Source organism: Rhinolophus ferrumequinum, chromosome 19 (assembly GCF_004115265.2).
Source record: "Rhinolophus ferrumequinum isolate MPI-CBG mRhiFer1 chromosome 19, mRhiFer1_v1.p, whole genome shotgun sequence".
NCBI classification, from domain to species: Eukaryota; Metazoa; Chordata; class Mammalia; order Chiroptera; family Rhinolophidae; genus Rhinolophus; species Rhinolophus ferrumequinum.
The window spans coordinates 12,365,522-12,509,700 of record NC_046302.1 but is presented as its reverse complement, the minus strand read 5'-3'; the positions used below and the strand labels follow the sequence as shown (position 1 = coordinate 12,509,700).

The 144,179-nt window shown below is 38.2% G+C and overlaps 2 protein-coding genes across 3 annotated transcripts; one reads left to right on the top strand and one right to left on the bottom strand.

The window, feature by feature from the left end:
• Nucleotides 1–29,194: 29,194 nt before the first annotated feature.
• AKAIN1 (A-kinase anchor inhibitor 1) lies at nt 29,195–129,404 on the bottom strand. Of its 2 annotated transcripts, none has more exons than XM_033087669.1 (2): nt 129,253–129,404; nt 29,195–32,009 (listed from the first exon to the last, which is right to left on the bottom strand). In XM_033087669.1, exons 1-2 carry the CDS (start codon nt 129,368–129,370, stop codon nt 31,816–31,818), a joined length of 312 nt encoding a protein of 103 aa, XP_032943560.1. In that variant the 5' UTR covers nt 129,371–129,404; the 3' UTR covers nt 29,195–31,815. The 2 variants fall into 2 exon arrangements, with proteins under 2 accessions (XP_032943560.1, XP_032943562.1); XM_033087671.1 differs by lacking the exon at nt 129,253–129,404 and adding an exon at nt 88,858–88,987.
• Nucleotides 129,405–129,933: 529 nt separating this feature from the next.
• Nucleotides 129,934–131,361, top strand: LOC117011905 (protein LDOC1). The gene has a single exon (XM_033087668.1). It carries the CDS (start codon nt 130,042–130,044, stop codon nt 130,438–130,440), a length of 399 nt encoding a protein of 132 aa, XP_032943559.1. The 5' UTR covers nt 129,934–130,041; the 3' UTR covers nt 130,441–131,361.
• The last annotated feature ends 12,818 nt before the right edge of the window (nt 131,362–144,179 follow it).

The following is a 144,179-nucleotide window of genomic DNA, read 5'->3' as shown; positions in this document are numbered from 1 at the left end:
GTTAACTTTATTCCTAAGTTTTTTATAGTCTTTGAAGTAATTGTAAATGGGACTGTTCCCTTAATTTCTCCATCTGATAGTTTATTATTGGTATATACAAATGCAACTGATTTCTGAATATTAATTTTCTATACTGCTACTTTATTAGATTCATTTATCAGTTCTAATAGTTTTTTGGTGGAGTCTTTGGAGTTCTATATATATAGTATCATGTCTTCTGCATATAATGACAATTTGACTTCCTCCTTACCAATTTGGATGCCTTTTATTTCTTTTTCTTGTCTGATTGCGGTGGCTAGAACTTCCAGAACTATGTTGAATAGAAGTGGAGAAAGTGGGCAACTTTGCTTTGTTCCTAATCTTAAGGGGAATGGTTTTAGCTTTTCCCCATTGAGTATGATGTTAGCTGTGGGTTTATCATAAGGGCCTTTATTATGTTAAGATATGGTTCCTCTATTCCCACTTTGCAAAGAGTTTTTATCATAATTGGCTGCTGGATTTTCTCAAATGCTTTTTCTGCATCCATTGCTATGACCATGTGATTTTTACTTTTCGTTTTGTTAATGTGGTGTATCACATTAATTGATTTGCAGATATTGAACCAATCTTGCATACCAGGAGTGAATCCCACTTGATCATGGTGTATGATCTTTTTAATGTATTGCTGAATTCTGATTGATAATATTTTGCTGAAGATTTTTGCATCTATGTTCATTGGGGATATTGGCCTGTAGTTTTCTTTTTTTGTAATGTCTTTGTCTGATTTTGGCATCAGGGTGACAGTGGCCTCGTAAAAAGTGTTTGGAAGCCTTCCCTCCTTCTGGATTTTTTGGAATAGTTTGAGGAGAATAGGTGATAATTCTTTTTTGAATGTTTTGTAAAATTCACCTGTAAAGCCATCTGGTCCAGTGCTTTTGTTTGTTGGGAGATTCTTGATTACTGATTCAAATAGCCTGGTAGTAATCAGCCTATTCAGGTTTTCCATTTCTTCTTGACTTAGCCTTGGAAGGTTGTATGCTTCTAGAAAATTATACATTTCTTCCAGATTGTCTAATATGTTGGTGTACAGTTGTTCATAGTAATCTTGTAAAAATTTTTGTATTTCTGTGATGTCTGTTGTCACTTCTCCTCTTTCATTTCTGATTTTATTAATTTGGGTCCTCTCTCCTTTTTTTTTTTTTTTTAATGAGTCTGGCTAAAGTTTTGTCAATTTTGTTTATCTTCTCAAAAAAAAACCAGCTCTTAGTTTCATTGATCTTTTGTATTGTTTGTTTGGTCTCGATTTCATTTATTTCTGCTCTGATCTTTATTATCTCCTTTGTACTCCCTTTGGGCTTATTTTGCTGTTCTGTTTCCAGATCCCTTAGGTGTAAGGATAAACTATTGATTTGAGATTTTTCTTGTTTCTTTAGGTAGGCCTGCATTGCTATGAATTTCCCTCTTAGCACTGCTTTTGCTGCATCCCATAGATTTTGGGTCATTGTGTTTTCATTTTTGTTTGTCTCGAAACATATTTTGATTTCTTCCTTGATCTCATTATTGACCCATTCATTATTTAATAACATATTATTCAGCCTCCATGTATTTGTGTGTCTTCCAGTTCTTTCCTTGTAATTGATTTCTAATTTCATAGCACTATGGTCAGAGAAGACACTTGATATGATTTCAATTTTCTTAAATTTATTGAGACTTGTTTTGTGGCCTACATGTGATCTATCTTGGAAAATGTTCCATGTGCACTTGAGAAGAATGTGTATTCTGCAGCTTTGGGGTGAAATGCTTTAAAAATATCAATTAAATCCAACTGGTCCAATGTGTCATTTAAGGCTGCTGTTCCATATTAATTTTCCACTGGAGGACCTGTCCTTTATTGTCAGTGGTATGTTGAAGTCCCCTACTATGATAGTGTTACTGTTGATCTCTGTCTATATGTCAGTCAATATCTGTTTTATATATTTTGGTGCTCCTATGTTGAGTGCATGGATATTTACTAGGGTTCTGTCCTCTTGTTGGATCGATCCCTTTATTATTATGTAGTGCCCATCTTTGTCTTTTAATATATTCTTCAGTCTAAAGTCTATTTCGTCAGACATAAGTATTGCTACTCCAGAATTTTCCTCATTTCCATTTGCATGAAATATCTTACACCAAACCTTCACTTTCAGCCTGTGTGTGTCTTTTGATCTAAGGTGAGTCTCTTGTATACACCATATGCAAGGTCTTGTTTTCTTATCCACTCAGCCACCCTATGTCTTTTGATTGTAGCATTTAATCCATTTACATTTAAAGTGATTATTGATAGGTACATAGTTATTGCCATTTTGTTATTTGTATTGCTGGTCTTCATTAGTTAGATTGTTTTCATCTTTCTTCTCCTTACAGAAGCTCTTTTAACATTTCCTGCATTGCAGGCTTGGTGGTAATGAATTCCTTTAGCTTATTCTTTTCTGGGAAGCTCTTTATCCTTCCTTCAATTTTAAATAATAGCCTTGCTGGATAAAGCAATCTAGGTTGTAGGCCTTTGTTTTTCATCACTTTGATGAAAAAGGGAGGTCCTGCCACTCCCTCCTGGCCTGCAGTTTCTGTAGAAAAGTCATTCGATAGTATTATGGGAGTTCCCTTGGTTGGAACTCTCTGCACTTTCTGGGCTTGTATGTCGATTTCCTTCACCAGGTTAGGGAAGTTTTCAGTCATTATTATGCCAAATATGTTCTCGATCCCTTGCTCCCTCTCTTCACCTTCTGATATTCCTATGATGCTCATGTTGCTGCGCTTGATATTATCCCAAAGGTCTCTTAAACCATTTTCATTATTTTTTATTCTTTTTTCTTTTTGTTGTTCTGCTTGGGTGATCTCTGCTAACTTGTCTTCTAAATTGCTGATTCGATCCTCTGCCTCATCTAACTTGCTGGTAATTCCTTCAAGTGTGTTCTTTATTTCAGTTATTGTATTCTTTAGTTCTAACTGATTGTTCTTTATGATTTCTCTATCCTTCTTTATGTCGTGACTAAGCTCCTTAAACATTCTTATCATTAGTGTTCTAAATTCTGTCTCTGATAGGTTGGTTACTTGTATTCCATTTAGTTCCAATTCTGGAGGTTTCTTCTGTTCTTTTATTTGTGAGATGTTTCTTTGTTTCCCCATTCTGGCTGACTCTCTGTGTTTGCTTCGATGTATTAGGTAGATCCCCCTAGGGTTCTCAGTCTTTGCTGGCTGGTCTTGTGTAGTATGTGTCCTTTATATTTGAATTGCGTCACTTCCCTATTATCCTGCACATGTGCTCCAGAGGTGACCCTTGTGTTGTGTGTATTTTCCTATTAAAGTTGAGCTTTAATTGCTTTTGGCTTGTCAGTAGGTGGGATTGACTCTAAGGCTGATTCGTTGTGAGAATTGACTATATCCACAGTGGATGAGCTACTGTGTGAGGGTTGACCCCTCAGATGAGGCTTGGCCCATATGGGCTCTTGTGCCTGTAGAGAATTCCCTCTGGGTGTGTCACTTGTAGGTCAAACCCGGTAATACTCTGGTTTGGTCTAGGGTTGGCCTCTGGGTGTGTTGAATCTCATGCCTCTTGGGCTAGGCCCTGGTGTAGGGCAATTTGAGAACAAAACAAATCAACAAGCACAACAACAAAGAAAAAAAACCCAATACACTCCTGTGTAAAAATAACTGATAACCAACACTCAACACAGGCAAAAATGTCAAAAATACAAAAAAAAAAAAAAAAACTAAAGAAACAAAACAAAAAATAGCAACACCAAAAAAAAAGTCAATGCAGAAAAATGGAAAGAGGGAGGAAAAATAGAGCAAGCAAAAGAAGAGAGAGAGAAAAGGGAAAATATATCTATATATGCTAAAAATGATAATAATACTAAATTAAAAAAAAAAAAAAGCAGTGCCAGTCTTAGCTTAAGCCCACCAAGCTATCTCCAGATTGTCCTCTGTTGTACAAAGACTCCTCTGCATTTTGTGGAGGCAGAGCCAGCCACCTGGTGTCCAGAGTGACCCTAGCAGTGCAGTTCTAGATGAGTGGGGCTATGGGGTGTGGTTGGTAGTTTTTACAAAGTCAGTGCAGTTTCTATTCTCGCCTGCACAAACACAAGCTGAAAGTACCACAGCCAGCCACCAGGAAGTGGGCTTCTTCCACATGCACAGGTCTTCTGGGTCTTAGGACACTTCTTCCATCAGGAGGTGTGGAGGGCATGAGATTTCTGAGCTATGAAAGCCCAGAGCTGCCTCTGCCACCCCCTGCTAACCCCTGCGTGTGTCTCCTCAGCTGTAATTGCCCTGCCTCAAGCAGCCCAAAAAAGGTGGGGGCTGGGAAGGGAGGTGTCTTCTGTCTCCCTGCCTGGCTTCTTCCCTAGGTCACAGCCACAAAACAGTTTTTTCCAGATCCTGACCACTATAGATCCTCTGTAATCCGACACTACTTCTCAGTTCAGGGACCAGTTTAAGACTCTGGAAGGGTGGGAGTAGGATTGCAGTGGGAGAGTGGCGGGGAGGGGCCAGGTATGGAGTTTGCTTTTTGTCTGACCTAGGGCCTAGCTGGAGATCTCAGCTGAGGTTCCTGCCTCAAACTCTGGATACACTGACCTCTCAGCAGGAGAGATCAGCTGTGGGGCATAGGTAGGGAGCCCACACCTGGCTGCTGCAATCTCCAGTGTGCGTCCTTGCATCCCCATGTCTCCACACCGCTCCCTTCCCTCTTCCCCTGCTCGCCCAGTTTGCCCACCTTCAGGTAATCCTGGGGCAAGTCTCTTAGCTGTTCTGTATGATGAGCAGATAATCCTTTGATGGGTTATAGATGTTCAATTTGTGGTAAGTTCCAGAGGAGAAATCAAGAAGCCCACCTCACTGCCACCATTCCTATAACGTCACTCCCAGCATTTATTTTTTAACATATTATGGTACAAGAAATTTTATGTTAACAAATAATTACAAAACGCAAGAACAGATACAAGGTACAAGAAATTTTATGTACCAGTAACAAATTCTTCGTTGCTGCAAGTTCGTCTTAAGTGCAACAAAACTGATTATTGTATTCCAGGGTGTCATTTGCATATGGATATTGTTATTGATTTCTAGAGTTACACTTTTAACTTATAAGCATAAATAAAGAATTTAAAAGTTTATATAGATACAGAATTAGTACTACCCATGTATAATGCACATCCTTATTTTTCCCTACAAATTTGAGCAAAAAAGTGTGAATTATATACAACAAAATACAGTATTATGAATTACAAATTTTCTTGCATGCTAAATAACTAACCACCATTTCTTTTTTAAAAAATAAAGTTTCAAAAAGTAATCACAACCAGCCTTTAAAATCCCTTGGCAATGGGAATGTAATCATCTCTAAACTTCATTCTGTCCTTTATATATGTACCTCTCATGAAAATGGTACATTTTTAGCAATATATCCAAGTATTCTTTTTTTCCATGGACGACACAAGTTATCTGAAGGAAGTTGATGAAAATGTGTATTTCAGATTGTTAATTTCATGAGAGTCTGGGTATTGATTGACAGAATAATAAGGACAAAACCTGAACAAAGCAAATAAACATGTGCTTGAGAGGGTTGTCTGGTGGGCATCCTGCTTAGGAAAGGATATTAGACGTAGATTGTGATGGTTCAGTTTATGTGTCACCTAACTAGGCTCCAGTACTCAGCTGTTTGTTCAAACACCAGTCTAGATGCGTCTGTGAAGGTATTTTGTGGATGTGATCTACATGTACCATCAATTGACTTTACATATATTATCCTTAGTAATGTGGGTGGGCCTCATCCCATCAGCTGAACTCCTTAAGAGTAAAGCCTGAGGTTTCCCTGAGAAGGAATTCTACTATGAGACTGTAATATAAAAATTCTTCCCGAGCTTCCATCCTGCCAATCTGCCCTACATTTTCCAGACTTGCTGGTCCCCATAATTACATGAGCCAATTCCTTAAAAACAAATATCTCTCTCCCTCTCTTTCTTTCCACCCCCCTCCTTTCCCCTATTGGGTCTGGTACTCTAACAAGCCCTGACACAAGGGTTAATTTAATAAAAAAGAAAGTGACTAGAAAGAATTTAAAATCATATAATTTCATAAAACTAAAAGATTAAGGAAAAAAACCTTTCATAGAATTGACCTGAACAGTGAAGAATTAGAAACATCAATAGAGAGTTTTCTTTACAGAACATAAGAGAGCAGTTCATTCACTAGTCGGGCTCTAAAAATGAAGTTTTGGCATGAAACTGGGGGACCTGCCTGCGGCCCAAAATGATAGAAATGATAAAACACTAGGGTTTCAGCACTGGATAGCTCATTTAAAATCTGGTATCTACAAACACAGATCTTACATTTTTTAATCCTTGGCAACTTAGATTCAGGATTAAGTTGGATATACCACGGAAATACTGAAATAGATGGTAGCTGCAATGCCCAAGAGACACCATGATGCTTGGTGCCAACAGTGGGTCACCGGGGGTCCCCTTGTGGTAATGACATGTCCTGTGGGTGAGGACCTGGACACCATCTGGGGACTCTCAGAAATCCCTGAAGTGACTTTGTAGGAGGTGTGCAGTCCTGCATGAGCTTGCCTGTGGTGTGTGTTGCAAACCAAGAAAACACATTTTTCATACAGTTTTATTACTATGTAAACCAAAATCAATTGAAATAATTGGAGAGAAATAGCTGCTGTGGTAGATTATAAGCTTAAACACTGTGTTTTATACATTATATAATTCCCATGTGTTTACTCCCTATTCAAAACATAATATCCACAGTAGCTACACCTGAGCTAGTAGCCCACAGATCAGCCTATAATGAGATTTGCTGTCTTGCAAGGTATTAATATAGGAATACTCAAGTAAAAATTATCTTTTTTATTGCAACCAGAAATCCAACTCCTGAGAATTGGTTCCTGGCTTTAAAGCTTAAACAACTTCAAAATCTTCACAGGCTTAAACACAAAACACCATTCAGGGCTCAAAAAGAAGAGCCTTTTTTCTAAGTGATGACTCATTCTGTCTTCTGTGACTAATTGAGTACAAATTTCACAAACCAGAGCACACTTATGCTTTTAAGTCTGGGCAGGAAAATGACAATATTTTGCAAACCACTTTACTTATCAAAGCAATAAGAGCTTCAGTAAAGATTATATTTTGGAGTCGTTATTATTTTAAGTTTTCTCCCTCTCCCACCTAATGGGTCATTAAAATCCAGATACAAATTCTAGAAATTATTGAAAATATCAACCACATTGCTACTGATATATATATAAACTAATATGTACATCTATAATATACAAGATCCCTCTTTTTTCTTTCCTTCTCACCTCCCTTCCATCCTTCAATCTTTCCGTCACCTACCCATGTGCCCACTGCACACCTCTCTTACCTCAACCCTTAAACCCTCTCCGATCCATGAACACATCACCAAAATTGAAATCTGCATCAGCAGATGGTCCATTACTAAGTCCAGAGCAAAAATATCACCCAGATTATCTATCCACTAAAATAGGCGGAATTCCTATTGGTTGGGAGAGGGAATCAGGTGACATTCTGTTTCTGGAACATTGCTTCCCCTGGTGTTCTCCAAGTTGGAGTTATAGAGGAATGCCTGAGATTTTATGCAACAGGAAGTTGTGTCCTTGCTGAAAACAGCATGAACATCTGTGGGCCATAAATCTTTGAGGAACAGTTGACGGTTTGGATCCTCCTGTGGCAGGTATCAAGCAAGAATTCATCCAATTGTTTAAAGTACACCAATAACGTGCCAGTCATTCTGTCAAATACTGCATAAACACAACAACAAAAAAGATATATATGTCCCCATCCTGAAGAAACTCATGGCCTAATCATGGCAAAAAGTTTTAGACACATCTATGATGTGGATCAGAAAAAGGTAAATATTTTTCTTTATTTTCTCATGTCCTAGATGCCCATAAAATGATAAATGTAATATGTCAAAATGGGAGTGAAAGCTAAAGGGATCAGAGGCTTCCCGTTCTTTTTGTCTGGATTCAACTACATTATGTATTTTGAGACTTACAGTTCCTTCAACAATGCAGAACTTCTTTTTCTTCTTCCCTAAAATTAGATCCTTGGTCTTTCAGAGAAAAGATTTATGGTGGGGGAGCTGGAGACCAGGGCATGTTTACTAGTCACATCTTATCACTGTTTGCCTGTTTCCATGCCTGAGACCTGCAGTCAAAGACAACCTGCTCCCACAACTTCCCATTAACATTCCAGATGCTTCATGGGGAATAGTGTGTTCTTCTGTTGAGATGCCTAGCCCTCTTCAAGCTCCTTTCCTTACCACATATGGAAGTTGCCTGAAGAAACCAATATTCCTAGACTTCTTGTTTTCTCCTCATGGGTTTCAAAATTGTAGAATCTTATCAGGAAAGGTTTTTCAAAGCTGGCCTTGAACATGGAAAAAGCTATGGATCTACTAAAAGTCTCCCTGAGCTGCTAGACTAGTCATTTCCAAAAATTAGCTTTGGAGTTGATTTTCCTTAGGAAACAAGGGTAGCAGTTACTCAATATGACACCATCAAGGTGAGGAATGCTTGCACAATAGGATAGACTACGCTGTGATAAACACCACCCACAAAACCCAAAAAAATGTGCATTTCTCATACTTTTCAAGCTCTCATCTGTAAAAACTACACTACTTTTGTGATGTTTGTTCTCTTGATAGGACTTTTTTTCCCTACTCAGGAAGAAAGAGTAGAGGATTGTGCAGAGATTTATACTTTCGCAGTCCAGAAGTGATTCCCTACAACTTCCACCCATATTCCAATGACCAGAACATGTCACATGACTCCACCTAGCCACAGATTAGCCAGGAGATGCAATCTACCACATGTCAGGACTGAAAAAAACAGTATGAGTGAAGGGTCTATAAAATGGATAAGGGTGGAAAAGAATGGGTGAGTGGCTAGAACCTAAAGAATCATTTTCTCCCTTTTGCCCCCTTTGTGATATATGACCCAGACAGGTTCTCAGCCTTTAAAGTTGAAACATGCTCTGCCTTTGTAAAAATGTACCTTCTCATTGCAGTCCTCTGACCTCCTCCCACAAACTGGTCTTTGCTGGGATTGAAATTAGGATGAGGATGACCTATGTTACAAAAAGCTCTGCCTTGGCAGGAGGGGGGTAGATAAAGGCAGGGTTATGAGAATCAAAGAGAATTAAAAATGATGATGTAGCTATGTATTTATTAACATAGAAAGGTGTTTTCTACATATTTATAAATAAAGAAGTATGTATTGGTACATGTGGTATTCTTCTATATATGTACATATTCTTTATATGTATATATGTATTCAGATATAAATATAGATTATATAGCTATAGATTATATTGATAGATATAGATTATATTGATAGATATAAATATAGATTATATAGATATAGATTATATTGATAAATATATTTTCTGTGTACACAGGAAAAAGTCTGGAAGAGTATTCCATATGCAAACAACAATTATTTCTGGTGTTAGTATCATATGTGCTTTTTCTTTTACATTTTTCTTGTGTGAATTTTCTAATTACTATATCAAAAACATAAATTATGTGTACAAAAATTAATCGTGGGTAATATAGGAACTCCCTCCCTCAATGTGATCAGCATAGGGGAGGAACCCCACACTGCATAGGTAGGAGGGAGAAGAATTGAACAGGACCTTGGGAGAAATGATAGTCAAGATCAGTTGTTGTGGAGAGCTGTATTGGAGGCAAAATGACAAATCAGTAATACTGATCCTGCCTTTAAAATTTTATTTTGTTCATCATCGAGTTTCACATTAATTTTTATTTTGAAACTATTTTATTAAAACGTTATTTATTTTGATGACTGAGTTTGTTTGGTACCCCCCTAAATTTGGGGGCCAACACAAGTACCTCTCTATCCTCATCCTAGTCCTACCCTGTACCTCTTGTGGAACAGGGAAGGAAGTGGGACTGATCAAGAAACCAGAGAGACTCTGAGAAATGACCCTTTCAATAGCCACACAAGGCCAGTTGTAATGACGAGAATTTGATGCATAGAAAACAGGAGACAACATTGGAAAACTCCAACTTGGAATGTTTGTGACGTAGTTTTGAAGCCTAAAAGATACATGCTCATTGAATGTTAAACCATAGAGTAGGGATCTAACAACTTCTTCACTTAAAGATGTGGAAGAAGGGTAGAACAACGCTTGGATGAATTAGGTGGTGTTGAAAGCATTTGAATGTACAAGTAGGTGATACTGGTAAAGTTGGCAATAAGTTATTAATTAAAAAGAAGTCATAATGAAATGTCACATATAAGATAAGATAAGCTTAACTTTTTTTAAAGTGGAAGTATATACATAAAAATATGACTGGTGATTATCTCTAAATAGTGTCGTAAATTTTATTTTCTTCCGTACATAACTAAGTAGCTATTGTTCTCTCTACCCAGAATATATCCCTTTTCTACTCTTTTTTATAACACAATCACTCTATCGTATGGGTAACTCTTCTATGAGCTTTAGGTAGCGTGACCTTCTCATCACTGAGTGCAGAGGAAGGCATGTGACCCAGGTCCAGCCAGAAGATTCTGGTAAATCATTGGCCACAGTAGTTAGTTCAGGGATGTGCACAGGCTCTGACTTGGCCCATCAGCACCTTTCCTGGAGCTATCAGTAAAGATGCCCTCTCTTCTCCCTGGATCACTATCAGCTGGAAAAGCCACTGTTAACTAGAGCTGGCAGTGTGACCTTTACTTCTTGTTGCGGCTTTGCTACCTCATTAAGATAGCTTTCTGACATGTAGTCAAGGCATAGGAAAGCAGAAACAAAATAGGGAGAGAGAAAAAGAGAAAGAGAGAGACATTCTCTCAAGAAATATTCTTTCTAGAGAAAATATCATTAGATCCAGATTTTTCTAAAACTTCATCAACCTCTTGATTTTATATTTATACAAGCAATATATTTCTCCTTGTGTTCATATTAGTTTGGATGACTTCTGTCACCTGATAAAATACTTCTGACTAATGCATCTTTTTGTACGTCTTTCACTTACCAAATTTGTATTATGCATATATAATGTTTTTGTAAACAGATATTAATAACTTGTTTTTAAAGATAACTATATAGATAAGTCTAAAATTCTGGTTAGAGTTTACCAACTGTTAAAGTATTCTAACTAGTCTACTGCATCTTTTTCTTATTTCTAGTATATGGCATCCTCTTAGTATATCTTTTAAAATTGGCTCAAAGACATCAAAGGAATAAACCATATTTTCCCAATAAGACGGGACAGTCACATAACATTGACTACAAGTGAGAGAGTCCTGGTATATGATTCAGAGAGACTAAGGGACTGTCTGAGACATTCTACTCCCCCAGTTCTTTAAAGAGGTAAGATTTTTTTTCAGGTATCATAAACACCACCTCCAGAGTTTATCCAGGATTATCAGAAAGCCAAGAATAATGTCTGAGTCTCAACATCTATAAGTCAAATAAGGAAAGAAAACAGACTAAATTAATTCAAAGATTTGTCCTCTAGCTAATATTTCAAGTCTACTTTTGACTCATAGAAGACAAGACTGGAAAAAAACTTGCAAAAAAAATAAATAAATAAAGTCTACAAGAATGTTTGGAAAATGTGATATAACCATAATATCAGCAAGTTCATATGGCACAAATCCCAAGATCACAAGGGAACTAGCAAGCGGGTCTACCAAAGCCTTATAATATTTTGCAAACAATCACATTGAATATAATATGGTAAGTTTCAAAAAAAAGAGAGGTCTATTTTTCTCTGAAAATAAAAGAAAATCCCATAAATCTGCACTGAAAGAGAAAAACTTTTAAGCATTTCTAAAATGGTCGTGCCATGAGCAACAACCATGAACTACATGGTCGTGCCATGAACTACAACTAAATTAAGAAGCTATCATGGGAGAACAAATTTATGGTTCTACATTAAGAATCACTTGATCTGTTTCAAAATCAATTTGGTAATATATATTAAGATCTTTAAAAATGTGTGTATCTTTTGACCTGGTAATTCCACTCATAGGACTTTATCCTCAGGAAATAAATTAAATCAGAATAAACGAAAATAAAATTTTAAGCACAAAGACACTCATTTCCCTAAACAATTGGAATTAATCTAGTTGTTCCAACAAAAGAAGCAAGCAAGCTGGTTGGGGAACTGGTAGACCCATCAAGGCCAAACTTAACCTAACTAACATATAGGTCAACTCCTAATGATCTGCCCTTTTGTAAAGGAGACTCAACACCATCCTTCTAATCATCAGATAATCCAAGAAATTAACCACTTGTGGCAATCAAAAGGGATTTAATGTAGCATGTGCCTTCTTATTGTATCCCCAAAGGAAGCTTTCCTCTCCATATATACAAAGATACACCCCAGGAGGAAGTATAGTACTTGACAAGATAACAACAAAACAATTGAAGTGGATTCAACCCTGGGCCAGAAATTATCAACATGTGAATAATTGATAAGTATGGTTTATGTTCATTATTTAATAGAAAACTAAAAAAAATTATTTATTTATTTATTTAGGCTGGGTGTTACAACTGAATTGAGATTCCTCAAACTTAAAGATCCTATGACACTTTCAATGTTTTTTGGTTCCTTTGGTTGGTTTGGTTGGTTTTCATTTGTTTATTTGGGGGGTTTTGTTTTTGTTTTGTTCTGCTTTTCTTTGCTTTTTAGTTTGAACTAACAAGGTAAGAGGGAAAGTAAAACTAATATTTCAGAGGATTGTTTTGTGGTGTGTTTTTTTTAAGTAGGCAAAATAAGACAGAAAGCTACTTATCTGATTAAACCAGCCTAATGGTGCTGCTATAGGGTAGTTATAGCAGAGTAAACTCAAAAAAAAAAAAAGTAGAAAGAATGTTAAGTAATCATCACTGAAAAGATTAAGCAGAAATTAAGCCTGTCTATGCTGAAGAATTTCCCTTTCAAAAAATACTGCTTTTCAACAGCTAAAGTGACACCTAGTGTGGAGCAAGAGAAGTGAGCCAGTTTTCAAGTTTACGTAGAGTCACCTGAACGTTTGTTCACTTGTTTCACATCCTTCTGCCAAAGGTTAGTTAAAATGAACCCTCTTTGGCTCTTTTCATTCAGAAACATTAACAGGAGGTTGTAGGTAGAGCTGTTCAAGCCACCAGCACTGACAATGTTAAGAATCATGGAGAAACTTAACTCTCTTAATCTGACAATGCACACTGGATATTTACTTGCAAATGTAGGTTAATAGTAAATAAAGATCATTAATATAAAGGTCAAGAAATGTCCTTCAGTAGAAGATTGATTAAATTATGACATACCCTTTCAACAAAACTCACTGTAACTCAAACGTTAAAATGTTTAATGGTATGGGGAAACATTTATGATATTTGCAAAGTGGGGGAAAGTGAGTTACAAAATAGCATAGAGAATGTCCCAATTTTGTTAAAAAATTTAAAATCTGTATATATCTGTACATAAAACCCCAGAAGTTAACAGTAACAGTGTTTGCCCTTGGGCAGTAGAATTAAGGGCGATTCTATTCTTTTCTCTTGTTTGTAAATATGCATTGCTATTGCAATGAAAATACAATTTACATTTTTTTATCAAAGGCAAAAATCTAAATAAGAAGAAAACTGGGAGTGGCTAAATTGTCATAAATCAGATAAACAAAAGCATGATTGATTTTTGCTAAAATCGAGGGGAAATTATACATGAAATTGGGTAAGACTATTAATAAACATCAAATTTATAAAATACATCTATTTCCTACTCATATACTTGTCATCTCACTACAATGGGATCTATTCAAATGCTGCCTCTCCATTCCCCTGTGCAGTAAATTTTGGGGCCAAGTTGCCAACTCAAATGTCTTAGGGGTTGGAAGCATGTTGAAAATGGGTGAATCCTACCCCAGTGGGAAGTGATAAAGGCTTTGGGATCTGAGAAGTGCATGCCTCATCAGAAGGCATGCAAAATCCAATGCTTTAACACCCTTCCTCCTGCTGTCCAAATGCTCTGACGGTACGTGCTTCAGGCATTCATTAGACTGAGACCTCCCTAAAGAAAGTGTTAAGTTTAATTCTTTATAGTCCTGGTGCTTAGCACCATACCTTATAGTTTAGAACATAGTAGCTAATGAATGTATTGTCTAATGTCCCTACTACTGTACTCATTTTGTTCAGATATCCTGGGCAGTCAGGGTCAACTGCTTGCCTGGACACTTTTATCAGTTGACAGTATAGCCAGGACCTGGCCAAGAACTTGGACTCAAGAGGCAGCAGACCCAGCCCTAGATTCTCGCCCTGCCACTTTCTAGGATCTTCAACAAATTCCTTAACTTCCTTAAGCATTATCTTTCAAATCTGTACAATGATAATAATGATAATATTTAATTGGGTTGTGCTGAGGTTTAAACGAAATTACATTTTGAAAATACTTGCAAACGCAGAAGCTTGGGAAGTGTTGTTTACTATTATGTAGCCATGCCACCTGGAGTCCCTGCTGTGCCTTGTATCTTGCCTCGTACTAAGTCTCAAACAATTCCTGCTTGAAACACAGAACAGAACTTTCCATATCATCAAGCTCTTAACTTTTCTCAAAGAAAAGTTTTCTTGATGGTCGACCATCAGTTAGTAATTAGTATAGTAACAGTTTCACAGTCGGGGGAACATTCTGGACTTGTTATACATAGCGTACCTACTCAAATCTGACTTGAATGGTATTTCCCTCCAAGCTTCTCACTAATAAATGGCATGTAAGGCTGGCCTCTCCAAATTCTCTTATTATATATTGCCAGCCTGTGGACTCTCTCAGCGCTGGTGTGTCTTTCAGGAAGATTTGCCTTAAGAATTTCACAAGTACCCTAGGTATGATGAACCTATTACTATGTATATAAGGGATATTCTCTGTTTTTAACCCTGGTATATTCAGCATTATATTAATTTTCCTTTTTGTTGTGGAGTGAAAACACTAGCATATAAAATGAATCAGAAATTAATCCAAATGTATGAATTAATTTTTCCGGGTAAAATCTAGAAGTACTACAAGGTTAAATTCAACTTAAGGGCATATCATGAGCAAAATAGTTAAATACTTAATGTATTTATCTAAGGCTCCAAAAGCCAGTATATAAGTATTATATATTAGATTAAATTACACGCCATTAATATGGTTTTACAGAACTGGTCATAAACAGAAATAAAATTAGTATTTCATTTTTTTCCTTTAAGAAGGAGAAAAAATGAAAAGACAAGTATTAAAGGGGAAAAGAAACCAAGATCTATATAGTAATTGTATTAGAGTAACTTGTTGCTTCCAAGGATTTTAAATATCTAAAACAGAAGAATCATACCATGAGACTTGAATATGTGTTTACAAAACCATTAACAAACTTGAGGAAATCAAAATAAATGGAAAAAATACCAAGATTAAAACTGGAAGATGTTTCCAAAAGTAGTAATCGATGAACAGATTGATGAACTTGGTATCAATAACCAGCAATATATTAGAACAGTTTATTAAAGAGATGGTTTATGAACATGAAAAAAAAGCAATTACTAGATAGTAAACTTGTTTTCTAACAATAGACCATAACAACTACATTTTCTTTACTTTTTTGGTAAGGATATCAGGAGCTGTAATAGAATAGGAGTCAAAATCCTTGAATTTGTGTGGTTGTGGGCAAGTCACTTGATCTGGATTAAATATCCTAAAGTTATTTTCCCTATAAGTCACTAAGATCTATTTGACTAGAAAAGTTCCATGGTGAAATATACTGCAGAAGCAGTTGGTTCAACAAAATCACTAAGTTCTGTTATTGCAGAAATTCTCAGTCTTTAATAAATTCATGTGCATTGTCGGTTTCTGAGAGTGAGCTATGGTGTGCAGTGTTTCTCTACTTGATTGCACAGAGTGGTATGTTGTTCCAAAGCATCTTACAGACCAGGCTTCTGAAGAACTCTGAGAAATGCTATTCTGAAAATCCCCTTCAGTTCTAGTATTTTATGACTACATATGGTTAATTATAAACTATTAAAGTCAGTATAATCACTATTGCTACAATTAAACCCCATAGTTTAGAAATGCTGTGTCAAATTTTCACCAAATAACACAAAAACAATAAAACTAAAATACAGCGTAGTTTTGAACTCTGGAACTTAGACATTAAGTGATTCAATACCCAATTTCAAACTAAATTTTAAGGCAACTTGAGATTCAGCTAAGCTTATTTTCCTATTAGTTTTTGCTCCAGGAGCTATTAAAGTATATCTCCTGAAGGGCTATAATTCATTCCATTTAAATTGCAAGTTAATTCACTTATTTAAAAAAAGCAGGAGGATAAGGGGTTGGGGGTAGAGAGAGAGAGAGAGCGAGAAGCTCCTGTATAATTCAGTTAGGTTATCTTGCATCCTTAATTAAATCAGAAAAACCTTTAAACTTTATCCTATATTTGAAAGGAACCCTGAGATATGTTCCAGATACAGCACAAAACGAATAAGCTTTAGCAAACCTATCATTCTGTAACTAAAAACGTCCTCTAATCACATTTAAATTATTAATATGCATTTTAAGTCTCATTAACAAAATACTTTATAGTATTGATCAAAGACCTTCTAAGGCCAATTAACACTTATGGTCTATACATGTATGGTATATAGAGTCTGCAAACACCAATCTATTTTAAAAAACAAAAGGATTCCCCGTCTTCCTACATCCTACTCCCAGGGCCCTTGATTCTGATCAAGATTTCCAAGGAAATCTTCAGCTTCCAGAGCCCTCAGTTTCTTCAGTAAACTCTGCGAGAGGGAGTTCAACCTGCCCTAAACTCCCAACCTCTACATCTCTGTTTACCTAGCATTTCAAAAATATACTTCTATGCCAGACGTTTTATAACCACCTATGTCTAAATCTGACCCTCACAATAATCTGACAAAAAGACAGGAAAGAGGTTATTACCCTCCACATTTACATGTGAGGACACTCATCTGGGTAAGGTCAGATGCCCAATAGAAGGAAGAATTAGGACCTTGTTTTCTGGCTCCTCCCATGGTAGTTCCTACTCGCCACATAGCTCTACAATACGCTGTGGTCACAACTTGTAAATAGCAAGGTGATTTTCTTTAAATTCTGAACTCACCATTTATTAGAGAATGGCTTTGGGCAAATTACTTAAACTCTCTACATCTCAGTTTCCCAAACTGAAAAATGGGCATACCGTGATACACACTTTATAGAGAAATAGGATTAAATTGGTTAGGGCATGTAAGAAACAAACCATAAATTTTGTTACATAATAAATACTAGTGATTTACTAATTCATTAAAGGTTCTATTAATTACTTTATTTGTTTATTCATCCAAAAAACATATACTGAGCACCCACTCTGTGCCAGGCTAGGAGTCACAGTCACTTCCCTCATGTATTGTATAGCTATTTTATTATACTTATTATAAATTATTACATGAGCACTTAACAGATGAAGAGACCAGAAAGCTGAAGACTAAGGAATACAATAGAAGCAAGAGTAGTATCCCATGATAGGGAAGTGAAATATATCTAGGTAGGCCAAAGTATTTTAAAATAATAGTAATACATCAGAAAAATTAAGCTTATTTATACTTTTCTAATAGTACCAATACCTCTGTTTTCCAAAACTTCCATTCATCTCTTCAAACTCATTTCCTAGTAGCATAATTTCTATCATGTCACTCAGGTTTAAAGAATAACTTATTTACTTAAACCACTATCTTAAGTTCTTAATTAGAGAAAAAATAAATTCAAGGGACATCTAAAAGCTTGGGAAAATATCCTGTGGAAATCCTAAGTATTCTTTAGGTCTTGGATGTGCAGATATAGTTTTTCTGAAGGACAAACAAGCTCATTTTAGTTCAACCTTTATTTGGTTCCTATCTTGAGGGGTCTTACTATAAATCACAATTGAGACTCTCTCTCCTGAGCACGTTTCTCCTTTTGCTCAGCAGTGATATTCTTCTCTTTGTTTGCTAATGTTTTCAGTACACTTGAGGGGTGATTTTTAATGATAGCAGAAGAAATTGGGATAGATATGAGCAATACAGGGAGGGCTGACATTACTGGAGATGATACAAAGAAGTAGAGTCCTTGTAAGATCTGAGGATCTCTTTAAACCTCTCTATGTGGCCTTTGAATTAGAGTCAGAATACTCTCAACTGCAATAATACAAAAAAGTGTTTATTTTCTTTACATCATACATAAACATTGGCATTTTGCCTGAGAGTTCTCTGACTCACTGATTTGATGTATGGGCTGCTATTGAATACTTCTTTGACATAAGTAATTTCTGTCACAAGATAATGTAAATCTTAGTCCTCACACACCTCTTAGTAGCTGCCAAAGATCATAATAATTAGAGGTAATTATATTCCTTCACCCATTTCATCACATGTGCATCACATATAAATCCAAGAAGGATTTATAATCTCTCAGGGGAGATGAGCACTTCAGTATACAATTGCAAGAATATGTGGTAGACACTAAAGCAGCCTAAGAGCTTTGGGCATGTGGAAGGCCGTGTTTAGACTATTCTCATTGGTTGAATGAATGAAAGCGTAGAGGTGTGGAAAAAAGCTCTCAGGAAAGTAAGATGTTTGAGATGATTCTTAAAAGTAAACAAAAGATTCCAAGATAAAAAAGGTTGGGGAGAGTGTTCTAGGCAGAAGAGACTGCGTGATCACAGACATAAAAGAGTGAAATCAAAGAAAAACTGCAAGCATTTTAGAATGTATCCAGTACCTAGAGCATAAAGTGTTAGGTAGAAAGTGACAGGAGATGAAGCTAAACAGGTAGAGAAACGACACAATTTACAATGTATTTTTGATATGACAAATCAATTTTGAAATCTGAAAAAAATATAGTAATTTAGGAAACTTATTTAAAACAATGACTTTCTTTCTTTTTTTCCATATCTCTAGTTCATAAAAATTTCCACTGAAATATTCTTTCCTCTACGGAACCATTCCTGCTCTCCACTATTTTGTATCTATCTTAATAAACCTGTTAGCTTCTACATTATTTTTTTTTCATTATTGTTAAGCTTCAGCTTCAGGTATACAGTGCAGTGATCAGGCATCTACATCATCCCTGAGGTGGTCTCCCTAACGAGACAAGTGTCCATCGGATACCCTACAAAATCTTTACAATATTATTGATTACATTCCCCAAATTGACTTTCGTATCCCTGTGGCCATATTGTGGTTACTGATGGTGCTTTCTAACCCCCTCACCTTCCCTCTTATTCCCACCACCCCTCCCATCTAGCAACCCTCAGGTTTTCCTCTATGTCTCTGAGATTGTTTCTGATTAGTTCATTCATTTATTCTTTTCTTTAGATTCTACATATAAGTGAGATCATATAGTATTTGTCTTTGTCTGACTTATTTCACTTAACATAATGTTCTCTAGGTCCATCCATGTTGTTGCAAATGGTAAGATTTCATGCTTCTTTATGGCTGTGTAATACTCCATTGTATAAATGTACCACAGTTTCTTAATTCAGTCGCCTACCGATGGGCATTTTGGTTGTTTCCATGTCTTGGCTATTGTTCATAGTGCTGCAATAAACATAGGCTGCATAAATTTTTTTGAATTAGAGTTTTGGATTTCTCTGGATAAATACCTAGGAGTGGAATTGCTGGGTCAGAAGGTAGTTCCATTTTCAGTTTTTTGAGATACCTCCATATTGTTTTCCATAGTGGCTACACCAATCTGCAATCCCACCAACAGTGCACAAGGGTTACCTTTTCTGCACATCCACGCTAGCACTTGTTTGTTGATTTATTGATGATAGCCATTTTTCCTGGGGTGAGGTGGTATCTCATTGTGGTTTTTATTTGCATTTCTCTAATGATTAGTGAGGTTGAACATTTTTTCATACATCTGTTTGCCATCTGTATGTGCTTTTTAGAAAAATGTCTCGGGTTGTTTGTTTTTTGGAGTTGAATTGAGTGAGTTTTTTATAAATTTGGGATATTAACCCCTTATCAGATATATCATTGGCAAATATGTTCTCCCATTCAGTGGGATCCCTTTTTATTTTATTGATTGTTTCCTTTGCTGTGAAAAAAATTTTTAGTTTGATGTAATCCCACGGTTATTTTTTCTCTTACTTCCCTTGCCCTGGGGGATATATCAGTAAAAATCTTACTCCAGGTAATGTCTGTAAACTTTCTTCCTATATTTTCTTCTAGGAGTTTTATGGTTTCAGATCTTACATTTAAGTCTTTAATCCATTTTGAATTTATTCTTGTATATGGTGTAAGGAGGTGGTCCAGCTTCATTTTTTTGCATGTGTCTGTCCAGGTTTCCCAGCACCATTTATTGAATAGCTGCCTTTTCCCCACCATAAATTTTTGTTACTTCTACTTTACATATTACGCATTCACATAAATAATGTTTTACCTCCCTTCCCTTTCTAACACCTTAAAACTATCTTACAAACTAGGATTTTCACACAGTGCCTGGTATCATAGGTTCTTAACTGAATGAATTTGTGTGATACTTTGAACTTTTCTAACATTCACACATTTTCCTTAACTAATTATCTGAAGTAACGTTAATAGCACTCTTTTCCCTATAGAGACTTTAGCGCACTTTTCCCTATAGAGGGAGCGCAAGGGACTTCCTTTCACTTCACCTGTAGAGAATTCTTTAGAGAATTATTTTCTTGTGTGTCAAGGACAAAAGGAAATCCTCATAGAAACATAACCAGACTGTCGCGTCCAGCGCAACACAGGCAGTAAGCCAACGAGAAGGGGCAGCAAAGGGTTAAGAAAGAAACAGAAATCAAGAAAGTTATGAAACAGGGGGCGAAGGGTCTCACAGCCTCAAAGGACTGAGAGTCCCGAATCAGTCGCCTTGTGGCTTTTACTGATGCACACACAAGAAAGTAACATTGTTTTCTCCATAGTCTGTGAATTTCACACATTACACTAGGAAACTGAGTCGAATGAATTATCCTTGCCTGCAAGCAGTGGAACTGTCAGTTTCAGGATGTACCTCCCCAAGGGAAAAAACCTATATGCTGAAACTTACTGATATGATTAGATGGAGAACTGATGTTAACACATCATTGAGTCTCTTCCCAAGCAGGTTGTGGGAAGGAATGCAGCCACAAAGGCAGAATCTCTCCTTAACCAGGGCAAGGTGGGGGTCTATGCCCACCTCTATCAACCCTGTGGGTTCTCCTGTTGGTCCCCACCCATGCTGCTGTGCCTGGCTTGGGTTGTTCCCTCCATGGGGAATCTTACCTGTCATTGGCTGGCCAGCCATCCCCTGGGGCCAAACAGGGAGACATAAGGTGTAAGCACAAAGGTGAAGCAAAGTCCCCTGAAAGGATTACTCTCACAGACCCTCCTTTCTTTAGGGGTAGGTACAAGGGGACAGACGGGTAGGCTGCTGCGTGACAACACTAGACAATTAACCATGGGATATAGCTTCTAAGAGACTGGGCGTAGCTTTTACAGGTAGAATAAACAGCACTGGATTGAAGAAAAAAAATTATTTACTTGGAATTCTTTTCTGCTTGCACCAACCTTTTGATGCACATATGAAAGGAACTTGCCAAGGATTATCCCTATCCTTGGATGCCAAGAAAGTACAAAGGATGACTTAGGGGGGAAAAAAACACAAAAAACAGGTACACAGCAAGATAGGCATAATACTGGTCTAGGTAAAAAGTTGTATCCTGCCTGTGTGACCAGGTTAATAAACCACATAGCAGTTTTGGCACTGTTGTCCCACAAGTATTAGGGATAGATGAGCCTCAGGAACTTTCCATTCATTTAGTCCTTGTGATCCCCCAAGGGACTGAATTTAATGACACTGACATTCGGACACTGACCACATACCAACATGACTAATAATAAGTGGAACTGGTATAATGATTCTCTCTCTCAGAAATAATGAAAACAAGCACCAGCACCAGAAAGACAAACTCATTTGCTTAAGGTCACAAATCTAATTACTTTTGAACAAATATCAGCAGAAGAGTGATTTCTAATAGTTGAATAATTATATTATTTCAATATGAACTCTAATTTTCAATAAACTTTTAATTTAATAAAAATAAAAATAAGTTATTTGAGACAAGTTAGGATATTAAGCTACTCCAAAAGGAAAACTATTTTACAAAGATGATGAGTATTTTTGTTCTGTAGGGTTTTTGTTATGCTTTGTTTTGTTTTTCTAATTCAATTCAAATGAAAGACTTCTCTTTGGAAGTTAGGCTGGCAAGTTTTCAGGAAATCAGGAGGTCATATATCTTCGGATCACTTCTAAATGTCCTGATATCACAGAGTTCCAGTCTCTGAAAACAGTGAAAGTTTATGCACCTACTTCTTATGCAAATTATTTGTTTAATACTTATGTGAATTGTTGTAATAAAATAGGACTACTTTTGATTTAGAACCAAGACCAAAAAATTTTTCTTAATTTTATCCTAAAGATACATGTTTGGACTTATGACACAAATCCACCCTAATACACATAAGCATACACCTGCACACATTTATATACATGTGGACATGCATATTTCTACACTGAATATAAAGCTTACCCCTTTCCTGGTTCATTTTAGTCTTCTTTCTCTCTTTTACTCTCTCTCTCTCTCTCTCTCTCTCTCTCTCTCTCTCTCTCTCTCTCTCTCTCTTTCTCTCTCTCTCTCTCTCTCTCTCTCTCCTCTTCTCCTTTTATAGATTAAAAATAGTCAAGGGATGATGATGAAGCAGAAGCTTAGAGGAGATAGGGAAGATATTATTGTAGAGGGATGCAACAGGATTTACAGAATGTTGGACAAAAAAGACAAGAGATGAAAAGAGTTGTTATTTAATAGCACTGGATTCCTTTATTACCCACCTCAAGCAAAATCTTGAGTAACTATAATCCTATCAAAATTTCCTCACTGCAAAGCATTGCTTATCAGAAAATACATCAGCTAAGTAAGTAGTTAGTCAATGTCACTTCTAATGTTGTGATTCTAAAACACAATTAAAGTGAAAATTTGAAATGTAAATCAAATTTATATTTGATCCCAATATCATAAATGTGATCTGTAATACATATGATGTTACTGGTACAAACACGTTGGGATTAATAATTCATAGAATCAGGATTTCTGCTTCTGGGAAGGAAATAGCCCAATGCTCCCACTGCAGCAACTAGATACAACTCAACAGCAAAAAAAAAAAAAAAAAAAAAAAAAAAATCCAACTTACAAATGAGCAGAGGACCTGAACAGACATTTCTCAAAAGAGATGGCCAACAACTATTTGAAAAGATTCTCAACATCACTAATCATAAGGGAAATGCAAATCAAAATCACAATGAGATATCACCTCACACCTGTCAGAATGGCTATTATCAAAAAGTCAACAAATAACAAGTATTGGCAAGGCTGTGGAGAAAAGGGAACCCTTGTGCACCATTGGTGGGATTCTAAATTGGTGCAGCCACTATGGAAAAGAGTTTGGAGTTTCCTCAAAAAATTAAGAATAGAACTACCATAAGACCCATCAATTCCACTTCTGGATATTTATCCAAAGAAAACGTAAACACTCATTCGAAAAGATATATGCACCCCATGTTCGTGCAGCATTATTTACAACAGCCAAGATATGGAAGCAACCTAAATGTCCATCAATAAATAAATAAAGATGTATATATGTAATGGAATATTACTCGACCATAAAAAAGAATGAAATCTTGCCATTTGCAACAAATGGACCTAGAGGGTGTTATGCTCAGTGAAATAAGTCAGACAGGAAAAGATAAATGTCATTATCATTTCACTTATATATGAAATCTAAAACAAAACAAAACAAATGAACAAATAAAACAGAAACTGACTCATAGATACAGAGAACAAACTGACGATTGCCGGGGGAGAGAGGGTGAAAAAGGTAAAGGGGAATAAAAGATACAACCCTCCAGTTATTTTTAAAATACAAAGTAAGTCACAGGGATGTAATGTACAGCATAGAGAAAATAGTCAATCTTATCATAATAACTTTGTATGTTGACAAATTCTTAGTAAACTTATTGTGGTGATTACATCATAAGCAATATAAATGCCAAATAACCATGTTGTACACCTGAAACTAATATAATATTGTATGTCAACTATACTTTAATAAAAAATAAATTTTAAAAAATGAATAAATTATAAAAAAGCATATTTTAAATACAGCAGAGTGGCGAGGTTGCAATGGGAGTTGGAGGAACTGGAATTGCAGATTAAGGGAAGTCTTTCCAGGGTGAGAGGCCTATCACCAACTGTTTCCTTATGAGGGGGAGGGGAGTGGAGTCTAGTTGATTCTGTGTGAGGACTAGAGGGAAATGAAATCAGCAAGGATTTTAACAGTCAGATGGACTGGATAGAAACTTTAAGTACCCCAAATGAGGCCAGTTTTCCCACACCTGCCCCACCCCCCAAGGGCTCTTACTGAACTCTATCATTACAAGTAGGAATTTGGGGAACCAACAAATTTGAAAGACAGAGTAAAATTTCCCATACTGTCACGATGTTTAGCAAACAAAGTCCTTTTAGAAGGATGGGGTCTGCCTCAAATGTATGAAGTAATTAGAACTCTCATATATTACTGGGAGAAGGATAAATCAGCACTACCACATTGCAGTCTTCTTTAGCAGAATCTAGTAAGGTAAATATGTGTACATGGTGACCCAGCAATTCTACTCCTGGGTATTTATCCAAGGAAGATGGCATATACGTACTCAAAGATATGTACAAGAATATTTAGAGCAGCTTTGTTTGTAATAGCCAAAACTGAGGGGAAACCTTAGCAGAATTGAAAAGTAAGTAATGGTATATTTATACAATATAATACACAGCAAATAAAAGAACAAATTACTCCTATTTGCACCAACATGAGTAAATCTCACAGATAAAATGTTAACGAAAAAAGAGTATATACTGCATGATTACATTTATATGTAGATTAAAAATTGAGGAAAATGAACCTATGATTATGTAGGTCAGAATGGTAATTAACTTTGGGAAGGTATCAACTGTCAGGAGCATAAAGAAATGTGCTGGGGAGCTGGGAATGTTCTATTTCAATCTGATGGCACTCACTTGGCTATATACATATAGAAAAATTCATCAAGCGGTACGCTTATGTGAAACCTTAATAAAAATACAACAAAATAGAATCATTTCATTTTAGAACTAGAAAGTAGCTTAGTGTTCACTTCAGCCAACTTCTTGTATAGGTGAGAAAACCAAGGTTCAGAAAAATTAAGAAGCTTGTTAATGTCATGAGGGTAATTTATTGGTTCAACAAGTAATGACTGGGTCCTTGCTCTTTGCTGAGAACATATTACGATACAGATTAAACAAGACAGACACATTACCTGCTTTCAGAAACCTATGATTTAGCTGTAGAAATAGAACTTAAACAAATCACCTAATAATTAAATATACAATCGCATATTGTGATAAATGTTGTGAAGGACCGCGATGGGGTGTTTTTAGCGATTGCATCTGGAGCTGGAACTTAGCTCACCTAGCTGACAGGGTAGTACTCTCTTGACTCCAGAACACTGCCTTTTCCATAAACTTTGAACTTTTAAAAAACTAGGAGCAAATTATAACCCTACATGAATTTATTTCCCCAGTTTTCAAAAAGCAACCTTTAATTGTAAAGCATAAGCAAAACTATAAATAAATTTAAAATGATGACTCTCTCCCAAGACTTGCCCAAAAAGACTCAATTTCAGTAGGTCATTAACATTTTGTCATGTCACTGCTAAAATTATTGCACTTGATATTTGTCTCCTGTTTGTTAAATCTCCGTTCTTCAGATTCATGAGTTATATGGCCTGACAATAGGCTCTCAACCACTTCCAGTTAACAGAGCAGCCTCGGATGCCTGGTTATTTGATATTTATGAAGATCCCGTGGTTATAAATTAGCCAACTTAGAAAACAAAACTGAGAAAAATCAATCTCAAGACAACCAACATATCCATAATAAAATTAAAACACACAACACACCTGATTTCTTAACCAACTCACAGTCTATTACTTCAGGGATTTGTTTTGAAAAATGCCTGCTACTGCTCATTACCTGGCTGGGGCAAATTTCCTCTACAGAAAGGGCTGATCCAATTTTCTTGCGAAAAAACACAGTCATTAAGTAACCTCAGTTTTCTTTGATAAGAAACAACTTTAACACCACTGTCTTAAGTTTGGTTCCCTGAGAAGTAGACCCTGAGACAGGATTTGAGCGAAAGTAATTCATTTGGGAGCTCACCTTAGGAAGCACCAGTGGGAAGATGGTAAAGTGAGGAAGAGAAGGAAAGGGCTGGGCACACTCACCAGGCTGGTTACCATGAGGAGACTGTAGACTGTGCCTCAGAGACGGCCCACCTGACAACCGGGGAGGCGGGGCTACTTATGCACCGGCTCCCATCCATCATCATTAGCAGGCTGATCCTGGGGCCTCAGCACCCTGGTGCTTCCAGCCTGCCCTTTATGTGAGTTAAGCACACAGCTGTAGGTAGAAAAAGCCCACAGGCAAAAATGACAGCTATTTGCATTAAGAAGGCATCAGTGTATAGGGGAGTGGCAAATGCTGAAGGCACATAGACGGCCACCAACCATGGCTACGCATATAACTCATTAGTGCAAGGGCATGCAAGAGAGTCAATTCTTAGAAACCAGGGTCAAGCATGTGGGGACAGCATTGATTAATTAGTGAAGTAGAAATCAACTAGAAGAGGAGCTACTGAAGAGTAGTAACTAGCTTTAAAAATTGAAAAGCACTATAGCAATAAAGCTATTCTTTTCTTCACTTACTACTTGGACGATGGACCATTTGTGGCCCAAGTCTAATGATCAAAGGAATTCTTTTTCTCAATGGGAAGACCACCAGAGGTCTTCACATGCTGCAAGTCTTCCTGGCCAGCTTCAGCTGAAGAATAGGTGAATAGTGGTCATGTATGATATCAAGGTATTTTGTATATATTATCAATGTATAAACTGTATATTGGTAATATGTCACTTAATTTATTTTTAATTAAATGAAAGAAAAATACTCAATGGAAACTAAAGGAATTGCTAAACTTTAAATAAATATTTTTTATCATATTATTTTCTAAAATACTCCCCTAAGGATATAAAAAGGAATCATGAAATCGATTAAGAGATTAGTATCCTTGGGGTTTTTTAACTGGATCATTCATCTTAAGATCATACAATTTCTCTTTTCTCTAATAGATGAAGTCATTAACATTTTGTCATTTCCCTTGTTCCACCTCCTCATTTTTGTTAGTTATATTTTGGTAGTTATATTTTTATATTCTCAACATATAACAATTTACATTCTTTCCTTTAGCCTAATTTTCACAATTATGTGATATTCACTTTATATTTAAGTGAAGGCACTACTCCTCACCAGTCCTTTTGCTGCAGCTCCCGCATTTCTAGAGTCTTTATTTTGATTTATCTTTAAGTGTGCTGAAGTTCATGGTTAAGCAGTTTCTTTAAGAAGGATCCTTGAGTACTAGTAACCCTTAAGATATTTTTTTATGCTTGCCTTTATTCTTAGGTGACACCTTGACTGGGAATAATACCCTTACTTCACACTTTCGTTCCTTCAGAGCTACTTTATAATCTTTTCTTCCTTATGTTAGGGTATTGGAAGTTGCTATGAAATAATCTGATGCCAGCCTGAAGTTTTACCTTTGTAAATGAATTGCTCTCAGCCTAGAAGTTTCAAGAAATTTTCTTTCATTCTGGAAGTACTACTGTTGAGCATTTTGTATCTATTTTCCTAAAATACGATGAGGAGATTTTTTAATATGTGCTTGCTTTCCTTTCTCTCTCATTTCTTTCTTCATTTCTGTAAGATGAGGCTGTCACTTCTGTCTGAGAGAAATCCTTTTCCTCTTGCATCTATTTCTTCCCAATAGCCATTTCCATTATACTGTAGCCAGAAGACAAATGATAAAGTGACCCACTCATTCATCTCCACACCTGAGTCAAAATTCTATGGACTTCCCACAGTGGCTTCTGAATAGAGGAAAGAAAAGTTGAGCATGCAATGCTGTGTTGTGATCTTCCATTTTGTTCCCTCTGTAGTTTCCTGTTTCTTTCCTTAGCACCCACTTTGCGAAGGTAATGGATTGAGCTTTTTCTATTGATGATGATTACAGTGGTACCTCGGTTTTCCAACGTCTCCATTGACGAACATTTCGATTTACAAACGCCATAAATTTTATGGATCTATGGTATCATTAGATAGTAAAATTCATGTGAAATTTGCAGTTTTAGGGGTTGATTTTAAAGGTCTGGAACAGATTAATCCATTTTGCATTACTTTCTATGGGGAAACCATGCCTTGGTTTTCGCACGTTTGAGAACTCAAATGGTCTTCCGGAACGGATTATGTTAGAAAACCAAGGTACCACTGTATTTTTGTTGGCCCTTTACTATTTTTGTTAAATTTCTTACTCAAAAAGGTATTCTGTAAGGCAATTTTATTCTTCCATCTTAATATATTCCTAGAATTTATTTTCTTAAACTCCCTAGCTAATTTAAATGCTCACAAAGTTCAAGATCAGTGATTCATGGATTCTTGTGTCCAATAATACTGGCTTTTTACCATTTTGAATATACTTATCCACTCTGTCACTCAGTGTGACTTCATCTGCAAAGGAAAATAAGATCTTCCTGGCTACACCTTATTGTGAGGTAGTAGCAATGAGACGAATGAGGTCATGTGTAGTAATATATTTCAGAAAACTTTCTCAGCCTCGTGAGAGACAATATTATTATTGTAGTTTCTACTTTCTCCTTACATGAACTGAACCATTTGCTCAAATGTTTAGTCTTTACAACTATTTGGGTAGTAAAATGGCTAAACTAGTTACCAGATTTTTCAGTCTTTATTCTCCATTGTATTTTATTAGAATAGCTGTTACAGTGGATAAATTAAAAATTCCCTTTTTTTGTATTTTTTTCCCTTAAAATCTTGAAAATAACTCGAATGGCATAAATTCAATGTTTTAAAAATGATTGATTCATTTATTTGTAACCTGAAATCACACCACAAGGGAAGACTAAGCAGCTAAAAAAGAGAAAAAAGAAAAAAAAAAGGAATAAAGCTCAGGAAGCAGTAAGCTGTTTTGTGTGTATTTACAATACTGTTGACTCTGGATAGATGATTACAGAAAAGCAAATTAACATAAAAGGATATTTCTTTAGTTCTACCGCAGAGACAAGCAAAGCGAAAGATGGACAACTGAACACAGACATAGGAGGCCCATGGAGACTTTACCATGTCATAAATTAGGAAGATAAAGGACATTAAATAAGTTGTTCCCACTAATTCCTAAAACCAAAAGCTGTGTGCTGGTTTATGATAATAACCAGTGGAAGCCCTTGATCCTACGTCCAATAACTTTATACTGAGATGAAAGTAAAAGTTTAACAGATGCACTCATTTTTATGGCAGAGCTTTCTTAGGATTCTGCCAATGTGGCACCTACCTTGAGTGCAGGGGTTTCTTAATTTGCTTGTCTCCTTCCAAGAATTTATCCACACCTCTGTTTCTCACTGTAGACTTTCCATCTCAGAAAGACCATGAAAGATACTCAACTTTCCAGATCCATTTATCATTACTTCCTGAGATCAAAATGCCTTTCTTAGCACACATCCTTTTCTATTCAAGTCTCAGGAACTATCATGCCACAGCTTTCCTCAGACAGTTACAGTGAAGGCCCATTAACGAAGTACTTTCCTGGGTCATGATGTGTAGGGATTTGGAAAACAGCCTTAGGATGCCTTGTGTTGCCATATGAAAGTCAGGTCCACGTGTAAAATGAACTATAACAGTAGGATGTAGAAAACTTTGCTTAAAATGACAACATACTTCAAAGTTGGATATATTTTATTTACAAATAACATTTAGATACAGAGGTGAATCAGGTGTTCCCAAAGATCTCCAATGTATTAGCACAGACACACAAGAGAGGAAAGGTAGCATGGTAATGTGTTTCCGACTTATGACTTCAAGATCCAAGGTTGGTTATGTCCAGATATCTTAGTAGACATAGTGCCAGATTAAGTAATCTACAAACATTGAGTTCATATTTTTATATCTTATTTATATGATTTCTCTTAATACCTTCATTCGCACTATCTACACTGTGCAATTATATCACATCAACTATATGCCTTCAGGTCAACTTAAACTCATTCTTCAATTGTCACGAGTTCTGTTGAAAACATTTATAAATAAACCATATTTAAATTTTAAGCCTTCTGCTCCCTCCCACAGCCATTCTCCTTGTAAATTTATTCCATCTTTGCATTGCATGAGATTGTCTAGCAGAGTTGATAAGAGAACATTTTCATTCATCTACTATTATCAGTAGTATCCATTGTAACTATAGTAGCCAGTATAACATATTGGAATTTTCCAAGTATATCTTAATACCAGTCATACTTTATATGTAAATACTTGGCTTGTTAAAAAACTATCAAATGTAGACATTGACACTCTGAAGCCAAAAGGTTTTTAACAAAGGTGAATTCTTCCCCTGTTCCCAATAGCACCAACTCAATAACTTTTGTGAAGCCCAGGAAATGAAACTCAGAGGACTCCAGAGAGATGTGCATTATCCACATGGGAATGAAGCAGAAGTCATACTGTTGCAATAGAGATGGCTTTATTTATACAAACGCATGTATCTCTGTAACTACATTCACAACACTCACTTTTTTGTTCCCACTGTATTTTCATGCTTCAGAGGGATTTTAGAAAAATGTTTTTCTCATTTTAAGTATTATTCATTCCTGATATGTCTGATTTTCATAATCTCAAAAAATAATTCTTATTCATTGATGGGTAAAAGAGAAGTTCTTAGTAGCAAGGTACTAGTGCAAATAAATAGGCTGATGGCAACACAGCATTTATAAGGCCCCAGAGCTCCTTTCAAGGACACTGCACCCCAGAATCAGACCCTAGTGTATCTCCAGGAAGGAATCTACAATTTTAGTTGCTCTTCATGAGGCTGCCAAAGAACTGAGTCATTTCAACTCATGCATATAGATGTACTTGACTTATTTTAATTTTGAGATGAATAAAGAAATCCATAATATTTCTAAAGGATTTCTGCATAGAGAGTAAACACCAACTATCAAATAAATGAGACTAAAAGACTGAGTTCTTGAAATGCTAAACTCCTTTTTTTAAAGTAATATAAATATATGCGTTGATAAGATCCTGAGGGACTCAGTCTTAGAATTCTCCTTGGCTTAATTTGTTCTTGGACCTGAACTCACTTTAGAAGAGCCTTCAATTCCATATTTGAAGGTGACTGAAACATCATTCCTTCCCCTTTCCAGCAAGTCTTTGAAAAATACAATGAACACAGTGCTGCACTCAATATTTCAGCAAAAAGGACTGCTGGTTAAATTCACAGAAAGAATACGTAAAAGGCAGAACAAACAAGACAGAATTGTTTTTCTTAAAAAGAACTTTAAAAATAAATTGTGCTGCAAAACTACTTTTGCAATTATAGTGTCATATTTGGCCCCACTATGTTTCAGAGGCACTGCATTAATATAAACAGGATCATCTAACACACTTTTTTCAAAACAGTGCTTCTCAGCCAAGGGCTAGTGAGAATTCATTCTACTGCTAGGTGCTGATGACACTTTGGTTTGCTTTACTGGCAACATTTTGGCGACGCATCCTATACTAAGAAGAAGGCTGGAAGCCAAGCGTGTGACAAGAGCCAAATCCATGTGTTACTTCTTTTCATGCTTCTTGGTTAACTCCCCCACGCCTAGCTGGACGGTGCCCCGGTTGTCACTGGTGCTCTCCTCCCTCTGCCGACTCTCCTGAGAGACTTGACGCACAGCCTGCCGGATGGCATTCTGCACAATCTGTTTGCTGGCATTCTGCAGCTTCACCTCTTCAGGCTCATTCCCAGGTTTCTCACCTAGCCAAAAATATGCAAGGGAGGTGAAAAAGAACAAAATTAATTTCGGGAACTGTGACAGGAAGGGGCAGGTAGGAAAGGTGAAAGGGAAGGTGAAAGTGTAAGAACATGCTGGAGTGGCCCAGTAAGTTGTGATTAGCCCTCTGTAGCACGTACTTCTCCGTCTCCCCTTCTCCCTTTCCAATACAATATCTATTCAATTGCCCCAGTAATGCGCCCAATTTATATTCTTATCATTCCAGAATCCTCTGCTGCTGGCTGTGGTCATGAGACATAGTCTTGGCCAATGAGGGCCTCTGGGAAAATTTTTAGAAACAGACAGACTCATGCCCCCTTTGGCCTTTGGTACCTTTCCCTTCTTCCTACATGGGATGCAGACATAATGCTTTTAGGTGCTGCAGCCATCTGACAATAAACATGGAGATGAGAGCTATTCTGGGCATAGTGGAGAAGAAATAAAGAGTCCAGTTTTGAAGGCATCATTGAGCATCTGCACCAGCCCAGGACCATGTACTTCTGGATTTCCTTATATGTGAGATAAATAAACTCCTTTTTGTTTAATCAACCATTAGTCAGGTTTTATGTTGCTTGCAGCCAAATATATGCCTACTAGATATAAATTCACTGGGGCTGAAGAAGAATAGATTATTACTGAATCCATATTAAACTCAACCCTGCTCTTATAATAGTATACCAAAAAATGAAGCCATTCATTCATCAGAATCTGTCCTCCATAATCTAGAACAGGGGTTGGCGAATTTTTTCTACACAGGATCAGATAGGAAATATTTCAGGCTGTGGGCCATATCATCTCTATAACAACCACTCAAATCTGCTGTTATATCATGAAATCAGCTATAGATTTCATGTGAATGCATATGGCTTTATTCCAGCAACTCTTTACTTACCAAAAAAAAAAAAAAAAAATCAGGCTTCAGGCAAGATTTGGCCCATGAGCCATAGTTTGCCAACCCCTGATCTAGAGCAGTGGGAATTTTATAATTAGAAGGCAAGGCAACCTACCCTTCTTCCTTAGTTAAAAACAAGACAAAATGATTTTATTTGGTCAGCTATGCAACTACATATAGTTAAGTTCTGAGCAATGGGGTAGAAGTTTGTGTAGTCAAAATTCTGGGAAAGGTCTTTAAAAGGGACTAGGCAGATAAAGACCCGTGATTTTCTCCCCATCCGACTGCCTACATCTCTGACACAATGGTTGTCATTACAGGGGCTCCCACTCACCAGAAGGGAACCTTTAGAATGGAAACCATTTGAAAGAAAAAAGTTAGAAGGAGCCTGAGATCCCAATGACCAAGAAGCCACCATATCAGTCCTTGGCTGACCAACTCCACGTATCTTTCATGTTAGAAAAACATAACGTGCTTATTTAAGGCAGCGTTATTTTGAATTTTCTTTTACTAAGCAACAAGCTTATTACTCACTCATACACAGCAGAATGAACATGAATCTAACATTTGAATAAAGTGCAATCGTGAAAATTTTAAATTCCACCTGCTTATAGTTATAGTGACAAATAGCATGGGCATTATTCCTTGTTCAAAATAATCTTTTCAGATGTTTCCTCCATTTAAATATGCTGCTACCATAAAACTGTATTTTAAATCAAGGGAAGAGTGGTTTTCACCAGGATTGATTCATTAACAACAGAATTTATATACCCATGAGAACATTATCACCTAAAAGAATACTGAGTCATTCTGAAGACCAGACAGCTCTTATCCCTTTAGACATATAGTTGTCATTTATTCAACATTTGTGTCACTAATACCATCTCCTGAGGGATTTACAATCTAACAAACAAGCCAAGATGAATCTATTCAAGACTAAAGAACAATACTTGTCCCCCTTCCCAAAAAAAGCAGGATGAAATGAGAAATCTATACCACACCAAGCAGAGAAGGAGTCCAGAGCTAAAGTGTGCAACAGACTGAAACTTTAAGGTGGCAGAGAAGAATACTTCAAATATTATCTATATTAAATGAGTGCACAGTAATATTAAGAGATGCAAGGGCACAGCAATTAAGATTGTGCATTTTTAAAAACTTTAGAGTTGAGTTCAAGTCCTTTCTGCCACTTATAGCCATGTGATCTTGGGCAAGTCACCTTGCTTCTCTAAGCCTATTTACACATCTGTAAAATGGGCAAGTAGTACCTATTTTAGGATGGTTGCTAGAGAACTAAATGACATAACAACTATTCAGCAATTAGTGTATTTCCTGAGCACTTACGTCCACCATTGTGTGTTGGGCGGGGTATAGATTAGACTGTTATAACAGAGAAACTCAAACCTACAGCAGCTCACACAGGGGAGAGATATTTATTGCTGTCTCACATAACAGCTCAGAGGCACCCCGGTGTGTAGGTAACTGTGCGCCACCAGTGTTATCTAAGGACTCTTACTTCCTTTCATCTTATTGCTCAGCCATTTCCTACTATATAGCCTTCAACTGATTAGTCGACATACCATCTGGGGCTGGAAGGTAATCAAAGACAAAATGGAGCGCAAGCAATTTCCCTTTAAAGAATTGTCGTAGAAGTTGCAAACATCATTCTGCTCACACTCTACTGGGGGAAACTGAGTCACAGTCTGCACCTAACCACACAAGAGGCTAGGAAATATAGTTTCAAGTTGGGCAGCCATATGCCCTACTAGGGTGGTTTTAATGCCAAAAGGGAGTGATTAAGGATTTTTTAAAATTACTTCCACGCAAGGGCCAAGGCTCAATTGAAAAGGGAGAGTGTGTACTCGCAGCACATCAAACCTGATCCTCAAGGAGCTCTGTGTGCCATTGGACAACATAAGTGTGTGGACAGAAAAAGCACCCAAAACATCCATGGTTGCTCCTGGAAAGAGTATCTTAGCCAAGCCAGATATATGTTAACTACAAAATGTCCCTGTGGTGCAGTTATTTTTCTGTCTTGGGAAGGAGGAAGGAAGAATCTAGGGATAAGAGTGAGCTGATTTCTTAATAATAGAGATAGAGAGAAAAGAAAATCTATACTAAATTTAGCTGTGACCTAATATTTGAGGTAAATTGTCATGTCATTTTTCAACCATTATGAAGATAAATTGGTTAAAAAGTCAAAGACAGTCTGTGCCAAGCTGTTTCAGAAGGATCCCTTTGGTGACTTGCAAGGTTGATTTAACCCTCACTGTTCTCATTACCACTTTGCTCTGGGTTATGAATATCTATATGCAGTGGAAGGTGTGGGACAAAAAGAGTAGCAAGTGGCTGGAACAGAGAAAGGAAGAAGTGAAGATGGGGGTAAAAGCCACTCAGAGCATTTAAAAAATAAAAGCAAAACAAAAAGTTATACAGAGCCATAAAAGACCTCAACTAGCCAAAGCAATTTTGAGAAAAAAAGAATAAAGCAGGAGGCATCACACTTGCTGATTTCAAGCGACATTATAAAGCAACAGTAATCAAAACAATATGGTACTGTAAATAATGCTGCAATGAACATATGACTACACATGACCCTTTGAAGTAGTGTTTTGGGTTTCATCAGACAAATCCGCATAAGTGGGATAACTGGGTCCTTTTCTGTCTCTTGTTATAGCATTTGTTTTAAAGTCTGTTTTGTCTGGTATAAATATTGTTATCCCACCTTTTTTTCTTTTTTCATGTACATTTTCATGAAATATCTCTTTCCATCACTTTACTTTCAGTCTCTGTATGTCTTTCGATCTGAAGTGAGTCTCTTGTAGGCATCATATGTAAGGGTCTTGTGTTCTTATCCATTCAGCCACCCTATCTTTTGAATGGAGCACTTAATCCATTTATATTTAAAGTAATTGTTGATAGATATGTAATTATTACCATTTAATTATTCATATTTTTATCTGTTTTTCTCCTTCTTCTCCCTCTCCCTCTCCCTTTTTCTCTCCCTCTCTTTCTCCTTCTCCTTCTTCAACAAGTCCCTCTAACTTTTCTAGTAATACTGGTTTGATGTTGATGAACTCCTTTACAATGGCAAGACATGGAGGCAACTTATGGAGGAACGTATAGAGAAGAGGTGGTACATATGAGGTCAGACAATTAAGTTCGTGAAGTTGCTGCAACGATGTTGCTAACCTTTTTTTGATATCAGAGGGATTATTCATTATGAATTTGTACCAACTGGACAAATAGTTGATCAAGTTTACTATTTGGAAGTGCTGAAAAGGCTGCAAGAAAAAGTTAGACGACCTGAACTTTTTTCAACAATTCATGGCTATTGCATTATGACAATGCACCAGCTCACACGGCACTGTCTGTGAGGGAGTTTTAGCCAGTAAACAAATAACTGTATTGGAACACCCTCCCACTCATCTGATTTGGACCCCAGTGACTTCTTTCTTTACCAAAAGATAAAGGAAATATTGAAAGAAAGACATTTAGATGACATTCAGGACATCAAGGGTAATACGATGACAGCTCTGATGGCCATTTCAGAAAAACAGTTCCAAAATTGCTGTGAAGGGTGGACTAGGCACTGGCATTGGTGCATAGCTTCCCAAGGGGAGTATTTCAAAGGTGACTATAGTGATATTCAGCAATGAGGTATGTAGCACTTTTTCTACGATGAGTTCACGAACATAATTGTCTGACCTCATATGTAAAATGGAATATCACTCAGACATAAAAAAGAATGAAATCTTGCCATCTGCAATAACATGAATGTACCTAGAGGGTGTTATGCTAAGTGGAGTAAGTCAGACAGAGAAAGACAAATGCCAAATGATTTCACTTATATGTGTAATTTAAAGAACAAAACAAAACAAACTCATGGATAGAGAATATTTCAATGGTTGGCAGCTGAGAGAGGGTTGGAGGACGGTTGAAAATGGGGAAAGGGTTCAGAAGTACAAATTAGTTGTTACACAGTAGTCATGCAGATGTAGGATATACCATAAGGAATATAGTCAATAATATTATAGTAACTATGTATGGTATCAGATGGGTAATAATAGATTTATTGGAGTGATCATTTCTTAAGTTATATAAATGTCTAATCACTATATTGTACTCCTGAAACTAATATAATATTGCATGTCAACTGTAATTGAAAAATAAAACAATTTTTTTAATTGTATGGTACTAGCACAAACCAATGGAACAGAATTAAGAGCCCAGAAATAAACAAAGCATATACAATTAACTAATATTTGACAAGACAGCCAAGAATACTCAATAGAGAAAAGGCAGTCTCTTCAATAAACGATGCTGGGAAAATTGAATAATCACGTGTTAAAAAATGAAATGGAACTCATATCTTATACCACTCACAAAAATCAACTCAAAATGGTTTAAAAACTTAAATATTAAGACATGATACCATAAAACACCTAAAAGAAAAAGCTCCCTGACGTAGGTCTTGGCAACAGTTTTTTGAATATGACATGTAAAGCATAAGCAAGAAAATGAAAAATAAACAAGTGGGACTACATCAAACTAAAAAGCTTCTGTACATAATAAGGAATGATCAGCAAAATAAAAAGGAAACCTAAAGAAGGGTGAAATTATTTGTAAATCATATATCTGAAAATGTTTACTATCCAAAATATATGAAGAACTTATATAACTCAATAATAGAAAAACACATAATCCAATTGAAAAATTGGCAAAGGACCTGAATAGACATTTTTCCAAAGAAAACATATAAATGGCCAACAGGTACAGGAAAAGATGCTCAACATTATTGATTATTAGGGAAATGTAAATCAAAACCACAATGAGATATCACCTCATGCTTTTTAGAAGACAAGAGATAGGGCCAGCCTGATGGCTCAGGTGGTTGGAGCACTGTGCTCCTAATGCCTAGGTCACCTGTTCAATTCCCACATGGGCCTGTGAGCTGTGCCCTCTACAGCTAAGATTGTGAACAACGGCTCTCCCTGGAGCTAGGCTGCCATGAGCAACCAAAGATTGGTGTGGGCTGCTGACTGCTGCCGTGGGCTACTCTGTGCCGCCATCAGCGGCCGGTGGCCAGCGTGAGTGGCTGGCAGACAGTGTGAGCTGCTGTGAGCTGCTGTGGGCTGCTGTGTGCTGCCGTGAGTGGCCAGCAGACAGTGTGAGCTGCTGTGGGCTGCTGTGGGCTGCTGTGTGCTGCTGTGGGCTACCGCGGGCTTCCATGAGCGGCCAGCAGCCAGCATGAGTGGAGTGCAGGGCTCATAATACCAGCATGGGCCAGGGAGCTGTGTCCTATACAACTAGACTGAGAAACAACGGCTTGAACTGGAGTGGGGCGGGGGGGGGGGGCGGGGGGGCGGGGGGGCGGGGGGGCGGGGGGGCGGGGGGGGGGGGGCGGGGGGGGCGGAGGCGGAAGAAAGGGGGAGAAAAAAAAGACAAGAGATAAATGCCGGGGAAGATGTGAAGAAAAGGGAACCCTGGTGCAGTTGGTAGGATTATAAATTGATGCAGCCACTATGGAAAACAGTAGGGATGTTCCCTCCCAAAGTTAAAAATAGAACTACTATATGAACCAGCAATCCCATTCTGGGTGTATATCTGAAGGAAACAAAATAACTATCTTGAACAGATATCTACACCTCATGTTCATTGCAGTATTATTTACAATAGCCAAGACATGGAAACAACCTAAGTGACCATCAATAAGTCAATGGATAAAAAAAAAATGTGGTATAAAATGTACAATGGAATGCTATCCAGCCATAAAAAGAAGGAAATCCTGCCATTTGAGACAACATGGATGAACCTCAAGGACATTATGCTAAGTGAAGTAAGTAGGCAGAAAAAGACAAATACTGTATGATCTCACAAAATGTGAAATCTAAGCAAACAAAAACGTCAGATAAAAAGATAAAATTTGTGGTTACCAGAGGTGGGCGATTGGAAATAGGGGAATTGAATGAAGATGGTCAAAAGATACAAACTTCCAGTTGTAAGATAAGTACTGGGGATTTAATGTACAACATGATGACTATAGTGAGCATTGCCATGTAGCATACGTTTTTAAGAGAATAATTCACAAAAGTTCTCACTACAAGAAAAATATTTTTCTTTTTTTCTCTAGTATCTATATGAGATGATGGGTATTAACTAAGCTTACTGTGGTAATCACTTCACAATATATGTAAGCAAGTCACTAAGCTGTACACCTTAAACTTTTATAGTGATGTATGTCACTATATATGAGTATCTCAATAAGACTGAAAGAAAAAATATGTAAACCACAGATACTACTGTGTGTTAAGCTTTTTGGCATACAAGGAAAGATACTCCCTCAAGCTTTTTTTTGGGGGGGGTGCAGTTACTCTGAGGATACATCTGGCATAGCCAGACATCATGGAAATATTTGGCTGAGTCTCACATTACAATTCAGAAATTGAAATAATCTAATATAGCCCCAGTAACTAGATTATCTACATTATTCTCTACTATTAGAAAGTTCCAACTTTCCATAAGTGGCAACCGTCTAACAACTCTCCCCTTCTTCTGGGATCTCCCCAACTTCATGCATTTACTTACCCTTCTTTCTATTTATTCATGACATGTACTGCTTCATAATTTTACATTCTGCTTTCTCTCTGAGCATTTCAACTAAAGTTCAGTTTGCAACTTCCTGACTGTTGCCATATCTTCAGTTTAAATTCCTGAGAACCTGAAAGACTCAAGATACCACCATTAACCCTGAAAAACAGCATTTTTATGCCAAGTCATCTCTTAGGCCAGCCATAGATTGAATGCCCATGGCTCATTCTGGCCCAATTAGCTGTAGCCCAAGAGGTTGACTCAAGAGGTAAGAACACATCTACTCAGGAGGAAGAAACCACCAAGACCCTCTGCTTTGGCAAGCACTGTGGGCAGAGCAGGCATTCACAGGATTGGCTTCATCCACTATGACAAGCAACTGGTGCTCTTAATGGCATTCATTTGAAAGGAAAGGGTATTTGAGAACATCCTGGTGGATAACCTTAAAATAAGTACAGTGTGCAGAAGTGCATTACAGCCCAACAGAAGGCAGGCACATAAATCTTGAGTGTTGCCATACTACATTTATTTGAAATTAATAAATCACCTACATGTTGTAGGTGGCCAGTTGCTTAGTTTTAAATGATACAATTGTCCTCTAGCCTAATGAGCATTTATAAGATCATTTTGGTATTTCACAAAAGATGAATCAATTTAATTAGCTTTGAACTCTCAATGCCCAATGTAAATACATCAAAGTCGGGGATGTCCAGTCAAGATGGCAGAGAAGTTAAATGTTATACTTGCCTCCTCTCACACACAAATCAAAATTACAACTAAACTACAGAACAACCATCATTGAGAATTGCCTGAAGTCTAGCTAAACCAAAGCCCTACAGATAAGGACAAACAGAAGAAGCCACCTCAAAACTGATAAAAAGGGCAAATATGGAGAACAGGCTGGTCCCACACCTGCATGTGACCATTAAAATTTGGGAGGGTTATCTTGGCTGTGGAAGTTCCCCCGGGAGGAGTGAGGAGTCCTAGCTCCACACCAGGCTCCCCAGCCAAGGGTTACAGTTCTAGGGAGAGATGTCCCCATAATTTCTGGCTGTGAAAACCAGCAAAGATTGTTGCTGAGTGAGATGAAAGACAGCTGAAGTCACACGTATTCCTCTTAAAGGGCCTGTGCACGGACTTACTCACTGATGGTCTCACTTACTCTGAGCTTCAGTGCTGGAGCAGCGGCAGCTCAAAAAGCATCAGGGACATATGTGGAGGAACTGAGTTGTCTGGTGTGAGGGCAAGGGATAAAGGCGCAGCTTTCTACCAGACAGAAGTGCTGGCAGAATCCATTGTTTCTTTATTGAGCCCTCCCCACTTCTGGTGTACAGACAAAGGCGGCTGCTATATTTGAGTCTCCATCAACATAGCTAACACCATTCATCCACCCCACCCTGGTGATTCCCTGAGACCCTGACCCACCCAACTTTTGCATACACCAGAACTGCTTCAGTGGCTTTTCCACAAAAATAGCCTGTTTTGGTTCATGCTTTGATCTTTCCTAAAATCTCTCAGAGATTCACAAACCCAAACAAGCAACATCTGGCTTTGGCATGCCCCATACCTCTTGCTAAGCAGCCTTAAGCCTGGCACTAGGGGCAGCTGGCCCCAGTTTGTGGCTTGGCCTCTCAATGACCGACAAGCCCAGAGGGGATGGCTGCCATTTGTGCATTGCTCTGTGGCTCATGCCAGTGGCCCTGAGCACAGCACAGGCTGCAGCTGAACTTAACCTGTGGTGGGTGCCCTCCCAGGTGGCCTCAGAGCTGACACTCCTGGTGGTCATCTTTGGACTGAGCCAGAGCATCACCTGGCAGCCTCCAAGAATGACACACCCAAAAAAGCAGACTGGGGAAGCACCAGAGCCCTGCTAAAGCAAATCCTATTCTATAGGGTCAGCTCCTGTACCACAGCTCCTCCACCATATTCACGGCCAGTCCTCACAACAAATCAGGGTCAATTCCTTCCATTGACATACAAACAGTGAGCAAGGCTCAACTACAACAGGAAGGCATACACAACCCACACAAGGGATACACCTGGAGCACCTGGCACAAGTGACCAGAGAGACTTAGGCGCTGAACACCTACTATATAAGGTCAGTATACTAAGACAGGGAGACATAGCAGCCCTACTTGGTACATAGAAACAAACACAGGGAGGCAGACAAAATGAGGAGACAAAGAAATATGTCTCAAACAAAAGAACAGGACAAAGCTCCAGAAAAAGAACTAAATAAAATGGGGACAAGAAGTCTACCAGCCAGAGAATTAAAACACTGGTTATAAAGATGTTCAATGATCTCAGGGAGAACTTCAACAAAGAATAGGAAACCTTAAAAAGGAGACAGAAAACATAAAAAAAAAAAAAGTCAAAAATAATACCACCAGTCAGAATACAATAACCGCAATGCAGAATACATTAGAGGGAATCAACAGCAGATTAGATGAAGCAGAGGATCAAATCAGTGATTTAGAAGATAAGGTAGCAGAAAACACCCAATCAGAACAGCAAAAAGAAAAAAGCATCTAAAAAAATAAGGATAGTTTAGGGACCTCTGGGACATCAAGCATACCAACATTTGCATCAGTGGAGTACTAGAAAGAGAAGAGAGGACAGCAAGGATTTCAAAACCTATTTGAACAAATAATGACAGAAAACTTCCCTAACCTGGTGTAGGAAGTAGATATACAGGCCTAGGAAGTGCAGAGAGTCTCAAACAAGATGAACCCAAAGAGGCCCGCACCAAGACACATCATTAAAATGCCAAAGGTTAAAGACAAAGAATCTTAAAAGAAGCAAGGGAAAAGCTGTTAGTTACCTACAAGGGAACTCCCATAGGACTGTCAGGTGATTTCTCAACAGAAATTTTGCAGGCCAGAAGGGATTGTCATGAAATAGTCAAAGTGATGAAAAGCAAGGAACTACAACCAAGATTACTCTACCCAGGAAAGCTATCATTTAGAATCAAAGGACAAACAAAGAGCTTCCCAGACAAGAAAAAGCTAAAGGAGTTCATCACCACCAAACCGGTATTACAAGGAATACTAGAGGGACTTCTTTAAGAAGAAGAAGAAGAACAAAGAGGAAGAGGAGGAGGAGGAGGAGGAAGAGGAGGAGGAGGAAGAGGAGGAGGAGGATGAGGAAGAAGATGCAGAGAAGGAAAAGGAAAAGAAGAAGGAGAAGGAGAAGAAGGAGAAGAGGAGGAAGAAGAAGAAGAAGAGGAAGGAGAAGAAGAAGGAGAAAAATATGAATAATAAAATGGCAATAAGTACATATCTATCAACAATTACTTTAAATGTAAATGGATTAAATGCTCCAATCTAAACATAGGATGGCTGAATGGATAAGAACACAAGACCCTTACATATGCTGCCTACAAGAGACTCACTTCAGATCAAAAGACATACAGAGACTGAAAGTGATGGAAAAAGATATTTCATGAAGATGGACATCAAAAAAGAAAAAAAGGTGGCATAGTAATACTTACACCAGAAAAAATAGACTTTCAAACAAAGGTTATAACAAGAGACAAAGAAGGACAAAAATATTCATAGCAACATTATTTACAATAGCTAAGATATGGAGGCAACCTGGGTGTCCATCAATAGATGAATGGGTAAAGAGGTGGTACATCTATACAATGGTATATTACTCAGCCATAAAAAAGAATAATGTCTTGCCATCTGCAACAATATGGATGGGCCTATAGAGTATTGTGCTGAGTGGAGTAAATCAGAGAAAAACAAATACCATATGATTTCATTTATATGTGGAATCTAGGAAACAAAATAAACAAAACAGAAACCAATTCATTGATACAGAAAACATTTTGATGGCTGTCAGACGGGAGGGTGGTTGGGGGGATGGGTGGAAATGGGGAAGGGGTTAAGAAATACAAATAGGGTATAGCATAAGGAATATGGTCAATAACATTGTACTAATTATTTATGGTGTCAGATTCATGGTGTACTAGATTTATCTGGATGATAGCTGGGAGGGTGTTGGGGGGCAAGGTGAAAAATGTGAAGGGATTAAGAAGTACAAATTGGTAGTTACAAAACAGTCATGGGGATGTAAAGTAAAGCACAGGGAATATAGTCGATAATATGGTAATAACTGTATATCGTGCCAGGTGGGTACTAGTTAGGGGAATCACTTCTTAAGTTATATAAATATATAACGACTGTGCTTTACACCTGCAATTAACATAAAATAATACTATCAACTGTAATTGAAAAATTAAAAAGAGAGGGGAAGGTGAAAAGGCATAAGAGGCTTAATTTTCCAGGTATACAACAAATAAGTCACGGGGATGTAATATTCAGCATAGGGAATGTAGCCAATCATATTGCGATAGTGTGATATGGTGTCAGATAGTTATTGGACTTAATATGGTAATCACTTCATTAGGTAACTAAATGTTGAATAACTGGTGTACACCTGAAACTTCTATGACATTGTACATAAACTACATTTTAATTAAAATCTTTTTAAAAATACATTGAAGTCAAGAATGTGATGTAACTAACTTTGTGTTCAGTGTTTCGGTCTTCTCACCTCCAATCATTACCCACCTACTGCCCCCGATACACACACACACACACACTCACACATCCCTGGGATCATACCCCCCTGTGACATCAGTCCACCCCGTGGGGGCCAGCCTCCCACAGACTCCCTGAGCTCTGCACTCTCCTCCCTCCCCTCAGAGCTTTCAGTTCCACAGGTCACTCTCACTTGCACCAGTGGAAGGTGTTTGAGGAACTCAATTGCTATATAGTTGATAATTGGTCTTAATTTCTTATTTATATCCATTATAATTGTGCTTCTAACAATGAGAGGAAGATCCTCCTGGTCAAATTTTATTGTATTGTATTGTATTTTTTCTCCCTAAGAACTTACGGGCCATTTGCCTGTATTACATTAACCCTATTATAGTCTAGTAAGGTGGGATTTAGAAAAGGTCAGTATTCCCATTTTGAGGCAGAATCCAATTAGTGACTTTCCCTTGAAAGTCACACAGAGAGTGTGGCAGAAGTCGTGTCATAAGCAGTGTCTATGTCTTCATTCTCCCCACTGAGTCACTAAGTATGCAGATTACAGAAGTCCCTACCAGGGCAGGATAGGGCTCTGCAACCCCTGCCTGCTCATACCGTCCAATACACAGAGCTGCTGATGGTGACCATGGAACATATTTTTTGTCTTCCTCTCTGATTGCTTGGGACTATAAAGGTCGTATTATTATTCATCATGACTACAGAACACAGAGAACAAGAACTAATTCTGGTCCCTTTATTAATGGAATGAGTGTCTATTTTCCAGCTCTGTAACTACAGGAATTTTTCCTGAAGGACCAGATGTTAGATCTCACTCATCTACGCCAACTGCTAACGAAGCTGTCCTGGTTGCCCTGCTTTGACACCGAGCAAGCTAAAGATATGTGACTTCCTGACAGAGAGTCACAGCGTCTGAGTTTCCAGTCTGCTGCTAAAGCCACCAAGTCATGCTGCATCCTAGGTACGATAACCAAATCAGAAGCAGCATTTTAGAGTTTCCAAAAGGTGGATTTGAGACACCGAAGGCAAGACAGGTATTGGCAGGTATAGAATAGTTCTAAGTTATATGAGTGACACCCCACTATTTCTACCAGCCCTATCAAATCTGGTACAGGGCATTAAGAATTACCCCTGAGTCTGCCTGCAATGGCCAGGCCTATCATTTCAGAATATGGCAAGCTACTCTCATAAACTATATGGAGTTCTTTATTAAAATAGCCTATAGAACAATGTGAGATAAACCAGAAATATATTTATTAAGCATCTGCATGCAGGGTACTGTGGAGACTTACATAGGCCACTAGGTCGAAATGTTTGCTGCATTCATGCATTAATTCATTAAAGATTTACAGAGCACTTACTATATGACAAGCACGAAGCTAGGTATAAAGGATTAAAATGTTGAGCAACAGTCATGGATCCTGCCTTATTGGAGCTTACAAGAGGTGTTAATCAGATATTCAAACAGGTTTATAATTTTGAGTCGTGGCACATGCCATGAAGGAGGCACAGGAGCACATTTCAAGGAGAACACATCTAGTATGTGTGTGGGGTGGGGGGTGCGAGTCAGGGAAGGATCCGGGACAGGGGACTTAAGGGCTAATGAGGCATTAACCAGTAAAAGTATGGTGGTTGAAGCAGGAGGGGAAGATCAAACCCAGAGTGGAAATTCCTGAAATGCATAGGAGCAGGGCCCAGTGGGGAACTGTAGGCAGCCTGAGTGGGGGAGTTGGGTACTGGAGATGACACTGTGTAGGCCACTCAGACAGTGCCAGGCCCGGGAGGCTGGGAGGCGCTGGGTCTTTTTCTGAGTATGTTTCTGCAGTGTATCATCAAATCTGTGCCACACAGGGTAACTGGCGAAGGCTGAGAAGAGTTATATAATCAAGGTAGAAACAGAGGATTTGGAGCAGGTCTTGAAAGAATGATGGAATTTGGAAAAGCCAATGGGAAAAGATAGGGAATTTTTTCCCTGGTGTGGGGGAGGGCAGGACAGACATGTGACAGTAAAATATTCTGTATATTATAATGATAGGCACAAATCATTACATATTTGCCCAAATCCATAGAATGTACAGCACCAAGAATGAACCTTAATGTAACCTATGCACTTTGGGTCATTATGATGTGTCAGTCAGTGTAGGTTCATGGATTATAACAAATGTACCACTCACTCTAATTATAGGGGAGGCTGTGTCTGTGAGGATTGGAGGGGTGTGTGGGAAATCTCTGTATCTTCCCGTTAATTTTGCTATGAACCTAATACTGTTCTAAAAGAAAATAGTCTTTTAAAAGCTGAAGCTTTTAAAAGTAAATATTAAAAATATCTTTATGACTTGGAAGTAGGCAAAGATTTCTTAAACAGGGCACAAAAAGCAACAACAATAAAGGAAAAATCAGGCTATATTAAGTTCAGTGGGTTTTGTCTTGGATACACACACACACACACACACACACACACACTGGAAAAAGGCTTTTCATTTGAGGAAGTTGGGGGTGGGGGTAATGCTTGTGAAAATGCCACCCTGGAAATGCTTTAAGTATCTAATTTTCTGAACACTTAGATAAAAAAAAAAAAAAAAACTCAATCAAGACAGGTTTATGAATTCAGAGATCCAAAAGGCTGTTTTGACCACCACAGAGATTTCTGTGAAATTTAGCTACAGGTTTTACTCCTTTCACCCAGACACACTCAGGAAATCAAACTCTTCCCCAGTTCCTAGTTTCTTGTCAGTAGTAGCTCCAGAATTCCCATAAAGAAAGGATTCAGGAATGGCAATCCAGAAGAAAGGGAAAATCAAGAATCTGTCCTGAAGTGAGGGTGTGTGTGCATAGCACTTTTCACAGGAGCGACCAAATGCACTTTACATTTTCCACATCAAAGAGCAGGGGGGTGAGTTGGAGGAATTGGGGTTCAGCCATTCTTTTGACAGGCATTGCCTGTCTTCTCACCTTCTCTAACCAGCTCACTTGTCCAAAGTGGCTCATCCTCTCCTCCCACAGCTACAGAACAAACCTGGCTGGCCCAGAAGGTTGGCTCCTGTGTTCCCAGCCCAGGGATGTGCCAGAATGGGAGAGTAGGTGGGAACAACACAGCCCAGAAGGACATTCTGGAATACCGGAAGTCAGGTATTTGGGGAACAGAAAAAGTGGGACCATGTGAGCTTACGTATTACAGAAAGTGACAATACTAGACCCAAATAGAAAACAGAACAAATCTTGGAACCCTGAGGATCACGTACTCTCTTTCTACCCTCGGAGCCAGGTCTTTGCTCCGACACACAACCTCCACCTTCAGAGGCGCCGCAGCCAGCCCACCACCTTCCCAGCGGCGCCACTGCCCGTTATGCAGCCTCTGCTGCCCCTTGGTGGCCATTCCCAGGGTTGTCACAGACTCAGGGACTGGATGTCCTTCCACAGGGAGGCAGCTGCCCTGGTTCCTGGGTAGCGCGTGCGTGTGTGTGTGTGTGTGTGTGTGTGTTGGTGTTGGTGTGTGTGTTGAGAGAGAGAGAGTGAAGGGAATGTATGGTGGGGTGTGTCACTGTGCAAATGTGTGTGTTAGTGCAGGTGTAATCCTTGACTCATGAAACAAGGATGCGGTTTTACTTTATCAAACACACAGTAACTGGCACATCATGGTACTTTCTGACCACAACAACTCACGCAAGCCACTTATAGATTTGTCCTCCCATGAGTTCTGGAGCAGTTAAAAATACAGTACAGAGGTTTCCGTATTGATTCAGATGAAAATTACTTGACCGAATTACCATACCGCTTAAATATTTAACAAAAGATTCCAAGTTCCTAGGCAAAACTAGCCACCTGCTCTCCCTTCCTACCCATGATGGAAAGGGAGGGGTTGGGGGAGAGGGCAGGGACAAGGAACTGGTATTAGGTCTCTGAGTAATTTTAAAAGAATCCTTAAAAAACAAAACCCGGTATAGAAGGAAAATACCTTAACACAATAAAGGCCATATATGACAAGCCCTCAGCTAATCTAATAATTAATGGTGAAAAACTGAAGCCCTTTGCTCTACGTTCAGGAACATGACAGGGCTGCCCCTATCATCTCTGCTTTTCAACATAGTGTTGGAAGTCCTTGCCAGAGCAATCAGGCAAGAGAAAGAAATAAAAGGCATCCAAATTGGGAATGAAGAAGTTAAATTATCACTCTTTGCAGATGACATGATGCTATATATAGAAAACCCTAAAGATTCCACCAAAAAGCTATTAGAAACAATCAATGAATACAGTAAAGTTGCTGGCTACAAAATCAACGTACAAAAGTCCATTGCATTCCTATATACTAACAATGAAATCTCAGAAAAAGAAATACAAAAAACAATTCCTTTTGCAATTGCAGCAAAAAGAATAAAATACCTAGGAATAAACTTAACCAAGGATGTGAAGGACCTATATGCTGAAAACTATAAGACATTTTTGAAAGAAATTGAAGACACAAAGAAATGGAAAGACATTCCGTGCTCATGGATTGGAAGAATCAACATAGTTAAAATGGTCATATTACTCAAAGCAATATACAGATTAAATGTCATCCCCATCAAAATCCCAATGGCATTTTTTAAAGAAATAGAACAAAAAAATCATCAGATTTGTTTGGAACCACAAAAGAGCCTGAATAATCAAAGCAATCTTAAGAAAAAAGAATAATACTGGAGGTATCACACTCCCTGACTTTAGTTTGTACTACAGGGCTACAATAATCAAAACAGCATGGTATTGGCAGAAAAACAGACACATAGACCAATGGAATAGAATTGAGAACCCAGAAATAAAACCACATAAATATGGACAGATAATTTTTGACAAAGAAGCTAAAAACATACAATGGAGGAAAGAAAGCCTCTTCAATAAATGATGCTGGGAGAAATGGATAGCCATGTGCAAAAGAATGAAACTGGACTGCTATCTGTCACCATGTACCAAAATTAATTCAAAATGGATCAAAGACTTAAGCATAAGACCTGACACAATAAACTGCATAGAAGAAAACATAGGTACTAAACTTATGGACCTTGGGTTCAAAGAGCATTTTATGAATTTGACTCCAAAGGCAATGGAAGTAAAAGCTAAAATAAACAAATGGGACTATATCAAACTTAAAAGCTTCTGCACAGCAAAAGAAACCATCGAGAAAATAAAGAGGCAACCAACTGAATGGGAGAAGGTTTTTGCAAACAGTGCCTCCGATAAGGGGCTAATATCCAAAATATACAAGGAACTCATGAAACTCAACAACAAAAAAACAAACAACCCAATTGAAAAATGGGCAGACTACCTGAAGAGACATTTCTCCAAAGAGGACATACAAATGGCAAATAGACATATGAAAAAATGCTCAGCATCACTAATCATCAGAGAAATGCAAGTGAAAACCACAGTGAGATATCATCTCACCCCAGTCAGAATGGCTATCATCAACATGACAAATAGTAACAAGTGTTGGAGAGGCTGTGGAGAAAAAGGAAACCTCATACACTGTTGGTGGGAATGCAGACTGGTGCAGCTGTTATGGAAGGCAGTGTGGAGATTCCTCAAAAAATTACGAATAGAATTACCATATGACCCAGCAATCCCTCTCCTGGGTATCTACCCAAAAAATCTGAAAACATTTATACATAAAGACACGTGTGCCCCAATGTTCACTGCAGCTTTGTTTACGGTGGCCAAGACGTGGAAACAACCAAAATGTCCTTGGACAGATGAATGGATAAAGAAGTTGTGGTATATATACACAATGGAATACTATTCAGCGGTAAGAAAAGATGATATAGGAACATTTGTGATAACATGGATGGATCGTGAGAGTATAATGCTAAGCAAAATAAGTCAGACAGAAAAAGCAGAGATCCATATGATTTCACTGATATGTGGTATATAAACCAACAACAACAAGAGAACAAGACAAACAAATGAGAAACAAAAACTCATAGACACAGACAATAGTTTAGTGGTTACCAGAGGGTAAGGGGGATGGAGGGTAGGACATGAGGGTAAGGGGGATCAAATATATGGTGAAGGAAAGAGAACTGACTCTGGGTGGTGAACACACAATGGGATTTATAGATGATGTAATACAGAATTGTACACCTGAAATCTATGTAATTTTACTAACGATTGTCACCCCAATAAATTTTTTAAAAAAAGCCCTCTCACACTGTCCTACCTAAAATGAACAGCATAATCCTCACAATCATCATTTTTCTGCTAAAGAAGGAGTCATGTTCCCAGCTATGACAAGTCATCAGAAAGTACATGTCTAGAATTTAACTAAACAGTCTTTCAAAAGTAATTCTTTGTCCCTGGAGGATTTGAATGCATGGCAAGAATCTCAGGAAAACCAGAGGAAGATTGTGCTCTGACATAAAGTAAAATTTTTTCTACTCTCCGTGAAGGAGCAACTCCCAAACTTTTGAAGACGATTCCTTTGTAATGTCAAAATATTTCACATATCCCTCTCATGGCACAATGACAAAAAGAGGCTATGAATTGAATAATGTTTTTAGATGAATTTGAATGGTATTAATCACAACAGCCAGCCATATAATTGAACATTGAAGGAGTTATGGGAATCTGTGTATTCCAGCCACAGGCATGTGATGCAAATGTGGCACCCCTGTCCCTTGAAACAGCTCTGTGGCTCCCAAGGTCTCTCCTGCTCCCACATAGGCTGGAGACTAGAAGCAATAAAAAGCAGGCAGATGTTTTAAACTAATTCCCAATCACGGGATCTAGGTAGAAGCCAGGCCATCGTATGTAACTAGAAGCCTGCCACCAGCTCGCCGCAAATTCTACCCTCTCCTAATCACTCATTTATAATATTAAATGTCTAAATGTGCTAGGTTTGCATAAGACAGGCCAAATTTTCACCTTCAGGAAGGATCTCATGCCTAAGATTTCTCACAGTTTTAAGTACCAGAAAATATTTTAAGACTTTAAAAGATTAACAGAGATAGAATCAATTCTCTCCATTTTTCAAGTGGAAAAATGGAGGCCCAAATATTGCATGGAGTCACTCACTTTGGGGTCCCACACGATAAGTCCCAGATCTGGGATTAGAGCTATACGCTCTGGAGTCCTTTCCATGACACCTTCCTACCGCTGCCTTATCTTCAGGAAGGTAAGGAGTTGGCAGCTAGTAATAGCGCCCAAAGATGATTTCTTTCTCTGCACAAAATGGAAAACACATAAACGTATGCTCTCACTGGCTTCCTAATTGTTTTTTCCATATCAAATCACTGTCTTGTTATTACATCTACTATTTGTCCTTCCACTTGTTCCCCTGACAGCAGCCAGAGTAACCTTTAGAAATGGAAATCCAATATGTCACTCAATGGCTCAAAACCTTCCTTAACCTCCCATTTCAGTTGGAATGAAAGCTCAACCTCTCACCACGGCTTCAGGGCCCTGCTGACCAGGCACCTACCTGTCTTTTGTCCCATTTCACGCCCTCCTTCCTTCTTTTATTTGGCTTTGTACTCAATTCAGCATGCATAAGGTCTAGTTTTGAATGTATAAATGACCTGATAGCACTTACTGTGTGTTTTAGTCTGTTCAGGGTAGTATAGGCTGAGTGGCTTATACATCAAATACAGTGGCACCTCGGTTTTTTAATGTAATCCCTACCGGAAGACCATTTGAGTTCTGAAACGTTAGAAAACCAAGGCACGGTTTCCCCATAGCAAGTAATGCAAAATAGATTAATCCATTCCAGACCTTTAAAATCAACCCCTAAAACTGTAAATTTAGCATGAATTTTACTATCTAATGATACCATAGATCCATAAAATTGACGGCGTTCGTAAACCAAAATGTTCGTCAACAGAGATGTTCGAAAACCCAGGTACCACTGTATTTATTTCTCACAGTTCTGGAGAGTGAACAGATTTGGTGTCTGATGAGAGCCTGATTCCTGGTTGTCATGCAGGGCAGCCTGCGGGGTCTCTGCTCCCACTCCCACATAAAAACACAGGATGTGGCTAGGCCAAAAAGGAACACCCATGGAGCCATAGGTAGGGCAGTCCTACCACTATAGTCTCACTGGAGGCTGGATTCACATGACGTGTGACCTGCTGTCCGCTTTTCTGCCAACCGACTGACTCCACTGGACTCGACTCACCAACCAGCGCAGCCGCGGCAGTTATATCAGTGGCCAATTGGCTAACCGACCACAGCTGATGGCCAACCAGCCACAGCCAATGGCCATCCACTACCTGAGCCAGCACACTTCCACGTGAGGCCGAGAGCCTGGAAACTGCTCTCTGGGACTCTGTCCCCACACTGGTTCACAGATGACTAACTTCTCACTGAATCCTCACATGATAGAAGCACTGAGATATTTTGCTGGGGTTCCTTTGATAAGGGCACAGTGGGGACAGAGCCAGGAGTGCCGTTTCCAGGCTCTCGGCCTCATGTGGAAAGGTGCTGGCTCAGGTAGTAAATGGCCATCAACTGTGATTGGATGGCCATCAACTGTGGCTAGTTGGCCGTCAGCTGTAACCAGTGAGCCATTGGCCACTAATATAACTGCTGTGGGTACGCTAGCAGAGAAAATGGGGCCTAGCAAGAAGATGGTGGCTGAGCTAGCAAGAGCGGATTGCAGTTAGCAAGTGGGGTTGGTTGGCAGTGAAGCGGACCTCATGTTGCAGATCGTGTGGATCCTGTTTCCTGTGTCTCCAACCCAGCCTCCAGCAAGAATATAGTGGTATGACTCCCCTCTCTATGGCTCCGTGGGTGTTCCTTTTTGGCCTCACCATATCCTGCATTCTTACGTGGGAAGTGGGAGCTGAGACCCCGCATGACACCTGCGTGACAGGAAGGAACTCCATTCATGAGAGCTCTACCTTTATGACCTACTCACCTTCCAAAAGCCCCACCTCATAATGCCATTACCTTGGGAATAGAATTCTAATATACGAATTTTTGGAGGACACAAACATTCAGTCCATAGAGACAGTCAGTCCCTGGGCAATCCAGTTTCCTAACCTATAAAATAGGCACAATAATAGCACCTCCCTAATATTGTTATGAAGATTCAATAAGTGAATATTTGCAAAGTGCTTAGAACTATGACTTAAAGTGAGAAGTACCTAAGTGTCTGTTAAATAAACAAAAATAAAAAGAGTTTGGATCTACATGGATTCCAAGCAGTCTATCTTTGTCTAGAATTAAAAACCTCTGTGGGGGGCATTTGACTACTTGTAGCCATACTGCGTTTAGCTTTCTGACATTAGTATTATATTGAGAAGAAAAGCCTTACATACGTATGTAACACCTCTTAGAGGCTCTCACATCAAGAGGGAATGAATGTGCAGCTATCAGAAATGAACCTACCACGTCCCATCTGCTAATCTCATCATGGCCTGCACTTACTGTCTTTCGTCACTAGAGCATCAGCTCCCGAAGCATGACCATACTCTGTCCCCAGTACCAAGCACAGCACAGCTCACAGTGGTCACCCAGTATTTGTTCAACGAATGATTGCTGCACTGGTTTTCCAGTTTCCAGTTTCCAATTCATTCTCTTTCTTCCCCTCTCTCTCCGACCCCATTAATTTCCTGCCCTTGGCCTCCTTTGCTACATTTTGCTGCTTCATTGCAATTAGAGTTTCAGCACAGGAAGAAACAGCTGAGGAGATGCTCTTGGCACCAGCTCAGACCCTCCACATGAAAAACAGTGCAGAAAGCACACTGGAGCAAGAATGTCAGAAAGGCTGCTCTAATTTTTAGGTCATGTATAACTAGGCCAATTACCATATTTGAAAATTTGCAGTAAGTTCATATCTCTCATTTCCTATCTTCCTGGTTTTCTCCTTTTGTATCCCTATCAACCCCTCTAACAGTCAGTTTTCAGCTCCCTCCATTTGGTTTCAAATTCTTTTCAGAACACGGCTGTAGGGACGGAGTCCCAGAGAGCAGTTTCCAGGCTCTCGGCCTCATGTGGAAAGGTGCTGGCTCGGTTATTAGATGGCCATCCGCTGTAACCAGTTGACCATTAGCCATTATTGTTTTGTATATAAGTGCCGTGGCTACGCTAGCAGGTGCGTATTGTGGTTAGCAAGCGCAGATTGCGGATGGTGCGGATCCTACTTGTTGTGTCTCGTCTGGCTGCCAGCAAGGCTGTGGTGCAGGAAGACCCCTTTGTTGGGGTATTGGCGGATGTTTGCTTCTTATGTCTCCACCGGCCACCATCGAGAATACAGTGCTATGAACCCCCTACCTGTTGGTGTTCCTTTTCGGCCTCACCATATCCTGCATTCACCTGCAAGGAGCAGGAGCTGAGTCCCTGCATTACAATGGCAGTGTGAAAACAAGCTCCCTTCACTTTGGTCCAGAGATGTTCCTAGGTGATTTTGTTCCACTGGCCAACCATTTTGCCATGAAAACACTCTCCACGTGTTTATAAACTCCCTGAACCCTGCACCACACATTGGCTTATGAATCGGGGCCCACCAACTGTGGGAGGCCATCAGTCTGTGCTGAGCTAGTCCCTGTCCTAGAGACCCTGAGTGTGCTTCCCATCTCTGGGCCTTTCTGAATTCACCTGCACAATCTTTGGCTTTTGCCCATAACACACATGAACATATCTGATTAGTTTTTTGAAGCAGAGGAATGAGAAGACAAGTCACCACTGCTTCATGCACAAATTGGACAAAGAAATACAAAACTCTGTCCATACCCAAGAGTTTAACTCAGGCAAAATTCTAGAATATGTGTCTTTTCTTTTATTATACCTTTTTTATATAACCATGAGAATCTTGGCTTTCTTTACTATGTTGGGGTTAATTAGAAAAAGAGAACAGTTGGCTGGAAATGGAAAAGGAAGTAAAGAACAAGATCAGACGTTTTATGTCTTTTTTTTTTTCAGTGATATTTCAGAAGGAAAAAGAAGCTGAAGGAAAATAAACCCAGACTTTAGGAGTATTTGTTAAATGTGTGACAGGAGGCTGACTTCATGTCTCACCCTGTTTCTCAGGGAGCTTTGGCTAGTGACGTCAAAACTCCAAGTCAGAGCACAGCAAATGAACTGAGCATTTGATCTAAGAATCAGATATGAAAAAAAGAAATAAGGGAGGGAGAGAGAGATGGAGGCAGGGAGGAAATTAGAAACAATGTCTCTGAGGATGCAGATTACAATTAAATTGCATGTATCTAATTAATATTGTAGACCATGCCTAAAAAAGTTTCTAACAAGTAAACCATGGTAAATAAAAATCAATAATACAAGACACATTATAACCAGTTTAAGATGCAAAAGTTTACACTGATATACTCTTTAAAGTGACTGGTGGATCTCATCTCCTGCTCCCCTGTATAAGGATTCAGGACAATCTGGATAACCCCCTTCTCTGATTGCTCTCTGTCTTTGTCCTGGAGGATTGGGCCTGCCAAAGAAGATAAATGCTACATGGAATCACTCAAACAGTTATTGAGCATCTACTATGCCTAGGCAATGTGCTAGGCATTAGGAATATCTAGATAATCCATATTTCCTAGTCCCCAAGATGTTCACGGAAGACACAGGAGATAATCTGGTTTTATGAGCGAGCCTCTTAACCCCCAGCTTAGCTTAAATCATCTTTTAAATCACAACAGTAAGGCCTTCCCTGGTATATCTCATAGGATAACTATGAAGACAAAAATTTATAAGAAATATTCAAATGTTATGAAGAATTGAATATGATATATATATTACATCATATATACATAAGATAAGGGCTTCTTTCAAATTTTGCCACGAGTTCAAAATTCTCATTTCGCACACATTTTTCCTTAGAAAGACGTCAAATCAGTACTATTAGAGATGGAAAGAGGAAAGGGCTCACCCCATCATGGCACAGGTGGTAGAAAGCAGAGAACAACGGGACAAGTGATAAAGAGGATGATCTGTACAGGAAAGGTCAGATCTTAGTGACGGGCCTCAGGCAGGTCCTCACGCATCTGGTTGGTTCGTGGTTCTCAAAATCTGGCATCACAAGAACCACTTACGATTGATAGTTGTAATGAAGACTGTAGAAGATGCGGATTTAGCCAGGACTGCAGGTAATTCTACTGCAGGTTTCAGATGGGCCACCTTATTTAAGACTCTCCTTTAGTCTGTACCCACAGAATATGAGGAAATTCAGTGGCTAAGTGACCAGTTCACAGTTTACTTAATTAATGGGACAATCAAGCAGATGATGCAAGCCTCAAAGTGTAAGGTATGTCTTCTTCATTTACTGAATTAGCTAATTGCTAAATCCATACTGTACTTTGGGAATCACTAATTAGTCGTTAAACTTCAACAAAGTTATGGCCATTAATTTTAAAATTCTGACTGTTACTTCATTAACCCCTCTCTCTAGGTCTCAAAACAAGGTTATGGAGATGAGTATCGTTTCCAGGGTTTTCCTCTTTCATTATAGTTAAATTTGTGAAAGGACTCAGGTTAATGGACAATATAAGAAACAATCTTTTGTTGAGAAGAAAGAGACCTGCTTCTATAATTTCTGGATCATGGAAAGACAGAAATAAATCAAGTGGAAAACATTCAAATTCTACTTTGTTGTGAGGCCAAAGGCATTGTTCACCAGAAACACCCTCAAATTAGAAGGTCTTATCTATAGAAAATGTTCCTCTCATATATATATGCTTTCAATTCTTTGTATGTTAAAGTCATGTTGTCTTCTTGGCAGCCTTCAAGCTGTTTATTTCAATACTTGTTTGGAGTTAACAGGTATGAATTAAAATGAATTCCAGGAAGTAAGAAAATTAGAAGACACACTTCCAAATCTCATGAAGCATGAACAGGTAGAACATTTGCAAATGATGAAAAAGAAATGCTGGCAGATAATATTATCAATATGTGTGTTCAGAAGGCTGAACAATATGACTCAATATATTTTGGATCCATCTGGTATACTTATGTGAGTTACATAATGTACTGGACAATTTATTTTAAAAAACCCAATAGTACAAAAATTATCCCTGGGAGGGGGCATTGTAATTTTATCAGATGAACAGAAAAGATCACTACATAGCTGAATATATATCATAGGCAGGTAGGCAGATACTGCACCTGTATTTGGAAAATATTCAGTGTGCAGAAAATCTAGAGCAAGGTGAAAAAAGGATGGTGGGAAAAAAAAAACCCAACTCATATTTGAATTTAAAATGTACATGGAAATGATTTGATACAAAATCATGTTGTCCCAGGGGGAGCAATGAATTAATTCATAGCAAGATGATGATGAAAAATATACTCTATTAGTGTTTACTATCATTACAAAGTTCATTTGCTTTAACAGACTAGAATTCAATAAAATAAAGGAGTAAGCAATTCATTGCTTCTGATTTGAGGTCAGGGGAATACAATTTAGAGCCACTGGTGGATTGCAGCTATATGACAATTTTGTGTTTATTCTACCAAATGAATTTTTCATTCACTGAAAAAAAATTACCTCTAGAAAAGCAATAAAAATATGTATCTAACTTCAACTTTATTATCCAATGAACTTAACTGTTTTGCACAGAACTAAGGAGGTCAAGGTCATACAATCTGGGATGAGCCAGAAGGCTCCATACTTTTCCAGGAATACAGATAGCATCTCTCAGTCATGTAGGTTTTCTTCAGTGTATCCCCCAATGGTCATGGGGGAAGTGGTGGTTGAAGGTAAGTAGCAAAACAAAACTTCATCACAATATTTAAAAACATTTATAGTGCCTGCCTTACAATACATTAGTGTCATTAATTTATACAAAGGGCAGCTCAAACATTCATGTCACCCACATAAAACATGCAATTTGGTACAATATGCATTCCCAGTGTTGATGGTAAGGGAAATAGCCACATCACTAGTCTTTTCGGATGGATATTAGAGTTGAAGTAAAAAACACTAAGTTTTATTCTATCATGTCTAAAAATAACAAAATTTATAAGTAACATTGTCCTTAATGATTTGAATCAATTTCCACCTTCTTAGTCCATTAATTGAATAATTTTCAATTCATCTTTTCATTTCCAGCTGTATACAACTGGTGTTTGTTTCTCTTATGTTTACCCCAATCTGCCAGCCAAATAGGTTGTAGAGCATGCAAACTAAAGAAGGAAATATGGATCAGTACATGTGCCCATTAAAAAAGAAAAATGAACCCAGCAAAACATTAAAACGTTCTATTGAAGTGTTTCAACCTGTGTGTTCTGCTTATCAAGGGGAGATGTCATCCAAGGCTTTAACTTGTGTCTACTGGTAGTAAAAGCTGATAAAATGACCCATCAGCTACTCGTTCTCTCCCATGCTCTGCTCACAACTGGAGAGTGTCATGGCCTGCCTGGAATACACCTATCAACACTCCAAGGGTGATAGGAAATGATAAGTAAGGTGCAAGAAATAACCGCAGCCACGACAAAGCACTTCACTTCCTGTGCTCTGTCTCCTCTCTGTAATTATAGTATGCACTTGAACCCCTAAACTCAGGATGAGAATAACAACATTCTGGGGCCAAGCCCAGTTTTCAGATAAAATAGAGTTTTCGAAGCCCCTCAGAATGCTAAGTGTTCTGATCTGAGCACTTTTTCTGCCTTCACACTGTCCTAAAATCAGGTAAAAGGGAGCTTTGACCACACATACAATATGGCCTAAGTGGAATCCTTCACAGATAAGCTAAGGATATCTACAAACTGGTCTCTCTAAGTGAAAGGAAGGCGTAACATAGGAAGAGCAGATACGGGCCTCATGTCTCACCACTCCTCTGTCTAAGGCAGATACTGTCAACCGTTCATGTCACTTGTTCAAAGCGAGCTTGGCTAACCCTCAGGAGCCATCTCCACACAGTACTCCCAATGGCCTTTGCCGGTTGGGCCTCGCTGTATGCAGTTCCTAGATGGCAGAACCACACTGGGCTTAGATGAAGGTCTGGACTTGCAGCCAGCTTCATTACTAACCTATCAAGTAACTTCTACAATTCACGTGACCTGTCTGGCCTCAAGCTTCCTTTTCTGAAAAGGAAATTCATCTAATATTCAACATTCTGTGTGCTTGCAATTATTATGATAAGCATTATTTTCATAGTTTTTAAACTATCTGATTTTTAGCAAATTAATTAAAACAAAGATTATAAACATCTATTAGTGATAAGGTTCCCTGAACTAAATAACAAATTACCTAAGTGTCATGTGGTCATCTATGTGTAAGCCCCCCTCCGATTAATTATTGTATTTCTGATTATTAGTAGGAATTAAAATGTTCACGTCTTATAGCAATGTATTTGGATTTTGCTGTTTGGCCACAATGAAATGCTAGAGTTTTTATTTTTCTGAATTAATAAATTTGACTCTTTAGGCACTAGTGAGCTGCCAACTTCCCCCCCCCCTTGTTTTGCTGTAGGAGGTGCAGCAAACATCTTGACTATGCTCTTTCTCCCTTTCATTCCTCCCTCACATCAAGCACACAGAACCATGGTCCAGTGCTGCTTCATGGAACAAAGCACCATTCTAGGTCCAAAAACAGAAAATCTGATTCTCAGGACCACTACAATAGTTCCACATATTTCATGGAAGAAGAACCATATTCAAACCACATCCAAAGATAAACATGCCAAAAAAAAAAAAAAAAGACAAAAGCTGTTGATAAAAACCAATTCCAGATAGAAGAGTCTGCTCAACATGGATAAAACGAGGGTCAGAACCTGATTTCATTCTTGGTTCCTATTTTATCAGTGCTCAAATTGACACTTGAAATTGTTTTCTTCCAAGGTGACAGAGCATGATTTAAGGTTGCAAGAATGTTTGTCACAGTAAGCATCTTAAGTAACTTTAAACCAGTGTTCACAAAAACATGTGAGCATCTGTTTGCTTTTCAATCAGTTATAGGCACTTCCTTCAAATATGCTTCTGCTCCTAAAGTCACATCTTCTGTAATGTTTTTCACCATCTGCAAAACATAGCACATGACTGAGGTGACAGTGACCAGCAATTTGCTCTGCTGACATACAGAGACGTGTTAATTATTAAAGAATGGCCCCCTTTGTTTAGCATATTAAAAAAGAGAAAAGAATTAAATGATACAGAAAGAGCATTACATATGATTTTCATTCCTGCATGCTAAAATGTTTTTAAAATTATAAAATAATGAAGGCAGTGTGATCCTAGCAACAAAACAGATAGATGGATAAATGGAACAGATTAGGAAGGCTGGTACCTTGCATTTGGTAAAGATGGTAGTTCAAACAAGCGGGAAAAAGTACTGAGCAAATTGGATAAATATCTCTTAAAAATGTTTTCATCTTTAACTCCACATGGAGTAAAAAATGGTGAATGTTTTTTAAAATGAAGAACAAGCACTAGACACACTGGAATAGATGTATATGGCTGGAGAGAGAAATGGCACTGAGGCTGGAGGGTGAAAGAACGAAAAATCATAATAAAATAACAAACAGGGGTTCTGCATGGACCAATGATGATGGTGTGCCATGAACTAAGGAATGTGATTGGTTAAATTCAGCACATTTGAGGTCAAAAAGAAAGAAAAAAGGAATAAAGGGAGGAAGGGAGAATAAGAAATATATAGTGAATATATATTTGATCTTGGGGAAAAAAACTCCACCTAAGAATAAAAACAAAGAAAGAAATCACAAAGAGGAAAATTGATAAATTTTCCTATGCTACAATATAATCTTCAGTATATCAATTAAAACATAAATAATAATTTTAAAAGGTAAAAAACTAGGAAAAATATGTGTTATGTATGTGAAAAGGGGTTTTCTTAATATGTAAATAGGTCTCTCCAATTGATAACAACCCCAATATAAGTATGAGTTTATAATGAAAATTTAGAAGCTTAATAGTCATAGTGATCAACTAAGCCCAAGCGTTAGCCTGTGCACCTTCCAAAGTGTAGAAATACAAAAACGAATAAACCTACAACCCTTAAAATAAGAGAAAATGGAACAGAGAGCACCAATGAAGAGAGAGCTCTACAAATTTCTGGAAGAAGGAAAGCATATAGGGTTGAGTAGATATAGGAAATAGTTGGGGAAAAGTCACAGCCTGGAATATACTATAAGAGGATTTCCAAGAAAGTGGGACTCAGTTAGCGCAAGAGAACAGGAAGACTCTGGGATCCGAATCTGCAGTATTGTGGAGGCAGAACTAAGAAGCAGGATTCAACATAGGCTGAATGTTCAAAGGCAACAGTAACATGTATTCATCCTCCTTCTTCAGAATGAAAACTATCCTCATCCAGAATAAAAGCATGATAGTACACCCTTCTCCCCAGGCAAAAGTAAGACAATAATAATAATAAAATGATGGCTAGTCTCTCCCTCTTGTCCACAAGAGGGCTGCAATAGATCCAGGCATCACATCCTCATAAAGCAACATCTAGAGGCAGAAAATGGATTTCTTCCTTGTGACTGTTTCCAAGAGCTAGGAATGTTTTTACTAGATGCTTTCGTCTCTTTCCACCCTCCTCCACACACATGTCAACCAGCAGGCTTCCTTTCTTATCTCTTTGGCCATAGCGCCACTCCTGAACCAATCACTGGCAATAAGAATGGGACCAACTTTATAACGTAGACTAATCAGCATTTATCTGAGTCACGTGGTGAAAGGTAGATACCAAGACAAAATCGGGACTCTACACAGATGAAGAAGGAGTTGCTATTGTTCAGGCAAGCATCAATAACGGCCGCATCAATGTTGTTAACTGCAGAAATACCAGGTAACAGCATCCCATTAAGAATTTATAACAATTGCGTTTACAACAGAAGTGCTGTTTTACAGGACAGATTCTTATAAACCATTGCCAAACAGTGGTACTAGTATCTGTGTAACAGTGTTTTCAGTTTTATGACACTGTCCTGGCTTTACCTTAAATACTTGATTTTTGCACTCATCCCCAGTGCAAAGTTTTTTCTATAGTCTAGTTGACACAAGAATACACAATATATTTATTTTCCCATGTGTTTTCTTTCATACTTTAATCCCACCTGAAGTGCTCCCTGCCAATCTTTGTAATAAATTACTGCTGCGACTGCTGCTGCCATTGCTACTGTTTCCAGCTAACCTTTATTGCACACTTGCTATGTTCCTGGCACAGTAAGCACATTTCATGAATTATCTCATTTATTCCTCTCAACACCCTACATGCTGTTTCCCCTATATGCAGGCAGACATGCAGGAGCACGTGCATAGCTGACAGCAGAGGACACCACTGTTTCCTTCCTCTGCCCGCCAACCCAGTCTGAACCCGGCTGCCCTGGCATTATGGCTGCTGCCAGAATTGTGTCACTTTGGCTTTTTTCTTAAGTCCTATCACATTAACAATGGGAGCTCTTATTTATCTCTTGTATCTTGATGAGAATGGATAGTCTGCAAGCAGGGTTGGGTGAAGTAAAAGGAGGAGGCAAACTTGAAAAAAAATTATTTAGCAGAGTGGAAGGAAGCGATAAATAAAAACATAATCCACCTCCTCATTTTGCCATTGCCCTAATATAACCTTTCTGACTAACCAAAACAGCCAAAGTAGCCACTATTGATTGAGCATCTACATTATTGACTCCCCACCAAAAGGTGGGTGTCATTTCCTGTTTTACAGATGAGGAAAGCGGGAGCTCAGAAAGGTTAAGAATCTTTTCAAAGGTAACAGAGCCAGTGAGTTTCAGATCACAGTTCAAATCTAAGCTGCCCAATTCCAAACATCATGCCCACTCCTTGGTACCACACTGTCTGCATATTTTCATACCGTATATTGTTTAAAATGCTACTTTATCTTGAAACCTATTACCAATTTTTTGTATCTTTGCTTTAGTGTGAACACTTCCTTGTGGTTTTTGCCTCCAAATCTAGATTCCCCAGAAATGTGGCATTTGGATGACATGGATGATAAACATATGCTCGTCTCTTCACATGAGGCAAGTCTTTATTAAAAAGGTGGTGGGAGCAGCGACGACATAAGAGACCTAAAGGAGAGATACTACTCTGAGTTCTCCAGCGAAACAGAACCAATAGGATAGAGGCATAGATAGAGAGGTAGGGAGAGGCAGAGGCAGAGGCAGAGATGATAGAGATTATAAGGAATTGGTTCACATGATTGTGGGAGCTGGCAAGTCTGAAATCTGCAGGGCAGGCAGCAGGCTGGAGACATGGGGAAGAATTGATGTCGCAGCCTCGAGGCTAGAGGAAGAAATCCTTCTTCAGGCAACCTCAGTCTTTTCTTTTAAGGCCTTCACACCCACTTATGAAGGGTGATTTAAATGTTAATCACATCTGAAAAATACCTTCCTAGCAACATCTGGACTGGTGTTTGACCAAAATCTGGTCACCATTGCCTGGACAAATTGACACATAGAATGAACCATCACAGGAGAGTTGGATGAAATTCACAGCAGGGACAACAAATACACAGCATGTTGGCAAAGCCACCTCCTCTGCCTGGGACCATGACAGACACCAGTCATCAGCCAAGGTTCTCTTCTCTAGTGAGTTGAGTTCCACACAGCTCAGCTCCCGGAAATTAGGTTCAATATTGAATATGAGATGGAATCTACTAGCCATCCATGGCCTATGAGGTACGGTAGGCAGCATGGTTCCCCACAACAGCGCCATTACCATGGATCACATTCAATGCCCACCACCAATTCACTAGGCTCCTCCAGGCTCCTCTCAGGTCCCTAGAGGGTCTAATGGACAGATTTAGAAAATCCAGATAAACTAAAAGCAAGAAAAGCACTTTCTCCCAATTAACATGTTTCTGAGCAAAAAGATAAAGCTTTATAATAAACTATATACATGATTGTCTATGAAAGAAGTGAGTGCACTCAAATTAGCCATCTGCCATTATAACCCATGCCGAGAAATTATACTTACTCTTCCTCTGCAGCCTCTCAGTTCTGTATTGGCCTAAAGTTCTAATAACTGTAACCATCCAAAATTTTACAATGGGTATAATTATATTTATATATAAGACTGGTATGCCTTCTGTATTACTAATTCACACATTTGTGATATTAAAAAACAACTTCTGATTTTAAAAAATAGGCTTATTATGCATTGTGTGGCAAATATGTGGTACTAGCAATTTTGGCAGAATGTAATTTGATGATCAATCACAAAGGCAAAAAGAAAAAAACAACTTTACAACTGAGCAAAAATATACTACAAGTTAGAGAAAAGATCTATCCCTTTTATAATCAGGTGTATATTCAAATCATATTCCAAGGACTGTGGCAATAGAGTATTCATTATTTGACTTAACTATTTACAGGTCTATTTCCATAATTGTCAGCTCTGCAAGTTTCCATCCTCCATAGTTTGATCTTAAGGAATAAGCACTCGCAATTTTGTTTTCACAGCCCCAGTTCTTATAATGGAAGGTTGACCAAGTTTACCTCTGGGCTTCAATGTCTTTATGTTTAAATTAGAGGTTGGAGTGGACAACTCCAGAATTCTGAGTCTGCTAATCAAAGAAACCGTACCATCTCCCAGCACGTGTCACATGTTCAGTGATAACAACAGCACACTCATCGAGGTCAGAAAATTATGTTCGCAAACTCATCCTAGAAAAAGTGCTACATACCTCATTGCTGAATATCACTACAGTCACTTTCCAAGTACTGCCCTTGGGAAGGTATGCACCAACACCAGCACCTAGTTCACCCTTCAAAGCAATTTTGGAACTCCTTTTCTGGAATGGCCATCAGAGCTGTTGTCATATTACCCTTGATGTCCTGAATGTCATCAAAATGTCTTTCTTTCAATATTTCCTTTATCTCTGGGTAAAGAAAGAAGTTATTGGGGGCCAGATCACATGAGTAGGTAGTGTTCCGATATAGTTATTTGTTTACTGGCTAAAAACTCCCTCACAGACAGTGCTGTGGAAGCTGGTGCATTGTCATGATGCAAGAGCCATGAATTGTTGGTGAAAAGATTAGGTCGTCCTACTTTTTCACGCAGCGTTTTCAGCATTTTCAAATAAGAAATTTGGTTAACTGTTTGTCCAGTTCGTACAAATTTATAATGAATAATTCCTCTGATATCAAAAAAAGGTTAGCAACATCGTTGCAACAAGTTAGTGAACTTAATTGTCCGACCTTTGTATTTACTGCTTAACATGTCCTAAACATTTTATGTATGAACTGACTCATTTAATTGTCATGAAAACTATAAGTAGAAGCTCGTATTTCCCAAAAATGACCACAGTAACATCTCTTGTTCTCCCCGTCTTCAGTACATTGCCATCACTCAAGAGATGGAGTCTATTTCCCTTTCCCTTGAACTTGTGTGAATATCTGTGACTGCCTCAACTAATAGAATGTGGTAGAAGGAACATGACATGACTTCCAAGGACAGGCATACAGTTTCCACCTGACTTTTTCTCCCTTGGGATGCTCATCTTGGAACCCAGACACTACGCTGTAAGGAGACCCAAGCCACATGGAGGTATTCCAGCCAACAGCACCTAGCTAAGCTCTTAGCTAACAGCCAGCATCAACCAGCAGCTATGGAAGTGAACACACCTTCGGATGATTCCGGCCCTCAGCAGCCAAGTCATCCCAGCTGATGCCAAGCGGAACAGAGATAAGCTATCCCTGCTAAGCGCCCCCACCCCAAATTGAAGATTCATGACCAAAATAAACAGTGTCATGTTGTTAAGCCACTAAGTTTTGTGGTGGTTTGTTATGTGGTAATAGATAACTAGAACAAGGTTAGTAGTGTTTTATCCTTATTTTTTGTGATATTTCACAGTAAATCTTATCTAACCAAATTATTTAATATATTACACATTTTATATAATTTTTATATAATTATATGTATTTTCCCCTATGAAATCATGTTACCAAAGGCTAAGATGATTGACAACGTTTTAGGGAAAACAAACAAAACCTCATATCAGAAAAGAGTTTTTCTTGGCCTCTTCTATTTATAGTTCCCAGGAATATAAGAAATTAAAATTTTACTGCTGGGAGAAGCAATTTCTAAGGGACCTGACTCAATTCATTTATACTGTAGCTATAAAATTCCCTCTGCGGAACATATTAAGACTATAAAGATCAGATTCCTGCCAATGAAGAAAAGTTATGATGGAAGAAAATAGGAGTGGTACCTAAATTATACACTTTTTGTTTTAAAGTTTATAGCATAATTACATATTTTAAAGCAAGATAAATGATTTGGTAAAAACTTTTATTTAAACATTGAGTTATAATGTGTGAGAAATGTTTCATTTCACAACTGGTTAAAAATTATTTAATCATTCAAATCCTGGAAATTGATAAGTAATGTGCAAAATAAAGAGCTTAATAAACCATTCTAATTACCACTAATTATAATGCTCAGATCCTTTCCCAGGAGGGAACTTACTTTTACTGACCGTAACACTAATGCATAAAACATGTGAATTTCCTCAGGACTAATGAACACAATTACAAAAGCCCATTGTAGAATTAAACCAAAAATTTTAAATATCAAATCTGGGATATTGTAGAAGTCTTTTGTGCATGTTGTATTATGTTTTGTAGCTTTCTAAATTTTGGTACAATTTTTGTTTTCCGAATCATTGATTCAAGATACTGACATTTCCCCATGTCCAAAAAGAAGAACAGCCATCAGTGACATGAAAGCCCAACAAAAGCAGCTGGCAACTCGACTGTGAGCCAAGTCAGAAATGAGGGTTTGACTTCTGTTATATTCTAGTTGGGATAAAATTATGTACTTTCCTTTGGAGGAGAAAACATAGTCAAAATAACTGGCAGGTGTTGTTTTTCTAGCCTCTGCACTAATCACGCTAAACCCCCTGAAGACAAGGGTCATACCTGTTTAGCACTACCCCATTGTAACTAGAGCATAATGTTTGCTTAATAAGTATTTAATTAGGAAGAACCAAGCTCTGTTATAGATGCTGAGAATTCAGAGATAAGTTTCAAAGACTAATCTTGAACTCTGGGTGTACAGAAGCACAGTGGGGTTGGGGGACTAAATTAGGGCTGTCCGGGATCTTTCCTCCCCGCCCCCCAGCATTCTTCCTGGCACAGGAAGACCAAAATGAAAGAAAGAGCCTCCCAGCATTTGCCCTGCATTCATTCCACACCTGCTCTTCACCTCCCTACCCTAGGTTTCTTGGTTGCCAAGCCAGATTTTCTCCAACAACATTTTTCTTTTTAACTTTCAAACCTGGAGGGAAGTTACAACAGTGCTGTGGACTCTAGTGCTGGAGATGATCCAGCCTGGCTAAGACAACTCCAGGAACTACTGCATAGCGAGGGGCAAGCTCCTGAGGGCTGCCTCTCCAAGCTCTGCCCTGTGGGAGAAGCCCACAAGGAGGGGGCACTGCCTGCAGACCCACCCTGTGGTCCATGTGCCATATCCAGGAGAGGTCAAGGTCCACCTTGGAGACATTGTCTGGCCTCATCAGCAAACTGACAGCAAAGAGCAGTAAGCAAAACTGCCTCCTCAGATAAAGCACTAAGGGGCCTGACCATTGCAGAATAAACAGTCCCTTGAAGAACGGAAAGCAGTTGTCTTAGGTGGAGTGACCATGCCATCATGGAACACAGAGCAGGACCCACCGTGGGAAGAACTCTACAGAAAAGGGGAGAGCTGGCCTTGCCTAGGCCTCACGTATTCTTCAGAGAGAGAATACCTCTTCAGCAGGGCCTCTGATGAGGACGGCCTGTGCTGGGTATTATAGGATGTTTAACAGCATCCCTAACTGCCGGCATCTAGATGTCAGGAAGGACTCTGTGCTTGTTTTCTTGTGGCGGTTTTTTGTTTGTTTGTTTTGTTTTTTTGCTCTGCTGTTGCCATCCTGAAACTCTTAATAATCGTATCTTTCAACTAGAGTTTTGTAAGTGAAGGTCAATGGGACAATGGGACATAGGCCTGTGTACAGGAAATACATGCATTATGTCATTCCTTGCCACCCTATTTGCATAGACATACATCTGATGGACAATTAAGTTCACAAACTCTCCACCATGGGCTTACACGGTGGAGAGTTCGTGAACTTAATTGTCAAACTTTTTCCGTATAGCTTTAGCCATGTGCCATGAGCACAGAATTCCAGTGGACTCATAATGCATGTGAGTTCAGCGAAGCTCAAAGCCTCAAAGTGATGACAAGGTAAATGTGTTAGGTCTACAACTGAGTGCAGGGTTGGAGGAGGCCATGCTTTCTGTTAGAACCATAACTTACTTAGAACACAGAAAGAAGGCAATTGTATGCTAAGAAATATGAACAACCAAGGCACCTTATCATATTCTGTCTTGTTCTTGTTACTTCTGTATATTATGCTGAAAATAATGACATAGAAGAAAAGGAAAAGATAAGGTTATCCTTCGTTCCTTTACTTTCAGTTCTTCTTGACTTATCAGCAAGCCAAAGGTAGAACATGTGCATATCAAGAAGTGAAATAAAAACAGTTCCGTAAGTTCTGTGTAGCAGTTCCACTGTTCCGATAAGAAATACACATGAGTGTACAAGGTACAAAATTTGAATTGTGCAATTTTGTTGATTTGGCATACAAGTTGTATTGGCATTTAAAACTAGTATTGAATGGTATTAAGATGAAGAGTAAAATTCACTCTGATAATTTAAATTTTTAATTTTTCTTGACTTAGCCAAACATTAAATAGCAAATTAAAACCATAATGACAAGTCACGGATCAGGGATGGAGGGGAAAGGGAGCCAGAGAAGGAGAGGGACAGGGAGAAAGAGAAAGACACCAAAGAAGAGAGGATAAAACTTTATATTTAAGTATCTTTAATGACATTTTGTCCTACTTTTTACACAAGGGACCCCCGCATTATCATTTTGCACTGTACCCTGAAAATTATGTAGCTGGTCCTGCCAATAGCACCCCTCAGTCACAACAAATGTCCCCCTGGAGAGGGGTAAGGGGGACAAAAATCCACTCTGGTTGACAAATACTGCCTTAGTGTGTGTTTAGTAAAGACTGGCTGTGCTACAAAAGCCTAGCGCTTTACATTCTGTAGACTGCAGGATCTAAGTGCTGTGATAAGAAGCTCTAACTTAAAATTTTTTCCTGAATGTTTGGTACTTCCCAGGTTTCTCCATTTCAGGACATTGTAAGATGAGGGGAGGGTGAGATAGCTCTTTCTTTTGTATAAAGACAAAGGGGCAGTTGTGAAAGTGGTGGCTAGATAGGGGAAACTGCAGACCTCAGGTGGTTTCTCAAGCAAATCAACTCTGACAACAAACAGTTGACCCTTGAACAACGCAGGAGTTAGTGGCTCCAACCCCTGCACAATTGAAAATCCACACATAACTTTTGACTCCCCCAAAAGTAACTACTAATAGCCTACTGTTAACCAGAAGCCTTATCAATAACATAAACAGCAGATTAACTCATATATTTTGTATATGTGTGTGTGTGTGTGTATATATATATATATATGTACATATATATATATATATAATATACTGTAGTCTTACAATAAAGTAAGCTGGAGAAAAGAAGATGTTATTAAGAAAATCATGAGGAAGAGAAAATATATTTACACTACTGTACTGTATTTATCAACAGATTAAGTTTATGTCGTGTTTATAAGATGAAACATCTGTCTGTTTCTGCCTATATTAATATTGTCTTATATGATACAAAAACACTGTAGGTGTTATACATATTAATAAAACTAGACATCAAAAATGAGAAGATAATGTAAGAAAGAAATTCGTATTTATTTACAGGTATGATTCATGCATTCATAATAAAGAAGCAAAAATATGATTGATTTATGATAGCCTAGTATAACAGATAGGATTGCCTCACTGTAGTAAGGAAATCTGAAAAAAAATTTCAATATGTTTATTGAAAAAAAACTGCATATATAACAGGACTCACATGGATCAAACCTGTGTTGTTCAATGGTCAACTGTGAACTTAAAATAACAACATAGAAACCAATTTCTTTAAAACTCTAGTTATACCCACATACCCCTTGGAAAGTCTTCATGAACTTTCAACATAGAGTTCCACTTAGAGATCAACCAGGGCTTCAGGTTGTGTTGGTCTTTGGAAGGCAGCAAAACACAGCAATTCTGAAAGGCCAGCACCAAATGCAGTCTGTACCTCCATTAGCGCAGGGGCAGCAGGGGGCTCACGAAAAGGTGGAAAGCGCTTAAGGATATGGTGGGACTTTTTTCTTATAGATTCATGCAAGGTAAGCCTCTAATTAAGGTTTAAAATATTTGAATACAAATTATAACTCAAATTTGTATGATGTATAATCTATTAAACATATTTTATAGTAATTTATCTGTAAATTATTTTATAGTAATTTCTCTAAATTATCCCAACCCTATAAGAAAGATTATTACTACTCTATAATTAGGTAAACTGAGGTTCAGAAGGACTAAGTAACTTTCCCCAAATCACACAATAGGTATAGAAAATCCTAGTTTTAAAGCCAAGTTTCTGATTCCAGACCAAATAATGTTTTCACTAACTAATCATTTTAAAGATTAAATATTCTTTCTTGTGTATAATCACCTTTTATGTCACTATAACAAAACATTTAGGCAATTCAACCCTAGGATTCCCAAAACAAAGTGAGACTCGGCGTATTAAATGTTTATTTTCAGACTAATGCATAGTCTGAAATATTGTGTGTACTACTCTATAAATAATAAATACACTGTTCTCATTTTACCATATATAAATTGCTTCTAACTTAAATTATATAACAAAAATCAGGGTGGCCAGTTAGCTCAGTTGGTTAGAGCATGGTGCTAATAACTCCGAGGTTGTTGGTTCGACCCCCATATGGGCCACTGTGAGGGGCACCCTCCTTAAAAAAATTAAAAAATTAAATAAAGATATGTTTACTTAAATTAGATTAAAAAAATAAATCTTAAGCCTAAGGGAAAACTGACTTAATATACTTACCTTGATTATTTTATTCTGTGTTTGAAATTTGCAGTAATATGCCCTTTTGAAATGTGAAACCAAGAAAACTGTCCCTATTTCTCCATTTCACTCAGATTATTGTAGGAAAACCAAAAGCTACTTAGAACATCATTGGAGAGGACAGAGAGTGGACACTGCTGAGAGGAATTCCTGGCAAGTATTTTGGGTTCTGTCTTATTCCTTCCTCAATTGTGACTCGTTAAGAGTCATGCCTGCAGGCAAACCACCAGGCAAGAGACATACCATCCCCAAGGTCCTCAGGGCAAACCTCTGGTTGATGTCCCTCTGCGGGCCACGTGCTCCTGCCTTCTGCCCTGCATTGTAGAACTGTGCTAACTTGGCTTTCACACTTAGCCTAACAGTGGTAGGACTCATACAGACTCCCCAGCTAATTGATGTGTGTAATCCTGGTCATATGACTGCTATGGTCATTGAGTAATTGAGATCTCACCATGAATAGGTGGGACAAAACCACTCCTAGTTTCTAGAGTGACTATCCTACAGTCCTGCCAATGACCGGAAGATGTATCTTCCTCAAACCAGGACAGGGCCTGTGTGGAAAGGCCCCATGTGGGCAGCAGAGTTAAAATCTTCTCTTGGTTTTTGCTTTAATGGATGATTATGAGGTGAAAAGAAAGGTGACCATTTGCTTATTCTTTCATTTGTTTATCCAACATGTACCAAGCACTGGCATATGCCCTGTTCTGAGAAGAGAAGACACATGAGGAGCAGCCTTATATAGAATCAGGCAAGCTGCCTGCCTGTTGTGCTTGCCCTTTGAAGTTAGATCAGGGTTCTCAGCTCAAATGCACAGTTAACCACCTAGAGAGCTTTTAACAAACATTTATGTTTAGGGCACAACACTAGAGAGCAGTGATATATTTTTAAAGTTTCCCAGGTGATTTTCATGTGTAGCCAGCAACTGAAAACCCCTGAGCTAAAGCACAGACAGTAATGGGGTGGGCTAGAACAGGGACAAATAAGAAAAATATTTAAAATCAGATCAAAATCCTGATCCTTTCAATGTATTTGTATGCTAATTTCCATTGGGTTCTCCCCAGTATTTTATAAAAGTCCGCCTTAGCTTTGCTTGGAAAAACAGGAAAAGACATGTCCACCCATGCTCAAAGCAACTCTTTAAAGGGAGCATACATAGCACACCCTTGCCCTGTCCTGGTGGTGGCAGTGGTCATTAAAGAGAGATGATCAAGTCAAAGATAAACTTCAGGGGCCAGAATCAGGCCCAGATCAAATACATCAGCTCCCCTTAGAGAGTCGACTTTCAGGTCTTTAATATGGTCCTTCCTTGAGGGCATCATTATTGTCATTTAAAGGTAATAGAGATAATTTCTTTATAAGGTTCATTTATGTACGTAAAAGGATAAGACAAAAGGGACACTCTCCTTCACCCTTTGCAGTCCCTGCCTCCCATCCTGTACTGCAGCACTCACAAACAGGGCCCCGTGCATGGCCCAGCAGCACTAAAGAATGGTCAGTAGAAAAGGGTTTCTCTACTGGAGTAAGGCTTTCATCATTCCTTCCCAGGAGGAATCAGATCCAGACAAGACAGTCACTTCCCCCCTAACAGAATTGACCTATCCCTCTTCTCCATCACCCTTTACTCTCTGCCCTGTAATCACAGAACTTTAACCCGTTAGTGTATCTTTTTATAATAAATCCTAGTGCCTACCACCTAGCGGAGCACCTGGCTCAGAAGAGAGAGGCAATGAATGTGTGTCTAGTAAATGAATGAATAAATGAATGAAAATATCTAAAGTGTTTATATCCCATCCCCACTCACCTATTCATGGTCTCCCCTTAATATCCTAAGCTCCATTCCCACCAAGGCTACCATCTCTTTCCCTAGGGCAGGCTGCACGTGACCTTCACTAAGAGATCTGCTCTGGTCTAAGGTGTTGGGTAGAGGAGTGGTCATAACACATTCGTTTTACTGAGTTCCAGTCAAAAGGCCAACAGTTCCACCCAACTAGCATTGCCCTGTAGGCACAAGAAAGAATGGCAAGATAAATAAAGCTTTAAATATTGTCCTTCTGGAGATTAGTTATTTTTAGAGCAAAACAACTATTATTTATTGACTTTACAGCATGGCCTATGATGTGGTAAAATAATCTATTCTGAAGCATGAGTCAGACTGCGATTAAGGCCATAGGGACCTTCACTCTAAATTCCCTGGTTAAGGGTGATCAAAATCTCATCTACAGTACTGCAATAAACATATAATTTCATTTTTCATTCCCAGAAAAATGCAAAATTAAAATGGAAAGGCAGAAATAAGTACACAAGAATGTTAGATATAAATTCCATAGAGATGAAAATTCACAACTTCTGTCAGACAACACAAGATGTGGATTCCATGGAGTCCTGTCTAAATACCAAACAGACTCATCATGTGTGGTTCATGAGAGGTGTTCAGAACAGAGATATTACATTCATAATTTTAATGTATTTCTTGAGTAGCATAAGCTCAATTTCTCTTATTTTAAAGAAAAAAATCAATTTTTTAAAGGGATGGGAAAAGGTGTTTCATTTTGTCTACTAGTTTCAGCAAATAGATTATTTTGGAACGTGAACAGCATTTTAACTGCAAGTTAAAGAAAAACAGTTTTTGTTTGGCATTTATGTCATAAAGCTGTTCCTTACTTTAAAAAAAAAAAACACACACGTGACATGCCTAGCACACAGGTCTTTACAAATGTAGCTCCCTTGCCTTCTCTTACATTTATCTCCTCTGTCCAATAAATGTACTGAGAACTAAGATGCTAAACCTCTAAAATGCTGAGCATAACTAAAAAATAATTGGGAAAGAGGCACAGGAAGCTGAGTATCTCGAAATCACATAGCAACTCAGGAAAAGTTTTGAAGAAAAACTGCAACCTCTCTCCTAATCTCTAGTTAGTGATTATGTGATTGTTTCACCAACAAAATTTCTTTATAAGAAAAAAAAGCTTTCTTTCTAAGAAGATTCACGTAGAACCAAAGGTAATGTTCAAAGAATGGTATTTAAGAATGTGTGTGTGACTATAACGTAAGATCACAGAATGGGAACTTACGTCTCCAAGAAAAAGTAAAGGCATAGAGATTGTAAAACAATATCTCAAACCCCAAAATACAAATGTACCCTAACTAAATAATTAAATATTAAAAACATAATGCATTATACCCTCACCAGAAAATCATCAGCTTTTAAATTTAGACATGATCAGAATTATTCAGATCAGCAAGATGGCCATCTGCTTTCAAACATGCAGCTGCTAGCCGTTAAACAGCAACTTTCAATGATTCATAACTTATTCATCCCAGGATGCACTCAGACATCTGCTTTATCATCCATTCAACTTGTCATAGCATTTTGCTTTAGAATTTCATAACCTCTGCCCAGGTAACATATTCAACCAGTAAGTCAGTCTTCTTCTCCAGAAAGAATAACTTTCTACCTCCCTAAGATTGATGGTCGAATCTTGAAATCATATACATGTGTATGTGTATAAAAAACACATTATCAGTCATTCCCTTTTAAAACAATAACATCAGTAATAGCTACCATTTAGTATGCTGTGGGCCAGGTACTTGATCTTCATTACCTCTCTGGAAAATAGATATTATGATCTTCATTTTACACATGAGCAAATCAGCAAGACTGGATGACTTACCCAATGCCACTAAGGGTGGACATGGCAGAGGTGAGCTGCTTGAACCCAGGCCTATCTGACTGCAAACCCATGATTCTGCAGGAAACAACTTTGTCTCATATTTGAATTGCTGTGGAATAACTGAAATATCCTCATCATTTGTATAGAGGAGAGATTATACTTAGTCCAATGCCATTTATTCTCAACTCAAGCAATAGCTTACATATAGCAGCATTAGTTAACATAAATTATGTGAGTTAATATAAATGCTTTAAAAATTATAAAGTACTGTGAAAATAATTTTTTGGATATTTTTATTACCCTGGTCAACTTTTGACAATCCTGGCTGTCCTTTCTTTCACTGTCCATCACTAAGAGCAGCAGCCTGGAGAAGATGAAGAATCCAGGAAGGGTGAAAGGACAGAGCCCATTTCTGTGTGGTTGAGAGAACCCCTTAAATATAGTCTAACTTGGAAGAAGAATGTTCAATATACAGATTTTCTCCAAAGGAGACAAGCTTTATCTCTTTTTTCTTTGTCTGTAATTTTACTTTGCAAATTATTTGTTGCTTGCTATTTGTTTAAAAACAATGTTGTATATAGAAAATAAGTGGATCTAATGTCAAATCCTGGTTCTGCGTTCTTTTTTCTTTGTCTGTAATTTTACTTTGCAAATTATTTGTTGCTTGCTATTTGTTTAAAAACAATGTTGTATATAGAAAATAAGTGGATCTAATGTCAAATCCTGGTTCTGCAACCTAAAATTGTCAGGCTTCTGAGTCTTACTTTTATCATCTATAAAAACGGGACTAATGACATCTTTTGCTCTATGTTGCTATTTTTTAAATGACACATAGAAAACAACTGAATGGTATAAAAAAAAACGATAACAGTACATTGTGTAAACAATCATGTCAAAAATAATATGCAAAAATAATAACAATTTTGTTTAAATAAATGGGAAAGATATTCATAGAGACAAGGTCTGAGAAGTTACATATATATAAGAGATTAACAGGGGTTACTAATGAATAATATTATGATTTTTTATTATCTATTCTTACTAAAATTTCTAAAATAGTAACAAAAATTTTCAAATGATGAAATGTTATTTAATTTTAAATAATGGGGAATGAGAAAATGCAGTTGTTATGTAAAAAAGACATTTAGGCAGTCAGTAACTAGCTTAAACCACCTTAAAAACTATGCAGTTGATTAAAAAGCAAGACCCAACAATATGCTTCTTATAAGAAACCCACATTAAATATAATGATAAAGGTAATTTAAAAGTAAAAGGATGGGAAAAGATATACAGTCTATCCTCATTTTTAATAGTAGTTATCTTCTATAAAGTAGCTGTAAAAATTGAATAAGTAATATGGAAATGTTACTCTCAAGGGAAATGAAAGTTTAGGTTCCTGCAAGCCACTAGTCACAACATTTTTATCAACTGATCCATACATAATCTTGTTTTATGTGTGTTTCTGTTTAAAGACACTTCCCTTAATATATGTTGTTGACCTCACAGCCAACAACTGTATAACTCATGCCTGAATGGAGCTTATCTAACATTTTCCTCCATAAGGCATGTCACAACCTTCTTGTACTTAGGAACACTAGACAACAGCTCAGCAGTACCCTGAGCACAATATCAAACAGTGAATATATCAATAAAAAGCACAAATGTGTGAAAAACCAAATACACCATGAAAATCACACTACTTTACAGTATGAGAGCTGAAACAAGAAGGCAAAACACTGCCTTATTCACCATCAGCTGGGAACATGCCTGTCAGTCGATTCAAATTTTTTGCTATTCTGTGCATATCCTTGAATGACAGAGAAAGTCCTGCAAGTATTATTTTTTTTTAATTTTTAAGAATTGTTTTATTTTTCAATTACAGTTGACATATAATATTATATTAGTTTCAGGTGTACAATATAGTGATTAGACACTTATATAATTTACAAGTGATCACCCTGATAAATCTAATACTCATCTGACACAATACATACTTATTATAATGTTATTGACTATACTCCTTATATTATATTTTATATTCCCCACGACTAATTTGTAGCTATCAATTTGTACTTCTTAATCCCTTCCCCATTTTTGTCCACCCCTTAACCTCTTCCCAGCTGGCCATCAAACTGTTCTGTTTCTATGAGTCTGATTCTGTTTTGTTTGTTTCTTTATTTTGTTCTTTAGATTACACACATAAGTGAAATCATATGACATTTGCTTTCTCTGATGTACTCCACTTTTGTGTACAGCACAATACCCTCGAGGCTCATCAGTATTGTTACAGATGGCAAGATTTCATCATTTTTATGGCTCAGTTATATTCCATTGTATATATGTACCACCTCTTCTTTACCCATTCATTCACTGATGAACACCCAGGTTGCCTCCATATCTTGGCTATTGTAAATAATGCTGCAATTGACATATGGATGCAAATGTCACTTCAAAGTAGTGTGTTTGGTTTCTTCGGGTAAATACTCAGAAGTGGGATTACTGGATCATTCTTTGTCTCTTGTTATAGCCTTTCTTTTAAAGTGTATTTTGTTTGGTATAAGTATTGGTACCCTAGCTTTTTCTCCTTTTTCATTTTTTCATTTTCAAGAAATGTCTTTTTACTTCTCTTTCATTTTTTGTTTGTCTTTTGATCTGAAATGCATCTCTTGTAGGCAGAATATGTAAGGGTCTTGTTTTCTTATCCATTCGGCCACCTATCTTCTGATTGGAGCACTTAATCCATTTATATTTAAAGTAATTGTTGATAGACATGTAGTTATTGCCATTTTTTTTCACATTTTCTATCTTTCTCCTCCTCCTCCTCCCCCTCCTTCTCCTCTTCTTTCTTCTTCTTCTTCAAGTCCCTCTAACATTTCTTATAGTACTGGTTTGGTAGTGATGAACTCCTTTAGTTTTTTTCTTGTCTGGGAAGCTCTTTCTCTGTCCTTTGATTCTAAATGATATCTTTGCTAGGTAGAGTAATCTTGGTTCTAGATCCCTGCTTTTGATCATTTTGAATATTTTGCGTCAATACCTTCTGACCTGCAAAGTTTCTGTTGAGAAGTCAGCTGACAGTCTTATGGGAGCTCCCTTGTAGGTAACTAACTGGTTTTCTCTTGCTGCTTCTAAGATTCTCTCTTTGTCTTTAAACTTTGGCATTTTAATTATGATGTTTCTTGGTGTGGGCCTGTTTGAGTTCATATTGTTTAGGACCCTCTGCACTTCCTGGACTTGTATATCTATTTTTTTCACCAGGTTAGGGAAGTTTTCCATCATTATTTCTTCAAATAGGTTTTCAATTCCTTGCTCTCTCTCTCCTTCTGTTACCCCTATGATATGAATGTTAGTACATTTTATGTTGTCCCAGAAGCCCCTTAAACTATCCTCTCTTTTTTTGGGATTCTTTTTTCTTTTTGCTGTTCTGATTGGGTGTTTTCTGCTACCTTAACTTCTATATCCCTCTAATGAATTCTTTATTACATTTATTGTATTCTTCATTTCTGATTAGTTCTTTTTTTATGTTTTGTATCTCCATTTTAATGGGTTTTTTTTATCTCTTTCTTAAAGTTCTCACTGAGTTCATCTACTTTTCCCTTAAGTTCCCCAGTTTTTTGAACTCTGTGTCTCATAAATTGCTTGCCTCCATTTTTTTTTAGTTCTTTTTCTGGAGCTTTGTCCTGTTCTTTCACTGGGACATGTTTCCTTTTTTCCCCATTTGGCTGCTTCCCTATGTTTGCCTCTATGCACTAGGTAGAGCTGCTATGTCTCCCAGTCTTACTAGAGTGGGCTTATATCGTAGGTGTTCTGTGGGTCCCAATGGCACAGTATCCTTATTCATCTAAGCTGGGTGCTCCAGGTTTGTCCCTTGTGTGTGCCCTTCTTTTGTAGTTGAGCCTTAGTTGCTACATGCACATCAATGGGAGGGACTGACCCTGGGGCTGATTAGTTGTGAGGACTGTCCATGAATACAGTGGAGGAGCTGTTGTGCAGGGGCTGAACCTATGGAGCAGGATTCACTTTAGCAGGGCTCTGGTGCCTGCCCAGTCTGTGCTTTGGGCATGTCATCCTCAGAGGCAGCTAGGAGATGCTCCAGCTCGATCCAAAGCTGGCCACTGGGCATGCCAACCCTGGGTCCTCCTAGGAGGGGCCCTACCAAAGGTCAAGTTCAGCCACAGCTTGTGTCCTGCCCAGGGCAACCTGGCATGAACCATAAAGCCACATGGCATGAACCATGATGGCCACAACCTGCACTCGGCTTGGAGGTGCCTCAAGAGGGAAAACCATGAACTGAGGTTGGCTGCCACTAATGCTGGGCTGGGGACTGTCAGCAAGTGGTAGAAGACTTCCAAAGCCAGATGCTGCTTGTTTGGGTTTTCTGAATCTTTGAGAGACTTCAGGAAATTCCACAGCATGTGCCAAAACAGGCTGTTTGTAAGGAAAAGCCACTGGAAGCAGCTTAGGTGGGCCCACAGGTTGGGTGGGGCAGGGAATCACAAGGTGGGGTGAAAAGAGTTATCCAGGTTGATGGAGATGCAGATATGGAGGCCACTAGTGACTGCATGCAGGGAGTGGGGAGGGCTCAACAAAGAAATAATGGATTCTGCCAGTACTTCTGTCTAGGAGAAAGCTGCCCTTCCAGCCCTTGCCCTAAAGCCAGACATGTTCCTCCCCCTATGCCCCTGGCACCTTTTGAGCTGCTGCCCCAGCACTGGAGCTCAAAGCGAGTGAGTCCATCAGCAAGTAAGTTCGTGTGTGGGCCCTTTAAGAGGATTGCCTGGGACTGCATCTGCCCTTCATCTCATCCAGGCAGCATCTCCACTGGCATTCATAGCCAGAAGTTGTTATGAGGACTTTTCTCCTCAGCGCTGGAACCCTGGTGTGGGGCTGGGACCCTTCACTCATCTGCTGCTGAGATAGTTGTTCCCATTTTTAACCGTGATATGTGGGTGTGGGACCAGCTGGTTCTGCGTTTCTGCCCCTTCTACCAGTCTCAACGTGGTTTCTTCTGTATGTCCTTAGTTATAGGACTTCTGTTCAGCTAGACTTCAGGCCATTCTCAATGATGGTTGTTCTGTAGTTTAGTTGTAGTTTTGATGTGGTTATGAGAGGAGGCAAGCACAGCATTTACCTACTCTGCCATCTTGACCAGAAATCTGCAAGTATTAATTTTGACTGATCTATTTTACAATAGATTTTAGTGAGTAGGCAAATTTGAAAATATGTAATTCATAAATAATGAGGATCAACTGTACCATGTAAATACTAATCAAAAGAAAGTTGACATGGCTATATTGTTATCAGTCAAAACAGATGTCAGAGCAAGAAAAATTACCACAGGTAAAGAGGGACACTACTTAATGATAAAAGAGTTGATTCACCAAGAAGACATAACAATCTTCATAAGAGAGCTACATAATACATGAAGTAAAAAGTGATAAACCAAATGGAAAAAATCCACAGTTTTTGCTAGAGTCTTCAGCACTCCTCTTTTAGTAATCAATAGAGCAAGTAGACTGAGTATGAGCCAGCATATAGAAGAAATAAATAACACTATCGACTATCAAAGTGACATTTATAGAGCACTACACTAAAAAAAAAAAAACAACAACCAGAACACACATTGTTTTTAGTGCACATGAAACATTCACCAATATAGACCATATTCTATCTCATAAACATACCTTGCCAAATTAAAAACAGTTGAAATCACAGAAAGTTTATTCTCTGACCATAGTGGAATTAAACTAGAAATCAATAACAGAAAGATATGTAGGGAATCCCCAAATACCTGGAAACTAAACAACACAGCTCTAAATAATCCATCAGCCCAGTTAGTTCAGTTGGTTAGAGCATGGTGCTGTTAACACCAAGGTTGCCAGTTCCATCCCTGCATGGCCACTGTGAGCTGCACCCTCCTTAAAAAACAAACAAAAAAACCACAAAACTATATTCTAAATAATCCATCAGAAAAAAAAGGAGGTATCAAAGTAAATTTTAAAATATTTTGAACTAAATGAAAATACATTAAAATTGTAAGACAGGGAGACCGGTTGGCTCAGTGTTTAGAGCGCATAAAACAAGGTTGCCAGTTTGATTCCCACATGGACCAGTGAGTTGCGCCCTCCATAATTACTGTGTTTCCCCAAAAATAAGACCTAGCTGGACAATCAGCTCTAATGTGTCTTTTGGAACAAAAATTAATATAAGACCTAGTCTTATTTTACTATAATATAAGACCGGGTCTAATATAATATAATATAATATAATATAATATAATATAATATAATATAATATAATATAATATAATACCAGGTATAATATACTATACTATAATATAATACCAGGTATAATATAATATAACATAATATAATATAATATAATACTGGGTCTTATAGTAATTTTTGCTCCAAAAGTCGCATTAGAACTGATTGTCCACTAGGTCTTACTTTCAGGGAAACAGGGTAGACTGAATACAATGACTCGACCTGGAGCTGAGCTACACCCTCCACAACTAGATTGAAGCTGATGGGTCCTGGAAAAACACACTGTACCCCAATATTCGCCAATAAAAATGTAAAAAAAAATCTATAAGACATATTAAAGCAATGATTAGATGGGAGTTTATAGCATTAAATGCTTATATTAGAAAAAGGAAAGATCTAATACAAACAATCTAAATGTAATCTTAAGTCTAGAATAAGAAGAGTAAAATAAAGTTAAAGAAAGTAGAAAGAAGGAAATTATTAAAAGAGCAGAAATCAATGACATTAAAAACAAGAAAAACAATATAGAAAATCAATGAAACCAAAAAGGTATTTCTTTGAAAGGATAAAAAAATTAACAAACATATAGCCAAACTGACAAAGAAAAACAAGTTAAAAACACAAATTACAAGTAACAGGAACAAAAAAGAAGATATCACTATAGACCCCACATATATTAAACAGAAAATAAGAAAATGTTACAAACAAATTTATTCTCATAAATTCAATAAATTAGATGAAATGAACCAATTCCTCAAAAAATTACCAAAAGTCACCCAACATGAACAGAATGGTCCTATATTTATCAAAAAAAAAAAAAAATGAATTCATTTTTAAAGAGTTCCCTACAAAGAAAACTCGAGGCCCAAACAGTTCTACTAAACATTTAAGGAAAAATTATACCAGTCTACACCATCTCTTCCAGAAAATCAAAGAAGAAACACTTCCCATCTAATTTATGAGTTCAGGACTACTCTGATAACAAAACCTGACAAAGATGATGCAGGAAAACTAAAAAATAAAAAAGGCCAACATCTCTCATGAACATTGACCAAAATAACTTAAACTATTAACAAATTGATTCCTTTAGTATATGAAAAGAATAATACATCGTGACCAAGTGAGTGTTATCTCAGGAATGTAAGGGTGGTTGAAAATTTGAAAAGCAATCAATGTAATTCACCATATTAACAGCCTAAAGAAGAAAACCCACATGATCATATCATTACAAGGAGAAAAAAATATTTGACAACACTCAACATCTATTGATGACAAAACTAGCAGTAAACTAAGAAAAAACATGATCTTCTTCAACCCAATAAAGAACATCTACAAAAAAAAAATCCTACAGCAAACATACCTAATGGTGAAAGACTGCATGCTTTCCCTGAAGACTGGAAACATGGCATGAATGTCCATTTTCACTACTTCTATTTAATATTGTACTAGAAGCCCTAGCCAATGCTTAAAGGCATGAAACTGAAAAAGAAATAAAATGATCCCTATTTGCAGACAACATGATTGCCTACATAAAAGCTTCTAATAAATCTACAAACTAACTCCTACAACTGATGAGAAAATTAAGCAAGATCATAGGAAACAAGGTCAACAGACAAAACTTATTCATATTTCTATACTAGCAATGAATGTTTGAGAATTGAATTGTTTTTAATTCAGCCACTTACAGTAGATCTTCCCAAAAGAAATATGTAGGTATAAATGTATCAAAACATATGCAAGATGTGTACACTAAAAACTACAAAATACTGATGAAAGAAATCAAAGAAGAGCTAAATAAATGAAGAGATGTATGTTCATGTATTGGAGACTAAACATAGTTAAGATACTAGTTCTCCACAAACAGACCTATAGATTTCACAGAATTCCAATCAAAATCTCAGCAGGGTTTTATGCTGATACAGGCAAGCTGATTCTAAAATTTATAGGGAAAGGCCAAGAGATTAAAACAGCCAAAATAATTTTGAAAGAGAAAAACAAAATTGAAGAATTCCTACTACTTGACTTTTTAGATTACTATAAAGCTTTGGTAATAAAGATAGTGTGGTATTAGTGATAGACATATAGATGAATGAAAAAGAATAAAGTCATAAAATAGACCCACACAAACATAGCCAATTAATTTTTAACAAGTTGCAAAGATAACTAAATGGAGAATTATTATCTTTCCCACGAATGATATTAGAACAATTGGACATCCTATGCAAAGAAAAGAACCTTGACCTATAATTCATACCATATCCAAAAATCAACTTGTTATGGACTGAATGTGTCCCTCCAAAATTCATGTTCATGCCCTAACCTCCAATGTGATGGTATTTGGAGGTAAGGCCTTTTAAGAGATAATTAGGTTTAGATGAAATCATGAGGGTAGGTATCTAATCTCATGATTAGACCTAAACGTAAAATTATAAAATTTTTAGAAGAAAGCATGGAAGAAAATCTTCCTAATCTTGAGTTGTACAAAAGGTTCTTAAATATGAGATCAAAAGCAAAACCTGTAGAAGAACAAATTGATAAGTTAGACTATCAAAATTAAAAAATTTAACTCTGAAAAATGGTAGTGGTAAAAGAATACAAAGTCAGTCTACAAATTGGAAGAAAATATTGGCAAATCACGTATCCGACAACAGATTTGTATCCAGATATATAAAGAACTCTTAAAACTAAACAATAAGGAAACAAACACCCGTCCTCCCAAAAAATGGACAAAAGATTTGAACAGACACTTCACCAAGGAAGAATAATATGAGAATACAAATGGCAAATAAGTTCCTTTAAAAAATCGTTGCAATAGGGCCCGCCCGGTGGCTCAGGCGGTTGGAGCTCCATGCCTAACTCTAAAGGCTGCCGGTTCGATTCCCACATGGGCCAGTGGGCTCTCAACCACAAGTTTACCAGTTCAACTCCTCGAGTCCCGCAAGGGATGGTGGGCTGCGCCCCCTGCAACTAGCAACAGCAACTGGACCTGGAGCTGAGCTGCCCCCTCCACAACTAAGACTGAAAGGACAACAACTTGACTTGGAAAAAAGTCCTGGAAGTACACACTGTTCCCCAATAAAGTCCTGTTCCCCTTCCCCAATAAAATCTTAAAAAAAAAAAAGAGAGAGAGAGAGAGAGAAAGGTTTAAATAAATAAATAAATTACATCATAATTTCAATGGATAGGGAAAAAAACCTTGAAAAAAAATCATTACAATCATTAGTCATTAGGGAAATGCAAATTAAAACGACAATGAATATCATTATACACCTAACAGAAGGACAAGGATGCAAAGCAACTGGAATTCTCATACATTGCTGGTAGTAATGCAAAATGGTACAACCTTTCTAGAGAACAGTGAAGCATATACTTCACTATAAGATCCAGTAGTCCCAAGCCTAGGTATTTACCCTAGATAAATGAAAACCTATCTTCACATATACATGTACAGGAATGTTTTTCATAACTTTATTTATAATCACCAAAAACTGAAAACAACCTAAATGTCTTTCAATGGGGAAAGGGATTAAAAAAAAAATGTGGGTACATCCATACAATGAAATACTAATCAAAAATAAAAAGGAATGAATTTTTGATCACACACAACATATATGAATCTCAATGGCATTATACTGAATTTAAGAAGCCAGTCTCAAACACTATATGATTCCATTTATATGACATTCTGGATAAGGCAAATCTATAGGGATGAAAAACAGATCAGTGGTAACTGGGGGTTACAGGTTGGGGGAAGGGTTTGACTACAAGGGGTAACAGGATTTAATTTTTGGTCCAATGGAACTATTCTTTGGTCATTACACAACTCTATGTAATGATTCTTTAATGATTCTTTAAAAATCATTAAAATCATTAGTCATTAGGGAAATGCAAATTTTTATTAGGGAAATAAAAATACATGTGTTAAAATTCATAGAATGGTATGCCAAAAAATGTCAACTTTATATGTATTTTTAAATAGTAAATTAATAAAAGTTTTTAAAGAATCTATCAACAGAAAATAATTTTGGGGGGTTGGCAGATTATAAACTTTACAGTTGAGATAGTCTGCAATATAATTTTATTCACTGATTTCTCAGGAATTGGTAAGAAGTTTATATAAATAAAAGCTATAACTACCTTGTAATAAATAAGATATTTTCTTAAATATTTTTGACAGCTCTCTCTAGAACTAGTGTTGGTAAATGTTTTTTAAACTAATCTTAGACATCAAGGGGCTAGCTTTCTAATTGCTTATGATTATGCCATTTTTAATCCCCATGAAATCCTTGTTTCATACCTTGCCTAATTCATATGCAAGAAAAGAAAGATTTTTTTTTTATTGCTGACAATACATTATACCTGAAGGCAATCCAAACAAGTCAAAATATATTAAGTCCATTCACAGAGAGGTGCATTAATCCCTGAAATACTATATACTAATAATTTGGGGGAATGGGGGATGGACAAAGGATAAGGAAACTTCTGTCCACACTTTCCGTCTCATACTCTACTTTTTTATTAGCTCTTCCTAAAGAGAGGTGGAGTTGCTAATCTGATTTTTCAGAGTCTGGGATTCTTTGGGAGAAACCACAGCACTGACATTCTCTTGTGTACTTTTTCACTTTCAACACCAATGTCCAGAGGTCTTTCTTCTTTCTTACACTCTGACTTTGTCCACAAATTAGTTACAATGCCTTAATATTCCCCCACAAAACCAACAGCACCATATAGGAAGTCCAAATATCTCCTCCCAGAACTTCCTTTCCTCCCTAATGAAAGCTTTTGCTATAGCCAGAGACTAAGTAATCTCGGTCAGTTTATATTATCCACAAGAGCCAAAATATTTTTCCATATCATCTGCGTCACCCACTTTCCTTTGGCCCTGGTGGTATGCTTCTAAATCTCATATTACTCCAGAAAGAAAGATTCCACCTTCAGTCAGGGGGAAGGAAGGAGGAGGAATAAATTTAGGAAAAGGAAGCAAGAGACCTCATTTTGGCCTTTAGTATCAGCCATATGCCTCCACTTAGTTTAACCTGTATTTAGGGATATATGCTACTTTCAGAGAACATATTTATACTTTGTTCCTCTTTTTATTGTTGTTAATATTATATAATTCCTATAAAGGAAAAAGAAACGAGTGATAAGCTTCAGGTAACTGAATCCTTAGTTAGTAGTTATGACCCCTTACCTGTAAGGGGCTTAAAAATTGGTGTGCACAAAATTAAAACCCTCCTAAATTACAAAGTCTATGAATGGTGTAAGAAGGAAAGCGAAGAACCAAATTGTCTGCCCTATGTAAACTGAGAAACCACCCAAAGACCCTGTCGGATTTAATCTCTCTTCCTTACAATCTGTAGACTAACTGAAGCAAGAGAATGCAGGGATATTTTGTATCATGTGCTTTGCATGAATCCTAACCAGAGTTATATAAATTCCCACCTCATTGTACTTCTGGACTGAAACTTGCTTTGCGAATCTCTGTCACTCTTCACCTTTGCCTTTTGGGTAAGCAAAGAGGCAGCAGAACCATTCAAAGGCAGTCCCATCCGCAGAGGCAAGGCCAGAATGAGACCTCAGGTTTCTCATCTCCCTTTGCTAAAATCCAAAATGCTACAGTGGGTTTTGAAGGGCGCAGTACCCACTGACCCAATTTTATGAATAGTTTATTGTTAATTTATTGTTATATTCGTCTTGGATTATCAAACACATTCTTATTAATTTTGGAATGATCATAACCCATTCCTCTCTTCCCTCTATTCCTGAGCATTAAGTTGGTCTGGAGAAAGGGGTGGGGGAGTCTTTCATCTGACAAATACAAAACATCAGGATCCCCAGATTATAGAGGTTTAGAAGAGCAAGAGTTCTAGAAATGAGGTTAAATGCTGAAAAGCTGGCAGAATTAAAAAACAATTCATTGCTCTGATTTTCTTCAGAATAATATCACTGTATGAGTTAGAAGACATATGGTTAGTAGATGAGAAGGTAAATTGACATATTTTTAGCACCCTGTTCTTATTGCCCCAAAATGCTCATGATTTTTCGAGAGTTACTCAAAATTGAAGAAATGACTCAAAGTGTTTCATCGCAGGTTTCTGTACATATCCTATCAAGGTCCATTTATGCCATCTCTGACAGTAATGAGTAACTTCTACTTTCCCCACAGGAAAAACAAAAACAAAAAAACGAATACATATCTTAGAAGAAAAATGGAAAAGTAAAACTCTGTCCAGACTGTGGGCTGCCTACACCAAGTCAGTCAACTCCACAAATCCCCGCACTGCTAACTACATAATCCTTCTTCACCCACAATCAAGCTTTTAGAAAATGCCTGGTTAACATCACACAATAACCCTAACTACAGCCCATTCCCAACCTTGGAAATGGAAGGACACTTGCCTTGGATACATCTGACCTTGAACCAAAAAGCAGCTGTCCGTGAACTGGTGAGGGGATTCCCCCCCCCACACACACACACACACACACCCCAGGAAGATAGGGTCTGAGGTATAGGGAAAAAAGACAGAATCTGAGGTCAGAAAACTCCAGCTAAGTCTGGCAAGACTATCTGGAATCTGCCTCCCTGGGGGTGGTAAAATAGGCATGATACTGTTTACCTCATAGGCTAATTTAAAGACCGAATGACTTAAGGGCATGTAAGTGCCTTATAAAGTGTTAAGTAGTTTATATATGCAACAAAGAACTGTAGTTTTCCAACTTCACAGATCCTGCGTTGATTGTATGTCCTTCATTATGCAGAACAATTTCTCGCCTTAAATTATTTAAGATGGGGGGTAGAAGGGCTCCTGGGCCTGTACTGTCAGAACTGAAACTCATTTCTGACTCCCCATCTAGCATCCTGATGTGTGTATGGGTGGCGGTTGGGGGGGGGGGTGTGCAACTTCCTCTACTCAACTTTTGCTAACTGAATATTTTGAAGCCCAGACTCAATTCGTCTAATTTTAAAATACCTTTCCTCCCCAGCTCTCTGAGGTCCATGGCCAGAGCAAATGCAAACCAACCTTTCATATTAAAGAACCGCAACACAGTTAAAGAGTTCTAGGCTCCTCTGCTCTTTCCCCTACTCCCTTTTTTTCCACAACCGTCTTTAATGAAAGCGGAGCCTCGAATTTAAGAGAGAGGGGAAAGAAGACTTTGTATCTACCCCTGAAGACAGCTTCGTATGTTAACAACGACCGTGCTTTCCTAGCTGTTATCTAACTCCGCCTGACCTCATCTGAAACACACATCCACGTCTTTGCACACACAGGCACACACTGGTGTAAGCCGGTCAAACGCAGACAAATCTGACTCTTCCCCAACTTGTAGCCACAGATAGCAGCAAAGGGACCCAAGTCCTTCACCAGTAGCTCCAAAACAGACACTGCAACCGCCAGCGGCGCCGCAGTAGCAGCCTCTCTGCTGCAGCCTTCAGAGTTTCAGGTCTAAATCCTTAAGGAGTATCGCTCTTCTGCCCTTCGTCCCATTACCTTGGGCTTTGCCCACTTCTCTCAGGAGCTTAGGAGGAACCGGGTCACTTTGCCACTTCTGCGGAAGGGGAAGTGGCAGCAAAGAAGATTCTCACCTAGGTAGCCCGAAGCCCAATGCTCTTTGTCCCATCTCTCCACCCTCCCGCCCACATAGGCGCCTGTGCCGCTGGCGAAGGTGCCAGTTCTCAAGGTGCCTCAGCTCGGATGGGATGTGGAGGAACCAGGTGGTAAAAGCAGCGGCAGGACGATGGCTGGAGATTCTTAGGACATATGAGGCGGGACGGGGGAGAAGGGCACAAGGGCACTCTCCCGCCCCTCACTCACAGACAGTAACTCCGAAACGCGCAGATGGGCCATCAGGTAAAGGCCTTTTCTCTCTATTCTCTCCCTTCTCTTCCCCGCTCCCCGCCTAGACACCTGGTGGAAAAGCAAGGTGCAGGTGTACCTGGAGCGAACACCATGATTTCCTCCAGCCGCTACGCTCTTAGGTAAAGAGAGACACACAGACGTAACGTGGGAGGAAGGCCGGGACTTGGAGGGGTCCGATGCAGTGGCGCGCTCGCGGCGCCGGCCGGCTGCGGGTCGGGCGGTCAGCACCTCGGACAGCTCTCCGCCAGGCGATCCCGGGGCCGCGGCTCCAGCTGCTGCGGCGCGCTCAGCCTCCACAATGCACTGCTCTGCCCCTGGCCACCGCGGCGGCTGGAGGAGGAGACGGAATCCTTGCTCAGTTCATCCCTCATTCCTATGCCAGCTCAGCGTACGTAGCTGCTTAGAGAGCAAAGCACTTCTACCGCTTCCACCAGAGGAGGAGGACGGAAGAGGAAGAGAGAAAAAGGTAATTGCCCGGCTTCCCGGCAGGGGGACAGCTAATTGCTTCTAATTACCTGCTGTCGCTCGCCCCTGTGGATATTGAACTGACATTTAAGATGAGTTTGCGCCCCCCCCCCTTTCAACTCAAAAAGCTTTACTCTCGAGGCTGGCTCTGAGTTCTCCGAGTTGAGCTGGCTCTGAACAGAGGGGTGGGACCTCCAAGTTAATTGGCCCTTGAAGTCCAGGACTATCTCTCTCCGAGTGCTAGTCTTGTGCTAACGTCAGAAAGACAGCGGGAGGTAAAGACACGGTGACTGTGGAGGCGTCATGAGGACGCCCCTATCAGGCCCGGCTCCCAGGCAGCCAATCCGGCTCTAAAAGCTCCTAAGCCTGGAGGCCCTCAAGCTCATCACTTTAGAGAAATCAGGGCCGACAGAGCAGAGGAAAGAGACCTCGATGAGGCTGGTCTCCACCGACAAACTCACACACCCTATGAAAGGATGAGCCAACAGACGCTACTTCAAATATGAGAACAGACCTGAAACTCATCAAGAAACAGTAGTGCTTCCCCTACCTTTACTCAACTGAAAATTATGCCCCCCCCCCATGTACACCCAGTTCTACCCTAAGATACAGAGACATGCCCCACACTAACTTCACACTTCTAATCCACTGTTCATTTTAAAGCATTATCTAGTTCCCCTAAGAAATGCTTGTGCAGTGTGGACAGCCCACACCAAATGTTACCCAGCTTGAAATAAGTCCATCTGGGTTACACCACAAAGCTAAACAGGCACAGGATCCTCCAGCCTCAAGGCAGATATCAGTTGGTTTTTATTTAATCCTCTATGTTTCCAGTTGAATGGAGTTTTCCAAGAACAAAGGGTGATCACAGTCATCTCCAGTGTTTTATAGGGTTTCTTTGCACCTCTCTCTGGAAAATGTAGCTATTCTGAAAATACAGTATTTCTTAATAATTTGGTTGGTGGCCATAAAATCTACACTCTTTTGGCAAATATAAAGCATTCAAATAGCCTATTGGCACTGGTTTTGTTCAAAGCCTTCTGAGAGATTGAAAATGCAAAGTTTTACAGCTCTTGAACTACAGTTTGCATGGAGGCATATGGGCAGCCTCAACATAACACAATCAGTACTGCTCTTAGCACCTGGCTCAACATAGGCTTAAACAGATGGGGCCTGCCTCAGCAGCAACAAGATGCAAGTCAGCTGATGGGCAGAATGAAGTGTGGCCATGACAGGACGCAGTCCTCTCACTTCCCTAGACTACACCAAAAGCCAGGGACCAATGATGTTTCAGTCTGTCTTATTTGCTTTATCACCATGAGAAGTGTGAAACACTATTTGAAATAATCTTTGAATGACTGAAAGACTTCTCTCGTTTAACACACTCTGTAGGGTTCTTTTTTACAATCTTTTTCAATGGGCTTTATTCTCCTAATGCATAAACAATTACTCATGATTAAGTTCAAGAAAAAGCAATAGAGTGTAGGAAAAGAAAAAAGACCTGGAAACCAGTCAGACCCAGGTATAGCATCTTCACCATGTAGTGATTATGTGATCTTGGATACATTACTTCACTGTCTCATATGCAATATAAAGATTAATGTATCTCCAAGATTTGTTGTGAGGATTAAATGTGGTAATGGATTAATGGATTAATTAAGAGAGTACAACCTCAGTTAAAACCATCCAGAAAATTACTGACATCCTGGGAGTAGATGATACCCTATAAGAATGCAAACTAAATATGTTATGTCAGTACTTCTTAAATATTAATATGCATGTGAATCTCATGGATATTTTGTGATAATGCAGATTATGATTCAGTAGAACAGGCTGGGGCCTGAAATTCTGCATTTCTGACAAGCTCCCAGGTGATGTCCATGCTGCAGTTGCTGTTGGTCCACAGACTGTATTTAGAGTAGCAAGGTATTAGATGTATCAGCATTTAAAAAGAAATTATTTACATCCCCTCCAACCTCAGAGCACGTTTTTCTAAATGTTATGAATTCCCATAGACTTAGAAGTTAGACCGAGGCCTAGATGGTAGTAGGAAGAAAGGTTGACTACAAATGGTCCCAGAGCTCCTTTGATTATCCTGCTGTGGCAATAGGAGGTAATATGATCCAGTAAAAACCAACACAACTGTTCAAAGACAGAAGAAAAAACTCTTCTCAGCCCCATCCTCAGCTCTTCTCTGCCCTTCTTCCTCCCATCATTTCTTCGTTTTCTCTACCCAACATACCACTGTTACCCAGCCAGAGGACAATATACTCCCAATCCAGTTTTTGCTTGTTTATATTTTAGTACAAGCAATTAATTTTATTCCTAATAAAGCCAAGCTACTTTAATATTTTTATTTAGTTATTTCATCAGTAAATTTTATATTCAACAATATTGTCTCCAATTTTTATTTCTCCTGGAGTTATTACCCTATTGGTTTAATTTAAATGCCCTAATTATGCTACTAGATTTTTTTTTATATCTTAATGTAATGATCAATTTAGTTACAGAATGCCTCAGAGGCAAACAAAGATTTCCTTTTATCCTACCATATGATCTAGATTCTTTGATATATCATTTATGCAGTCTTACCCCACAGCTGAAGCTTAAGTTTCCAATATCGTCTCACTCTATCTCTGTTTAAACACCTCCACTCAAGGCAACTCACTCTCTACTCAAACAGTCCATTGCGCTTTGAGATAGCCATCTATCAGAGAGGCAGCCACAACCACCACCACCACCATCTACCTTGTTCTAGCACCTTCATTTCTAGTCAGTGATGGGAATAGTAATAGGAAGAAAGATAGTAAACAAGTTGGATTAGATGCCCCAACTATTCTGCTCTTGTACTGAGCTTATCAAACTGGGTACTCCTACCCCTACAGATACTTGAACAAAGTGATGGATGAACAGGAAGGCATGGGGCAGAGTGGGGGAAGTCACCTGATAGGACTAAGTATTTACTTGGAGACTTAGGAGAATATTTTATATAAAAATGAACATTGATATACTATGAAATAGTTATTTAAGTGACATATAAACATTAAATTGGAGGCTCCAAAGAAATTACCATAGGCAGATTCGGTCTATAATTCAGACTTCCTCATGTCCATATCCATTCCCTCTAACATTCATTTATTCAACTTTATCTTTAGAGCTTTAACAAGTAGAAAAGTTTAAAAACCCATTCTGAAATATTTCCAGTTTCCATTATTTGCAGCTCACCTTGTCTCCAGCCATACATGCTGACACTTCCCACTCCATACTCATTTTAAATGCATTATTTATCCAACTAACATTTTAAATAATTTTTAATATCTCTGAGGACAGTTGAAAATGATTAAAAAGAAACATTTTCTTTTTTTTACAGGTTCATCTTTGCAAACTGTTCTGCTATGGAATTTTTTCCTTTTTTTAAATTTATTTTTCAATGACACTTGATATACAATATTATATTAGTTTCAGGTGTACAACATAGTGATTAGACATCTATAAACCTTATGAAGTGATCATCCCAATAAGCCTAGTACACATAGGACACCATATATACTTATTACAATATCATTGACTATATTCCCTGTGCTTTACATCCCGTGACTGTTTTTATAACTGACAATTTATACTTCTTAATTTCTTTCATCTTTTTCATCCATCTCCCCAACACCCCTCCTATCTAGTGACCATCAATTTGTTCTCTGTATCTATGAGTTTGTTTTGTTCGTTCATTTATTTTGTTTTTTAGATTCCACATATACATAAATGAAATAATATGGTATTTGTCTTTCTCTAACTTATTTCACTTAGCACAACACCCTCTTGGTCCATCCACGTTATCACAAATGGCAAGAATTCATTCTTTTTTATGGCCAAGTAATATTCCATTATATATAAGTACCGCCTCTTCTTTATCCATTCATCTGTCAATGAACACTTAGATTGCTTCCATATTTTGTCTATTGTAAATAATGCTGTAATGAACATAGGGATGCATATGTTTTTTCAAATTAGTGTTTTGGATTTCTTTGGATAAGTACCCAGAAGTAGAATTGTGGGGTCATACGGTAGTTCTATTTTTAGTTTTTTGAGGAACCTCCATATGGCTTTCCACAATGACTGCACCAATTTACAATCCCACCAACAGTACACAAAGGTTCCATTTTCTCCACATCCTAGCCAACACTTGTCGTTTGTTGATTTCTTGAAAATAGCCATTTAAAAAAGCATTTTCATTATGAAGTATTAAACCCTAATTGTTTCCAAAAGTCGTGGCTTATAGGTTTCAAATGATTACAGAAATGAAGTGCTGAAAAAGAACTCTTTTCTTCTCCTAACAGTTGCTAGAAGTCATTGAATTGGGCCTAATGAATGGCATAGAGGTGAATTAAGCAGAAATAAGAAAAGGAAAGAGATAATGTGGTATAAAGAGACATTAAAATAGAAAAACTGAATGAGAAAGCAGACATTGAAAACCTAATATTTGTGCTATCCAATTTGTAAAGACTTAAAGAGAGTGAGGTAAAAATACACAGTGAGAGGGGAATGACATACATTTTTTAAAAATGAAGATAGAAGATGGAATAAAGGGTAAGGGAGCATAAAAATAATGACTGTGCTACATTAAGAAAGGAAATGAGAAATATTAAAGTATTTTTGTAGGCTTAAAGAGTAGAGGACAATGTCTGTAGATATGCATTTTATGAAACAGTTTATGAATCCTGAAAGATGCTTTAAAAGGGACTCTGAAATAGCCATATTTTCTGAACAGGAATATCAGCAACACTTCCTTATTGGAAAAAGTGCATTACAGCAGTTAATATTTTATAGTATGTTTGTACAAAGTGAATTTTCCTTAAAAAAAAAAACACTAACTTTGTTTGAAGACCTTTTTTTCCTGCCAAAGAGCTATGTATCTATATTCATTTTTGTAAAATAAATAAATAAAAATGTTCTCCCAAATTACCAAATAAAATTGTTGATTTTACTGTATAACAAGAAAGGGAAAATCATTTGAGGACAACATTCAAATTAAAAGCAACTTGGTTAATTTTTAAGGAGAAGGATAAAGCACTCAACCTTCAATTCATCTTAAATTTTGAAGTATAAATATAGACGGTATAAATCTTTACTCAATAAATTCTGAATGCATAAATCTGTCTTTTATATATGCATAAGTTCTACACTATGTCACTTCAGAAGAGAAAAATCAATGAGAAAAAGACGGGCAGGAGAAGAGCTAAAGAAAGAAGTAAAAAGATAGGAAAGGAATATGGAAGGGAAAAAGAAAACAGTCAGGAAATAGAACTCTCTAGGATGTGCACATATAAAGGGAGAAAGATATAAAGGACAGAAAATGTGGCATACTAAGAGACTCAAAAAAGATTTTCTTTTTTTTTTAACAAAGGGAGAAAGAAAAAAAGAATGACAAACTCTTTTTTAAGTATAATGACAGAGGAGAGCCTCCATACAGTCCAAACTGAGAAACTGGGTGCTCTTCTCATATCCTGCTCACTTGAGCTGTACCCATGTTTGAGAATAAATTTAATCATTCTCTTTAGAAATACTTATTAATTTTTTAAACAGTTGTTCAGAGCTCTTCATTTCTATTCAGAGGCATAGATCAGAATTAGGAGAGTCATAGTATACTACACAGGGATTTTGGTATCAGAGAAGATTATTCTTCAGGCCATGGTAGCTAAGCTTATACTTAATACTAACTCACTGATTACTTCTCAACTTATTTTAAAAGCCAGAAGGTAATGGGGGAGGTGGGTGGTAGAAGAGGGTAAAGGGCGTCAAATGTATGGTGATGGAAAGAAAATTGACTTTGGGTGGTGAACTCATGATGCAATATATAGATGATGTGTTTCAGAATTGTACACTTGAAACCTATACAATTTTACTAATCAATGTCACCTCAATAAATTTAATACAAATTAATTAATTAATTAATAACAGCTTGTAACATGATTCTTTCAAACCTTAGAGTAGGCAAAGATTTCCTAGATAAGACACAAAAAGCATGGGTCATAAAAGAAAGTAATTAATAAACGGGACTTCATCAAAATTAAACTGTTTTGCTATCTGAAAAACACTGCTAAGAAAATGAAATGCAAGCTACAGACTAGGAGAAAATATTCATAATATGTATATTTGACATATATATCCACAATTCTTACAACTCAATAAGACAATAGCCCAACTAAAACTTGCCAAAATGTTTAAACAAATACTTCACAAGAGGAATATATTACTAATGGCCTATATACACAAGAAGACTTCTCAGCCTCATTAATCTCAGAGAAATATAAATTTAAACCACAGTGAGGTATCATTACGTACCCAGAAGAATGGGGGAAATCAGGACTGATACTGTCAAGTGTTGATGAGATATAGGACCACTGGAACTCTCATACATTGCTGGTGGTAATGTAAAATATTACAACCATTTTGGCAAACAGTTTGATAGTTTCTTATAACATTAAACATATATTTACACTAAGATCCATCCATTCCACTCCTCGGTGGTTACCCAAGAGAAATGAAAACTGTGTCCACACAAAGACTTATGCATGAACATTGACAATAGCTTTATTCATCATAGCCAGAAAGTGTGAACACCCTCAAAGTCTACCAACATTGTATGGCTACACAAATTGTGACTTATAGAAGCAATACATAGATAAATCTCAAAAATGTATTGAGCAAAAGAAGCCAGACACAATAGTGTATGTACCGTATGATTTAATTTATATGAAATTCAACAAAAGGCTAAAGAAGCTATAGTGACAGAAAGCAGATCAGCAGTTGTCTAGAGCTTGGGGATATAGAGAGGTAGATTGAGATTGACTAAAAAGGGACACCATTGACTAAAAAGGGACACTTTTGGGGATGATGGCATTGTTCTATATCTTTACTGTTATTGGCGGTTATATACTTATAATTAGTGCATTTTACTTTATGTAAATTATAGTGCTATAAAGTTGATCTAAAAATCATTAACAATTTAATATTTCTAATAAATAGAAATATGAGTGAGAACATCCTTAAAATGGGATATTTTGAAAGCTAGAAGTAACTATAAAGTATGCTAACTCAATTTTTCCTAATTTTTAAAAATGTTTTATATCTGAAATAATTTTACATTTTCTATTCAGTACTTTTGAATTATTGTAATTAGCCAATATGAATGACTGAAGAATGAATAAATAGATATAAAATGTTGCAATTTATTTAAAAAATAAGCATTACTCTCTGCTTCATTCATTTATTCAACAAGCATTTATTGATCAGGGGATCGATACTAAGAATAGTAATAGATACTGAAGATTCAGAGTCATGACACAGGTATGCTATCGACAAGCTTAGAGTCCAGTGTAAAAAAAGATGGAAAAGGAGCAGGGGAAAGGAAGAGAGAGAGAACACTGAGACTCAGCTGAGGTCTGCAAATATTTATCTACAGAGGCGTCAGGTGGTGTGATCACATGAAATCAGGGTATAGATGTGTTAAAATATCTAAAATAGGCCCAAGATGGAGTCACTCCTGCTAAGCACCCCCACATCAGCAAACCAAAGCTTACCTAAGTTTCCGTGCTCAGTTCTCCCAGAAAAGGGAGGCATAAATCAACCAATCAGTCTTTGCATGCTCAGCACAAGGTACCAAACCCAGCTCCAAGACTTCCCTCTCCTCCATTCCAGGAAAGTAACCCTGCTTTAATGGCCATTATAACTCCCTTGTTCCCTGTCACTTTGTTCTATAAAAGTCTCTCCCTCATTACAGATCTTCAGAGGTTCTTTCTGTCTGTTAGATTGTATGCTCCCCTATTCATGAATCACTGAATAAAGCCAGTGACATCTCTTCAAAATTTATGACTGCTGGATTTTTCCTTCAACAGATGAGAATGCCACTAAACCAATGGGATCCAAGTTGGGGAGGAAAAGAAATTAAGCGATGAGGAACTCTCTAAGGAGCAAGAAAATAAGAGGTCATTCTGGACTAGAAGTTGTGAGGTTGAAAGACTAGCTCCACAAAGACAAAGAAGAAAGCTGGTAAAACTGCAGGCAGGATTTCTGAGTTTACGGTTTCAGCTGTGGAGCCTTCCGGACAACAAGGTCTTGAGAATGCTCCTGTAAGAGACTGCTAACAATTAGCAGAGAGGAAGTGAAAGAACTCTGAAAGGGAAGTGCCAGGGCTGTAGAAGTCATCCTGGATGGTGGGTGGACCAAGAGGTGAAGATAATAAACCACACAGCTTGGCTTCTGTCGGTAGTGGTGGGGGGTGAATAGTTAGAAATACTGAGATGTTGCCAGATAAATATAAGGAGAAAATAACTTAAAGGCTTTCAATAAGTTAATAATGCTTAAGTGGCATAATAACATTTGTAAAATTGAAACTGATGGTTTTCATAGTCAGTAAAGGATTTTTACACCACTTTATGTAACAATAGTAGACATTAGGCTAAATGTTGGTATTTGAATTTTAAAATAAGAGGTTTGAAATGCGAAGCAGAGAGTAAAGTATTGAAAGCCAAGGCTTTTGATTAATCCCAACAGCAGAGGAGAAAACGGTTTTTTGAGTCCTAGCCTCAAGCTTAAATTGATGAATTAGTGAGAAAAGTCAGAAAAAGCATAGCCTATATTTCCACCCCAAAAGAAATATTTCGCATTTATTTTCTTGGAAAACTCATTCTGGACTTGGGAGGAAAAGGGTATTTTTTTTTTTTTTTTTAACAAGGATAGAGAAGAAACAGTAGATTTAGCAGGGCCTCCAAAAAAGGAGACCATGTCCAATGGCTTTGTCCCAACCCTGGTCAGTCCCGGAGAGGTGGGGCCTCAAAGGGAAAATGACTGCGAGTCCAAATGAATTCGGAGAAATCGAAAACCTTAATCTGACTTCTAAGGAAAGAGTGGAGATAGTGTTAAAGAAAGGATGTGCATCCTACGAAAATGTCTTATAATAGTTTATTTGAGCCAAACTGACATCAATTTCCAGGAAGTAAAATCTCAACAGATTAAGAAAATGCTCCAGAAAATGGCAGTTTTGCAGCTTATTTTGTACATTAGAATCAAAGAAGGAGAAATAAGGAGGGTGACATTCATTGGTGTTAGACTAGGGAGGCGGGAGAAAGCAAAGCAGGGAAATGTCTGAGATTGAATAAAATGCAAAACGGGGAGAGACATACTTCTTTTAAATTGATGGTACAGGAGAGTTAACATTTGTAGCACATAGAGATGGTAGGATTGTGGGATTAGGATAACAAAGTGGTCTCATGCTCTGGTGCTAGTGGTTGTGCCTTCAAGGGGTCTGGAAAAGAAAATCACTCTGACATTTCAAAGGTATGTTATCTTTGATGTACAAAGACAATAGATAATTTCAAAGGTAAAGACTGACCTTTGTCAAGGAAGCTACAGGCCTAGCACGTGACTACTCACCATGACCCACTTTTAGTTACGAATTATTATGTTCAGACCACCCGATGTGGTTAGTTTTGGGCTCTGATTTGTAAGGCCTACCATGTAGGCCTCCCCTAAGCTTCTCAGGTTTAGTATGTGGACTCTTTTTATCCATTTTAACCAAGCTGCTAAAATTACTAACATTATAAAGGTTGAGGCATGAGGAAAGATTCCATTCTTTGTTCTAACTAGCCTGGGAACTTAAACTTTTTTGAACTTTCCAGTCCTGCATCAATGCCTGGATGTATATCTAGACTTCCAGTAACCCTTTAATTACCTCATGAAGGACTCACATATACATCCACCTGACATTCATTATCCATTATCCACCTGATATGATAAGACCTCCTGGCATCCATCATCCTGACTGTCTGACATCTGTCCTGGACCAATCCTAAGGCTAAGAATGCAGGACTCGTAATTCTCAAGAATGTACATTTTACTATAAGAATTTTAACTTTTCTTTCTTCTTTAGAACACTTCTGGGTTTTTTCCTTGCTGTGTTCCCACTTTGCAAACTCCAAGACACTTGAATAAATCTCTATCATTTACTTCTAGCCAAACCTCCAGATTCCTTTTGAGTTTGTTCAATACTTCCAAGGGTATATATAGCCCAGAAAGACCTCTAGCCTCATGAAAATTTCCAGGCCAATGCTAGAGTGATAAAATACCAATAACAGAGTGAGTAGTCTGGTCAGATAAACTTGAGCGCTACTTTCTAGTAGGCCCTTCCAAACCCCAGAGAACTCTCATATACATGGGAGGGTTTGGACATGTAGCCAGGACCAGTCTTGAGGTTAGAATAAGCAAAGCCAGAGGGATCAGAGGCCATGGTGAGAGGTGGCCATCTAAGATGATGGATCAAAGATCAAGTTCCCCAAGCAAATAACAGACAAAGTCACATATGCAGTAACTGCCAAAGCACAGCAAGTATCTGCAAACTGGATACCTCACCTCCTTGACTTTAGACACAGCCTCAGGGGAAAGGTGCAAACTGAAATCCTGTATCAGTATTTAAAATCTTAAATTTTACTGAGAGCCTTCTGAAATGACTGAATAATCAATCAATCATTTTGACTGCGTCTGCCTAGAAGTTACTAAATTAAGTTTTCTGCTTTCAGACAAAATGATAAAAATATTAACATTAGTTATAAAAATATCTTTTTTCCCCTATCTGAGGGTGTGGCCTTTGAATCTCTACCAACCTCAAACATTTTTGAGTGTTTGTTTAGTACATTCACACAGCAGTTCTGACTGCCTGAAAAGCTATTCCTTCCATTCTGCACAGCTCTCTCTCATCCGAATCTAAGTTTAAATATTATTCCTCAGAGAGGATTTTTCTATCTAACCTTATTACGTCCAACCCCCACCACTACACACACACACACACACACACCATCACACCATCACACCATCACACCATTTATTCTGTACCAGGGTCCCAGATTCATTTCCTTCCTGTCATTTTCTTCAATTTGCTGTTTCATAGTTATTTCTTTGATCACCTGTTTAATGTCTAATTACCTGTTTAGTACTGCACTGTTATACACCACTATTTCCATAAGGGCAGAAACTGTGTCTGTTTCATTATCACAATATTCACAGTGCCTAGCAGGTCTTAGCTATATGCAGCCATTCATTAAACATATGTTGAATGACTATGCCAAGCTCTATCTAAATTCTTTACGTGAATTTATTTTACTTAATCTTGAGGTAGATGCTGCTATTGCTTTGGTTCTAAAGATAAGAAAAATGAGGCAGAGAAAGGTAGAGTAACTTTGCAAAAGTAACACAGCTAAGTAAGTGGTAAAGCCAGGATTTAAACTCAAGTAGAAAGGGTGGGGGGAAACAAAAACAAAAAAAATCTAAGTATGACTGACTACAGATCTTATTCTCTTACCTCCTGCATAACATTTTCTCTTTTTATAAACACAGAAGAAAATGGCCTGGGCCATACCATCCCTGTGGTACTAGGAGGACAATGACCAATGAACACACCCAAAAACCAAGACACCAGGAAGTGGACAAAAAACAGGTTCTACTTATTGGATGGGGGAACTATTCAGTCCAAGAATGTAAAGGAGTTTGTTGACAACACAATAGAGATTTCAGATGTCACCTGAGGTGTCCTTGAGGAGAGACTACATAGAACAAGGATGATTTGGGGCTATGTTTGATTCAGGAATAAAAAAGCATAGCTTAAAAAACAAACCACTGAATGATCTTTTTTTTTTTTAATTACCATACTGCAACAGCTACCCTTTCCCCAATCCCAAACCTTAGACCTTCCTGATCCTGAGGCTCATGAATGAGGTGAGAGGTGGGCTAAGGCAGGGGATCTTAAACACGTTTCATTCAAAACTTTGTCATCTTTCCTCCCATTTACACATTCTCCTGTAATCTTACCCTCTCTCAACTGGTGGCGGCATCTTTCATCTATGCTAGAAGTCTACAAGTGACCCTTAACTTGGCTGACTTTACCTTCTAAATATTTCTTAAATTTACCAGCTACTTTGCATTCCTATTACCCCTGCCCTAATCAAACCCTTGTTATGTTTCATATGAACTACTATAATAGCATTTGTAACTGGTCCCATGTTTTCATATTCATCTGCTTATTTATATTAATCTGCTTTATATTCATCTCTTTCACAACCATGCAATTTCATCTTCGGAATCGGAAAGCAGTCATAGGCAGTGTAAATAAATAGGCGGGGATTTGTTTCAATAAAACTTTATTTACAAAATCAGGTGGTGGGCCAGATTAACTCTTTATTTACCACATACTTACCGGAGTTGTCTGTAGAGAATGCAACATTAACTATGTAATTATGTCACTCCTCTCCAAAGAAAAAACTAAAAATTTTGATAATGCCACATTGCCTACAGGATAAAAGATCCAAATAACTTCTAAATATGTACTATATATACATTTGATCTGACCTCTGCCTGTTGTCTAACTTTATATCTCACCATTCACTGCCTTGTACTAAATGTTCCTAAACCGTATCAAGTTTCCTGCACACACATGTTTCCAGTCTGATATCTTTATTCATGTTCTTCCTCCTTCCTGGAAGGACCTTCTCACATTGCCTCTCCACTTGGCTAATTCCTACTTATTCTCCCAGAAGAAACCCAGGCCTCCATCTGGAAGCTTTCCATAATCCACACAGGATTAGGTGCCCTCCCCTGTGTCACAAGAATCCCTGTTTATCTTTATCATTGTTAGAACTACACCGGATTATAAATATCTACTTATTTCCGTCAGTAACTATGAGATGCTCATCAGAAGTTTTCCTATGTCTTATTCACTTTTCAACCCAATGCCCAGAATTTTCATAGCACATAGTAGAAACTATACACATTTTTAAATGTTTATTGAATAAATAAATGTTTGAACGAGTACAATGAATTGGTTTGGTTTAAAAAAAGAGTTTATATCCAGTCAAGATGGTAAAGTAGGTAAACGTGGTGTTTGCCACCTTTCATGACCACATCAAAATTACAACTAAACTACAGAACAACCATCATTGAGCACTGCCTGAAGTCTAGCTGAACCGAAGTCCTACAACTAAGGACATATAGTAGAAGCCACCTAGAAACTGGTAGAAGAGACAGAGACATGGAACAGGCTGGTCACACACTTGCAAGTGGTAGTTAAACTCAGGAGGGATCTTGGCTGTGGAGGCAACCCTGGGAGGAGCGAGGGGTTCCAGCACCTCACCAGGCTTCCCATCCCAGGGTTTCCAGTGCCAAGGAGAGAAGTCCCATGACTTCTGGCTATGAAAACCAGTGGAGATGGTGGCTGAGGGAGACAGAGGATGGCTGCAGTCCCAGGCACTCCTCTTACAGGGCCTGTGCATGGACTTAGTCACTGAGGACTCACTTGCTCTGAACTCCAGCACTGGGGCAATAGCTCAAAAAGTGCCAGGGCTGTACAGAGAGGAACTGAGTTGTCTGGCCTCAAGGTAATGGCTGAAGGGGCAGCTTTCTCCCCACTGGAGGAGCTGGCAGAAGCCATTGTTTCTTTGTTGAGCTCCCCCACCTGCATGCAAACACAGGCAGCCACCATATCTGAGTCTCCATCAATCTGGCTAACACTGTTCATCTGCTCCACCCTGGTGATTCCCTGAAACCGCACCCCACCCAAACTGTTGGCCCACCCGAGTTACTTCCAGTGGCTTTTCCATACAAATGGCCTGTTTTGGCTCATGATGCGGCCTTTCCTCAAATCTCTCAAAGATTCACAAAACCCAAACAAGCAGCATCTGGCTTTGGGATGTCATGTACCTCTTGCTGAGCAGCCCGAAGACTGGCCTCAGCAGAAGCCAGCCTTGGTTCATGGACTGGCCTCTTGAGGCACCTCCAAACCCAGTGGGAGTGGCAGCCATACGCAAATTGCTTTGTGGTTCATGCCAGGTGGCTATGGGCTGGGAATAGGTTGCAGCTGAGCTTGGCCTTTGGCATGGCCCCTCCCAGCAGGCTCCAGGGTGGGTACAATCAGTGGCCACCTTCGGACTGAGCCAGAGAATCTCCTGGCGACCTACAAGGATAAAACACACAAAGAGAAGACTGGGCAGGCACCAAAGCCATGCTAAAGCAAATCCACTCTGTGGGATCAGCCTCTGCACAACAGCACCTCCACCGTATTCATGGCCAGTCCTCACAACCAATCAGACTCAATCCCTCCTATTGACATTCAAACAGCAACCAAGGCTCAACTACAACAGGAAGGTACACACAACCCACTCAAACCAGCTCAAAACACTGGGCTTACGTGACCATGAAAATTGCACCAATGGGCCTCACAGGGCACCTACTACATAAGGCCAAGAAACACAGCAGCCCTACCTAATACATAGAAACAAATACAGGCTGGAAGTGGGGAGACAAAGAAACACGTCCCAAATGAAAAAACAAAACAAAGCTCCAGAAAAAGAACTAAACAAAATGGAGACAAGCAATCTATCAGACTCAGAGTTCAAAACACTGGTTATAAGGATGCTCAATGATCTCAGGGAGAACTTCAACAAAGAGATAGAAAATATAAAATTAGAGATAGAAAACATAAAAAAGAACCAGTCAGAAATAAAGAATACAATAACTGAAATGAAGAATACATTAGAAAGAGTCAAGAGTAGATAAGATGAAACAGAGGATCAAATCAGCGACTGAGAAAATAAAGTAACAGAACACACCCAATCAGAACAGCAAAAAGAAAAGAGAATCAAAAAAAAAAAAAAGAAAAGAAAAGAAAAATGAGGACAGTTAAGGAACCTCTGGGACAACATCAAGCATACCAACAGTTGCATCATAGGGGTACCAGAAGGATAAGAGAGACATCAAGGAATTGAAAACCTATTTGAAGAAATAATGACAGAAAATTTCTTTAACCTGGCAAAGGAAATAGACACACAAGCCAAGGAAGCTCAGAGTCCTAAACACAAGGAACCCAAAGAGGCCCAACCAAGATACATCATAATTAAAATGCCAAAGTTTAAAGACAAAGAAAGAATCTTGAAAGCAGCAAGAGAAAAGCAGTTAATTATCTACAAGGGAGCGTCCATTGTAGGACTTTCAGCTGAGTTCTTAACAGAAACTTGCAGGCCAGAGTGACTGGCACGAAACAATCAAAGTGATGAAAAGCAAGGACCCAAAACCAAGATTACTATTCCCAGCAAAGCTATTATTTAGACTCAAAAGACAAATAAAGAGCTTCCCAGACAAGAATAAGCTAAAGGAGTTCATCACCACCAAACTAGTATTACAAGAAATGTTATAGGGACTTCTTTAAGAAGAAGGAAAAAATAAATAATATGAATAATAAAATAGCAATAACTACATATTTATCAACAATTACTTTAAATGTAAATGGATTCAATGCTCCAATCAAAAGATAGGGTGCCTGAGTGGATAAGAAAACAAGACCCTTACATATGCTGCCTATAAGAACTCACTTCAGATCGAAAGATACACAGAAACTGAAAGTAATTGATGGAAAAAGACATTTCATGAAAATGGAAATGATAAAAAAAAGAAAAAAGCTGGAGGAGCCATACTTATACCAGACAAAACAGACTTTGAAACAAAGGCTGTAACAAGAGACAAAAAGGACCCGGCAATCCCACTTCTGGGTATTTATTTGAAGAAATCCAAAATGCTTCCTCAAGGGAACATGTGCAGCCATATGTTCATTGTTGCATTGTTTACTATGGCCAAGATGGAGAAGTGGCCTGGGTGTCTTTTGATGGATGAATGGATAAGAGGAGGTGGTACATATATACAATGGAATATTGCTCAGCCATGGACAGGAATGGGTTCTTGCCATCTGTAGCAGCATGGATGGACCTAGCGAGTATTGTGCTGAGGGGAGTGTCTGACAGAGAAAGACAGATGCACTGTGATGTTGCTTATAGTATGTGGAACAAAATAAATAAACAAAACAGCAACAAACTAGATACAAAGAACATTTTGGTGGTTGCCAGATGGGAGGGGGGTTGGGATGGTGGGTGAAAAAGGGGAAGGGATTAAGAAGCACAAACTGGTTGTTACAAAGTAGTCATGGGGATGTAGGGTATAGCATAAAGAATATAGTCAATAATATGATAATAACTATGTATAGTTCCAGGTGGGTACTAGGCTACTCAGGGGGATCACTTCTTAAATTATATAAATGTCTAACCATATGTTGTACACCTGAAATTAATATAATATTGAATGTCAACTGTTACTGAAAAATTAAAAAGGGGGGGAGGTGAAGGGCAATAAGTGGTCCTAATTTCCAGGTATAAAACAAAGAAGTCATGGGGATGTAACGTGCAGCACAGGGAATATAGCATAGTCAATACTATTGTGACAGTGTGGTACAGTCAGATGGTTGCTGGACTTATCATGGTGATCACTTGTTTAGGTATATAAAGGTTGAATAATTATTGTGTACACCTGAAACTAATATTGTTTGCTAACTATATTTGTAATAAAATCTTAAAAAAAAACAAAACATAAAGAACTAGAAAAGGTGATCTACCTCCACCCTCCTACCTCCAGATATTTTGAAGCCTACCTCAGCTATATCATTTCACTTGAAATTATTTAGGCATATAGCTCTAAAACTTAAGTATTTAAACATAATCACATCATTATCATGTCTTTAAAAATAACTCTTAACCGTATCTAAAGATAATCAAAATTAGTCTCTTTATCCTCTAAACAGTACTATATCTTTATAATGCTCTGATCTCACTCCTCTCGATGTATGCATATACATTAATAGCATCTAATATTTTGTTGCAGGCCATTCTCTCCTAAAATTAGATGTTATTGTTTTATATAAATCAATATTTGCTTATCAACATTTATACAAACAGCTATCTCACTTTAAACATCCCTGTAGTGTGAGATCTTTTCATAATAAACTCTTAGATTATGTTTATCTAAAAATGTCTTTATTTCATCCTTGTTCCTGAAAGATAGTTTTACTGGGTAGGTTTCTGGGTTGATTTGCCATTTTTCTCAGTACATCAACTACTTCGCTGTCTTAGTTTTGGACCGGATGGGATTAGAATGGGAAAAGAACCCCGTCAATAAATATTGACAGACTGTGTTTCCCACCTACACCATCTCTTGCAGCAGAGGTAGGTGAGTCGACCCTCCACTACGAAAGGGTTCAGACTAAGTCTAAGGTACAGAGCTAAAATCTTAGCTCTCTCAAAAATCATTAGTCGCTTACCTAATTTAGATAAAGCTGGTTAAATTCCACACTTTGAACACCCACGCCTTTAATACAGAAGTCTATGTCCACGGACACAGTACTCAGAAGAGGCTATTGTGTGCACTTTTCCTTTCCCCCCAGAGCCCTGGGTCCCAGGTATAGAATTTTCTCTCCAGAAGACCTCTGCAGTTTGGCTAGGCCCTTGGTGCAGGAAAGCGTGTATTCTGTAGAATAAGCTGGCAGACCACTCTTAGGAGCCTGGCACTTTGAAGAGCAAGGTGGGGCCTCAGGAGCAGTCTCAGGGACTATTGGGGAGCCAGCATTTGCAACAGCTCCACCTCCTTCTTTATTTCATAACTAGCCAAACATTTCCAATTGGTCAGCTCTTCACACATGTAATGTGCAGAGATGGAGAATTTCCCAAAATAGGTCAGTTCCTAAACTTTCTAACCTCTGGAATGCCTTTGTTCTTCAAATTTGTATAAGAAATCCTTACTAGACACATTTCCCAGACACAAGGCAACTGGCTCCTTTGTTAGGATTGTTCAATAACTTTTGATGCTTACTGCACTGCTATGACATAGGACAAACTAAGATATAAGTACACAAGTAGACTGGAATTTATGTTGTATAATGACACAAAGCCAAGGTATTGTGTCATTTCATCTGTAACTTGACTTTAAGTTCAAAAGCGGTGTTGGCATAATCCATGAGTGAGGACAAAGCTTTTCTGTGAGCTGACGTCCATCACACACATGGAATTTAGAAGGATGTGCAGAATAGTTCTTTAATTAAGGTTCAAGTTGCCCTTCCCAACCATACAGCATCCACCTTGAATGATGTGAAAGGAATGGCTTCCCCACCCCACTGCCTTTGTACTGCCTGCTTTTGAAAGCCTTCCCCGTTAATTTATGTAGCTACTCCTCTCCTGGACAACAACATCCTCTGCCCTCAAAAAGGACCTGCCGCTCATCCTCAGCTTCACCTGGGTTACCGGTTGTTTAGTTTCATCCGCTTTCCCCCTAGATGTTGTTTAAGAGGCTTAGGTTCCTTATGAGTACAGAAGAGATGAAAAAAAGGTGCTTGAGGACCAAGCATCTTCAATGCTAGGCCTTTTACACAACCGAGTGTCTTCTTAGCATAAGGCCTATGTGCAAAAAAAGTCCTTGTCTTTTTTTCTTCTTAGTCTGAGGACTCCAAAGTGAGTAGTCATTAATAAAAGCACACGAATTTGAGACAAAAGTGACACAAAAGTAAGGGATATCTAGAGGGCAAGTAGTGCTTTTATTTTCTATTCCATAAATATTTTTGAGTGCCTGCTGTGTGCCAAGCACGGACCTAGTATTCATCGGGGAACAAAATAAAGATCTCTGCCTTCATTGAACTTAGATTCTAGCTACAATGCTTACATCCTGACATACGATTAAGTGGTAGAAAAAATAGTGGACTCTATAACTGCTTATTACAAGACACTTAGCCTAGTTCTGGGGTAGAGAGAGAGGGGACACTGAGGACTTCCCATAAGAATTGACATTTGATCTGAGATCTGAAGGATAAGAATTAACTACCTAAAATATCTATTGCCTCATCTCTGACTCTAAATAAGGTACTATGATATGTAAACAAATATAAAATACACATAGTAAGTGCTTACTAAAAGGAATTAGAACAGCAGTCATAGTCCCTAATGGAATATAATCCTATTTGTTACTCAGATTCCCTTTGAAGACGCCCCAGATTATGCTGCTCCCACTTGCCAGGGAGTAGGGTATGACTGCTCTGGGAACACTGGCTGGCTTGGGCCCTTAATCAAGTACTACCCCATGCTTCGTCTCACATTCCTCAAGTCTGAATCCCATCTCCATGGCAAAATCTTAAGTGCCTAGATACTTTGTACAGACTTTCTTTCATGTCCCTTTGAGACTGTGGTTCTGGGCCTGTTCTAGGCATTGTGGAAATACTTGTTCACTTTTAAACTAACACAATTTCTTCCAAAGATCAGGTTTCAATCTAAACTTAAATGCCAAACCAAAGAGGAAATTAGTATTACCTTCTAAAATATACTTTCTAAATAAATTTATATTTTATCCACTGTCTGAGTGCAATTTTGTGCTTAAGGAAAACAGTATCCATGGTTTATCCCATCTTTAGGATAATACCCTTATTTCCATTTTGGATAAGCATTTGTTGATCATTTTATCACATTAGGAGGATGCATATTGAAAATACAGTTTTAGTTCATATGACAAACTAGAAAAAGGTCATGTAGGATGAAGAAAGAAAAGTTAGGAGCAAGGCAGATGTGGTTTTGAATATCTAGCTAGGAGAGTCTAGGCACATTCCCGACCCTCTATTTTCTAAATGCCAAAATGGAAAAATTAATACCCAACACATAGGGCTTGGAAGAAAACTAAGTGATATAATAAATGATATAGTACAATGCTTGCTAAATGAACAGCAATTAGATAGAGGCAGTAGTAGCAGTAGCCATGACAGGTAGGCTCTTTGTTCTAAATACCAATTTTTGTGATGCTTAAGTCCAAAAATCTAGACAATACTTTCCTCTGCAAAAAGCTACTTCTTACAGAAATCAGTTGAAAATAAATTAATGTGAAATCTCTTTAAAATGGTATGAAAAAATGTTTAAGATTATTCATTAAATATTCATCTGACATACTTTTGCTAAATATGTATTATATACAAGCCAGAGGATTAATTGCTGTGTGAGGAATAAAAATAAGATAGGATTCTTGCCCTTAAGAAGGTTCCATTCTAATAAAGGAGAGAGATATACTCATACATGTAAACCACTACATGGCAAGGCAGAATAAGATTACCACATAACAGTATAAAGAAAGACCACAGAGTTCAAACAATGGACAGATTACTTCTAACTTTACAAAAATGATTTTCATATAAGTTAAAATAAGAGAATCACAGGCAAAAATGTGTAGAAGTTAACTTTTATAGACAAATACCCATAGATAAATGGGCCTCTGTCCATGGAAACGCACTCATTTAACTGGTCTTGAGATTTGAGATTTTAAATGAACAGAAGCCCCAACACACAGGGAAAATCTAACCACCACCAGTATTTTCATGTATTTATTTTGAACAACATATCTTTATTGACCACTGAATTTGTATGTATCCTGTACATATGCATATACATTTACAATGTATGTTATCATATTATCAAGATTGCCCTGCCATGCTGGTTAGAGAACAGCAATGGCTAGGAGTCCACATTTACCCCACCATAACCTTCACCTTCAATAAACCGCAGAAAAAATAGTGTCTGTTCCCATAAATCCCACTCTGATGATACTGTGTCTCACTGTTCAGAACCTCTGAATATCCTTACTTCTCTGGATCCCTGGAATTAGACTGTATAGATCATCAGTTCTTTCTTTTTGCCCAGAACCCTTGACAAAACAAATTCCCATCACAGACAGTAGTTTGCTACAGCTATAAAATATCTTGGCCCCCAATCAAGGAAATTCGTTGTTTACCAAAACTACTATTGAGGTAAAATAATAAACAATAATATTAATACTACTACTAATAATAATAATAATTCTTTTATGAGAGAAAGGAGATGCTATCTCTGAAATACTTATCTCTTCTCTAGGCCCAAGTCCACCTAAGGCTTCAATTTAACTAAATTTTAAACCATGAGTTGTTACTGAAAGTGACAGTCTCCTGCGCTATTGGGAATTTCCACATACGTAGATTCTCTGACGTCAGGATTGAGCTGTTCCTGCCCTCTAACTTCCTTTCCTCCTTCTTTTCTATAACCCCCCCAAATTCATTCATTTCAAATGCATTTGTTGAATATCTCTATACTAAGCCCTGAAAATACTATTATGAGTAAGGCAGTCTGTGCATCCAGAAATCTTCAGCATATACAGAGCAATGAGACTGGAGGAAAGAAAATGGGAAGAGGGTAGGGTAGCTAAGAGTTCTAAGAGCTGAACCCTGAAACAGTCCAATGTTTAGAAATCACGAAGTGATGAGAAACCAACAAAGGAGGGTGAAAAGAAGAAGCCAGTGAAGTAGCTTCATACCCTTGGCCTGTCTTTCTCTTGTCTTGTCCCCCTCTTCCTACCCTTCCCCCACCCTCCTCTCTCTCTCTCTCTCTCTCTCTCTCTCTCTCTCTCTCTCTCTCGCGCTCTCGCTCTCGCTCTCGCTCTCGCTCTCGCTCTCTCGTTCTCCCTCTCTTGTTCTCACTCTTGCTCTCTCTCTGCCCCCCCCCCCCCCAATCTGAGGAGGAGTAAGTTACTTGATTGGTAAATTTAGGAGAGAACCTGAGAAGTGATGACTGCATTCCTTCCCCCTCCTTGCCTTTAGGGAGCTGGCTGCCAGAAAACCTGTGTTCTCCCCTGCTTTCTTATGTGATGATATCCTCAGGGACAATACAGAGGCCTGAAATTTTCTGTGCTGCCCATGACTCTGACGGGTAAATCTATCTCATTTGGGAATTCATTATTATAAAGCCCATTTGTCTATAACTCTAAGCCACATTCTCCAATGTCAGATTAACCAGTAATTAAAACAATGTTTTAATCTGTCTGCCTCACTTCTTTTCCTTATCTCAACTGGTTCAAAATTCCAGCCATCAAGAATGGTCAAGTTCCTCAGGCCCCCTCACAAGCCAATGTCTCAGAGCACAAATTCAGACTCCGATGATCTATAAGAACACTTCCAACTTCAAAAAAGAAGTCCATGATTTACACCCCTGCTTGTCACTTGGAAGCAGCCAAGATGGAGAGAAGGTCATAGACTTACATATAGAAGTGAAAGGAAAATAGTATCATCTATTCACAGCTTGTTGATGAGAAAACTAAAACCCAAAGAGAGAACATAGTGGCAGAACCAGAACTAGGACTCAGGTCTTTTGACTCTCACCCACTGCAGTGAAAATTTTCTCTCTGAGAAAAATTTAGTCTTACTCAATCTCACTCATTCCTGAAGAAGAAACAAACCAAAAAAGATTGAGTGCCTTCCAGAGGGTTTTCTCCAAACTATCTCTACCATTTCCCCACGTGCATACTGAGTCATTATATAGCAAAAATAAAATAAATAAATTTTTAAAAAAGTGGATATTTAGCCACTTAAGATAATGCCACTCTTAAATACTTTTCCCTCACGATCATTTCTCGATCAAAGAAAAAGCCTATTTTTCCTGCAGTCACCTAGGTAACTGAAGAAATGCCCACTGATGACTCATGATCATGAACCTTAAAGGAGCCCTTAACATTGTTTTCTTAGTCAGTGGCCTTCTTACTCTTTTAGCTGCTCTAAGCCCCCCCAGACACTATCCGCACTCTCAGATGGTCTTCCTTCCTTCTCAGAAAAATGGAAGACTTGAGATAGCAATGACCTCTCCCTCCCACATCCAACTCTACAAACTCTGTTACATATGTGCCCAGCCTCTCCTCCACCTTTCAGTTACAGCAGAGAGGTATTCCTCAACCCACCTAAGGCCAATCATCCATCCCATCTGTCTTCAGATCCAATCCCCTGCCACCTCCTTCAATAAAACACCACCATCAATTATCTCTTCCCTCTCCTGTGTATTCTGCTGGTCCCTCTCATCTGGATCCTTTCCATCAACATTTAAACAAGCTCAAATCTCTTGCAAACAAAAACTGGAAACAATTCTCTCTCAATGCCACACCCTCTTCTACCTATAACCATATTCAGAGCCAGATTAGATCATTCAGAGAATCTAACTATAAAGGTATTCTTTCCCATACATAATGCAAACATTAAAATAACTGACAGAAAGCTCAATAAAATTATGAGTTTTTGATGATGACTCCTTTAGTTCTTTGTTTTCAAATTATCAAGTACTAACTTCTTTCCAAATTTGCTTTCTTTGGTGCTCCTGCTTTACTAGGAGCTTTGCCTTCAACACACACTCAGTCTGCTAAATGGGTAATTAAGAATTTTCCCATTCTCTTTCATATTCACAACCAAAATACTTGAATTTTTTATAATTTGCCATCTCTACTTATTTCTCCTCCCACTTTTTAATCAATTTGCCCTAATCATCTACCAAAAGTTCTATTACTAAGGCTATCATTGACTTCCAAGATATCTAACAGATATCTTCCAGTCCTTATTTTTTTAATCTCCCAGTAGACTGGGATTCTACTGACCACCCTTTTCCGTTTTGTACTCTTCTTTTCTTTTAGCTTTTGTGCTTTCTCCTGGTTTTCTTCCTTCTTCTCTGATTGCTCCTTCTCAATCTTATTTTCAGACTCCTCTCCCTCTATTTGCCTTTAAAAGTTAGAGAACCTAAGGGCTTTTCTGGATATTGGATATCTCCAATATCCGCTTCTGTTTTCACTCTATAAGCTTTCTCCAGGCAATCCCATCCAGTCCTATGGTTTCAACTACCATGTATTTTTAAGAGAACTATACAATTTATCATTCAAATGAGATGTTTTTGTTGTTGTTGTTGTTGTTGAAATAAAGGAAGGATACTATTAGCAATTATGCCCTGACTGTTCAGGGCCAACTTGGATATATGGTCACCCTATCTATATGCCAATGAGTCCCAACTTTATTTGCCCAGTGAAGACCTCTTCTTTGAGCTCCAGACTCATAAACTGAATTGCCTACTCACTGTATGCACTTGTATTCATTAGTTCATTCATTCAACAAATACTGAGTATCTATTATGAGATCTGACAATTAAGTTCGTGAACATGTTGCAACGATGTTGCTAACCATTTTTTGATATCAGAGGGATTATTCATTATGAATTTGTGTCAACTGGACAAACAGTTAATCAAGTTTACTATTTGGAAATGCTGAAAAGGCTGCGTGAAAAAGTTAGATGACCTGAACTTTTTGCCAACAATTCATGCCTCTTGCATCACGACAATACACGGGACTGTCTGTGAGGGAGTTTTTAGGCTGAAAAAAAATAACTGTATTGGAACACTCTCCCCACTCACCAGATCTGGCCCCCAATGACCTCTTTCTTTACCTGAAGATAAAGGAAATATTGAAAGGAAGACATTTTGATGACATTCTGGATATCAAGTGTAATATGATGACAACTCTGATGGCCATTCCAGAAAAAGAGTTCCAAAATTGCTTTGATGGGTTTAACTAGGAGCTAACATCGGTGCATAGCTTCCCAAAGGGAGTACTTTGAAGGTGACCATAATGATATTCAGCAATGAGGTATGTAGCACTTTTTCTAGGATGAGTTTGCAAACTTAATTGTCCAGCCTCCTATAGGTCAAGCACTACATGTGATCAGATAAGCCTTCATTGAAAAGGTGACATTTGAGAAAAGACATGAAAAAGGTGAGAAAGCAATGAAAGTGGACATCTGAGCAGAGGGAATAAAAAGGGAAAAGTCTTGTAAGTGGCAATGTGCATGGCATCTTCAAGGAACTGCAATAACATCATAAAGGTGGGACAGGGAGAAAGCAGGGAGATAAATCAGAGCATTAACAGGAGGTCTCATATCATATAGTGTCTTGTAGGCAATTGTAAGGACTTTGGCTCTTATTCTGAATAAAATGGAAAACGATTGGAAGGTTTTGAGCAAAAGAAAGGGCATGATCTGATTTACGTTTTTGAAGTGCTGCTCTGGGTATGGTTGAGTGGAGACGAAATGGGGAGTAAAGATAGAAGCATGAAGCCCAGTTAGGAGGCTACTGCAGTAATGCAGCTGAACAATTATGGTGGCTCAGAGCAGAGCATCAGCTGTTAAACTGATGAATAGTGATCAAATTCTGAATATATTTTGAAGATGAAGCCAACAGAATTTACTGATGAATTGGATATAGGGTTTGAGAAGAAAGAGGAAAGTTAAGATGACTCCCAGGTTTTTGGCCAGGGTAACTGGAAAAATGAAGTTTCCATTTTTTTTTTTTTTTTTTTTTTAGATGAAGAAAACTTCAGAAGGAGCAGGTTCAGAAACAAGGAGCAGAAACTCACTTAAAGACGTGGTCAATTTGAGACATGCATTAGACATCCAAGGGGAGCTCTCAAATAACTAGTTCAATACACAAGTCTAGAGTTCAAGTAAAGGTCTAGGCTGGAGATAGAAATTGGGGAGTCTTCAGTTCTATATATGATACTTAAGTCCATGAGCCAGAACAAGATTACTAAAGAAATGAAGATAGAGAAAAGGTCCAAGAAATAAGATCTGGGGGTGGCCGGGTGGCTCAGTTGGTTACAGCGCGAGCTCTGAACAACAGGGTTGCCCGTTCGATTCCCACATGGGCCAGTGAGCTGTGCTCTCCACGACTACACTGAAGACAATGAGCTGCCAGAGAGACGGCTGGATGGTTCAGTTGGTTAGAGCACGAGCTCTCAACAAGGTTGCCGGTTCAATTCCCACATGGGATGGTGAACTGCTCTCCCTGCAACTAAAGATTGAAAAACGGCAACTGGACTTGGAGCTGAGCTGTGCCCTCCACAACTAGATTCAGGACAACAACTTGGAGCTGATGGGCTCTGGAGAAACACATTGTTCCCCAATATTCCCCAATAAACTTTATAAAAAATAAAAAAGAAATAAGATCTCGGCACTCAATATTTAAAACTCAGGGAGATGAGGAAGAACCAGCAAATGAGACTGAGAGGAGCATCCAGAGAGATGGAGTAAAACCAAGAGAGTGTGATACTTGAAAACCAACAGAAAAAAAGAGTTACAAGGTGGAAAGAGTGATCACCTATGTCAAATGCTACCAATAGTCAGATAAGGACTGAAAAATGACGTGGAGTTCATAGTGACCTTCATAAATTCAGGATACGTTAAGTAACAAATATGAAAGTCTGATTTAAGTGGTTCAAGAGAGAATTGCAGGAGATAAAATAGAGAGTGAATACAAACAACTCTTTTGAGGAGTTTCATTCTTAAGGACAAGAAAGAAAACGGACAATTAGCAGAGGGGAAAGTGAGAACTTTGGTGAAGGAGAGATGATTCAGGGAAGAGAGGAAGAATTTCCTGGGTATTGCCTTTGTTCTTGAGTGGTCCCTAAGAGGAAATGGGATCACAAGTGAAGAGGTTAGTCTTTGCTCAAGGTAAGTTTAGTTCATCTATAGTAAGAGGAGAAAAGGCAAAATAAATGGATACAGACACTTGTACGTGGGTAGATGTGGTGGTGGGTGTTTGTGGAAGTTCTCTTGTAATTGCTTCAATTCCCCAGTGCAATAGGAATGCAAGCTCATCAGCTTAGAGTGAGGATCGAGGAGGAAAGATCTGAGGTGTGGTCAGTATGACACAATCATCAAGGAGAAATGAAAAGTAAGTACTAGTGAAAGCCAGTATGATTTCCAGGCAGCATTTTGGGCGTACTTAATATTAATGATCACATAAATTGAGCACATTCAGCATGGTATTGTGTTTTTCTCTAGCTTGCATGCAGCTGAGGAGCAAGTAGATAATTGAATTTAAGTAGGATTGTGGTTTTTCCAAGAAGATAGAATGAAGCAAGAGAAGTCAAGGAAGTCAAGCATGTATGCAAAGAAGTGATTGTTATGACTTATGGAACAAAGATAAATTGAATAAAGTGGTCCTTCTCACAAAAGGAGTGAGAAGCAGTGAAATGGTGAGATCCATGGAGTATAGGTGCTGGTGGAAAAGCAACACTGCAGTAGAGGTATTAAACAGAATGACCTGGAAACATAAGAACTGGTGCTAAGAGGGTGGCTGGAATGGAGATTTAGGAGGGTTAGAGTTATTGATAATGGCAGGCTCAACACGTCCAGGATAAAACTATGATCCTCTTCCAATGTTCCCTAGCTTAGTAAATGAAACCAAGCTTTTCCTTCACTGCATGGAATATATCACTACATCTTGTCCATTTGACCCTTTAGAGAATTCCCAACACTGTCTGCTTCTCTCTTCTTACCTACTACTCTGAAAATCCAAGATACCACCGTCCCTTGCTTGGACAATTACAATAGCCTTTTAACTGGTCTCCGCACATATGCTCTGACCTCAACTATAGCCAGAATAATTTTTTTCAAAACAAACAATCATGTTCCCCCACTAATGAAAACTTTAATGGCTTTCTATTTCTCGTAGGATGAAGACCAAAATTTGTAACAGGGCACACATGGTACCATAACTATCTAGTCCCTCCCTCTTTCTCTAGCCATATCTTGCACTGCTCTCCCTCTCACACTCTGTGCTCTAGACATGCTGGGATTTTTTTAAATCTTCAAATATACCACACTTTCTCTGATCACAGAGACTTTGCCTCTTGCCGTTGTAAAAATCCCCCATCTCCTCACTTCTACCTGGTTAAATAAAGCCTTCCTGTTCTTTACATCTCAGCTTAAGTGGCCTTTCTTCAAGGACCACTTCTCTGACTCCACAGTGTAAATTGGGATCCCTTTTTTCCATGCTTTCTCAATGCTAATTATCTTAGTATGCTGCCCCAGTTTTCTTTAGTCATGGATCACCAGCTGCAGAATAGCAGCAACTGTGTCTGTTTTTATTCATTGTTGTGGCCCTAGTGCCTAGGACAATCCTGACACATAATTGTCAATCAGAAATTTTTTTCCAAAATAATGGTGTTATTTGCATGTGTATGTCTAACGCTTTCTTTTTTCAGAACCATCTTGCTAGGTGTTAAGCCAACCATCCTCATTAATTTTATCTCATGTGTTCCAAGACCTGTTTTACCCAATTCAGTAAAAATTTATTTAGTGTGTACCATGCGCCAGGCATAAGGGATTCAGAAATTAGTAGGCATATTCTTCATATTTAATCGGTATATAATTGAATATGGCCAAAAGATATGTACACAAAAAAATTCAATGAACTCATCCAGTGCTTACTGAATACTTATTAAGTACCAAGATTTCTAGACCCTAGAAATATAGCAGTGAACAAATCTTTGTGGAGTTTATAATCTGGTGAATATGTGCTATAAATTATTCTGGAGATATGTAGCACCACTGAGGAAGCAACTAATTCTTCTAGGAATTAGGGACCGTACAGAAAGGCACCACAGAAGAAGCAATAAGTAGAGCATCACCAGGCAAAGAATGAGACATGGAACCTGAACGATCGCCTACCAGTTTTTATTTTATCCTGAGCCTTCATGTTTAATGTTTAAGCACTGGAGTGACATCAGTATTTAGGTATTACAAAAAGACAACACTGGCAACATGAAGGATGGATATAATGATCACAATCAAGAGTGTTGTTTTGAAAACTATTCCAAAGTCTGAGGAAGAAATCATCAAGGTCCAGAATAGGATAGGAGCAGTAAGAATAGAAAGGATAGGATAGATTTGAGGGATGTAATTTACTTATTTACCTTAATGGCTGAAAAAGAGGACAATTCTCAGATGAGAAGGTTTTTAACTTGAATGGGAAGATGAGTTATGGCACATACTGCTACATTCCCATCAAACCCATTCCTTCCTACTTCTAAGCACATAGTCAAATTACATATCCCAGTCTCCCTTGCAGTTAGGTGTGGCAAGGTGACTAATTTTTGGTTAAAGGAATGTGAGTGGAAATGATGAGCACCACTTCTATCACTTGATCTGGATAAAATCAAGAAAAATCTCTTCTAAGATATCTTCCATTGTCTTCCCCTATCAGCTGGATGTCAGTGCAAAGGTGATGACAGAAGAGCCTCTGTTAGTCATGGCTCCTCAAAGGAAAGCTCACATCCCCTTCTGACTGATTGGACTTGGCATTGGTAAGAAAGAAACATCTATGTGTTAAGTCACTAAGATTTTGGGCTTTACCCAGCAGCTAGGGTTAACTTAACTAAAACAATGGCGATGCCATTAGCCAAGACAGAGATTCAGAAGCAGAAGCTGGGACAGATAGACGTAAAGAAAAAGACGTCAACTTAGGCCATATTTAATTTGAGATTCTTTTGACATATCCAGGCAGCTGGAAATAGTGGTCCAGAAATCAGAAGAGAGCTGATGGCATTGGAAGTTTTTGAAACACAAGTGACTAAAGCTTTGGTCCTGATTGAAATAACATTGGAAGAGGGTATAGAGGAAGAACATCTGAAGTCTTGGGATGGGAAATATCAGCATTTAAAGGAATGCAGAGAAAAGAGGTGTTAGAAGGTAAGAGAATACTTTCTCAAAATTTTTCATGATCAATATTTTTTATAATAAACCAAAACAGTTGGTCTTAGAATTCTCTTTTTAAGGACCAAATAACCTTGTTAAACTGATAGTCATATAAGCCCTATTATTGCTTCTATTATTAAAACCTTGTATTCAATGAATTCCTTAATGTTTTCCTTCCTAAACTGAAAGCTCGAAAATTCAAACCGCCGCCCAAACTAAAATGCCAAAATATATTTAAATTATGTACAAAGCTTTGAAACCAAAAAGTGGCCTCTAATGAATTCTCTGATACATTTTATAATATCTTTGGTAAAGACAATGTCTTACCTGTATCAATTTTTTTTTTTTAATTGGGTAACAATGTCTTTTTCCAAGACCCATCAGCTTCAAGTCAAGTCGTTGTCCTTCAATCTAGTTATGGAGGACGCAGCTCAGCTCCAAGTCCAGCCACCATTTTCAATCTAGTTGCAAGGGTCGCAGCCCACCATCCCATGCGGGAACCAGCAACCTTGTTGTTAAGAGCACACGCTCTAACCAACTGAGCTAACCAGTTGCCCATGGGCAGCTCAGCAGCAGCTCAGCTCAAATTGTTGTCTTCAATCCATTTGTGGAGGGTGCAGCTCACTGACCCATATGGGAATCGAACCAGCAACCTTGCTGTTAAGAGCACGCACTCTAACCAACTGAGCTAACAGGCCACCCCTGTATCAACTTTTTAATGTTTCATTCCTTCCAAAATGCTTTCACATGCATTATTCATTTGATGCCCCTAACAAATCTGTAGGATTGGTGAATGTAGTTGGGGCTCCAAACATCTGACAAATGTCTTTTGATAAAGAGACCATGATCTTAGTATAGGGCCTATGTCAGAAGAAAGCCCATTCCAAGAGGCAGGATAACTATTTCCCAAGGATATCTGTAAGAAAAATATGTCCATTTTAAAGTACTATCTTAATCCCATAGGTTATCCATTCATCCCTGTAGTTTATGAGTCTCACTAGTCTTCAGTGTGACATCAGGGGACATCTTACTTCCTGACTCACAGTTTGTGTCACTGCAAATTGTCCCCCAAAGAGAGAGAGCAAGTGATAAAGGGTGCATCCTGGATAACAAAAATAACCATTTATTTGATAGTAACACTGTCTTTTGTCATAATTGTTTTTAGCAATTTCAAATATATTCTGATTAACATCTCATAGATAGGGGCCTGGTTATGCCCCTTGTCTAAAGGAAGTAGCTATTTTGAAATATTCCTGATTTGACTTGTTTTCTAAAAGAATTACGAGTCAAATAAAACCAACTCATAAAACATTCAATGAGTTCTCATAAATGTCAACTTTTGTTTAGGTCATCTCTTCTAATATCTTTAAATATTCTAAGATGATCAAATTTCTGCATTGCTGATTTTATGTGTCAACTTGGCAAGACTATGGTGACTAGTTGTTTGGTCAAACACTAGTTTACATGTTGTTATGAAGGTATATTTTGGATGTGATTGATATTTACAATCAGTTGATTTTAAGGTGAGCAGATTACCCTCCACGATGTGGGTAAGCCTCATTCAATCAGTTGAAGGCCTTAACAGCAAAAAACAGTTTCCCCAAAAACCAATTTTGCCAACAGAACAGAAATTGTGCCTGTTCTTTCAGCCTTTATATTCAGAACTGCAACATCAACTCTTACCTGAATCTTCAGCCTGCCAGTCTGCCCTACAGATTTCAGACTTGTCAATCCCTACAATAGCAAAATCACCCCCACTTTTAACAAATTTAATACATTTAACATTTTCTACTACAACCTTGTCCCTGTCCAAAGCAGGAATGTACTGTCATTCAATGTATTTTCTCTTAAGTCTTTTTAAATGTAGAGAAGCTGGTAGAACAAAAACAAAATAAAAACAAGCATGGTTCTTGTTCTTATTTGTTATAAGGAATTTTTTGGTAGGACGCACTTGAAAGATAATTTCCTACAGGAATATATCAATAAATATACCTTTGACTGAAGAAGATTTAGAAATGAATAAGAGAAGAATGTATTAGTCAGAATTCTCCAGAGAAACAGAATCACCCTGACCTTATTTAACCTTAATTGTCTCCATAAATGTCTTATCTTCAAAAACAGTCAAATTGAGGGTTAGGATTTCAAAATATGAATTTGAGGAGGGGGCACACAATTCAGTCCATAACACACATTAAGCACTAAATAAAAGAGAAAATTAAACCCAAACCTAGCAGAAGGAAATAATAAAGATTATAGCAGAGATAAATGAAATAGAGAATAGAAAAAACAATAGAGAGAATCAATGAGAACAAATGTTTGTTATTAGAAAAAAATCAAGAAACTTGACCAACTTTAGCTAGTCTGAGAAAGGAAGACAGAGAGAAGATGCAAATAACTAATATCAGAAATGAAAATGGGGACACTACAACCAATTTTAAAAAACAAATAAAAAATAAAAGAATGCTATGAATAATTGTCCACCAATAAATTAGATGAAATAGACAAATTCATTGAAATACACAAATTACCAAACTGATTCAAGAAGGAATAGAAAAATCTGAACAGACCTATAACAGGTAAAGAGATTAAATCAGTGGTTTCAAAAAAAAGCAAACAAAAAATAAAAGACTTCAAACACAAAGTCCAGGACCAGATGACTTCACTGGTGAATTTTACCAAACACTTAAAGAATTAACACCAACCCTTTTCAAACTCTTCTAAAAAACAGACCAGAAAGGAACACTTCCTAACTCATTTTATGAGGCCTGTTTTACCCTAATGCCAAAGACACTTCAAGAAAAACAAAAACAAAAACAAAAAAACTACAGACCAATGTCTCTTATGAATACAAATGTAAGAATCCTCAGCAAAATACCACCAAACTGAATCCAACGGCATATTAAAAGGATTATACACCATGATCAAGTGGAATTTATCCCAGAAATCTGCAAGTAGTTCAATATATAAAAATCAATTTATAACCACATTAATAGAATGAAGGGGAAAAACACATGATCACCTCAGTTAATGCAGAAAAGGCACTTGACAGAATCATATACTTTTTCATGATTACAAAAAATCAATAAACAAAAGACTAAAGTTTTCACCCCCAAATCAGGAACAAGACAAGAATGCCTACTTTTGTCCCTTGTTCTATTGTACTGGAAGGTCTAGCCAGAGAAATTATAAAGAAAATTAAATAAAAGGCATACAAATCGAAAAGACGTAAAGCTATCTGTATTCGCATATGACATGATCCTATACATAGAAAACTTCAAAGAACACACACACACACACACACACACACAACTATTATAGTTAATCAATTTAGCAAGTTAAAGGGTACAAGGTCAACACACAAAAGTCAGTACTTCTATATACCAGCAATGAACAATCCAAAAAGGAAATTAAGAAAACAATGCATTTATAGTAACATCCCAAACCACAAAATGCCTAGGAATAAGTTTAATCAAGCACACAGTACACTGAAAATTATAATACATTGTTGAAAGAAATTAAAGAAGACCTAAACAAATGCACAGCTATGCTTTGTTCTGGATCTGAAGATATATTATTGTTAAGATGACTACTCAAAGTGATCTACAGACTAAATGCAATCTCTACCAAAATTCCGATGGCCACCTTAAATAAAGGTGGCCAAGACATGGAAACAACCAAAGTATCCTTCAATAGATGATTGTATAAAGAATATGTGGTATATATACACAATGGAATATTATTCTGCCATAAGAGAAGATGAAATAGTACCATTTGCGACAACGTGGATGGATCTTGAGATTATTATGCTAAGCTAAATAAGTCAGACACAAAAAGTCGAAAACCATATGATTTCACTGATATATGGTATATAAAACTGAAAACAACAAAGGAACAAGACAAACAAATGAAGAAACAAAAACTCATAGACACATACAACAGTTTAGTGGTTACCAGAGGGTAAGGGGGGAGGAGGCTGGTAGATGAGGGTAAAGGGGATCAAATATATGGTGATGGAAGGAGAACTGACTCTGGGTGGTGAAAACACAATGTGATGACATATTACAGAATTGTACACCTGAAACCTATGTAACTTTACTAACAATTGTCATCCAAATAAACTTTAATTTAAAAAAGAGAGAAAGAAAGAAAGAAAGTTACAGCTTAAGAACCAAAAAATAAAAAAATTCCAATGGCCTTTTTCTCAGAAATGGAAAAGTCAATCATCAAAATAATATAGAATTTTAAGGATCCCCAAATAGTCAAAACAATACTTAAACAGAAGAACAAAGTTAGAGGACTCACACTTCCTGATTTCAAAGTTATTACAAAGCTACAGTAATCAAAGCAGTGTGATACTGGCATATAAACAGATATAGATCAATGGAACAAATTTGAGAGTCCAGAAATACACCTATAATTCCATGGCCAATTGATGCTCTCAAGCATGCCAAGACTATTCAACAAAGAATAGTCTTTTCAACAAATGATGCTGAGACAACTCAACATCCATAAGCAAAAAAATAAACTTGGACCTCTAACACCATATCATAGACAAAAATTAACAACATATATGAAAAACCTAAGTACAAGAGCTAAAACCACAAAGCTTTTAAAAGAAAACATAAGGATAAGTCTTAATGATGTTGGATTTAGCAATGGATTCTTTGATATGACATCAAAAGCACAAGAAACAAAATAGATAAACTGGACGAAGTTTTAAGTTTTATGCATCAAAGGACATTATCAAGAAAATGAAAAGTCAACCAACACAATGGGAGGAAATATTTACAAAGCATATATCTGACAAGTGTCTAACACCCAGAATATATAAATAACTCTTACAACTCAACAACAAAAAGACAGAGAAACCAACTTAAAAACAGGCAAAGGATCTGAATGGGTCTCTCTCCAAGGAAGATATATAGATTACCAACAAGCATATGTATGAAAAGATGCTCAACATAATTAGTCATGAGGGAAATGCAAATCAGAACCAAATGATGTACCACTTGACACCCACTATAAAGGCTGTACCTTTTTTTCTTAATGGAAACTAACAAATGTTGGCAACAATGTTGAGAAATTAGAACCCATTCCTGGTGGGAATATAAAAAGGTTCAGCCACTGTGGAAAAAAGCTTCGTGGTTCCTCAAAAAGTTAAACATAGATTTATCATCGAACACAGAATTTCACCACTAGGTACATATATATACACAAAAGAATTGAGAACACGTACTCAAACAAGAACACATACACACATGTTCAAAGAAGTACTATTCACAAGAGCCAAAAGATGGAGGCAGCCCAAATGTTCATCAATCTAAGAATGAATAAACAAATAGTGGTATATACTTACAATTGAATAGTATTCAGCCATAAAAAGGCACAAAGTACTAATACATGCCACAATGTGTGAAACTTGAAAACATAACCTACATGAAAGAAGCCAGATACACAAAGTCACATATTGTATGATTCCATTTATAAGAAATACCTCAAAAAGGAAAATCCACACAGACAGAATACAAATTGGTGGTTACCAGAGCAGTGAGGAGCGAGGAATGGTGAGCAACTGTTTAATGGGCACACGGTTTCCTTTGGGGGCAAAAAAATTGTACAACATCGTGAATGTACTAAATGCCACTTAATTGTTCACTTTAAAATGGTTAATTTTATTTTATTGGAATTTCACCTCAATTTTTTAAAAATTATGCACAAGGAAAAGATCATTGAGGGCCGGCCCGGTGGCTTAGGCGGTTGGAGCTCCGTGCTCCTAACGCCAAAGGCTGCCAGTTGATTCCCACATGGGACAGTAGGCTCTCAGCCACAAGGTTGCGGGTTCGACTCCTGCAAGGGATGGTGGGCTGCGCTCCCTGCAACTAGCAACGGCAACTGGACCTGGACCTGAGCTGCGCCCTCCACGGCTGAGATTGAAAGGTCAAAAAGTTGACTTGGAAAAAGACCTGGAAATACACACTGTTCCCCAATGAAGTCCTGTTCCCCTTCCCCAATAAAAAAAAATCTTTAAAAAAAGATCCTTGAAGTAATACCCCTTATATAGATTATTAACTTCCAGGAGAATTATTCAAGTGTTAAGTTCCTGAAGTTTTAGAATTTCTCCTCAGGGAGACTTTAAAATAAGGGAACAATGTTATTTAACATTTTGAGCCCTTACTGTATATCAAATATTGTCTTAAAAGTTTTATATACAATACGTCCTTTAAACTTAAGTATAGCCATGACTACATTCAACTTAAAAAAGAAAAACTGAGGTATGAAAAAGTTAAATTGCTCTAAGTCACACAGACAAAAGATGAACATTTAACTACTAACTATTCTTTAGTATAGCAACAAAATTAAAGAAAATTTTATTCAAACAGAGTTTTTGAGTGCCTGCTAAATTTGCGTTTTTATGTGGTTTTTATTACTTTTGTAATGATGATACAAAAGATTTTTTTTTTAAATATAACAAGTCAGACAATTAAGTTCACGAATTTTTTGCAATGATGTTACTAATTTTTTTGATACCAGAGGGATTATTCATTATGAATTTGTACCAACTGGACAAACAGTTAACTAAGTTTACTATTTGGAAGTGCTGAAAAGGCTGCAAGAAAAAGTTAGACAACCTGAACTTTTTGCCAATAATTCATGGCTCTTGCATCACAACAATGCACCAGCTCACATGGCACTGTCTGTGAGGGAGTTTTTAGCCAGTAAACAAATAACTGTATTGGAACACCCTCCCTACTCACCTGATCTGGCCCCCAGTGACCGCTTTCTTTACTCAAAGATAAAGGAAATATTGAAAGGAAGACATTTTGATGACATTCAGGACATCAAGGGTAATACGACAACAGCTCTGATGGCTATTCCAGAGAAAGAGTTCCAAAATTGTTTTGAAGTGTGGACTAGGCGCTGGTGTCAGTGCATAACTCCCCAAGGGGAGTACTTCAAAGGTGACTGCAGTGATATTCAGCAATGAGGTATGTATCACTGTTTCTAGGATGAGTTCGTGAACTTAATTGTCAGACCTCATATGTGGGTAAACATTTTTAATAAGTATATGACTTCAACTATTAAAATAAATACAAATTAGACATCAAAACTATAGTGTCACAGACAATATTACTTTGGATAAGGCAAATGTAAAGTTTAAAAATTATAAAGTTGATTTAAATAAAAATATTAAAAATAATAACTGACATTTATTGAGGATTTGCTATTTGTTAGGCACTGTTCTAAGGACGGGCTTTAACATATTAATGCATATACTCATTTATTTAACCAATTATTAATACATTACTTACCTGTCAAAACTATGAAGGTGCTATTTATATGACTGAAGTGTAGTAAACACTAGTGTAATTGAAAGATACAGCTCTTGGAGTCAGGTCCAGCAGACCTGAATTTAATTCTGGGCTCTACCATTTACCAGCTGACAATAAGAGTTGTTTCCTGTTATAATTTCTATATCCGAAGACATCAGATGGTCAAAATAGCTAGACTTATTTTTAAAATAACTATTTTTAAAAAACTCCTAGAAATAAAAAACATAATTGTCAAAATTAAGAATTCAATGGATAGGTTAAACAGCAGATTTAAAGTAACTGAAAAGAAAATTAGTGAAATGAGATAACTCAAAAGAATTTACCCAAAAGTAGCAGAGAGAAACAAGGATCTGGTAGCTATGAGATAAGAAAAAGAGAAGCTGTAATAAGGTCTAACACACAGTTAATATGAGACCTAGCTGCAGAAAATGAAGAGAATGAAAGAGAAGCAATATTTGAAGATATAATGACTGGAAATTTTCCAGAACCAAAGTCAGGAATCTACAGATACAGGATGCAGTAAATTTATTAAACTAAATAGAAAGAAATCCTTTCATAGACACTTTGTAGTAAAACCTCAGCCCCAAAGTCAAAGAGAAATTCTTAAAAGAAGTCGGAATGGTAAAGTAGACTGATAGGAGCTCAATAAACTGATTCTAAAACTATACAAAAGGGCAAAGACCCAAGAATAGCCAAGACACTCCTAAAGGAGACCAGTAAGACTGAACAGGACCTATCCTACCCAATATAAAAACTTATTATGAAGCTCTATAAATTAAGACATCTTGGTATTTGTGGAAGTACAGTCAAATGGATAAATTAAACATATATAGGAACTTAATCTATTAGGAAGATGGCACAGTAAACAAGTGAGGAAAGGAGAGGCTGTTTAATATTGTTGAAACAAATGATCAGTCACTAAGAAAAAACTATTGGATTCCTATCTCACAAAATTCAATTCCAAATAAAGTCTTAAATTGAAAAGGTAACACTTTAAAACATAGAAAAATGTATAGGAAAATATTTTTCTGACTTTGGGATTGAGAGAGGTTTTTTTTAAAGACATTTAAAAATGTTAAACACAAGATGCACAAATTTAACAAATTAAAATAATAACTTCTGCTCATCATTACACAAAAAAGGTAAGAAGGCAAATTGCAATCTTGAAGAACACATATTCAATCCATATAACCAAGAAGAAGATCGTGTCCAGAGTATATAAAGAACTTTTATAAATTGGTAAGAAAAATAAATGACCTCCCCAAATAGGGTAAATGCATTAACAAGCACGGCACAGAGTCAGAAGCCTAAATGGTCAAAAAAATATATGAAAAGATGCTCAAACACATTAGTAATCAAGAAAATGTAAATTAAAAGAAGCAATTAGATATCATTTTATTCCTACTAGATTGGCAAATTTAAAAGGTAAGAAAATACCAAGTGTTTGTGAAAGTATAAATTTGTACAACCATTTAAAAACAATGTAGCACTATCTTTGTAAAGTTTAACATTCACATGCCCTCTACTCTACTATATATAAACCCTAAAGTAATTTTTAACATGTGAACCAGGGAACATGTACAAGAATAATCATATTATTGCTTGCAACAGCGAACAGCTGGTGACAATCCAAATGTCCATTCTCAGGAAAATGGGCATGAACTATGATATATTCATACAGTGGTAATATTATCAATAAAAAGAAATGAACTAATGCTACATGAATGACACAACTTGAAGAAATTTTAGAAACATACTATTGAATTAGTGAAGCAAGGTGCAGAAATATAAAGTACTCTGATACTATTTTTATAAAGCTCGGAAATAAACAATGCTATGCAAATACATATACACGTATAGATAGAGTATAAAACCATATTTTTTTAAAAGCCAGAGAATGATTAGCACACATTTCAGGATACTGTTTAACTTGGGGATGATGAGATTGGGGAGGACCACACGGTAAATTTAACATTCTAAATCTTAATCTGGATCATAGATTCAGAGGTGTTTAGTATAAAGTTTCATAATTTAAATATATACATTACATATTTACTGAGCATCTATCATACGCCTATCTAGCAATTTTTAAATGTATTATGCAAAAGAATGTATGTTGCTATTATGAGTTAGTAACAGGTACATCCTGAGTGTTTTGAGCATGATTGCCCAGTCTTGTATTTGGGTTAATTTTATATTGCTTATTGAGGACAAGAGTTCATTTTGGCTCTGAAACTTTAAATGACATTCTGATACTATCTGTAGCTCCCGAGAACTTCCCTAAATTATACAGACTCAGTAAATAGCTTTCTCTTTTTTTGATGAATTAAATATGATGTTATCTTTTTCCTTACCAAAAAAAATCATTTTTAGCTAAAAAAGGTTCTTCAGATTTAGACTGTGATCTGAAATGCAGTTTTGATTAAGCTCTACATTCATCCTTTGTAGTTTCAGAAATTCCCTTTAGATAATTAATATGCTAAAAAGACAATGCATTTCTTTTATATTTCCTTAAATTTTCTTTCATTTTAATAAACTTTGTTTTACTTAATTATAAAATCAACTGTCGCTTCAAAAATGTTCTACAATAAAGACATATAAAGTAAAAATTTTACCACCCAACGATAAACACTTTTTTCTTGTATGACTTTTTTCTTGAGGTATATATATTTTAAATAATTGATATCAAATAGTTTGGTATTTTGCTTTTGAAAGTATTTTTAACACAGTATATGACCTGCAGTTTCATTAGGAAAGATATTTTATTAATACAAAGTAGCCTCCGACAGTGAAATACCAAATAAAAGTAAATCAATTAAATCAATTTAAAAAGTCACAATCAAAACCTATCATATCAATGTAAATGACAGAAGCTGGCAGAAGGTATTAGTTTTCATCTCTAAAACGCCGAAAATTATATTCTTTAAAGTAAATGTTACTACTCATCAAGATGTTGAGTTTCTTACTCCCTGAATGACACAGCAATATCCCCTCCTGATATTTGCTAGCCGCAGATTTACCTCAGGTGGTTCTTAACATGGAAGGGTCCACGGGATCAATGTTTGGTGCCTTAAGTTTGGATAGTGGAACAAAGACCCGGAGTCCCAGAGCCTGACAATGGTTCTTGGTTCGTCCACTCGGTATGGCAACATGCTGCTGGTGATCACTTAACAAACTGCTGTTTGCAGCCACACACACACACACACACACACACACACACACACACACACACTTGAAGTCCTCTTCGACTAGCATAGCACACTGACGGGAGGAAACGAGACTACTTAGGTAGGAAGGAGGTCAGAGCAGAGCCTTACTACAGGAGAGAAGCAGTGCTCTCAGCTAGTGCCTGTACATAGTGGCTCAACTGGAGCAGACGTTCCTTTCATTAATGTAAATATAAACGGCATTAACCTAGACAAGTACCTTTCCTATCTAAGGACTCTGCCCATCTCCTGATGTTTAAGTTCATCTTCAAAGACCTGACACTTATGAAGCATTCTCCCACTGTTCCACCGCCTTTGTAGCCCGGGTAAGTCTGCATACTCTCTGAACTGACTTTTGTCCTTATGAAAACAAAAACGTGGGCTTCACGAATTGGGGTCGGTGGGGTAGATGAGATTCTTTAAGGTGCCTAGCTAGCATACTGTCAGGTTGGAAGCCCCACGAAATAGTCTATTCTCGAGGCACAGCGAGCGTCATTAGAATTGCCTTCTCGCAGCTGTGAGGCCTTGGACACAACACGTGAACAGCGAAGAATAAGGAGCTTAATAAACATTAGAAGTACAAGGAGCCTTCGGGAGCAGCGGTATTAACCTCAGTCTCACAGGACCGCGAGGCCGCTAGGCGGGCAGCTTTCCCTTTAAGCACCTGCGGGCCCGCCCCGCGGAGAAAGCCTTCCGGAAGTCCAAGTGCGCTGCCACGAAGTCAGATTCCTCCGCCGATGGCGGCGCTCTGTCCCGTAGCTTCGCCCCCCGTCTAGTCTAGGTTTCCTCGTCTCCCGCCTGCCTGCTTCAGCTCTGCCGCTGTCGTTTCTCCGGCCAATAGTCCCGGCGACCCTGCCCACCAGCACTCGAAGCTAGGCCCAGCCTGGCCTGTGGAGATCGGATGGGGCCCCGCCGGGGCCCGCCCCCGCCCCCGATCCCGATACGCACTTCCGATGACGCCTTGGCAGTGACGTAGCCCGGAGGGGAGCAGGGCGCGCTGCGGCCGGTGATGGACGCGCTGGCAGTGATGATGCAGGATCTCCTGACCCAGAACCATGCCCTGCGCAGGGAAAACAACGAACTCATGGACCAGGTGCGGCGGCTGCTGTGCGAGAAAGCCAAGCTGCTGGCTCAGGTGCGTCCGCCGGCCTGCCCCGTGGCTTTTCCTGAAACGTTTAAAGGTGACTCCGCCCAGCTTCCAGAGTTTTTGATCCAAGCGGCCTCTTACATGAGGTTCTTCGAGGCCAGGTTTTCGAACGACACCCTAAAGGTGGCATTTTTAATCAGCCGCTTCTCTGGGGCGGCAGAAGAGTGGGTAGTCCCCTACATCGAGAGGGAGAGCCCCATCCTAGGTCATTATGAGGACTTTGTGGACGCGCTGAAACGTGCCTTTGGCAGGAATGGGTAGAAAACCGAGCCGGGACCCCTCGTGTCAGGTGGGACCACTGCGAGCCGCTGCGCTCCCCACAAACCCGGTCCTGCTTGGCTTTGATTCACAAGGAACTCGCTAGTTCTCAGCTGCTGGGCCCTGAGCCTTGCTAGAAAACTTGGCGGCCGCCTGTGCTTACCTAACCCCACTGCCTTTGCGCTCTGCCCAGCAACCCAGCCAAAGGCTGGGAACCTGTTAGAAATTGAGTGAACCACCCAGGATCACACCACTTGCCATTTCTGAGGATGTTGCTGATGGTCTTTGAAAATCGGAGCAACCTAGGAAGTGCCTGAGTTTGCCACACACCGTGGACACTGATTTGGATAGCTCAGGCCCTGAAACAGCTTCCAGGGTTAGTGTGCCTGGCAGCCAAATTTTGACATTTCTCCCCCCAAGAACAGTTTTCCACATACTCCATTTCTGTTTTGAAATCACAAGAATCTCACAGATTGTGCTTTTTGGTCAGAGAAATTCAGGTACTGGACAATACATGAGAAAAGGATGTACTTACAATTTTAAACATATATATGTCTTACATTACCAAACAAAGATGAATAAAATGAAAGTCTATGTCCTCAGGAACACAAGTTTGAGAAAAAATTCTTCAGTGTATATTCTGATATCTGGTAAAATGCTTTTGTGTGCAATGAATGGTATATTTGATTCATTTTTATGACTATTTTTTAACTTTTCACCCCATAGTTTTAAAATATATGTTGAAAACATGCAGCTTACAAAGGAAACAGAAAACCCACTTGAGCGATTTTTATGTTTGCTGATGAATTTAGTGAAGCTGGTGTTTTCTAAAACTGCATGTAACTGGTGGCAAAAAAAAAATGGAGATGGTGCATTCTTTGAACTTGGCTTTATTTCTTTATATTAAATGACTTAGCTCACTCATTTTTTGTAACTTACATTCTTGGCCTCAGTTTTTCTTATGTAATGAAAGGCATTACTTGATCATTGAAATGTGGTTCAAAATTCTGTGCTTCTCTGATGAGGCCAAAGAAGGGGAATAAAAGGATCTGAACCCGCCTATTAATCAAAGGGGTCCTTGAAACCTTCTAAGAAGAAAAATCCACAACTGCCTTTCCTTAAGTCTATAGGTTTTGTCATTTCTGGTAGTACAGTCTCACTGAAATACAGTAGTACCTCGGTTTTCCAATGTCTCCGTTGACGAACATTTTGGTTTTTGAACGCCGTAAATCCAGAAGTCAATGCTTCGGTTTTTGAACACACCTGGGAAGTCGAACATGTCATGCGACTTCCGCCGAGTGCAAGATCCTGAGGCCTAGCTGTCGGCTGTTTTCGAACGTTTCAGAATTGGAACGGTCTTCTGGAATGGATTACATTAGAAAACCGAGGTACCACTGTATCTTTTAGTTAGACATCTTCATATTCAGAAAACTCATTACTGCCTCCTTCATGGACAATTTATATACCTGAGGACCATAGGAAAAACCTAATTATATTTTTGTAAGATGGGAGTAAAGACAGGTTATAGCAATTATTTTATTATTGCTGGTTAACATTACAATAGTTCATAGGAAACTGGGCCCCTCAACGTGATCTCTTATATACCACACTTTTGCAGCGCATATGTACTAACAAAATAAACTGAATCTTGGGCCTATTGGCTGATAATTTCAAAGCAGTATTTTTCCCACAGTAAAAAAAACCTATAGGATATAGCACCAAATTTTTTTTCAATAAACCTCACAAGAGCACATATTTGATAGGATATAAAAACTTTCTAATGAAAGGTCAGTATCAACACTTAATAAGTTAAATACAGCATGAAAAAAGTAACTCAGAAGTCAAAATATCTATATTTTGACTAATTTCCTATAGCTATCTCTTTTTTGTTGAGGATCATTTAAATAAATCTCCAAAAGAAAAAAGGAGAGAAGAAAGTATGTGAGGCTTGCTTACAGACAGTTACACGGAGAGAAAGGGGTGGAGAGGTCACTGGTCAATGACTTCCACATCCGATTTTTCCAGATCTAAATGAAGTCATAACAGGTTATGACTGATTCATTGTTTTCTTTAGTCTTCTACTGAGTGACCTCCAGGGAATGTTTCTTCATCTGGTCCTAGACGGCCAATAGGCCACTGGGACCTTCCTCTGGGCCTGAGCAATTTCCTCATCTGCTGGATTGCGTTTCTCTTCTCTTCGGGCCTTTCATGCTTGGTGTCTTTGACCTCTGTCTGAATTCATATGTAATCCTCAATAACTTCAGCCATTCTTCATTCTTGGTATTGCCTTCAATCCCCTCTTTATGCTCCTCAAATCCCTTGAAAAGATCAGATAAAGATGTGTTCATGGCGTTCATGTATATAAGTTGATCCTTCTTCAAACTTAGATTTCAACTTTAGCAAGCTCCTTCTGTTTCTTAGCCTCCTCCATCACCTGGGGTACAGTCCCTAAAAATCTGTGTATAATTTCCCCAACTCTAGGCATTTCACGTGAAGCTCTTCATACTGGTTTTGCAATTCCAGGTTCTCCATTTGCATGGCTTTAACTGCCATGTCCAGGTCCTTCTAGCTAAACTGCAGTACATCCACAGAGAGATCAATGGACAGAGGCAGGCCCACAAACCGAGGAGACCTGGGAGAGAGTCCATCACAGGAATATCCAAAACTCCTAAGAAATCAAATGCCACCAGCCTTGCTTTAGGTGGACTTCCTCAGGAAGGCTTGGCATTATGAATGTTGTTTGTCTCCGGGGCCACAGAAACCAGTTTATTAGGGTGTCTCTGTAGTGTGTCAAATGTGACGTATAAAAGACTTCTCAAAGTAGACTCACAGGAGGATGTTTCAAACTGCTCCAAGTGATCCATCTCAGCCTAGTGCCTAGAACTTCAGCTGGGGCTCTGAAGCTCATCTGTTTGAGGTCCATGGCAGGCTCTGGCCCATGCTGAGAAGGGAGTGGGGCTCACTGCCTGGACTGCTTGTGTGAACTGATGCACCCGAAAAATCCACTGGAAGAATCTACCATTCCTCACCCACTGCTCTCAAGAGTCTTCCCTGAGGGTGTCTTTTTATCCTCAAGTGATTAAATTTGCATAAAAATTGAGGAGCAGTGATAAAGGATAGATTCATCCTTCAGTAGATTCACAAGAAGGGCTCCATGTGAAAAAACTGCACAATTTTCTAGTTTCTCTTCAGTTTGGCTTGTGTGGCTTGAGCATTTTGTGATTTACCAGAAAAATCAGGCAACTTTTCATATATTAAATTAGAGACTGCAATCTAGAACCAAATGAGCATAATTTTTTTTATAATGCTTTTGCTTTTATTTCCATGATACAAGTTGTTAAGATTTACTGTCTTGGCTAAACTAAGATTCATCTAATATTTTTATTTCAGACATCTTCTTGCCAATTAATTGAAGGTAATGTGCTAGCAGAGCAGATGACTACCTATGTAATGCAAACTTCACATAACTATTAATTAAAGTAAAATAAAAATCCTTCATCTTCCGTAGATCCTTTTAAAATGGCCTGCTGTCATCAGCTCTCTACAATGATTCTCCAGTTTTAGGGAGCATCAGCATTGCCTCACGGGGTTTATAAAAAACACAAATGGCTGGGCCCTATCTCCAGAGTTTCTGATTAACTAGGTCTAGGCGGGGTGAGAATTAGCATTTCTAACGAAAGTTCCTAAGTGATGCTGATGCTGTTGGTGTACAGGTATAACAAATTAGAAATAAATACATTTAATTCTTCCTGGTGCAAAAAAACCCAAAAAAACGCATTTTAGAAAATTTATTGTAATTCATTGTAGCCTTGCTCTCTGCCTCTTGAAATGTATGGAAACCCTTTTAAAGGCAAAATAAGCCTATTTTACAATCCAGGAATTTCTCTTTGAAAGGGACCAGTGCCTTCACTTTGAAATATAATCATCAAGGAAAATAGCATCCCTATCTCCCAGTTTCCTAAGAGCCTAACTTCAGCAGGTACCTGGCTCCAAACTGCAAACCGACCTTTTGTCATAAAGATACGGAAAATTTATTTGTCCTTTGTATGAAAACAATTCATCGTCCTGAGAATTGGTTACCATTTATCTGGAGAACATGGATGTAATGGGTTTCATCTGCCTGGCTAAATGGGTGAGATTTCTTTCCGTCTTTAATGTCTCTTCCTTTAGTGGTTTTCCTGTGACCCACATCACATTCTTGTTTAATAGCTATTCAAAATTAAACTGTTTTCTTTCTGGTATCTTTGTAGAGATGTTTTCTAGGTTGACAAGAGAGTTTGTTTTTAATTCTATTTCCTCAACACTGGCCAGGGCCACACTTTGAGAACCACTGTCCAGCATGAACCTAAATGTAGAACTTTAAATTTCTCCTTAGAACTTTTACCGTGTTTGGTTTCACCCTATTCTTATAGCCTGTTGAAGTCTTTTGGAATTTTTGAATTTTAATTCTATCATTCTCCCTACTTGATATCATCTACAAAATTGATAAATTTGTTTTATATTTTCCAAACCATTAGTAAGGTCTGGAAAGAGGCAGCAAGGGTCCCTATAACATGCAGTGCTTACATTATTAGGCATCATAAAACTATATATCCTGTAACGTGTTAGGTACTAGGGACACAACTATAAGCAAGACAATCCTGACTCTCAGGTCCCTTACGACGGGAAGACAAGCCTGCAATGCAGTAGGGCGTTAGGAAGAGTGTGCCTGTGGTAGCATAGAGGGGTGCCCCTCACCTCAGCCTCAGGAGGATATTATGGACTAAATGTTTGTGTCCCTCCAAAATTCCTATGTTGAGGTCCTGACCCCCAATGTACCGGTATTAGAAATTGGAATTTTTTTGGGGGGGCGGGCAGGGGCGGTAATTAAGTCATAAAGTTGGAGCCCTTATAAATGAGGTTAGAGTCCTCATAAGAAGAGACAAAAGAGCTTGCTTCCTCTCTCTGCTCTCTGCCACGTGAGGCTACAAGAAGACAGTTCTCTGGAAACCGGCCTTCACCAGACCCTTGATCTGCCAGCACCTTGACCTTGGGCTTCCCAGCCTCTAGAGCTGTGAGAAATAGGTGTTTGTCCTTTAAGCCATCCACTCTATGGTATTTGTTATAGCAGCCTGAGCTGACTAAGACAGGGAGTCAGAGGAGGCTTCCTAAGAGTTGCCAAAGCTGAAATGCAAAGGATAAGTAGGAATGAGGGGAAGGGGAGGAAAACATTGGTCTAGGCAGGGGTCCAGTTTATATGAAGCCCAGAGGTATGAGAATAGGATACATTTAGGGAACTGCAGGTAGTTCAACAAAATTGGAGGCATGATGATTAGAGATGCTGTTAGAGAGTAGGCAGAGACCAGATTGCTATGCTTGGGAACAATTTCAAACACTGCAATTCCATCTCTATACCACCATCTAGGTCATATTTCTCCATTTTACTTATGTGTATACCTGTGACTTGGTCAAATTACTTAAAGTTGAGATACACTAAGCATCCCTATCCCATCTCTCTTGCCAGTAATTCTACAGAAACAAATGAGTTTAAGTCAATAGGCATGTTTATAATTAAATTGATGCTGACTCATGATAATCACTACTTTCTCGACAAATACAAATCATCTACATAGAAATCCACTATAAAAAAATAGTATGAATTTTTATCAAGCATGCTGGTTTGAGGGTTTAAGGACTACCTTTTTGACTTTGACATAACTTCTGTGGGGTTTTGTTTTTTGCTTTATTTTTTGTTTTATTTGTAAGTGCCCTGAAATGATTCCTATTTGAATGCTCTCCAACCTCTTCAGTAATATTGGACTTACATTCCTCCTATATGATGTTTCTCCTGTTTTCAAAAAAGAATGTGGTAGCTGGGACTGGGAAGCTAAATATTAAAAGAACTGAACAATATAGCATTGGCTTAATAGAGACAGGCAGTGGGTGGTATGGGCTTTGATGTTAGAGTCTGTGGTCAAATCCAGATAGCAGTGGATCACTTTTCCATGTGCTGTGTCTTGGAAGGCAAAGATAAGAATGTAGGATTAGGGAGAACGGTAGAAAAAATCCATAATGTTCCTATTTCTGGCTCCTTGCCAATCTTAAAATGAAAGAGAGAAACTGAGGCTAGAGTAAGCAAGTCTGCAGGTAGGGTTGTAAGGAAATACAGCGGTGCTAAGGAAGTATTCACTTGACCTTGACCTGCAGTCTAATGTGACTAAAAGCCCTGAATTTGAAGCCTTGAGAGAGTTAAAAGTACAAGTACTCCTATCCCCCAAACAGAAGCACTTATCATCAGTGACTGCAAGGAGATAGTCTTATGAGATGAAACTATGGCCAACTATCCTACAACTCAGTGGCTTAAAACAATCAATAGTCACTTATTTAGCTCATGAATAGGTGGGTCAGGGAGTGCTTCTTTTGGTCTTGGCTGGGCTCACTTGTATCCACAGTCAGCTGCAAGGTCTAGTTCACCGATCTTGATTGGACTCTCTCATATGTCTGAAGTCAACTGCTCTGCTGGTTTCGGATGACCTTGGCTGAGACAAAAAAGGTACTCAGTCCTCTCCACCATCTCATCCTTCAGCAGGCTAACCAGGAAGTGTTACTGTGTTTAAGGCAAAGGATCAAAAAGCAAGAGTAATATGCTACCACTTTTCCAAGCCTCCATTTGTGTCATGTTTATTAAGGCCGATTGGTCAAAGCAAATCTTATGGCCTACCTAAGGTTAAGATATGCCGGAGCCAACTCTTACCAGCTCGCAAGAGTCTACTGTTAAATTTTCAGGAATTTGGCAAGCTAGTTGTTAAACATAGCCGGCAAAGGTCAGATTATGGGTTTTACCTATTATTTCAAAATGTCTCAAGAAAGCCAACATTTTTTGAAGGAGTGAGATATTGAGGAGAGGGAGAGGGGAGAATAAATAGGCAGAGACTAGATGCCAGTACATGAAATTGCAAAGTCTTCAAGTTTAAAAATTATCTAGGTATTACCTGAGGCTACTAATACTCTTGAAACTAACTGAAAGCAAATAAACCAGAAGGTGACAAAATTTTAAGGGAACTGTTTTGCAGAAGAATTTTCAATCCCGGCCTGTGACCATCAAACTACTAAAAATAATCCATGGGTCTGAAAACCCACACCAGCAGGAAGAAGGTTTCCCAAACTACAGACAGTGTGGAGGGGTCCCTTCCCCAATGCCTACTTCAGATGCAACCATGGAGGATAATGGCTGTCCCAGAAAGCAGAGATAGGAACCACAAAGGACAATGGACAAGAGAGCTGAAGCAGGGATCACTGAATGAGCTAAGCAAAGAATTCACTCCTTTACTAGGAGAGGGAATTCTCACTTTCTGCTCAGAGGTATTTGATCATTGATATAGACTAGTGATTGCTGCTATTTTCTCCTCCCATTTCCCAAATGGTAATTTCTGTTGTGATATCCTTGGTTATCCATATCCATGTATATCTTTTCATTTATACACTATCATACCATAAGAAGCAACATATGACCTAAAGTAAGGGATTGTATATGACGCACAGACCCTGAACTGAAGCAGGATGCAGATATTCAAAAATATTCTGAAGTTGTCTCCCTTGGGGAAGGAGTCAATGTGTTCTGCGTATGTATGTTTTTTATCTTTCTTGGATCATTAGCTCTGTGGGAAGTCAACTACCATATAGTGAGAACACGAAAGCAGTCCTACAAGGAGAAAAAAGGTACTCATAGGTATTTTGATAGCCAAAGTGATATTCATGGCCATAGCCAATATTTATTCTCCCTTTCTTCCTTAGCAAGAAAACTCCTGATTTTTAGCTGTGCATATGGCCATCTGCACATGAAGACTACATTCACCAGATTACTTCGTATGTAAAATGCTCCCATGTTATATATCATGTTTGCATTTAAATAAGTACTTGGCGGCTGAGATACAAGCAATGTTGTATGGTAGCTTCCAGGAAACGTTTTTAAATGACAGCTGGCATACTTTTCGTTTCTCCTTTCTTCCATATTGCTACCTGGTTTTCAATTGGGATAACTAGAACCCTAGCAGAAACCTCAGACCATGAGAATGAGGGTCATAAACAGGATGGTAGAGCCTGTCTGTGAGGATAAAGGCACCACCTTACCAGCTTTGGACTGCCTGCTTCCAGACACCTTTTATGCATAACAGAAATAAACATCTAAATGACAATAGAAATAGATTAAAAAAAAAAACTGTGTGTGTTTGGGGTTGGGGTGGGGAGATGAGGTCTGGAATGGGCAAGGAGTTGAACTGAGGAGGACAAAATTCAGGAAGACACATTGTGGGGATTTTTAAATATGCCCACAGATTCTTCCTTCAAAAGGTGGAATTTAATTCTCTTTCCCTTATTTGTAGGCCAGACTCAGTGATTTGCTTCTAATGAGTAGACTGCGTCTGAAGTGATGGTGTATAGATTCTAAGACTAGATTATAAAAGGCATGTGGCTTTCATGTTGGTACCACTTGGACGCAGCTCCAGGCAAAGTCAGATGCCATATTGAGAAGACACTAAAGCAGCCCTGAGAAGAGTCAGTCCCATGTGGTGAGGAACTAAGGCCTCTAACAGCCAATATAAACTTGCCATGTGAGGGTGCCATCTTGAAAGCAGATCCTCAAGTACTAGTCCAGCCTTCATCTTGCCCAACCAACATCTTGACAAAAACCTCAGGTAAGATCCTAAGCCAGAAGCAGCTAGCTAAGCGGCTCCTGAATCCCTGACCCGTGATTCCTATGGAATCATACATGTTTAGTTTTGTTTTAAGCACACAGTTTTGGGATAATTGTTATGCAGCAATAGATAATGATACATGCATTTTCAAATTGATATATTATAGATGGATGAAAAGGTTGCAATGCTGGAGTAAGATGAGAAGGAGTTTGTTAGTCCTACAGCATATGTGGGCTCTGAGTTAGTTATTGCATTATGACTAGGGAGGAGGGCGCACTGTTTGGAGTCATGTACTGTGAGCAGATTCCAGTATCTGCTCGATTGGGGTTCAAGGTGTGACTCAACTCTCTTCCTTCCAAGGTTCTTACTGTTGGGACATACACAGAACAACATATTGCCAAATGAAAATAAAGTGGCATCATTGATTAATTCCTAGGTAAATACCCTGTAATGTGGGTCTTCTAATAGACTTGGGACTACATGGGACTTCATACATCTTCTCTTCTGGATTTTAGGCAGCTGAAGCCTGGACTGCAATCATCCAAATAAGAAAGGAAAGGGTTTTAATTTAAGGTGGAGGCAATAGAAGTGAAGAGAGGGGGATAGATTTGAGATACGTTTTGGAGATAGAAATGACAGGCCTTACAAATAAGATGGGGGAAGTGTTTCTTCCTCCTCCGTTCGGGAATATTGGAGACTCCATTTCTATATCGCCTTTCTTGTTCCTTCGCAAGGGAGGATGAGGGGATGAAGTGATCGGTCAGAGCCCATTAGTCTTTAGACATACTTTTCCCTGTGGATGGGCTCTGGAGACAGACTTCCTGTGCTCAGGCCGAGCTGCTCACGTTGCAGCACATCACTATGCCTACAGACTCCTAACTGCATCTGTTCTCAGTCCATTGTCCATTAACCGTGGTCATGGTATTTATGGTTTTTTGTTTAATTTCTCCAAGTAAAGTACTTCATTTGCTTTACCTGAAGAGAATGAAGTTCTATTTTTGGCCTACAACAATGGAGAGAGTAGTAAGAAGGATATCCAATCAAGTTTGTTCCTTGCTTTGACGCAAGGATAGCATCGGCCATTGTTATGATATAATATTGTATGCATCTCACATTTACCTCACTGGGCTTTGTTGTTTGAAGTCACTCCTTTGTCAGGTGACTACAAATATCTGCATCAAAAAAATAAAGCCACACAGTATCCCCAACTGTTTTAAAAATTAGAAAAGAATAGGCTGATAGAGATATTTTCCATTTTTGAAAGGCTTATTGAAAATGAAACCAAAAAAAATTCATTACAAGTTATGAAAAATGCACTGACTGACCTTTGAAGTTCAAGCAAGCTCAAAAAAAGCAGGATAATTAAAGAAGACAAGCAAAAACTCCAAGAAAATATATGAAGCTTGACTAATGAGCATGATTAAAATAAACTATCTTTATGAGTTATTGATCCTCTTATAATTCATGAATGCTGAGAAAAGCATAACAAGGAATAATTTGTAAAAGGTCATCAAAAGCAAGTAAGACATAACCAGCTCATTGCTTATCTTGTAACTGATTAAAGTTCTAGAAGAAAAGAGAAAAACAAACAAAAAAGGCGGGGGGAACAGAAAGGGGTCTATAGTTGGTTAAATGTCTCCCCTAAATTCTTATCCACCCAGAAACTCAGAATATGACTTTATGTAGAAATAGGATCTTTGCAGATTTAATTAGTTAAAATAAAGTCATACTGAATTAGGGTGAGTCCAAGATCCAATATGACTGGTGTCCTCATAAGAAGAGGAGAGGATGCAGAGAGACACAGAGACATACAGGGGAGAAAGACATAGACAACAGAGGCAGGGATCGAGTGACGTAGCTTCAAGCCTAGGAATGCCAAGGATTGTTGGCACCACCAGAAGCTAGGAGAGAAGCATAGAAGAGATTCTTCCCTAGAACCTCAGACGGAGCATGGCCCTACCTTAATTTCAGACTTGAGGCCTCTAGAACTGTGAGACAATATATTTCTGTTCTTTTAAGTCACTCAGATGGTGGTACTTTGTTACAGCAGCCCTAGCAAACTAATACTGGGTCCAAAACCAAAATTAAAAAAAAAGAATTTAACTTAGTATTTAATTTCAGAAAGATCATAGTGACTGGAACCATGATTCCTAACTCAAATATTGAATGCAATGTTTATCTCTGTCAAAGTCTGTGAGCCACATATCTTCTAAGTCATAAGTAGCCCTATATTTGAATATTAATTTTATTCAATATTCAATCATCCATTAGAAGTCTAAGAACTGGGGTTGATAAAAGAATTTTTTAAATTATAGGCCTCAAGTAATTTGTTAGGAAAATGAATAATAAATAATCAGGTAACTAAGTGTAATGTAAGATATAAAGTACATTAGGCTCTAGTTAAGATCCAAAAGGGAAGATACTAATTATAACGTCTCTAAGGCATCAAAAAGAGGATGGACTGACGTCACTGGGTTTGCTTCCTTGAAATCAAGAAACTTAGTGAGCCATAAGCAATATTTGAGATTTGGTGAGGCTGAGTTAAAAGAAGCTGGGTGGGGAATGACAGCTTTCTTTCAGATATCCATTTTAACAAGCTCTGGACATGAGCAAATGTTCAATCACTCTTTGCTTGGGTTTTCCTGATATGCTTTCTATGAATGTCTTCCTTATAGAATTATGGCACACGGGTAGTCAACCAGTATGGGGTTAGAATTAATCTTGAGTCTAGAATCAATTATTATTAACTATCAATACTATGAAGGGGCTTGAGACCATTAATAGCACCAAAGGATGGAGATCAGTAACAAGCTATGAAAAGTGAAAAATGTGAAACAATTTGAAGCATATTGTTTGTGAGTATAAGAGTTAATTTTTTGCTACAAATTATCTTTTTTTACTTCGTAACACACTATTCTGAAATTACTCTCACTTAATGTAATTAAAACTTGAAAATTTTATTTTAAATTACCTACAATCTATTATTGTTCAATGATCATTTAAAAGTCTTTTTTTTTTTTTCAAAATCAACACTGTTCACATCCTAATACATGACTGATTAAAATTGGTAACCAGATGTTTAGGAAGCTAGCTTATTGTTGAATTAAATTATAATTATGTGCACCCATCCACAATTGCACAATTTTGTCACCTTTAAATGTTTGTATTTTCATAATGCCATTTATAACATTCTAAAGCATATTACCATTGCATATTAAAGTATGTAGAGCAACAGGAAATTATTGTGAGTTTTTATCTAGGCTCTAGTAACTCTATAAATTTGCATTTAAAAAGACAATGGATACCCAGTGCCCAGACCTTGGTGTGTTATCCCATTCTCTAAAAGGAACCAGGGATCCTTGGAGAAATGGCTCATTCTAGACATGGAGTAGAGAATACACAAGATGACCCTGGAGTATCTTGTGCCAGAAAGTAAGGAAATGCTAAAAACAAAACAAAAAAAAAACTGGAAGATGAGGCCTGTCAAAGGGACATCAGACCCGTTCTGAAGAAGCTTGCAATAGTTAAAGCTGCAACAATTTGAGCAAAAAAAAAAAAAAAAGAAAAAAATAAAGCACAGTATTGGATTATAACCCACAGTATAAAATATCCACGAGCTCCATGATTGCCCTAGCTCACCGCCTGGAGAGACTTTCCAGTGGCAGAGGAGAGGAAGAACCCAAACAAAGTCTGGCTATTCCTCTGAATTCAGAATAGGTTATGGCCAAGGTATTTGGAATTCACAGGTCAGAATAACAGAGGAGAGAGCTGCACAGAGAGCAAGCTATGGACATCTGCAGAGGGATCTCCTCAGGTCTTTAGCTGAATATTAATCCACACACATGAGTGACAAAACTATGGAGGGTATGGAAAAACCACCCAAAAGAGGCAAGCAAGGGGCAGCCAGTGAGCTCAGTTGGTTAGAGCGTTATGCTCTTAACAAGGTTGACGGTTCTATCCCCACATGGGCCACTGAGCTGCACCCTCCACAACTAGATTGAAACAACTACTTGAGTTGGAGCTGATGGATCCTGGAAAAACACACTTAAATAAATAAAAGTTTAAAAAAAAAAAAAAGGAGCAAAGAAAACAGCTCTCAGATCTCACAGAGTGCTACAGAGAGTGTGTATTACCACCCACCAGAATGGAAAGAGTTTCTACTGCTTGGGGCATCTAGGAGAATCCACACAGGGTATTGTTTCCTAGAGGGGCCACATTAGCCTTAGAATAAGGCTGGCCTGGACCCACCTAACAAAACTTTAAATCAAGCCTAAAGCATCAAACTATTTTCAAGTAAATTAACTGCATTCCGGAACAAAGCCCAAAACAGTTTAAGAAATACAGAAGTCTAGCATCCAGTGAGGTAAAGTTCACAATTGTCCTGAATCTGGTTTTAAAAATTACTAGGTATACCAGGAAACAGGAAAATATGACTTATAACAAACAGAAATTAAAAAAAAAACACACACCTAGAAATGGCACAGCTGATAGAATTAGTTGACAAGGATGTTTAAAACAATTATTTTAAATATACTCCATATGTTCCAGAAGGTGGAAGAATGTATGAGCATGTAAGGAAGCTAAAGAGAGATAAAACACAACAAAAAAAAATTTCTAGTGATGAAAATTGCACTAAAGTTACTGGCAAATTAGGCAATACAGAAAAAAAAAATTAGTGAACTTGAGGAGGACAGATAATAGATAGATGCTACACAAAATGAAACCAGAGGGGGAAAAAGACTGAAAATAAATGGATCTAAAATAAGTAAATAAATAATCTATGAAATATCAAGCAGATTAACACGTGTGATTAGAGATCTAGACTGAGAGACAAGAAATGGAGGGGCAAAGAACTTGTATCTGGCATATATAAAGAACTCTTAAAACTAATTAGTAAGAAGACAAACAACTTAAAAAACTGACCAACAGATTTGTACCAAGGAAGGAAGATGCACAGATAGCCAAAAAGTACATGAAAAGATGTTCAAAATCATTAGTCACTAGGGAATTGAAAATTAAAATCACAATGGGATACCACTTACACACCTACCACAATGGCTAAAATGAAAA

Excerpts from the sequence above, each read along its gene's own strand:
- AKAIN1 (XM_033087669.1), bottom strand. The coding sequence starts at position 129,370 with ATGCAGACTTACCCGGGCTACAAAGGCGGTGGAACAGTGGGAGAATGC. Across the intron at positions 32,010-129,252 it reads AGAGTCCTTAGATAGGAAAG|GTGAGAAACCTGGGAATGAG; the intron begins GTACTTGTCTAG and ends ATTTTTGGCTAG.
- LOC117011905 (XM_033087668.1), top strand. The coding sequence starts at position 130,042 with ATGGACGCGCTGGCAGTGATGATGCAGGATCTCCTGACCCAGAACCAT.